The sequence below is a fragment of the Paramormyrops kingsleyae genome, chromosome 5 (genome assembly GCF_048594095.1).
Source record: "Paramormyrops kingsleyae isolate MSU_618 chromosome 5, PKINGS_0.4, whole genome shotgun sequence".
Classification (NCBI taxonomy): Eukaryota; Metazoa; Chordata; class Actinopteri; order Osteoglossiformes; family Mormyridae; genus Paramormyrops; species Paramormyrops kingsleyae.
This window is the reverse complement of record NC_132801.1, coordinates 11,163,655-11,303,128: the sequence shown is the minus strand read 5'-3', so window position 1 is coordinate 11,303,128 and position 139,474 is coordinate 11,163,655. Positions and strand designations below refer to the sequence as shown.

General features: G+C 49.7%; 1 protein-coding gene and 1 non-coding gene across 8 annotated transcripts; one reads left to right on the top strand and one right to left on the bottom strand.

Annotated features, from left to right (window-relative positions):
• Nucleotides 1–12,620: 12,620 nt before the first annotated feature.
• trnar-ccg (transfer RNA arginine (anticodon CCG)) lies at nt 12,621–12,693 on the top strand. The gene has a single exon. It is a non-coding gene; the product is annotated as a tRNA-Arg (tRNA).
• A 49,227-nt stretch (nt 12,694–61,920) lies between these two features.
• Nucleotides 61,921–127,146, bottom strand: septin9b (septin 9b). 7 transcript variants are annotated; one of them, XM_023791861.2, is made up of 11 exons: nt 127,064–127,146; nt 94,857–95,528; nt 74,040–74,213; nt 70,575–70,703; nt 70,162–70,243; nt 69,935–70,072; nt 67,771–67,888; nt 66,788–66,883; nt 66,331–66,427; nt 64,262–64,313; nt 61,921–64,017 (listed from the first exon to the last, which is right to left on the bottom strand). In XM_023791861.2, the coding sequence occupies exons 1-11, from the start codon at nt 127,083–127,085 to the stop codon at nt 63,885–63,887; spliced, it is 1,713 nt and encodes a 570-aa protein (XP_023647629.2). In that variant the 5' UTR covers nt 127,086–127,146; the 3' UTR covers nt 61,921–63,884. The 7 variants fall into 7 exon arrangements, with proteins under 7 accessions (XP_023647629.2, XP_023647628.2, XP_023647627.2 ...); XM_023791860.2 differs by lacking the exon at nt 127,064–127,146 and adding an exon at nt 116,611–116,924; XM_023791859.2 differs by lacking the exon at nt 127,064–127,146 and adding an exon at nt 105,966–106,477.
• Nucleotides 127,147–139,474: the final 12,328 nt, after the last annotated feature.

The following is a 139,474-nucleotide window of genomic DNA, read 5'->3' as shown; positions in this document are numbered from 1 at the left end:
ACATCACAATCTGGAAGTGGCACCCCACACGCCGCGACCACACCCTTAGCAGGTTCCCAGACATAACCAGGCTAGCACTGTTTTTCTATGCAGATTTAAAATACAGCCTAAAACCTCAAGTATGGCTTGATTAATGACAGTCAAAAGTCATGTGTGCACATGTACTGTACAGTATTTCAAAGCACTATTAATCTGAACATTAAACTCACTGTAGGTCACTTAGAAAAAGACTCTTGTTATATCACTTTTGTCAAAAGCATACAGATGGCTTTTTTATATCTTTATCACTAAAAATAGCAGTTCTGAAACATTACCATGTCTTAAAAAATACAGGACTAAAAAGCTTGACTCATTAACTCAACAGATGTGATGGAATCTATTTGTAGCATTTTGTACTTTCAGCAGATTTCCAACAAGTTTGAAACCTGAGCTTTAATTACAAACAAATGTCAACAAAACGTGTAGTGGAACAAGTTGCTAAGTAAGCTCTGTGTATTCTTTAGGGTTGCTGTCCCCATGGAAGATTCTGGAAGTGAGATAATGGTCTAAACCATAAAAGATATTCAATGACCTTTGTAGAAAAAGTGGAGACAGACCCAGAAGCCCAAGATGTGATGAGTGAGTCACTGATTTAGGAATAAGCAACATAGCGGGAAATATATTAATAATTTGGGTTACTTGACAGTTTTTTTTTTTGTCCATAAAATGTTGGCCTGCAAATAAATAAATAAATAAATAAATACAGCAGTAATATTCTGCAGATTTTTTGCCTCCCTGCCCTGATGGATCGATGGACTTGTCCAAACCACACAATTCTGTCAAGCAATCTGTGCCAAGCCACAGTCATCTCTCACCTCTGCAACGGCGTCGCCCTCCTGGCTCAGCTCATACCACTAGGCCCTGTATCGTTTTTAGCTTTGAAACAAACTCCACTGCTGCTAGTCTATCTTCACTGCCTATCAGTTGGAGCAGACAATAAGTTCCAGACAGTGGTTCTGGCATAGAGCTCCCTGAAAGAACCATCATACTTCCATCATACTTCTCAGTCCCTGCACCCCATAAGGCCTCTGTGACCCTAATCTGTCCCAAAGGCTGCATCTCAGAGCAGGGTAACCATACGTCCGGGTTTCTCCGGACACGTCCTCTTATTGGGCCCCTGTCTGGGCGTCTGGACAGATTGTTGCAAGATACAGTGGAGTACCAAGTGAAGGAAAAGGCACCAATTTTCAATATATGGCAGCCACTCAGTATCATCACACAGCGTTTGCAAGGCTCATGCACACATTTACTTTAAAAATTAGACAATATTCCTACATGTCCCGCCGCTCACAAATGACGTCAACTTCTGCAAAGTTGCCGGAAGTTGATATCATTTAAACATTTTATATTTGTAACATTTTCAGAATGACGGAGCATCCTCTTTCTCCTTTCACCAAATATGGTAATCCTATCTCCGAATCTTGTCTGCCTTTGACCTTATCCCTTGTGTGAAAGGATACTCTTGCCTTCACTCCTAGAATTACAAAATCCCACTTGTTGTTCAAGGGATAACTTAGATCTTGTCATGTGAACTGCACTACACCGCATAAGTCCTGGGTGATTGCTAAGTGTGGGCTTTTATCACCTGCATCCTCGCAGTCCCTCTTGTACTTCATCCACATTTTTGTATGTTTGGAGGAGTTTTCAGTTTTTTGGATTATTTTGATCCTTGCTGAATCTTTGTTGCCTAAATCTGCCTTTTTCATGGAGATCAGTACTGGCTGTTCAGCATTATCATTCCTTAAATAGATTAACTTTATTGGCCATATTTTTACCGTGTTTAGAATTACACTGTAAATATCAGCAGTTTCCTATCTATCTATCTATCTATCTATCTATCTATCTATCTATCTATCTATCTATCTATCTATCTATCTATCTATCTATCTATCTCACAGTTGAGCCACACAGATGAGCCAGTGATAATACTGGTCAATACCTCGTGAGTGTCGGTGACCAGCCTACTGGGCGACAAACAAACCAACATCTGCGCCGAGTGGAGCCGTGGGTCTTGTGCTGCAATGCTGGAAGCGGTAGAGGCAGCGTGGAGGGGTTCCGACCTAAACTAGCATTGGGAGGATGCCACTGTATTTTATTTTTTTTAATATAAAAGTAGAACCAGGGAGGGTGGGTGAGGGAGAGCCCCTGCAGACAGCTGCACCGGAGGCCGACGGCGGCTCGCTGCGAGCGGCGGACCTGGGAGATGGAAGGACGGGAGGAGAGGCCACGCCGACGCCTCTCGCCGGGCACGGCCTTGGCCCCCTCGTTTCTCACATGCTGCTTTTTTAATGCACCGGTTCCCTTAATTGCTTTTTTGAGGTCAGCAGCGGTGGAGCAGAGACGTCGGGAAGCTGGGGCTGACATTCAGATAAGAGGAAACCCAGTCACTGGTACTGGCAGCCTCTCACTGGACCTGCCTGGATAGACTCAGCACTGGTCTGCCTCCTGTTTTACTTCCCATTTAATCACGCCTGCTTCCGCATATGCTTCTCATTTCAAGCCTCCCCTGGGATCTCGTGGGGAACGGTTCATGCGCTTGCTGGCTGCACTCGCTCTTTCTCTCTCTCTCACACACACACAGGTTTGTAATTATATCTTTGTGGGGACTCTCCATACATTTCTATGGGGAAAACTCTAATCCCAACATAATGACCTTAACCCCTACCCAGCCCTAACCTTTTTAGTTATTCGGTTGCTTTCACAGATCTTTGTGTGGACCTGAAAAATGGTCCCCACAACGTCAAAATAACAGGTTTTTCTCACACTGTGAGGGACATGTGGTCCCCATAATGTAATATAAACCTAATCCACACACACACACACACACACACAGGTGCAATACAGGGAGCGTAGTACGCTGTTTTGGAACATTCCAGAATGATGCTGTAAATTTTACCATCATGGAAACAGATGAAAAATATAATTCAAGAATACAAATACATGTCCGGAGTAACCATACACAAGGTAATCGTGTTTTGTTTGAGTCTCCACATGACACAGAAATTGAAACAGAGAATACATTATTTAATTGTGCTGGCCCAGGGTCCTAGTTGGAGGGGGTTTAGTCATAATTTACTCAAGAGTGAAAATGTACTCCTCTACATGCTGCAGAGTACAAAAACTTCTGGAATTACACAAGCCTGGTGATGGCCAGGAGCTGCGTCGATCGATTTAATGGAAGAAAGTGTGTGAAACAGGTTTTGCTTCAGTTGTGAATGAGCAACTATGTAGCCTGGGGGACGAGTACTTTGGAAGGCAAGCAAATAAGGCTTAGATGGGATTTAAGCTGTATTTCAGAAGACTTTACGTGGCATCTTCTCTGCTCTGTTGACATCATCAAATATCAACAAAATTTACCACACCACAAAAAGCATAGTTATGGGTGGATTATAAAGGGATCATTCTACTCTTAACCTTCCCCAGGCATTTCTCAGTGGAGAAGAAGATGAGGAGACTCACAGGTGCCCTACAAAAAACACTAATAGGAAGGTTGCTATAGGGTTAATTTCAGACATGCATATTCATCAAGGTCAGAATACGTTCCTTCACAAACTGGTTGAAATTCAGCAATTCTGAGCATCAGCAGAGTATGTGGAACTGGCCATAAAATGATGGGTCACGGGGTGAAACTGGACCCCGGTTTTAGGGAACAGCAGCCCAGCAGCAACCAGATGGAATATTCAACTGCCAGGTGTGAGACATGCCATCTTTTGTAGGGTTTGTAAATTAGCACAGTAAAGTGAGGGGTAGGTAGATGCTGCTGTGATCTAGGAAGAGTTAAAAATGGCTCAAAAGCTGCACTCATCTGGTCTGAAGAGACTACAGAAACCAGAGAGGCATTTCTTACATCCAAAACATGATGTGCAAATATATATTCCACCCTTTCCCTAAGGTGGCAATTAGACTTTCAGGGACGAGGAACTCAGCACCAGGGATGCTCTCACCAGTCCTTCTTCAGATGCGCAACAAGGAGGTCGTCATAGAAACAGTGTGAGTCGCCGACGACGCGTGTGACAAGGCAGCGCCGTCAGATTTACTCTCCAACTTCGCAAAGCTCTCCTTTTCATGCTGCAGGTTCGTTCATGCTGTTTGCTCCGGGCGTGATTCCGCAGAGAGCATTCCGGAACCTTACTCCCCAGCTCACGGCATTTTTAAGTGATACGAATGACTTAATCGGCTCTGAATTCCTATAACAGACTGTCCTCCTTTTATCCTCCACCCTTTGAGAATAATAGCATGATGCTTGCTTTAATATCTCATTGTCCTTGATGTCTGTTATTTAAACATTAAATAATTATAGAGCCACTATTTTAAATATGGGGCCACTAATTTGAACTGAACCGCATTTAAAACAATGTATCCCCCTTCACATTAACTTACACAATGAGCACAAGATTATAGTTGCCTGTATTTTTACGTGTGTTTTGGTAACTGACTAGTAAATGCCACTACTCACACACTCAGACTTAAACTGATCGCCGCCATAGCGGCGAATGAATACTTAATCGGGCCAAGTGTCATTCCAAGCCCGTCAGCCTCCGAGAACGACGGAGAACAAAGGAGACGCGGCCCAGAGGGGGGCAACCTGCAATGGCTGCCTGCCAAGGTAGGCGGACAGTTTTAACAAAACCTTAGCCTTGTACTCTTGTTCGAAGCAGATCTAGAAATAAGGCAAACGGGGGCTTTCCCAGGGAACAGGCAAATGAGCATCAAAGTGCCTTCACACCGCAAATGTCCACTGTCATTCGGAGACGTGGGGCTTCTATATTAATCTGGAAGCATTTCAGTCTTTGCATATCACTTAATTGTGATTTGGAATAAGCAGACTATCCGGATAAGTGGCCAATGGGCTGCCAGCGTGAGCAGTAAAAGCATATCTTGGCCTTGGGTTGATCCCCCAGCAATCGATACTCCCATCAGTGCCGTGCTGTTTCCACGGGTTAGCCCAGGCAGATCAGCCCCCCCGGCCCACCCAGTGGCGTCCCAGCAGGGCAGGATCAATGCGGCGATTTTGGAAGAGCCTGCGTCCGCATAGAACCGGGCCATGCAGATTTTCCCGGTGTTTAACCACACAGCAGATGCCAGAAGAGCCACGGAGAGCTCACAGCCATTTACGGAGATGGACGTGTTCGCGGCACAAAGTGCCACCCGAAGGAAACACCCAGAACCTATTAGGCCTTGGGGCTTGAGGTGGGGGTGCCGGTAGGGTTAGGGTTAGGGTTAGGTTTAGGGAAGCTGTGGGCTGCCCTAAGACCAGGCAGGCGGACCCTCCCATGCAGGGCGACGATTTTCAGAGTCTGCTGTGCTGCAAAAAGAGACAACAGCTTGGTATCTAGTGGACACAGATAATCAAAAGGAACAGTAACGCATTGAGACAATTTGTGGCCCCAGGGCCGCAGCGTGCTGGCAAACAACCGGGTGGGTGTAGACACACACACACACACACACACACGCGCGCGCTCCTGTAGAGGCTACAGGAGTGGAGAAAATCCCAGAGCCAGTGATTTTTTTTTTTTTTTTCCTTTCTCTCGCGATCCCAGTAAATGAAAGCTGCGTAGCCGGGGGCGACAAGTGATATTTTGGAGGATATTAGTCGGAGGCGGGTGCGAGTTAATTCAGTGGCGGTGCTGAGACCGGGGGAGAGGGGAGGACGGCAGCCCGTGGAGGATTGCCGTCCGGGCCAGGGCCGTGTTTAGGACCGCTACTCCTTCTCCACACGCCCCCACGACATGTTGATTAATGCAGCTTTCCCTATGTGACCCCCAAGGTCGCGCGAACAGTGGGAATGCAGCCTGCCCCCCTCCTGACGCTGGATGGGGGTACGAGGGGTGCATAATTCACTCCTGGAGATAGGCTCTCGGCCACTGTTTTAATCTGCAGTGTAATCAAACTGACTGTAATGTGTTTCAGGACCACAGGGAGAGGGGGTCTGGAATGGGGGCATGTCTCGCACGCATGCACACACGCAGCCACTCGCCACGCATTAAATGCACAGATGCTACCGCAGAGCTGTGGTATGTTCTGCGCGTCTGCCTCCCCTTAGCACTGATTCGCCTGCAGTATGCCAAGCAGAGACGCTAACTTCCGGAAAATTCTTCCCAGGGATGGGACTCCCAGATACTGACACCCTGGGCTACACAGAGAAACGAGGGGCCACGGCCCACTTCCGATCCCCCAAATATTCTGGTGCGGTGCCACCACCCCCCGCACCGAGTTCACTATTCCTCACCTTCCCCACCGACCCGGCATCGATCTTCCAGACACCCTCCCCCTTTACAATGTGCCGATGAGAGAGTCTGGCTGCCTCACTACAGCAGCTGTAAGCTAGGAGGGGTAGATGTGGAGGCAGCCAGGCTTGAAGAGGGGCTGTTAAAAAGAGCAGTGAGAGCCTTACAAGGAAGTGGTGTTACTGAGCTGCTGTCGAGCACCCCGGCGTGACATGGCAGGCGTTCACCCTACACGGGGGACGGGCACACTGCCGCCGCGGCCGAAGCCAGAGCTCTTAACGTCAGGAGGAGGAGCAGAATCCCTCACATTCGTGGGAATTTCATCATTCTTTAATTGGAACACGGAGAGTCCCCACTGTCATCTTCAGATGTTACACTGCTGGTCCAGGAGCTTCCATTCGGATCAGGGTGTAGAGTGTGACTTAGACCATACAGATGCTGTATGTATGTGGGGGAGAAACGGAATCACGTCAGGAGGGGGCCAGGGGAGGAGGTCCCCCCCCCCAGGTCATGACACAGGATGTCAGCCGAGGTCAGAGGGGACCTGCCTGAAATCCCGGTCCCGAAATCCGGCTTCGCCTTGGCCCCGCGGTTTGCTCCTCGTGTGTGCGTGCGCGTCTCTCTGCCTCCCTCTCTCTCCCTGACCCCCCTCCTCTCACGCTGTGCTCAGAAAGCGTAGACAGTCCTCCACCCCCACCCCCGCCTCCGCCCCTTCTTCCCAGCTCCCTTATTTCCCAGTCTGGGCACACATACTCGCCTGACCGTCATGAATCTTTCATGCTGGAACTCCATATAATCCCTGAGGCGTGCTCCCCTGGGACCAGTGCGGCTGCCTCCATCACCTTACGGGGGCTGGGTGGGTGGGGGAGAGAGTGGAGGGGGCGGTGGGGGGAGACTAGTGGGGGGAGAGGCAGGCCAGACTGTTCACCTTGTTTTCCCATAGCAAGCACTTTAGAGCAGAGTGTCGGTCACCGTGTAAACAGTAACCATGACGAGGAGCTCATTTCCTTATTGTAGCACTCGGACCCTCGAAGTGTCACATGACCCAGCTGCAGGTCTCCAGCTGCAGGTCTCCAGCTGCAGGTGTGTGGAGGTCAGTGATTCCAGGTGGACGTCTGATCGCCGACATGCCGGCTGAAAGTGGAGCGGGGAAGGGGGGAACCCTGCCCCCTCCCCGTAAAGCCCAAAGAATGGGGAACTTGCTAGGCTTTCTGCCACGTCCCTCCCCCACAGACGAGAGGAAGCCACAGCCTGGCTGGGGCCTGTCTCGGTGGGGCCAGAGGAGATGCGCTTTAATTAACGAGACGCACGCAGACGGGCCGGGAGCAAGTCAGCTTAAGGGGCGTCTGCCTCTGATTTACGGCAGCGGTGACGAGGGAAGGCATCCTGGGGGGGTGCAAATGGATGTCAGTGCCCAAACAGGGGTGTGAGGTTTACTGATTACTGACATCGCAGACAAGCTCACTCTGGAATCGCAGGCCTGGGGGGTGAATATCGATTCAATAATAATAACGATAACAATTACGATAACAATTACGATAATAATTACAATAAAAATTGTAAACATGGTGCCGCATGGGGCTGCACCGTACAGCTACAGGGTTGGGAGGGATGTGGAATCTCATCACTGCTCTGTGTGTGTGGTGCTCGCTTGGGTAACACTTTACTTCAGGGGCACACATCATGTAGTAGTGCAATAATTAACCAGAGTAACTAAGTGATACTTACGTACTGATCCCATGTTCATTCATTAATAATCAGTCATGGAGGTTCATGTATTTCATGCAGGAACTGTATTAGTGCATGATTTGTACTTGAGTAGTGACTAAGTATAGACGCTCTTCTACTTACGAACTTTCAACTTACGAACTTTCAGACATACGAACGAAATTAAGTCCAAATTGTGTTCCTTGGGCTCCCGTTTCCTGTCCGCAACATCATTTTTTTTTTCTGCGCGCTAAATCCGCCTGGCACGACTTCTGCCCCCTACTCCCGTCGCGCAGCAGCGTAGCGTGCCTACTCCCAGCGTCCTAGTTCTATGTACTTGCGTATACCCTTAAAATGATGCTGAATAACGACTTACGAACATTTTAAGTTACGAGCGGCTGTTCAGAACGTAACTCATTCATAAGTAGAGGATCATCTGTAATTAAGTTATTTGTGCCCCCTCAAGTGAAGTATTACTGCGTGCATGTTTACCCTGTGCTGCATGGGTTTAATCTGCAGTTTTCTCCCATGGGGTTGGCAAACTGGCATCTCTAAATTGCTCGTGTGTGTGGGTGTGTGCTCTGTGACGGACTGAAATCCTGTCTAGGGTATCCCCTAGTACTCTATGCTACCCTAGATTCCCCCCCCCCCTCTCATGACCCAGCACTGGATGAGTAGTTAGAATCTGGATATATGGATTGGATTAGTAATGGAAAACTGTTTGTTAGCCTGGATGACGACAGTGTTTTCAGTCCTGGGGAGGTGGAGGGAGGAACCACCATGGGGTGCTGCTCAGGTCCAATGGCGCCTGGCTCCGCTGAGAACACGATAAGGGCCTTGGAGGGAAGGGGGGGGGGGTCGCATGCATCTGTGCCACGAATGAGAAAGTGATGTCCAGGGGGGGCTGGCAACCAATTTCACGCCTCCGTTTCTGACTTTTCAAGCTACACCGGTCATCCACTACCCCCCTTTCTGTGCCAGACAGCATGCTGCCGTGAGGATCCATCCTGGAGATAACCCCACCCCCCCCATGCACACATAATCAGCGACCTCCTCCCGACGGACACGAGTGAAACGGCGCCATTTCCGCCCGCCGCTTCCTCCCGTGTGTCCAAACAAAAAACCCGAATGTTTATGCAGATGGAAAAGTTAAACGATGTTTATTTAATTTGAATGGCATTTCATTCTATAATTCAGTCCCAAAGATAACAACGGATTTGTTTCTGCGTGTGTCGATTTAATTAAATATTCAGTTTCATGATATCGGGAGTTATTAACCGATAAATCAAACACATTTTATTTTGTAGGCGCACTGTTTTACAAGCAATTTTATCAGATTTAGCGTGATTTACAGTAATTTGGTGCAATATTTCATCATTATTGTCAAAATAGAGATTGACCGTGCACCCACGGATATGCAGGTAGTTCATGTTGTAAGACAACAGTTAGGGTTAATTGATGACAGCTGTGTGGTTTGCAAAGGAAGTGGCAGGTAGCTTGTTCACATCAGTGCCAGTAAAAATGGGTGCTCAGCTTTCTCTGTCAGCTCAGATGTGGAGATGGCTCCCTCACAGCTGACCCCAGAAAAGGGTGTTTGGAGCAGTGAAGATGAGCATAGGGACACAGGGAGTTAGGATGGAGGAGATGCCTCTCACCGGCACTCTGGTGTGGAGACAGGTCTCGATAACGAGCCCTTGATGATGACCTCCTGCACTTTAACTCAGCGTCGCTGACTGAGAGAGAGAGTCTAACGTCATACACAAGCCGCCAGTGGGGGCTAGCTGTACCCCCAGGGGTCGTATGCTAGCCATATGCAAAGCTTACACCCCAGGGCTGAAATTCCTGTTGAGGACCACTATGTTTACCTCATGGTTAAGCTAATTGACTTCCCTTTCAAAAGATACCTTGCATAATTCTGGAAAATGTTAGCAAAGATTTAGCTCTTAGTGCCTGAAAGTGAGGGCAAGATTCACCAAAGGATTACATTTTTCGTAACATCAATAGCATCGGAAAGTGTACAAAACACTGAACGCCAGTGCTACCTAAAGTAGTCTAAAAACAGCTGTTTCAACGGCGTGAAAGGAGAGTAAATAATTATCAGTATTTTCATGCCGATTCCTGGTGCCTTTCTAAGTAGAGTCACTCATTCTGGAAGCGGCAAATCCCACAGTCCAGCCTAACCTGGCTGGTAATGAGCACTAACCACAACGGGAACCAAAACAACAACATCTTCATTTACCTCTGACCAGGGTGATGCTGAACCGAACTCGATGCTATTTAAGGAGCAGCTGGAGTCCCCCAAACCACTAAGGCCACTTCCTGTAAGCAGATGAGGCCCGAGTAACACCCTCCCCCCAGGAAGAAATCAGGGGAAAAGATGCAGTCCCATGGTCTACGGAGCAGCATTGGTTGTCTAGCAACAAGGTGACAAGGGAGGCGTGGGATAGAGGGGATGCTGGTTCGATGGAGAGATGGAAGGAGGTAAAGGGAAGAGGAGCCATAACAGATAATGAGATGACAATGCAATTTGTGCACTCCCAATAACCTGCATTGATATTTAATTGTTTGTGGACACAGCGATGTCTCCCTCCATCTTTCTTTCCCAGAGACTTTGCCAGGTGGGGCGGGGGTAGGGGGTTCAGGAGCCTGTCCTCGGCGTGGGGGACGCGACAATCCCTCAGGTGCGTGCTGTGCCAGCCGGATCAAGAGTACAATGGACAGCTCTTTGGGCTCGACCTCTGTGCTTGTGATCAGGAGGTTACTGGTTTGAGGCCCAGCCTTGGCAGAATTCTCACAGTGCTGTTGGGCACTTGAGCAAGACCCCTAACCTCACAAAAGCTTCGAGGGGCACTAGATAAACGGCCCGTCCTTTACAGCTTCACTTCCCACTGTGAATGAGTGTCTCAAAGAAGAGCAAGAGTGGGAAAGTGAAAAGCAGCATTCCAATGTCCTCATGCAAACAAAAAAAGAAGGACGTGATGTGTGTGCCTTTCAGACCAAGTGCCCAGTGATATAAGCTACTAAGCATGGTCTCATACATCAAACCACGAGCAGTTATACCTACTGATGCCTAGGTGAGTCCAGCTGGACAGATAAGCTTCTTAGAGTTTACATAAGTGGAGTAGGGTGAGGCGCCAGGGTCTGAGGCAAGCCCTCTGGGAGGACTTTGGTTACAGACCATAGTTTGTGTTTGCTTTAATGGGGATTTCATTTAGCTAGCATCTTCTGGCTCCTTTCTGCTGGACATTTATAGGAACCATTAGCTCATTTTATGTTTATCTAACTAATAAAATATCTGGCTGATGGTCAGAACCGCTGTCCCACATGCCGACTTCCCCCACCACTCTGCCCTCCCCTCCCCAGCTGACAGGTGCACTTTAGGGCAATAAAACACTATAATATAACAAGAAGCAGCCACCGAAAAAGGAACAATGAGGTAACAAATAATCACGGTGATTACAGCTTTAAATACGCTGCGCTCTCACCTGATTAAGCTTCATCTGCAACGCGTTTCATTTCTGGCACCCTTTAAGTGATAGTTTACCTGACAATCATCTGAAGCTCTTCACAACAAGCATGTATGTGTGTGTGTGTGTGTGTGTGTGTGTGGGGGGGGGGGTGACAGAACAGGGATCTCCCCCATTAAAATGCACTAATTAGATGCTTGCAATCCATAAATTAACGAACACATGGCCTTTAATGCAGTCTGTAACTAATTAGAATGTTAAGTGGTAGTGTAGGGGAGGGGCGCAGAAGTGGGGGGGGGGGCAGGTTTTCTGAATGGAGGTGAACTGGAAAGTAGAGGAGCAGGGAAAGTTAGTTGGAAGTCGCACCTCCGGGCTGGTGTTCTGTTCTGTTCTGAAACAGCCATGAGGTATCATTTTTAAAGCTTGTCAAGTTTAGATGGCACACCAAAAGGGCGAGCTACTAATGACAACGAACCCGTCTGCTTTTCACACCGCACCGGAGGAACCGCCTGGTGAGGAGGCAGCTCAGACGGCCCGTTTTGTTTCTCGATTGTCGGGAAGCGTCACATGGACCATGGGACAGACTCCGCGGCATTCGTAGGGTCCCCCCTCCCCCTGCCCGGCCTCCGTCTGCGGCCCTGGTACGGGCAAGCCGGCTCCTTCTCCGCAAAGCCGAAATATCCAGCTGCAGCTCTTCTCTTCTGGCAACTTCCCAAGATGGCCTGCACGAAATTGGGCCCCGTCTCACTGCGTGGGGGCCGGCACACCAGCCACACATCTCTGTTCCACTGCAAATACAACCCACCCCATTTGTGATGACGCGTCAGGAGCACCGAAAACTGGGGCCTTTTTGTTGAGAAGCAGGGTTTGTTCTTCAGGATCCCACTGCATGTTGGCTCAGTTAAGACGCAGGATTATACCGTTGCTGCAGGTGCCGAAACGCTGAATCCCAGCCCAGGAAGACCTTTATTCTAACTCCTCTAGCACAGTGTGATGCTATTCAGCCTCTGTCCAGCATTTAGACTGGATTAGATCCAACTTTATTGTCAATGCACAGAGTATAAATATTCAGACAAGAAGATGGAAGTTTGGCACCTAATCCAAGAGTGCAAAACAGTGCAAAAGTGCTAGAAACACTGGAACAATATATTGATATGTAATAAAGAACCATACATGTCATGACCCAGTGGCCTAATGGATAAGGCATCAGCCTCCGGAGCTGGGGATTGTGGGTTCGAGTCCCATCTGGGTCGATTGCTTTTCAAGAATTTCTCTCAGGGATCAATAGAGTTCATCTAAATAAATCAGTCATCATCAGAGGTCACTTGGGGTCAAGTATGACTGTCCTGCTACTGGTTGCTTGTGTGTCCTCAGGTGTGCATTGAATCCAATCCTGGTGGCAGTGGGGACACAGTACGTGATGTGTGGCTTGAGGAATGAGCCTCCTGAGCACTTGTAGCCCACCACACCTTATACATGACCTTGCTCCAGCTCTCTGCTCCCAGGTGTTAAGGTAAGTAGGTGGGTCTTGATTTTTGAACTCCCAGGACATGGCGTCCTGTCGAAGCTGGGACTACGGGACCTATTTTGGCAGGTGGAAGTCAGACTTTCGCAGACTGTGGCTAACCCTTCTGAACCGATGTTGTGCGACGGTGGTGTTGAAGGTAGACTGGTTCGCATCCTCAAGTACACTGGCGCTAATGCTCTTCTTCTTACCCGCTGATGTCCAGAATTCTCTTCAGGCACCTCTGCTGGCTAAACATACATACACATGGTGACCCAGGGGCCTAACAGATAAGGCATCAGCCTGTGGAGCCGTGGATTTGAGTCCCATCTGGGTCAGTTACTCTGGGATCAATAGAAAAAAATGTATATCTACGCAGCAGTACACATGTTGGTATCATAAATGGGAATATGGGGTTATAATAATATCCAGTTAAAGCAATGTGCTATCACTGAGCCACAATGTTCTGCATTTGAACATCCATACATTTTCTGAAAGCACTTGTCCTATTCAGAGCATATGGGGAGAAGGCAGGGAACAACCCAGGATGGGGTGCCAACCCATCACAGCTCACACTCACACACCATTCACACACCATTCACTCACACATGCACACCTAGAGGCAATTTGACAACTCCAATCAGCCTCAGCGTGTTTTTGGACTGTGGAGGGAAACCGGAGTACATGGAGGAAACCCCACGACGACACGGGGAGAACATGCAAACTCCACACACGTGGAACCTTAGTGGAGACTTGAACCACAAAGGCTTCCGCAGAGTGATCTTCTGCTCGATGGTTCCCTTGAGGACCTCGCTGACACATAGGGCCCTGAGTCCCAAAGCTGACAGCCAAACCGCCCTTAGTCACCCCCGAGCCGTACAGATGGGGGTGACACACGACGGGTGGCAGGTGTGTCCAGATGGCACCATCCAGCGTGGCACACTCTGAGCCAAGGAGGCCCAGCCCTCATCACCTACAACACGCAACGGGAGCCTTGGATCCAAGCCTGGAGTTTTCAGATCAGGATACATCATTCTTACACAAATTATAACACTCTCACAGAAGTACAAGGACACGGTTATAATTAGTCATGTGTCGATCTGGTGGAGAGGAATCCCTAAACAGGACAATAGCAAGCTCTGCCACACAAGTCAAGGCCCTGAACCGGTGACAAGAAGATTAAAATCCCGCATTGGAACTGGCACAATGACAAAGGACCTTCACTCTAAGGTCAGTATGTGGAGTGGAATGGCACCTGAGAAATAATGCTATAACAAGCCTGTCCCTAGTCAGGTCAGGCCAAGAGCCTTCAAAGCCAACTATCAGTCGTAATGTGTGTTTTGAACGGAAGTAGTGTAGTTAAATTCCCTGAAAACTCCACATAGAAAAAAAACACTAAAAGCATTCTGCATATGACTTTCTCTGTACCTTTCTGTGTCTATGAAGACAGTCAGCGTGTCATTAAAGTGGTTAGGAGACCCATTCCGGCCAAACCTAGTGATGGATTTATTTTTGCAGAACGCGGTGTGAGGTGAGGGATGAAGGAGAGAGAAAGAAGAGCAGACTTTCCGCGCTACCTGCGTCACGGTAGCGAGCGATGGCGGCTCTGTAACAGCTGTGCCGTATGCCAGCCATATGTGGCAGCATATTAATAAACGAGGGAAGGAAGGAGTCACTGGCTATCTCTCTGAGTCAGACTCCAATCTCATTTGCTTCTTTGTGGAAAAATGACATTCGAGTCGAGAGTTAATTCCGTGGTAATTGAGAAATTAGTTTGAAAACTACTTAGACGGCGTGAAACATGATGGATTCCACTGATTGGCCTCATTAACAGTATCTGCACGACTAAAGGGGAGGTGCTTCTAACTTGCAGTGACTAAAGGGGGACTATTCCCATTCTGTCTTTGGCTGAAGGCATTAATCATCATCAGTATCTACATTAAATATAGATTGGGGACCTGGCCCTGTTTGCTTAGGAAGCAGAGCTACTCCGCTGGATTTAATTGCTTTTTATTGGAATTAGTGGAATCAAACTGAGCTCAGAGATTTTTCCCAGAGAACAAAACGGAAGCAGTTTATAACCAAGTAGATGTAGAAACAGGTAGCTGTACATAGCCAGATAAACCAAAAAAGAAAAATATGGCACTTGAAGGTTTTTTTGTTCGTTTGAGGGTTATGACAACCCTAGTTGTTGATAACTTTACTTATTCAGTCATCTTTTAGTTAAACAGTTAACACATTACAATTACGCCTTAAATGAATCAATTAAAGAAAATTTACAACACAGCTATCCGCTTATCATCCGAGTCGTCTTTCCTCTGCGAGATTACCTCCCGGGGTCATAAATTCGTAATTAATGACTGAAATTGAATTTGTTGTTATTTAATATTGCTAATATTATGGTTAATGGTTTATTAAATGTTCTTCGGGAAGGCTGGCCACCCCATCCCCCGTCAGGTTTGGAGGGGGGCGCGAGCAGACAGGCAGCCCACGGGGCAGTGATGGCTCACCGGTGCGAGGCGGTCGTTTCCTAGGCGACAGCAGGCAAGAGATATAGAGCCTGCCAAATGGAAAATGTCAATTACAACAGATATGTAGATATAGTGCGGCACAGAGGGAGCGAGGCAGACAGGTTGGGGGGGGGGTTGGAGTGAGGGTGTGAGGGTGGGGGCTGGGGTGGTGTTAGCCTTCAGTCTACATTACTTACAGCAAACCTGCCATCTTTATAAAACTATTCCCTTTGAAGTGTGCTTATAAGGGCTCGCAGGTCCCTTCATCCCGGCTCATCCGTGAACCTCACACCTTCCCTCATCTCGAAATCTGATAGAGGCTGTAGGACATGGCTGGGAGATAAGGTTCGGCTAAAACTGGCGAGGGGGCAGAGGCAGCGAGAAAGAGAGATACTCTGTTTTATTCCAGATATTGATCCCCTTCTGTGTGCAGACCACCGATCAATGGAGACAATAAAAATAGTGCCTCCCCTCCTACTGTTTCGCTGGCCAGTTGGGGGGGGGAGGGTGGGTTAATGCTATTGCACTCAGGAGGATAGAGGGGAGAGGGCAGTAATGATACAAAACTAAACAGGCTTCATTTCACACTCCCCCAATCCCCCAAGCCCTTATGTCACTAAGGTGGTGAAAAACGTTTAGCTAAGGAGCTCAATCTCGGAGGAAACACTTGCAAACATACACAGACAGAGCAGCAAAAGCAAACAGCAGATGGGGAGAGAACCCGGCCCCTCAAGGACAGGCTAGCACACATCGCTGTCTCCCTAGGGCGCCTGCTATCCAAACACACATCGCTGTCTCCCTTGGGCGCCTGCTATCCAAACACACGTCGCTGTCTCCCTAGGGCGCCTGCTATCCAAACACACGTCGCTGTCTCCCTAGGGCGCCTGCTATCCAAACACACGTCGCTGTCTCCCTAGGGCGCCTGCTATCCAAACACACGTCGCTGTCTCCCTAGGGCGCCTGCTATCCAAACACACGTCGCTGTCTCCCTAGGGCGCCTGCTATCCAAACACACGTCACTGTCTCCCTAGGGCGCCTGCTATCCAAACACACGTCGCTGTCTCCCTAGGGCGCCTGCTATCCAAACACACGTCGCTGTCTCCCTAGGGCGCCTGCTATCCAAACACACGTCGCTGTCTCCCTAGGGCGCCTGCTATCCAAACACACGTCGCTGTCTCCCTAGGGCGCCTGCTATCCAAACACACGTCGCTGTCTCCCTAGGGCGCCTGCTATCCAAACACACGTCGCTGTCTCCCTAGGGCGCCTGCTATCCAAACACACGTCGCTGTCTCCCTAGGGCGCCTGCTATCCAAACACACGTCGCTGTCTCCCTAGGGCGCCTGCTATCCAAACACACATCGCTGTCTCCCTAGGGCGCCTGCTATCCAAACACACTTCTGCAACCTCTGCTTTCATGTCAGTAGTGGATGCCGACCAAGGCTCATTATGTATCTGTCTATGTAGACGATGTCCCTGGTCTGGAGGGGTTAGCCTCCTCAGTCATGGTCGCCAGTCTGCGTGACACTTCTTCCTGGGGCTACTGATTGGGTTAGAGGCTTGGATTTGTGTTCCTCCATCTGTTTATCTCTGCATGATGCGCAAAAGCATTTAATCCCCCACCGGGAAGAGCGCGCGCTCCAGACGGCTGTCTTCGGGCGGGTTCGACAGGCAGAGCGAGCTTCTGGGCACAACCACGCTTGAAGATGTTTTAAAGACCGAGAGCTCGTAAACGCCCCACAGATACACGTCTGCCATTGATCTCAAAGCCACAGAAAAAAAACACAAATGACTGCGTGTGATCCGGAGTGATAAAATGCAGACGAAACAAACAGAGTTTCTGGTTGTCAGGCATTTTGTGCGAATGCTTCCGTTTGGGGAGGTGGCCCAGTACTGGTGCACAGGCTTCTGGTTCTCCCATCAGGATACAGACTTCCAGATCCAGTACCACTGTTTCCATGAAGAACCTCACCGAATACAATAGGTTGTAGAGAAGCTCTGCATACAGCTGTGGAGTATACAGAGTAATAACTTTACTGGAACAAACAGGAATTCCACTACAGCGATACGAAAAATGTTGACCGAAAAATCTGCTCAAGCTAATGTAGCTGCGGAGCGTCGCTAATGTTCAAAGTTATATCTCCAGTTATATGTATTATGCATACAAGTAATTAGATTGTTATTGGGGAGAGTACAACAGCAGGTACCCTTCTTAAGGATACAACAGCAAACACCTTTAGCAATCATATATTTGTAGAATCTGGGCCTTTTTACCTTTTGTGTACGTCTCCATTACTGTTCCCACAAAATCGATACATTTAATTTTTTTAAATCATAATGACGGTAAATGCAAAAAAAAGCGTGATCAGCGCCGACAGTAACAGCACTGAAATGAGCATTTGGTCAAAACCGATTTCCAGGGGCTGCCATAGTAACGTCAGTCGAACATCAACATCGCATTGGGTCCCTCCGAAGAGGACCGGGCCACCCTGACATCTCACTCTTTCTCGGGCTTCCCGTCGGCTTTTATGATGCAAACGCGCTTTGAGCAGATGGCTGCTCCTTCAACAGCAGGTGAAGTTAAATGGGCGGGAATTAAAAGGGTGAGTCGTTTCATTTTGGAAGGGTGTGGGTTCGCAGGTTGTGTGGTGGTTGGGCTGGTACCTTTTCCTTTGGTGGGGGGGGGGGGGGGGTGTCAAGCCGCCACTGTTACCGGTGATATATAAATTCACCTGCCTCTGTCCTGATATATCTTATAAACTGCTATGATCTTTTATTCCTTCCTTGTGACTCCGGCTAGCCTACACACCTCACTAAGGTCACCAAGATCGCCATTTTAATTTCCTTTTTTCTCCTCTCTCGTTTTGCCAGATAGTGCCTTTGTGTGTCAGGCTTAATGGTTGTGTTGTGCCAGCCCTGCCCCTACCTGACCCCCATTCTCTATGAAAAATCCTCCATTGGCTGCCCAGTCCCCATGCTCTGCTCACTATCCCATCTCAATGGTGAAACTGGATCTTGATCATGCACTGCTTTTGAAAAAACAAAACATGTGGATGTGTTTCCAAGAGACTTCAAATGCTCCTTCTGTCCAAACACTGAGTCTTAAACAGGCTCCCCACAGCATTCTGGGAGTGGGGGGGTCGCAGCTCTTCATTAATCTCAGGAAATGGAAAATCCGAGGCAAACACAGCATCAGGGCATCCTGTGCTCCCTCGCCACGAGCCCCCCCAGGTCTTTCTGGGAACAGTGGTCATCTCCTAACAACGCCAGCCTCTGGTTCCTCCATGTAGGGCTGCATAACCAGGCCCAGTGATGCAACCACTGCTCTGGGGGGTCATTTAAAACCTCTGAGGAGACTAAGAGCAAGATACGGTGGTGGATCTTCTAAAATAATGGCACGCCACAAATGCAGGAAACATGTCAGCCGTAGCACTTAATATGGAGAATTTAATTTTCCCCCTGTCTATTTATCAGTATGTTTCCCCTTCGGAGGAAGAGCGGACAGACTCTGCCCATCTGACTGAGTATCTCAGCTTATTTATGTCACGCGCTAAATCCTGCGGCTAGCAGACAAACCATTTTTCGCGACGTAGTAAGAACAGTCACTTGTCACTGTAGGGCAGGCAAAGCACAAGGGAGGGGGGGTTAGGTGGTTCCGGCCCACCCACTCATCAGCATGGCCAGCAGTGGGAGGGGCGGGTCTTTGACTCTCGAAATTTCAGCAGATTTTCTGAGCTTTAACACCCCTTGGCCACTATTGTTAAATGGAGCCCAGCGCCGAAGCTCTTTGCGTGGACTGATCTTCCCATCTTTGAGGTGCTATAAAAAGCTCATATAAAGGCTGATTTCCACGGGATCTGAAAAGGAGAGCAGTGGCAACCACATTCCTTTGGAAACTGAAATGCGCCCCCCCCCCCTTTATATAATCCCATGACCCCCCCACCATTTCAAAGCAGGAACCGGGCCTGCTGTAGGGCACTAGCTTCACAATCCCTGCGGACACCGACAGTCACTGAGTATCAATGCATGAAATAGTGTTTCGGTGAAAGTGCGGATCAATGATCAACTCTTTCAAACAGCTTATTTGGCAAATGATATTACCAGCAAACCACTGCTGCTCACTTCAAACATCAGTCACATTGAATTCAGTGGAAATTACAATCAATATCGCACTGTTATTCGCAGTTATAGTAGTATATTTGCCTAGTATGGCTAGTATAAAACTCAACTAAACACATAGCTCAGAGAGTTCCTGACTTGAGAAAAGACCTCATTCATCCGTCTTTCTCTTGGTCCCACTACAAAAATAATGCAACATAGACTTGTGAAAAACGAACATTCAGTTAATGTGGAAATTAAATAGGCCTAATTAAAAATCTGTCATATTAGCTTGTCAATCAGTTGCTGTGTCACCTGCAAACATGAAGGGATCTAATGATGCATCTTCTGTACAAGAATATCATTGGAACACCAGACTGACTGGGGAGAACTGGTCCAGTCCCCACTACCTCAACACTCCAGTCACACTCTATAACCCCGCCCCCTCACAGGTCTACCCATGCCCCCATAACCCCGCCCCCTCACAGGTCTACCCATGCCCACATAACCCCGCCCCCTCACAGCCCTACCCACGTCCACATAACCCCGCCCCCTCACAGCTCTACCCACACCCACATAACCCCGCCCCCTCACAGCTCTACCCACGCCCACATAACCCCGCCCCCTTAACACTCCAGTCACACTCCATAACCTCGCCCCCTCACAGCTCTACCCACGCCCACATAACCCCGCCCCCTGAACACTCCAGTCACACTCCATAACCCCGCCCCCTCACAGCTCTACCCACGCCCACATAACCCCGCCCCCTGAACACTCCAGTCACACTCCATAACCCCGCCCCCTCACAGCTGTACCCACACCCACATAACCCCGCCCCCTCACAGCGCTACCCACACCCACATAACTCCGCCCCCTCACAACTCTACCCACGCCCACATAACCCCGCCCCCTCACAGCTCTACCCACGCCCACATAACCCCGCCCCCTCACAGCTCTACCCACGGCCACATAACCCCGCCCCCTCACAGATCTACCCACGCCCCATAACCCCGCCCCCTTAACACTCCAGTCACACTCCATAACCCTGCCCCTCACAGCTCTACCCACGCCCCCATAACCCCGCCCCCTGAACCCTCCAGTCACACTCCATAACCCCGCCCCCTCACAGCACTACCCACACCCACATAACCCCACCCCCTCACGGCTCTACCCACGCCCCCATAACCCCGCCCCCTTAACACTCCAGTCACACTCCATAACCCCGCCCCCTCACAGCTCTACCCACGCCCCCATAACCCCGCCCCCTTAACACTCCAGTCACACTCCATAACCCCGCCCCCTCACAGCTCCAATCACACCCACATAGCCCCGCCCCCTCATGGCTCCAATCACACCCACATAGCCCCGCCCCCTCATGGCTCCAATCACATCCCATGGTTCTGAACGACAGCCCTCTACCCACGCCCTCTGACAGCCCTCATTGTCCTCTGATTAATGGGGCGGGGGGCAAGGAGTCTGACCAGTGAAGAGCTTTTTGCAAATGTGGCAACCAGAAGAAAGACACAAGACTGTGTGGGCAAAGGGGGGGGGGGTCACAGTAAATAAATCACCTAGCCAGCACACTGGGACATTACCTCGGGGCTGAATGAAAGGACAAAGCGGCTAAAGGAACTGGAAAAGGTCAAGGAGAGCAGAGACGAAACATGCAGGAAAAGGTCAGCCACGGAGTGTAAAAAAAGGTTAGGGCTGAATGTAAAAAATGATATTATCGGGGGAGGGAGAGAGGAAGGGGGAGGAGCTAGGGTCCCATTCAGAGACCTCGTCAAATACCATGTAAACGCCTGGGGACGGTTGACTTCAGATCTCTTTTGAAGCAGAGGGCGATTATCTGTGGGGGTTCCTCAGACACACCCCATATGGTGCTGCAGGCTTGGGGGGGGGGGACCTTCACGGCTACTGACATGACCCCCCCTCCCAATGCCTACAAGAAAACAGCAGGCTTTCTGCAAGTTTGAAGTTGGTCTCCATGTCCACCACGCTGGTTTGCCAACTACTACTAAGAGGAGCTGGCATCTGAGAGAGCTTTTATAGGAGCTGGGGCCAAGGTCACAGTGCCAAAGCTCACCTGAGGGCCAAAGCAGATACAGCTCTGGAAAAAATCGAGACCACTCTATGAAATCCATCCTGGTTTAATCCTGGTTCTGCTGGCAGAAGCCTACACTGAACTGAACCTAACAGGCTGCTTCCAGGCTTGAAGACAGCAGCACACAAGGACAAAGTGAGGCAGGAGACACTGGCAATGACCAAAAACCAGCCAGGTAGAGGGCAGAAGCGACTTTCTAATGGCAAAGTTGACCGTCAACTTATCTGCAGTGTCTCATAAATTGGAGGATGACCACAGGTGACCTTCAAAAAGAATGGGAAACATTAAGTGGTGTGAAGTGCACTGCAAGGACAATTCATAACAGGCTCCTAGAAGCAGGACTGAAGACCCATAAAGCGAGGAAGAAGCCGTTCATCAGTGAGATGCAGGGAAGAGGCAGGCTGGAGTTTGTAAAACAACGTACATTTTACACAGTCACATACCCAAAAAATGAGAAATGGGTGAAACTGAAAATTTTGATGTGGTCTCTTAATTTTTTCCAGAGTTGCAGATGCAGGTCACCTGAGCTTTGGGGCCAGAGGTTGTTAGGCATCTTTTAACACAGTGCAGATGTAAGCGCCATTACATCGCAGAGGAAAAGAGATTGGCTAGGATCACTCCCTCAAACCACAAAATCAGTAACGTCTATCTGTCTTCTAACTGCTTTTCCAAATTTTGGAGAGGGGGTCAGACTGGAGCCTATCCCAGGCAACAGAGGGCACAAAGCTGGAATACAGCCTGAACAGAACACCAATCAATCACAAGCTTCACGCATAGACATAATCATACCCTATGGCAGGGGTGGGGAACCTGTTCCATGGAGGGTTTTTGTGATGACTTCTCAATCAGCTAATAATATAACAGGGTTTCTCAATTCTAATCCTAGGGACCCCTAGTTATTGGCTGATTAAGATCTCACCCCAAAAACCCGCACCGGCTCACCATGGAACAGGTTCCCCACCCCTGCACTAAGGGCAATTTCGGGATACCAGTTAGCATGGACCATAGAAGAAAAGGCACATGACAAACGGAGAACACGTGACCTCTATAGCCATAGAACAGATGTTGGATTTGAACCTCCAACGCTGCAGGGGAAGGGAACAGTGCTATGCAGTGAGCCAACATTCCCACAAGAAAAGAAAACATCTCACTTAATATGAGCTACTAAAATTACCCAGAATGCCGCTAGATACTCACTAAAACACGGCTCCAGTATGTGTTACTCATCCACTGCCACTGGACCTGGAAAACTCCCAGTCACAAATTCGGCTCCTTGCAGCTCCAGCTGGGCCTCGCAGCAGGTTTGTTTCTTAGGGATGAGAAGCTCTCACGCGCTTATTAGGCCGAGCCTTTGCACGCCGGCGGGGGTGACGGCAGATCCATTTCGGGCGGTACACACGGCGCAGGACGGGATCCGGCCCCACCCAAGCGAGGTGCGGGGCTCCGTGGGTGGCCACACCACCATCAGCGGTGCTCCAGATTTTCATCTAAAGCCAGAAAAGAGAGAGGTGAAAAAAAACCCAAAATAAATATATTTGACAAGTTAATGACCTCCAAGCCTGCAAGCAAGATAAGGTAAATAAACCTGAATAAATTGCCTAAAAATAACAAATAGCAAATAAACGATGTAATTATAATGCCAACTGTGAGCATAAATTTAGGTCACCGCGGTAATTATTGCCATCATCACAGGAAGCTTCATTGTCACAGTTGTTGTTTTTAATGGCAATCATTTCATTACCGCCCATGTTCCTAATTTCGCCTTATGATTCACTGTCCTGTACGGGTAAGCCATCATACTCCGAGGGGGTGTGTGCTACACGAGAGAATGAAAATGGAAGAAAAGAAAGGTGAGAACCCTTTATTAACATCAAGGGGGCTGAATTTACTTAATGCTAATATAATCTCTTTTAATCTCTACCCCCTCCCCCCCCCCCCAGCATTTGACATGCCTAATTCCTGCGCACAATTTATTAGTTAGTTTGTGCAAAGCCCAGCAGTGCATTACTGCCGGGCAAATCCAATTAGCAGGATGTATTGCAGCGCCTCCAGGAGAGCAAGGATAAACAGCGCGGGTGTGAAGCACCACGCCACACTCCCCGCTGAGCTTAAGGGTATTAGAGTGCTGTGTGTGCGCGAGCTCTGCGTCCGTGTGACCGCTCTTCAGCTCACGGCCTCGTGCACACGTGGGCGGGCTTTCATCGTGAGGGCCTCGCACGCCCTCAGTGCGGCTCGCCAGCCGTCCACGCTCTGGCCGGGATGCACCCACACACCACGTGCGAAAGGCTCAGTCCCTCCCCCTGCCCACTGCCACACAGGGTCCAGCCCTGGTTCTCTGGAGGAAGAGGCTCCACCCCGCACCATTCGTTCTGTCCACGGCCGTAACCTCCACCCAAAACCTAACTGTAAGCTACACCCCGCACCAAAGGGGAGAATATTATCATCCTTGCCTTTTTTAATGACCTTGTAAGAGTATGGGGGTAGTAAAGGGCCTTTGGGGGGGGGGGGGGGTGAAGGGTCTGGGGCTTCAGAAGGGAATTCCTGACACACTGGGGGTTTCATACAACACTGGCACCCCCACATCCTGTGGCCTCTTCTCCAATGGGGAGGGAGCGTCTACTGCTCATACTAAGCTCTACCTTTTACAATTCATTCATTTATCCCAAATAACTTACAATAGAATGGGTGCTACATGGGATTCGATCCCACAACCTTCCCACCTTTAGTGTAATGCTCTACTTCTTGGTAGGCCCTCCTAGCAAAACAATTGACGCTCATTTCACTTCCCCCCCAGCACAGGTAATGCAGGGGCCCGGGGCCACTGCCTGTCTCGCCTACAGCTTCGGCTGCTCATATTGCATGCGTGACATCGGCCCATCGCTGCCTGCGAATTAGATCAGCCGGAGACGGGGGAGTTGGAGGCGCTCTCATTGACAGGATGATGAATGGGGAGTCGAGGACACGGGCGGATGCCACATCCCGTACACGTATGGGTACCGCGGGCAGTGTCGCGTGCCTGAGAACGGCCCTCGGCCAATAGCAGCCGGAGAGGAGATGGGGGTTGGGTTTGATACCTGCCACAGAAGCTGCAAAATGGAGTCTAGTTGTTGGGGGGCATATTATAGGGAAACAAATCTAAAGGCCAGTAGGATGTTGGGTTACATCTCTAGGGGTGTGGAGTTTAAGTCAAGGGAGGTGATGCTACGATTATACAATTCCTTGGTAAGACCTCACCTAGAATATTGTGTGCAGGTTTGATCACCATACCTTAAGAAGGACATTGCTGCCTTGGAAAGGGTGTAATGTAGGGCTACAAGAATGATTCCTGGTCTTAGAGGAATGTCTTATGAGGAGAGGTTAGCTGAGCTGAATCTGTTTAGCCTCGAGCAAAGGAGACTAAGGGGGGACATGATCCAGGTATATAAGATTCTAACAGGTCTGGATGCAGTTCAACCAAATAGTAACTTAAATAATAGTTCAAATACAAGAACTCGTGGCCACAGTTAGAAATTAGCGGGAGAACATTTTAAACTGGATTTGAGAAAGCACTTCTTTACACAGCATGTAGTTAGAGTATGGAATAATCTTCCTGTCAGTGTATTGCAAGCTAAAACCTTAGGTTCCTTTAAATCAGAGCTAGATAATATTTCATTAGTTCTGAGCTATTAGTTGAGTTCTCCCCAAACGAGCTTGATGGGTCAAATGGCCAAAATTCCTTATATTCTTATGAGCTTGTGTTTGCGCCCTAATAGTTATTTGTGGTTCTAAAACGGTTCAAATGCTCAGCCAGGTAACGTACACTTACATTCACATAGGATGAAAATAGGCTCCCAAAATAGGCAGACAAAACAGGGACTGATCGATCCACTGGTGCAAAACTCTTCCCCCAGTCAGCAATTTTTACACACTGACTGTGGGAGTTCCACTATTCAGTAAAACATGCATGATGTTTCTGTTACCATCTCTCTCAATCTGACGCTGTGTATGGAGAGAGTGCAGAAATCTGTCTTGTAAATTCCAGGGGTTTCAGCTGAGCAAATCCCTGCTCCTATGCCTTCCCTCTGAGTTCTAATAGTGCAGCGGCCTGTCATATTCGGGGAAACTAGAGGCTGCTTCATACCCAAACGTTCTGTGAGAGAAACCTCCAGGCAGCAAGAACATCAACCGACACGCAGAAACGCGGAGCACGTCTAAGCAATGTCAGCAGTAGAGCTGCTGAATGCCCAGAGACTGGAGAGGAAGTCATGGAAGATGGATGGGAAAGAAAAAATCTGAAGAAAATGCATCGTAAACAGATTCTTGAATGGAATATCTGGAATACCGGAGCAAAATTCACACAGCTGGTATGACCTGCGGGACATCTCCACAGTACAGCCGAGTGCCACATAATCTGATCAAACCAAATCTTAATCCAACTGAATTTAGCCGCATGTCAGGCTAACAAGATCACCCAGCTTGGAGAAGCCAGTCTCTAGGGAAGAGGGGTTTCCTGGGTACGTAACCTGTGGACAGTGGGATCCTGGGGTACAGTGAGAGACAGAGAGAGAGAGAGAGAGAGAGCACAAAGCACAAAGTCACATGGGAAGGTAAGTGACAATCACACACAGTTCATATGTTCATATCATTGCGGGGACTCTCCATTCATTTCTATGGGCACAATCCTAATCCTAACTACGATAACCCTAACTCACACCCAGCCCTAACTTTAACCACAAGTAGCCAAACAAAGTATAAGACTGTTGGGATTTTTTAGTTTTTTGATCGCACTCACAGATTTTTATAATATTGTGGTTTATTATGGGTCACCTTATGGGGACCTGAAAAATGTCCCCACAAGGTTTTACCATATGTACCTCCCAGACACATACCTCCCACCACATCATACGGCTCACCCTCAGCCCTGGACACCAAATCAACACCCCCCCCACCCCAACATCTCCAGCAGTGGCTGAGGAGATCCACAAAGGAGTCAGATAATCAAAGATTTTGAACTGGATGTCAGCAGAGGCTTAAGTGTCTATTTATCACCTCTACAGGGGGTCTTTAAAGGGGCCAGACCCCTGCTCACTGCCCCCCCCCCCCTTCCCCCATGGTGCCCCTCCCTTACTCCCAGCCCCTTACTCCATACTGCCGCTCATTTGCTGTGGGTTTTATGTGAGAGTAAATCTTATCACTTGACAAGCAGATATAGAAAAAGGATGGATGGATTGATGTTGGCGCTCAGGGATAACGTTCTCTTTACCATTTTAATGCTCTAAGGCAGTGTTTCCCAATCCAGTCCTTGGGGACCTACAATCAGTCCACGTTTTTGCTCCCTCCCAACTAACCGGTGCTGCAAAAATGTGGACTGTCTGGCAGGGAGCTCAGATGGAGCGAAAACAAGGACTGACTGTGGGTCCAGATTGAGAAACACTGCTTTAAGCAAACGATGGAGCCAAACATCTGAACTGATGCCATTGTCTGGGGATTATAGAAGGTTGTCCACAGCCGAGGGCTGCAGTTTTGATTTTCAGAGCCTAGAATGTCTATGCAAAAACGCAAACGTGAATTTGCAACAACTCACATCCATACAGCAGGTCCGTTAATGATTAAGGAACCTACCTTAGTGCCAGATGGTCATAGGTTCAAACCCCATACAATTAATCATATCCTACTTCTAAGGAACAGGACTATATTGCATGAATCCATGATTATAAACAAATAAAAATGTAGTATTGTATGGGATGTGACTGTGCGCTTGAGACAGAATATGAAAATGTTTATGAAAATATGATTTTTGCAAAGATATGCAGAGGCAGCAAAGCTAATTGTGGTTCCGATAGACTGATGCCAATGCCTCCATGCTTCACTGCTACAGATAGTGGAAGCTCTTTGTGAGGCTCACCCTACGGGAAGCAGGTCTGTTCACACCTCACCTTTCAACTGAGTCAGTCGTTAGTATTAGCAAAGGCTGAGGGGGCTTCTACGGACTGAAATCCTGTCGACACAGAACGGCCAAGCGTGAGGCGGCCTCAGCAGAACCTGGATCGCCGGGAAGTCCCTCCGAATGCCCGGCCTTAAGGAGCCACACGTTAGCGACTGTGTGATAACGAGCCGCGCGGTAACGAGCCTCGATGATGCGTTAACGAGCCGCGCCAGCCGCCCCGCTGTTCTGAGACACGGCTCTCAGGGTAAATGTGGCCGAGGAGCGAGATGGTGCTGGAAAACAAACACGGCTCAAAGGAAACATGCTAATTATCCCAAGGACTCCCCAGTCCAGAGACGTGTGCCGCACCCTGCTGCTACCAGCCCGGAGAGGCTGCGGTTAATGACTCCTTTATATCATATCTCACTCAAAATAGATTTGGTTCTATTCCTTAACGCCCGGGATGGGGGCAGGTTTCATTTCAAAGAGGCCTTTGTGCTGCAAGAGAAAAAATGAAGAGACCACTGAGAGGATGCCACAGGAGGCCATGTTAGACAGAACGCCGCATCAGGCACAGAGCTCTGGGAAGGCAGGTCATGGCTTGGCTGTCTCCTTATTATTGCTGTCCTCTCACTATTACTGTCCCCTCACTACTGCTGTCCCCTCGCTGTTGCTGTCCCCTCACTATTGCTGTCCCCTCACTATTGCTGTCCCCTCGCTGTTGCTGTCCCCTCACTGTTGCTGTCCCCTCACTGTTGCTGTCCCCTCACTATTGCTGTCCCCTCACTGTTGCTGTCCCCTCACTATTGCTGTCCCCTCGCTGTTGCTGTCCCCTCGCTGTTGCTGTCCCCTCACTACTGCTGTCCCCTCACTATTGCTGTCCCCTCACTACTGCTGTCCCCTCACTATTGCTGTCCCCTCGCTGTTGCTGTCCCCTCGCTGTTGCTGTCCCCTTCACTATTGCTGTCCCCTCGCTGTTGCTGTCCCCTCGCTGTTGCTGTCCCCTCACTATTGCTGTCCCCTCACTACTGCTGTCCCCTCACTATTGCTGTCCCCTCGCTGTTGCTGTCCCCTCGCTGTTGCTGTCCCCTTCACTATTGCTGTCCCCTCGCTGTTGCTGTCCCCTCACTACTGCTGTCCCCTCGCTATTGCTGTCCCCTCGCTATTGCTGTCCCCTCACTACTGCTGTCCCCTCACTATTGCTGTCCCTTCGCTGTTGCTGTCCCCTCACTATTGCTGTCCCCTCACTATTGCTGTCCCCTCGCTGTTGCTGTCCCCTCACTATTGCTGTCCCCTCGCTGTTGCTGTCCCCTCACTATTGCTGTCCCCTCGCTGTTGCTGTCCCCTCGTTATGTTCTCCCTCTTGGTCCGGGGGCTAGGGGCTAACCCCCGTTAGCGGGGTCCTTGACCTCTAACTCCTGATCTACAGAGCTGCTTAGCAGCGCGACACCGGGTTGCTTTACATTACTGCACTGGGGTGATCCTCCCGACAGCAGGACCAGAGTGAGATGCAGGATTCATTAAGGTCATACTCAGTTCCCAGCAGATGCCCATATCTCTGATTTGCTCCAGAGAGATATTTTAGACCTGATCCACGGGGGGTGGGGGAATGACACCCTTTGCTTTTTTATTTGGACGTACCTGCCCCTCCATCCCAATGGTGTCTCTCTCCCGAGGCTTCCCATCTCCGACATGTGCCGATAGGGGCTGACCCCCCACGTGTGCCGATAGGGGCTGACCCCCCACGTGTGCCGATAGGGGCTGACCCCCCACGTGTGCCGATAGGGGCTGACCCCCCACGTGTGCGGAGTCCCCCAACCCCCTTCGAACAGCCCCGACACTGATTCATGTCTCACCTCGAGGCCAGACTCCCAGGAGACGTCAGGGTCGGAGGTCACGGGTCCGGGAGCAGGGCGCTTCTCGCTGACGCACCCAAAGACATGTTTTCTATGAACATGACCCCCCCTCGTCCCACACTGGAGATACAGCTCGCAGTTGTCCAATGAAAACTGCACATGTTCACTTTTTGACTTTTTTACTACAGATGGAATGTGCCCATTCTCCCCTGTCTACTGATATCGTTTGACAGAAACTGACCAATGAAAATATGTTTTAATCTATTTAACTAATATTTATGTTTGTATGGGTTAACATTTGTATTCATGATAGTTGTTTGTATGGATTACTTCATATCACTGATTTTAACAACATAATATTGATACCTAGATAACTAGCTAACTAACATTTTTAATTGTGAATATAAAGTGAGATTAGTCTGTATTTTGTCAGGGACAAATTTGCCTCCCTGACAACAACCCACGTAAGTCCATTTAAATCATTAAGCCGCTCGCTGATGGCTGTGTAAAGACAGGTTTCTGTTGGTGGTGCTAAGGGAGTCTCGTTGCGTTATTCGAGGTTTATTTCGCAAAGTCGTTTCTGAGAAAATGCAATAACGGATTTTGGAGATAAGTGTTTTTCTTAGGACCGTCACGATATATAAGGTTACTTTGCATAAAAACATCTTACTGGTTAAACATTTACAAGATATGAACATGTGAATACTTCCTTTTTATTCTGTACTAATATTTGCATTGCTTAAATTACGCTGAACATTTTACAAGGAGACTGGGATGGTTTGACGGTCATCATATGGCACTGGGTTATAATTGGAAAGACACAGCACCCCCGCCCCGCTGTCAGGGAACGCCCCATCCAGCACAAAGCACCTGACTGGACACCCCCCCCCCCCCCACCAGCCAGCCTGAAATCCTGGCCACTTCATGTTTCCAGACCTTGCTTTTCCTTCAGCTCCTCACCAGTAGACTCACTCCTGTTCAGCTGGTCTGACCTCATCTCACCCCCTGCTGTCCGGGGGTGATGGGCCAGGTGGAGCAGATATCCCAGGAAGACAGACAGGGCTGAGTCAGGCACTCCCTGGGGGGGGGGGGCGGCTGGCTTCAGTCCTAATTTTCTCTGAGAGCTACATCATCTGTGCTTTGGAAGACGTAAACGGCACGGGGCCCCTCCAGGCGAAAAGCCCCCAGAGCAGATGCTCAGGGCTGCGTGTAAACGGGGGCTCCACCCACACCCCCACCCCCACCAACCTCTGCTTTGGTGCAATTACTCCACCGCCATCAAGATGCTGTCCCACAGCGAGGCCCCCTCCCCCTCCCCCTCCCCCTCCCCCAGCACCGCTGCCCCATCCAGAGCTCACCAGCCATCCCTCACTCTGCTACTCTGCTAGCAGGGGGCAGCGACTGAGCTTGGGCAGGTATAGGGGTGGGGGTAGGGGGGTGAATGGGGACACCCAGAAGCTCATCTCAGTGACCTCACGGCGGGCCCTCGCACATTTCCTCTGGCCCCCGGGCCTGTATTTATTTTGATAAATTGATGGGGAGCCTTTTAATGAGTCAGCTCTGTGATGAATAAGGAGTTTAAATAGGATATTTAGATTTATATCAGCAGTCCGCAGCATGGCGACGATTATGCACTCGCTGCCCTCTCTGGATTGCCTGCCAGCACGGATGAGGTGCTCCCCTATCTACCCCCGCTGTGAGGGGAGCATGCGCCACTGCCTGTGCGTGATTGCCCCCCCCCCCCCCCCCCGACCCAAAGGAGGGGGCTGTTTCTGAGAGGGGTGTGAGCTGAAGCAAATGTGCCCTGACAGCGTGGCTGGTTTTGACTGGCAGCCTGACAGGAGCCGCCGTGCAGCGCGTCGCAGGAAATGCGTTCTTTAATCTTCTCGTTTAACCCGAACGGCGACGAGGTCCTTAAATGTAAACGCACTTCCTCTGATCTCCGCAATCTCAAGTGCATGATCGTCTGCTTGTGAAATTGGACGCTTGCACACCGACAGCCCGTCTACAAGGAATTGTGGGCGGGGCCCGGATCTGGTCTCTCTGGAGGCCCCAGCGCAGACACCCACCCCCCCTGGGCCCCGGCTGCCTGTGATCTGCTGCGATCTGTTCATCGAGGCTCTCGGCCTGCCAATCGCGGCAGGTGAAGACGGACACGGGCGCAGGCCCCTGTTTAAACACCCCCCGCACGCCCCCTTCACTAATTACCACCATCTCGGCCGGGTTTACATCTGGGCTGTGCTGCCTGGGCCATTTGTAACGGATTCTTCCAACTCGCATGTGTAATTAAGCCCTGTCTGCTATCAGAGGCAGAGAATCTGGGACTTAGCATGGGTAATAACATCAATTAAGGGTCAGGCAGAGAGATCTGGGGGTCGGCTTCGGAATTATACAGTCACATGACATCAATTAATTGAAAATGCAAATACAAACAGTGATGAATGGCTAAGTGCCCACACAGATCTTGGAACAAACACCGCAAGCTCTGCGCAAACACTGGCCCGTGCGCAAGCGCTGCGCAAACATCAGCCCGGGAATAGGATGTACATCGGGTATTCAGAATTCCCCGACGGCACCAAGCACTGAGGCTTTTTTTTCGAACGCTGCCCATACTGAGAGGAGGGCTCAGAACACCTTTGGCGGGGGGGCGCCTGGAGACCTGTTGTCTTGACAACAAAAGGAGAGGCTGCAGCAGAGCCCCGCAGAGACGTACGTGCGAGAGCGTTTACACGTGTTTCTATGGGCACACGTTAAATCCCCGGGTTTGTATGCAGACCTGCAGTCAGCCTCCAGATGCTCGCCAGCAATGCAGGTGGGTCCCCCGCCACGCTCTTTCAAACAGAACTGACCTGCGCTGCGGGGCCTCCTCCGCTCTGCCCCCCCCCCCTCCCCAGAGCCGGCAGGAAGGCCGACCGTGCTTTTGCAGCCATTTGAATGGAGGGCCACGGAGGCGAGGCTGACTCCCAGGCAGACCCCGCAAAGCCCCATTTTCTCATGCAAAGAGCTGAGCGCAGGCTGTGAGGGGATGAGGGGGGGGGGCGCACTTCAGGTTCATGCACGGGGTGGTAGTAGGACACTGAGAGTGCGACTGAATAATAGCACACAGCTTTTCATTTATTTCTCTTTAAATACTGTTTATATGGAGAAGAATTAGCAATAAGTGGTGCCATAAGATGGGGGGGGGGGGGGCATAGACATCCCAGGGCTGGGCTTTGCTTTAGTCTCTGCCTCTCTTCCCCTTTGCCGCAACAATTCCATGAAGACATTCTGGTAACCGATGGATACGGGGGCTAACATTAGCCTACAGCAGTGTTTCCTAACCCAGTCTTTGGCGACCCTTCCAAACAGTTCACATCTTTGCTCCATCCCAGCTCCTAGCCAATCAACAGCAGCGAATACCAGGTACAGGTGTGTTGGTTTGGGAGGAAGCAAAAATGTGGACTGCCTGGGCCTACATGTATATGATCACTATTGGCTCACACTGGGCCAAAGAGTGATATCGAGCAGACACACCAAACGATCGGGAGATGGAACAGGGGCACAGGATGGGCTGGGCCACATGCTCATGAGACCTACATCTGGCAGGTGGGGGGGGGGGCTGCTCACATGGAGAGGGTCCTCACGGGTGGCTGGGTAAGGGGACTGATTCCTGACTGGCCCCCGCAGGACAGTGCATCTGTGTTCTTGAGATCCCAAAACATCACTATCAGGCATGGGAGGTTTCGTGGCCTTCAGGGAGCGGACAATAAGGCACTGAACACCTCTCCTATAACCTCACTGAACACCTCTCCTATACCCTCACTGAACACCTCTCCTATACCCTCACTGAACACCTCTCCTATAACCTCACTGAACACCTCTCCTATAACCTCACTGAACACCTCTCCTATAGCCTCACTGAACACCTCTCCTAAAGCCTCACTGAACACCTCTCCTATAACCTCACTGAACACCTCTCCTATAACCTCACTGAACACCTCTCCTATAACCTTACTGAACACCTCTCCTATAACCTCACTGAACACCTCTCCTATAACCTCACTGAACACCTCTCCTATAGCCTCACTGAACACCTCTCCTATAGCCTCACTGAACACCTCTCCTATAACCTCACTGAACACCTCTCCTATAACCTCACTGAACACCTCTCCTATAGCCTCACTGAACACCTCTCCTATAACCTCACTGAACACCTCTCCTATAACCTCACTGAACACCTCTCCTATACCCTCACTGAACACCTCTCCTATAACCTCACTTAACACCTCTCCTATAGCCTCACTGAACACCTCTCCTATAACCTCACTGAACACCTCTCCTATACCCTCACTGAACACCTCTCCTATAACCTCACTGAACACCTCTCCCATACCCTCACTGAACACCTCTCCTATAACCTCACTGAACACCTCTCCTATAACCTCACTGAACACCTCTCCTATAACCTCACTGAACACCTCTCCTATAGCCTCACTGAACACCTCTCCTATAACCTCACTGAACACCTCTCCTATACCCTCACTGAACACCTCTCCTATAACCTCACTGAACACCTCTCCTATAGCCTCACTGAACACCTCTCCTATAGCCTCACTGAACACCTCTCCTATAGCCTCACTGAACACCTCTCCTATAACCTCACTGAACACCTCTCCTATAGCCTCACTGAACACCTCTCCTATAACCTCACTGAACACCTCTCCTATAGCCTCACTGAACACCTCTCCTATAACCTCACTGAACACCTCTCCTATAACCTCACTGAACACCTCTCCTATACCCTCACTGAACACCTCTCCTATAACCTCACTGAACACCTCTCCTATAACCTCACTGAACACCTCTCCTATAACCTCACTGAACACCTCTCCTATAGCCTCACTGAACACCTCTCCTATAACCTCACTGAACACCTCTCCTATAACCTCACTGAACACCTCTCCTATAACCTCACTGAACACCTCTCCTATACCCTCACTGAACACCTCTCCTATAACCTCCTCTCCTTACTTACCTCCCAGGTGGCTGTCTATCTCTTGTATAGGTGGGTTAACTTTCACTTGGCGCGGGCCAGCTCATTAGCGGCTGTGACCCCCCCCACTCCTACACCCAACCCCTCCCCTGTCCCTTCACACCCTCCTAGCATCTGTACTAGTTTCCCAAGACGTATTTCCCCAAGCGACTCAGATTTTAGCCCCCAGAGTAGTGAAACAGCCCCAGATAAACAAAGAACCCCGTCTGCTCATTTTACTCCATGTTGGTGAGGATAAAACACGGAACACGGCGCCACTGCAAGCCGTGTAAGAAGCACAAACATTATTAGCAGCCCGCTAATAAAACATCAGGCTAAGACAACGACTGGTGGTCCGTGACAGCAAGAACATCCATGTCAAGCAGACGGCCAGGCGGTGGCTCTGGGCTGGATTCGCAGGCAGGTGGCGCAGCTTCACGTTTGCCAAGACGCCCCCCACCCCCCCAAACCACCCCCCAGCCCCACCTCCCAGGGACGGTGGGTGGAGGAGGAGTCTCGGCACGCTCCGGCATCCTTTGGACAGTTTAACATGTTCATTAGGCAGCCTTTGCGGTAATTAAACCCAGCGCGGGCCTCCCGTCTCAGCTGGGGGGGGGGGGGGGGCTGACGGGGATGGCTGCCAGCATTGAGTGTGTGCTGGGGGGTGGGGGGGGGCGGGGTGTGGGCTCAGATTCAGAGGTGGCACTTGGGTGGAGGAGAGAGCTGCCAGGCCCCCCCCCCACAGCACACATCTCCCGTCCCGCGACTGACATGCTGTCAGGCTCCGCCTCCCTGTTACTGAGGGAGACTGAGACGCGGCCATCATAACCCCAGCAGAAAGCCGGAGAGAGGAAAACCAGGCGGATGTTTCCGGACCCTCCTTCCCCTCCCCCCATGTCTGCCAGCTTGTGTGACGTGTGAGATTGAGGGTGGTTTACTTTCTGGACGGCAGCTAATTGAGTTTGTTAGATCTCGGCCACTCTGCTCCCCCCCCGAACCAATCACACGCTCACCTTTCATATCAGATGGCTGCACCCGGGCAGCCCCATCTATCACCCCCCCCCCCCCGCCCCCTCCCCACCTCGGCACCACTCCCATCAATCTGATTAGCGGCCCCACCCACCCCGAACCACTTGCCGCGCCTCTCCCCGCCTGATCCTCGATGAGTTAATTAGCCGCATCGTTGGCATTCCCCTTGCCAAGCTCGTGCCCGGGGGGCAGAGCAGCGCTGCAATGATTGGGGGATATTTTTAGAACATCAAAAAAAAATAAATAAATGAGCGAGACGGAGAGACAAAGGACAGCGCTGAAGGTCACGCCCGTGGGCGCATGCATGAGGGCGCCGCCACCAGTCGTGTAGCGGGCACTCTGGAAGACCTCAGTGACAGCTCCGCTGCGACCTGCGCCCGCCTGCAAGTGGCGGGGGGGGGGGGGACCCATCCACCCTGGCCGCATTCTAGGGCTCTCCAGCTACGTTGGCCTTAGTTCCGCTCGTGCTCGTCAGACCTTAATTAAAAACCCAGAGTTTCATATTCATTGCTAATTAGACAGACGAGTACACGCATCAGGAGAAGCCGGGCGGTAATTAAAAACCCGCCAAAGGCCGCAAATCTCCGTGAAATGCAGCCGCCTGTGGCGCAGTGGGTGGAATGCAAACGCTGGACAATCAGCGATTCAGCGTCCAGCAGGAGGCGCTGTAGATAAATCCACATTATTTTTTTAATATTAGGTGCCATGCAGTTGGGATCAACTCCTGGCAACCATATAGAAGACATTTCTCCAGAATTTTCTATCATGTTTCTGGGTCTTCAGGTTTCCCGCTGCTGGTCGTTTCTTCCTCATTTGCCATGAACCTTTGCTGAGAATTAGTCATTTGTAACACTCTGGGTCGTCTCACAATGTCAGCAAAATAAGATTCAATCTGTTTGTGTTTCAAGTGTGAGCTCAGGCTTGATTTGATCAAGAATCCAGTGGTTTGTTTAAACCCACACAGAGAAAAATGCATTTTGTATACAAATGTGATATTACTGGTATCTATGGTTGTTTCCTGTTTTTCAAAACTTTTTTTGCCAAACAAATAGTGTCAGTTAAAGTTAAGGGCTATGCACTTTCTGACTGCTTACTCCCATCAGTCGATGCTCTACTGTGCTTTATGTCAGAATCTGTCCCCGCAAAGTGTGTAAAAGCACTCTCTGAAGTGCGCTTGCATGTCCCCCATTCCGAACCGCTCCCTGCACACTCCAATGGCACCCTTTAACCTCTGACCTACGACAAAACAATCACGGGCAGTGCTCATTTTTCAAGCCGACGGATACCACTATGTTCAGTGTGACAGGTTTCTGCTGAAAAAGTCCCCCATGGAGGGTTCGAGGGGCTGGCAGAGGGCAGTAACGGAGGTATATACTGTCCAGCTGAGACACACCATTGGCCATAAGTGGTAGGTAACCCGTGAGCTGCCCGGTTTCCAATTCTTACCATGATCAGCACAGTCAGCGGCACAATTATGCGGTAATTATGTAAAATAACAGCTTTATCAGACTGTCCGCACAAGTGTCGCACACACATCGCCGGAGCCCCCTCCCTTAATTAGGGCCCCCGCAGCTGCATGCAGCCAGTCACCTCACCCTTGCCGCTAGCATTTCCGCCCGCGTGTCGTTCTAATTAAGGGACGGGACTTAGACCAACACGTGCGATGAAAGGCTGCTGGAGCCCCGATTTCTCCTTGCCCCAAGTAATTACTGTACCTCCAAATCCACAGTCACTGCCAGTTGGCAGGACCTCCGCAAACTGACCCCCTCGGCAATGCCTGTTGTTTTGGCAACGCGCTAATGAAAGGACTCGTATTTCCTGTGCTTGTGTGGGGCACAGGAAGGGTAAAATGGTCAGGGCAGCAGGGCCACCTGCCAATGGTGGGGTATGATCCTGGCATTCAATGAATCCCAGTGTGCCAAGATATCTATGGTACGGAGACATCGATGGCACAATGATATCTATGGTAAAGAAATATCTATAGTATAGAGCTGTATAAAGTAATCCGACAAACTAACACAGCTTTCAATGAATGTGCGTCATGATACAAACAGAAATATATTGGGGGGGAGTAATGGTGACACTTACACACAGAACAAAATGAAGATACACTAACAGGCACAAAACGCTCAGACGAATAACGGGCAGAAAAATTACCGGGTGAAAAAGCTAAAATGTGCACAAACAGGCAGTGCAAGTCCAGTGTTATTACAGTTTTCAGTTTTTAGATTTAGTTTTTATTTTTATATTATTTTCAATTTTCATTTGAAATCCCATCTAGTTTTAATTAATTTTCCATGTGGTTTATTAATTTTTATTTTAAAGCTATGTGTCTATTTATTTATTATACGTTTTAGTTTCAGTCTAAGTTTAATCAGCTTTACTTCTAGGGATAGACTAAAAGTTGAGCTGTTTTATGTGCCTGATCTTCCGAGAATTCTACATGAATACACAGTGCAAATTATGTATTAATGTCCTTAAAATGGGCAAAACATGTTCCAGGTATTTTTCATGGGCATTAAACAAATCATTACTCTAGCTAAACATTATTGTAAAAACGTTAATGGAAGGTATTTGATGTTGGTTTTCATTTTATTTCAGTTTCTGAAGCAATATTTTTAAAAAAAAAAAAATTTATTTTCGTATCTAGATTTCAGTTCATGAAAAATGTTTTTTGTTGTTTGAGTTTAACTGTAATAACTCTCGTATAATCAAACGTTCACAGGCCAGAACCCAGCTTCGTGTCCACTGGAAAATAACACAGAAATATGCAGATACTTGGAGGTACGAAACACGCACAGAAACCCTCTTGTCTAACGTGTACCGGCGGGGAGGATTCAGCAGGAGGCTGCAGAGACGGAATCGTCCAGCGGGGTCGCCAGCGAGCAGCTGATCAGAAGCTCTAGTCTCGGTCGGCATTTAATCTGTGATCTTAACAAACACTGACGTGGTATCACACGTGTAACACGTCCCGCAGGCTGAACTGCAAACGGCCATTAAATATTCAGCAAAATATGCTAATGGTCAATTACTGGGGGGGGCTAAGCAGCCCACCCCTGTGACTTTGCCGGACTCCCCACAGCTTTGCATTGAGGTGAGCGAGATGTGGGGGGCCTGGCGTGTGTACCCACCGACACTGCTGGGTCACCGTGTCCGTAACGACATGAGCATGAGTGAGCTGAGCTCCCGGAGTCAGCAGAACACGGAGCCGGCGTGCGCCTCTCTGATTACGGTTTGCCAAAATGACTGACACGTACCGGGCAAGAATGGGAGCCGCCGCATATTCGCCATAATCATGGGAGCCACTGCTGCGAGGTGGGCGGGTGGCAGTGAGTCACATGTGCAAAAGCACCACCCGCCCCCCCTTCCCCCCAGTGGCCCACCTCCTGGGCTTTGAGAGTGGGTTACTGAGGTCTTTGAGGTCACATGATGCATGATGTTCAGTTAATCCTGCCCCTCCCTGCATATGGCTGATCCTACCCAGCAATGAACCACACAACCCCCCCATGAGTGTCCCCTGAGGCCATGGGTCCCATTCCTCACTGGTTACACTGCTTGATACAACAGACATAGTGGGTGTGCAGGGGGTGGCAACACTGTCAAACTACTTAATGACCACATATACACTGTAAACGCAATTCTAATTCTGCAAATACAATGTATCCATCTTCCATAACCTCTTATCCGCCAAATCTCATGGCAAGTCTGGAGGAGATCCCGGGAATCACAGGGATGTCTCACCCAGGACGAGACGCCAGTCCATCACAGAGCACACAATCACACACTATGAGCGATTCCGAGTTTTCCGATTCGCAACGAGTACTCAGGGGAGAACCACTCTGACGCAGGAAGCGCATTGCAGATCTACACCCGCAAAGCCAGGAACGGGGTCACAGTGTTGCTGCAGATGACGTTCCATCCATCTACAGATCCATCAAACACTTATGCGGGACAGGATCGCAGGCCAATTATTATTTATACGTGTTTATGTGTCATTATGTAACAGTTATTAGAGTGTCTTGGCTTAAGATGTTTTGCTTTCTTTCACAGTTTTGGAATAAAAGTCAAAATTAGCGACAGGCATTTCCAACTGTAATGAGGAAAGCTAACACTTCCCAAGGGGAGACGGAATATAGCGGGTCTTCCTGGCTTCCCCAAAGCCGCACCGAGGCATCAGAAAGAGCGGCGGCCCTCTGGGTAGGATTATTTTTAGCAGAAATTACTGCATTCCAGCCTAATGTCTCAAATGCTGTTTGTAATAATTAGCTGCCGGATTTTGAATGTATCCATTCTGGGGGTTTTTATTCTGGGTGTTGCAACAGCTGAGGAGACACAAAATGCCATTCTCGGCAAATTTAGTAAATAACAGTGTGGCAGATTGAGATGAGTGTTTATATTGTCAGGAAATTGTATCTTTGGGTAAAAGTCTCCGAAATTATTCTACAGATGAATTATACACTGGTGATATTCTGAATGCTGAACAGATGCCCTATTCAAGCCTGATTTTTTTTGCTAAAAAAAATTTCTGGATATTTCCTGAATTCTTTCCACACAGTTCTGGGTGATCTGAATAACCTACAAAACCCCAAACATTTATGAGCAGTTCTCCTGGCAACTTTGAATGTGTTAATATGATAACATAGTATAAATATTAATGAAAATAAATATGTGTGCAACACAACTGCTTCTAAGACTGCATATACAACAAAAACAAAATATTCTGGGATGTCTTCAGCACCTTGGCACCACAGAGAGGTATGAAGCTAGTGCAGAGTTGCTCTGCATGCTTCCCCTGCGCTTTCCATCCGTGTTCTGGGAATAAGGATATTTGTGTGGCTTTGGGACACTCCTGCCCTCCCAGATATCAGCCTCAGATTTATCAGTAATGGCAGGGGGCCCGCCGGGGTCCAGGGGCCCCCTCACTTCCCCCTCTGTGCCAGGGCTGACTTCCGCCTCGGGGATCATTTCATCCTGATGTTTGAAGAGCATCAAATGCTCACTTTCGGAATGAGGCTGGATTACAGTGAGGCTGGGGACGTGCGTATCGAGGCTTACTGGGGGGACTGGGGTATTAAGAATGATACCTAGGAAAGAATGGGACCATCATGCACCATTCGTCACTAATTTCACTGAGGAAGAGAAGGAGGAAGAGGAGGAGGGAGGCATCAGCCGGAGGCAGCCCCCCCTCCCCAGCCAGAGGCAGCTCCCCCCCCCAGGGGCCCTTCTACTCTGTTCTTCTTTAAGACCTGGGATGAAATGAAACCAAGCAGCAGCAGCAAATGAGTCTCTTTCAGCATCTGTGAAGGCCAAGCACCCCCCTCCCTCTAAGCTGTACTACCTGCTTTCTGGTACAATCCAATATTGGTGCAGTTCTGGGTAACACCGACCCCCCCCCCCCCCCCCCTTTACGCACACTCCATCATAGCCCCGAGTCCTGCTTTCATGACGGAGAAGTAATTCCAGCCTTATCCCAGTAATATTGCCTTATCGTCCTGGCACGCCGACACTGTACCGGAGGTGGCTGTCAGCTGGGGGGTGGGGGGGTGGGCACGTGGCCGGGGGAGTGGAGCTGGAAGCGTGGGGGGGGGGGGGGGTTACCACTCTCCTGGGTGTCACTCTCCTAAGCCACTCTCAGACCACAATATTGCCACTAAAATTACTGTGACGTTACATCACTCATCTTGCCCCTGTGTCTGCCCCCCCCCCCCCCCCCCAGGTCTTGATGCCAGACTAGTGGACCGAAGCTGGAGGGAAAAGCCATTTAAAATACACACTGCCCCCACACTGCCTGCCTTTCTTTACTCCCCCTCTCAATTACCGCTGGGTTGAGCAGCGCACGCTCTATACTCCACAGCCCGCCCCCATGCCCCGACAAACTGGATGCTTTATGGTGCACAGAGGACAGGCGCTGAGACACAGACAAGGAGGGGGGCGGCTATGGAGATACGGGGGAAGACAAACCAGCAAACTGCGGGACAGAACGGATTCACCAATTCCTAAAGATAGGATTCGCTCACTCAGATTTACGACGGGCGGGGGTGGAGGGAACAGGAACTGCACTCTGCGACCTGCTGGCTCTGTAACAGCGGGTCCAGACAGCCCCGCCACCCTGCCCCTCTGTATGTCATCGCAGACACAGGCACACACGCTCACACGCGCGCCCCCTCCCCCCTCCGCCGCTCCGACGGGCACAAACACCGCGGATGACTGATGTGGCAGGCAGCTTTGTTGCCATGGCGCCACGCTTTCTATGAGGGATGCTCTGTGGCGGAGGACCGCGTCCGCCGCGGTGCCGTGTGCCCGGGGACGGCTCCAGGAGGCTCCGCGTTTCATATCGCACGGCGTGCGCCGCGGCGCAGAATTAAATCAGCCGCTCCCGCAGACAGCCGCGTAAATTATTTATGGAATGCCGTGCCGAGCCGGGCCGTAATAAAGTTACAGTGGGCACTAATTTGCAGTTTGATGAGGTGGGCTTTTAGCCACGAATCCTTGGCCAACATTAAGTATATATTGTTTTTACAGATCCGATTACATTTTCATTGTTATTATTATTAATGCACTGGCTTTGTACAGTAACAGCATCTGCCCGGCCGAGTGCAGGAACGGAGGCTCCGCACGCAGGAACCGCACAGCCTGGGCACGGAGGTGCCACGTAGTTAAGAGTGTGCTGGGGAGGTGAACACCGCCGCGCGCCAGGCTGAGCAAGCCAGCCAAGGTACCTGAGAGGAGATTTACGAATTACAAAGTTGTGAAAGTCCTTCCCCGGCGATAGCCTGTCATTGTCACCATCATCATCACCATCGTGATCTTTTAATAATAAATAATAATAAAGTAAGTTCCATGGCATCATCTCCCAGAAACTTTCACATCTGTGTTGTATTGATACATTGGAGGGATACATTTCCATACCTTTCAGTTTGTGCTGAAAGATGATGGCGCTCTCAGGGTCTGGCAAATTGGTCATTCAGGTCCCTATGCACAGCCACAGAAGAAGGTGAAGGCTCTGGGGACAGGATGGACTGGCTTATAAGCATGATGTTACCAAACATAACATCAGAATAAGAGCAACCTGAGTCATAGAAACGCAAAACAAAGAAATTCACTGATAGAGCAGTTACTGCTTTTGATATTTTCATTTGTTCACTTGCCTCCTGTGGTTTAAAAACAAAAACACACAACACGATTTAAAACACTCAAAAAAGCGTGAGCACATGCATGACATAAAGAGGATTTCCTGTCTCTTCTCTGTAAAATAAATTTAGATTTTCTGATTAATATTGCTAATAGTGTTCTGGGAGATGAGTCAGTCATCCATGGGTATGCGTATGCTTACTGCATTCTCGCAATCTGTGGAAGATTCAGTAAAACAGCAACAACATAGCTGTAAAGGGTACGATAAAATGACACAAAATGGGCCGAACTGCAGCACAAAACCATTTTGCTGTCTGTTGTGCTGGATTGGGTGGGAGGTCTGTGTTTACCTTTCACATAGGCAGTAGGCTTGGAGACGATTTAAGTTGCTGTAAGAGGCCAACTCGAGAAGGCCTAAGGAGACCATCTTGTGTGATTACACATGATTATTGTAAGAGGGTCGTTCCTTTCAATGGGAGACTTGAGCATTGTTGCAGAAAAGCGACAGTGCAAATATAGATTTGCATTTTATGTAACATACTGCTCATTCTAATGAATCTGACAGCCCGGTGTTATGCGGGTAGCTGGCAGGAGCAGTATTAGTGTTAGTATTTAAACTAGCTCCCATTAATTAGGGGCCCTGCGCTCAAATCTACGGCGAGGCAGCGACCGTAGTCCGCGGGAGGGGAGGGGGGTCCAATTAATCAAGAACTGGATACTTAATAAGCGACCGTGCCCACAGAACGGGGGGCATCTCTACATTCGCCTGGCGGGACACCGCTCCGCTTTGAAGCACAGTGTCGTAATATGAGATCCGTGGCGCCGCCGGCAGCGAGCGACCGCCGCTACTATTCCCGTAGAGGGGCTGTCATCACCGAAAGCGAACCAAGCGCTCGCGCGGGTGCTCGCGCGGGCGCTCCCGGCGCATTCGTGCCGTCGCATGGAACGCGGCTAACTAAATATCGGGTTGCTCCGGCACGCAGCGGCGCTGAAGCCTGAGGAGTCACCGGTGGTGTGGTACACATCTCCATCATCCCATTTTTTGTGTCCTGGGGGGAGACGGTCTGGACAGGAATGGTACAATTCCATTAGGAGAAGAGGAAACTCTTATTACGGCAACCTCAAACACACTCCTCCCCGTACTGGCGGTCTCGGTGACAACCCCCGTCTATATTTTATTTCACTCCGCAATGAAAAATGCTTCCCAGCCACAATGACGGGTGTCATCCATCATGGGGTATTGCCTGTCCCTGATAAGTCCTAATCCACTTGTTTCTCCAGTATTACTGGCGATGTTATCCCGTCACTGTGACGAACGGACGCCGTACAGGAAATCTCAAGACCGCGCGGAGCACCTTGACGCAGGTCAGGGCGGGGGCGCGCTGCGCGTGTCCGCACCGTGTACAATGTCATGGGGTAATATATATATATATATATTTTTTAAAGTTCACTTACCAAATGTTAGGGAGAAGGACTTGAAAATATAACAATAATTACCCACAACTAAAAACAGCATCGGGGGACCTCCCTCTGTGCTCCCAAAAGCCCTGTGCCAGCCCCCACCCACCTGGGCGAGCTGAGCTTCATGGACTGAGTAACCTGCAAGACACAGGATTAATGAAAGCGAGCATGACCTATAATACAGCAGCGACGACCTATGAAAATTTATTTATTCTTTTATTGCTGTCATTAATCTCTCGACAGCACATGCTTTTCCTCCATGGACATGTGCTAAGTTTATGTTGTAATATTTTACCACATTATACAATAGACCCTTCAGTACAATGATTCTGATTAGACTGAATTGTATTAGTGTGTGATGTGATAGCAGAAGCATGTGTGTATATGTGAGTATGTGTTCTGCGACAGACTGGCATCCAGTGCAGGATGTCACCTGTCTGGTTCCTCCTAGGACTGACCAAGACCCTGCATTGGATAAGCAGTTATGGAAGAGGGATAGATGGACGATTCTGATTGAGTGACTCAAGGCTTTCATTGCTGATATCCAACCTAGTCTGGAGACAGACAGACTGCGGTACTCAAAACAGGCTGGGTGGGGTCCCAGTCAAACCATGCAGTTAAGGCATCTGGAAGATTCCACTCCAGTGGCATTATTTGCATGCAGCACAAATAAACAGGCGTGATGGTGCAGGATCACAAAGGCAGACAAGATGCGAGTTTAATCATTGACACTGACAGTAACGACAGCCTGATTCCGTGTTCCTGGTGCGGGTCCTGGTGCGGGTCGCTCAGGTGGAATTCTCAGTTCGCTAACATATCTTCTGATCTTTGTTCACGTTGCGCTTCTCTCCGCGACTCATTTGCGGGGTCATCGGAGCTACCAGCTCCTGTTTCTCTTGACTTTTTTGCCATTTCAGATATTCCTTTCATGGGTGACTTCACTGAGCTAACGATCTACATCTGCTAATTGGAATTGTAAAAAAAATAATAAAAAATCTTAGAATGTGAAGGTGTCCCAGGCAGGACAGAACTGCACCAAAGCTCTCCTGTCTCCCTCTAATAGGCCTGAGACAAGACTAGTGGTGATGTTTTTTTTATATATAATGGAGGTCCCATGTGTTCCTCTCTGCTGTAAGCCTGAGTGCATGGAAGCATCTTCACCACCAGAGGGCCAAAAGGTACTGTACATCACTGTGAAATAAACTAATTAATGCTTAAATTAGCAATTACCTTATTAATTCAGGCCGCCCTAGCCATCTGCATCTGAGCTGATTTTCTTTATAATTTAATGTGTTTCATTCTGACGTCTTTGTCGTACGTGTCCTCCTGTTTACCAGGCATGGCCGCCGTGATGAATACGTGCAAAGAGCTGTGGAGGGAGGCACCAGGAGCCTGGAGCAGCAGCTGATTCCGCACCGTGTTCTCCTCAGGGTTGGGAGCAGGTAGGATCGAAGGCGCTCCTGGGACAGGTGCAGGCTGAATGGTTTGAGGAGTGGCCTTATAAGATGGCCTGATTCCAAGACCCCATCTCCAAAGCCCCGTGTGATTTAGCATTGTGACCGGACATCCATCCCACACTGGAAGAACGTCACGCACACCCTGCCTTCACTCGCAGATGTGTGGTGGAGCCTCGTCCCGCTCCTTGCTAATTACAAAACATCAGCTGCCGTGCTCCTTTTTTATACGACATTAATTTTTATGTGCACGCTACAACAGGCAATTTGCAGCACGCGTAACAAATCTCCACAAAGAGGAACGTCTCACAGCATTGAGCGGTCAGCATCGATCAGCCCCGGCTGACTGGGAAGAAAGACTCGGCAAATGGACGTAGTTAGAGATCAGAAGAAGCGGATGCTTCTCCACAAAAGCGACTCGCGTTATGCGATAAGGCTGTTTAGGAGTGTGTAGCACCAGCGTGTGTGTTAGTTCAGTACCACGTGACAGGAGACTCAAAGGTGAGTGTGTGGGCCGCACACAGCCCCCGCAACACGGCATCCCAAAAGGATCCCACCAAACACCGGTGCATGGCTCCGCCCCACAGCCCACAGTCCTGAGAAACGGCTCTTAGGATGTCAACTGCGACAATGCCGTCGTTCCTCTTGGGGGAAGGGCACTGCAGCGCAGAGAGGTGGGGGCAAAATCACCTTGTGCAACACGCCGTATCATTTGCCTGGTTTATAATCTCCAAGGCTCCCATGCAAATGACTCTCAGAGCAGAAATAGAGCGACTTTGTAAGGGCTGTCAGGAGTGAATTTATATGTGATTGCCAGGCAACAGAGCGCTCTAAATCATTTCCAATTAGGTGACACTTTCAATATAGTGCTGGTGATTTAGGGATATTAAAACTTCTCCCCAACCGCAGCCGAGTTGAAGGCAAACAATTCCTGCAACACGGATCTCACAATCCCCACTCAATAATTTGCTTTTTTTCCCTGCACATCTCTTAAAGGCACAACTCCAGCTGTCTTTCTCCTTGGAATCCATCCATCCATCCATCCGTCCGTCCGTCCATCCACCCACCCATCCTTCCGTCCATTTTCTGAAACTCCTTGATCCGGGTTGTGGGGGTGCGGAGCCTATCCCGGAGGCTAAGGGCGCAAGGCAGGAAACAACCCAGGATGGGGTGCGAACCCATCACAGGCCTATATATGTGTGTGTGTATATCCCACCATCCATTTCCTGAAACCGCTTGTTCAGGGTCGTGGTGGGTCCGGAACCAATCCCGGAAGCTATGGGTGCAAGGCAGGGAGCAACCAAGGATGGGGCGCCACCCCATCGCAGGACACACTCACACACATGCACACCTACAGCCAATTTGGTCTCCTTGGAATCAGGATCTTATAAACTGCTTCTTACCATATGCGTGGTTCTCATGCCAAAACTAAAAGATAGGACATATTTGCCTTCCTGCTGTAAATGAAAAGAAAAAAAAAACTACAATATCATCTTAATCTTAGTCTCCAGGGCACTGTTATTTGGCTACGGCACAGGTATTCCGCGATTCTGGCGATCCCCCTTGATGAAAGACCTCGGAGATCCTGGTCTCATTCGTAGTGGTATGAGTGGCTCTTACCGTTTACGTAATGAGAAAGGCCTTGCTCATCCAGCCAGAAGACACTTCAGAAGAACACCTTTAATGACGTGTATTCTTTCACAGTCATTTAACAGGCCGTTTTACACATCTCAGATCGATAATTATGCATGATGCAGCGGAAAGGCTTGGAGGAACGACTACAGAAGCTACAGTTTTTGGTGCCCATGAGTCACAGGTCAGAGGTTTCTCCCAAGCGGCAGTAAGCACCTGTCAGGGTGTCTCGTTACAACCGGTCAATGATGAACACATCTGTGTTTTTATATTACTTCTCTATAAGAAGTCAGAAATTGCACAATTGGCCTTTCTTAAATAAATTAAGCACCAACCTGGAAAGTACCTTCCATCCATCACACATTTTCCGTAACTGCTTGCCCTGCTCGGAGTCATGGGGGGGTGTAGAGCCCATCCCGGAAACTACAGGCACAAGGCAGGGAGAAACTAGTTTAAGGTACACAAATACGGTGATCCCTCCCTCTATGCACATACAAATATAACCATCCACCCCTCTGAACAGGATTTTCCCAGCGTGCTTTTGCTAAGTAAATTGTGATGATTATTAAAGGCAATATTAAACACTCTCATATTTTAGGGAGTTAATTAACATTCTAAAGACTTACCTGCAGAAACAACTCACCCACACTGGTCTGATTATTGAACAGAAGTACATGTTTATTTCAAATGGTAATGATGTTGTAGTAAATAGACAGTGTGATTATTTAGCTGAGTGAATGTAAAACAACAGAACACACTCTGTTTTCCCACCTGACCTCTAAATCTTTCTGAGGGCTGTTTCCTGTAATGGGGAGAGACCCCCCCTCATTAGAATAACTAATTATGTCCATCTGTCTCTGCTTGTATACCAGATGCATTGTAAGGGTTTAGAGAAATTAGCACGAAAGGTTGGCGACCAGCGATCCAAGCAAGGCTTTCATCTGTCCTGGATTCTCGACTGTCCGCAATTACCAGTCATGTTGACACACACACAGAGTTTCTCAGTGCCAGCAACCGGAGCCACAACAATGCACCAATCAGCACACGGCTCTCCCGCCTCAGCAGGTGCTGAGAGAGAATGTGAATGGAAGGCGCCAGGCAGTCACTTGTGACCCGATTGGATGAGAAGCTGCAGCACCCAGCGGAGACACTCGATGAAGGTGATACTGGGGTAAATATCAGGAAAAAACAAACAGGAAGGACCAAGGGCGTAGATTTGGGTGTGGACGGCTGGGAGAAGTCCCTGCCAATGTGGAACTGTGGGTGTGTTTAGGGAGGAGGGCTTGAGGGTGATATAGTCCCTAGCAATGCTGACACCAGACCTATGCCCTTGGGAATGGCTGGAACAGTTAGGCAATGAGGTCCTACTGCAGCTTGAAGCTTCCCACAGATGGCTGAGTATTTTCAGGGATTTCCAAGTGAGATGTGAGCAGTCACACCCAGTAGTGCACACACACACACACACACACACACACACACACACACACACACACACACACACGTGTGCCCACCTGCAAAATCTGCCTGCAATCACACATTTTTGCTCCCCCTCTTGGAGGAAACACAGAAACTCACACACACAAGTTGGTCTTCGTCTTGGTGAAGCAGCGAGCTGCATAAGGAGCTGCCCAAAACAAGCCATTTAATTAATGCAACATTAACGAGGGTGGCTGCCCCGCATCTCGCCACATGCTTCATGCTTGCCTCTGTGGGGGGGGACCCGAGCTCCCCCCGCATATATGCTCCTTTGGGGGGGGGAGGTGGTGCCCTTCACAAGATGGACGCCCCCCCTTTGTTCCTTGCCTGACCTCCACCACTGTTCCCATCCTTCACTCTCCTGCATCGAGGGGCGGCCGCTCCTAGGCCAGCTGACCCCTACATATTAAATGGCACAGCAAACAGATGGCGGGACCATGTAGTTAAAAAGAAAATAGAATAGAGGTGGAGAAAAGGGAAGAAGCGAAGGGGAGGGAAAACAGGAGCTCAGCCATGTGTGAAAGACATAATTGAAAATGTCAAAGATGTAAGGAATGGCGGCGACGAACTAGCCGGGTACCCCAGCGCCCCCAGGGCCCCCAGGGCGTCCCTTCTTCGCTATCTCTCTCTCCCATGTTCCATCTATTCTCACTTTCATCTGCTTTCTAAGGTCACCCCGTTCCTACGTGTGCGTGTATGTGGCAGCGTGCAGAGCAGGCCTGCGTGACGATGGCCTCAGCATGTGTACGCACAGGCGAGGGGACGGCAGGCCGTTTGTGTCTCTGTGTGTGTGGGTCGGGTGTACAATACATTTTGGTCCCCACAATGTGATTAGAAACCTGTTATTTTGACGTTGTGGGGACCATTTATCCGGTCACTACAAGGGGAAATTCAATTTTATAAAACTCTGTGACTGCAATCAATGTTTGGTTACTTATGGTTATGGCTAGGGCTGGGTAGGGGTTAAGGATGTCATTCTTGGGATTAGGGTTATGATCATAGAAATTAAGGGAGAGTCCCCACAAAGATATGAGTACAGGTCTGTGCGTGTGTGTGTGCGTGCGTGCGTGTGTGGCTTTGCTCCCAACGCCTTTAGCCCCAATTGTTTGGTACAGAATGCAGAACGAGGTATCAAATCAGAACAGCCTGGGATTGGACACGATCAGTGACATTTAAACTGGTATTTTGTGTGCATGCGGTGGTGGGGAGGGACATTCAGACACGGAATCTGAGGGACGCAGTAATCAGGAATCCTTCCAGTGACAGAATGAAGAAAAATGCCTCTCTTTAGACAAGACAGTCTCATTACCGACAAGGCTTCTGCGTAAAACGACCTGGTCTGAATATCAGCCAGAGACAAGAAATAGAGGCACAGACCTGAGGCTACAATGAGGACAATGAGGCAGCGGAAGAAAAGGACTTACGGAGGCATGGAGAAAAGTTTACATCGATTTATCACACAGCTCAGGGAGAAAGAAAACAACAGCTGTTTGTATAACAAGATATGAGCACCATGTACGAGTCTCAGACACCCAGGATGAGCTTATATTTATAATATATTATATTGTCGCTATACAGCGAGGCTGAGCCATACGCTTACAGTTAGACATATATACGCGTACAATGTTTGCGTAAGGATTGTATGTTCATGCTATGGCACTTGGGCTTCTCGTTTCATTAGATTTACTGTTTTTCTGATTTCTAAAATACTGTCCAAGCAGGAAATTTGAATTTCAAATCGAATATAACCATTGTTTCATTCTTTAATAATAACAACACGACCGTAAACCTCTTTTCTAACCCAAACCCTGCATATTGTCTATATGTATTTAAATGACGGGTAAATACGGGTTCTCAGAAGCCTTTGGGGTTGGCCAGCTGGCGGGTATTATGCAGACTGATCTTCTGGCCTGGGTTCAGTCTCCGTTCCACCACCAGTGGGATATCTATAGTGACTGCTATCATTCTGACACGGGATGTTGCAGGTCAGCCAGGGCGACGACTTGAAAACTGTAGGTTGCCAGTTCAAGTCCCAGGACGGGCCCGACTGTATTACTTACCCTGACCGGTGCTAGTACAACGTGTAGCTGGATAAACAGCTGCGAACTGTCAGCTGCTTTAGATAAAACTGTATATTAAGATTAACTGTAAAAAAAACTGCAATAAGTTGACAGGGCGACGTCTCTCCAGTTGGAGTTTGGTAATAGATGTAATCATATTCTTTAGCAGATAGTATGTTGGAAGGAGGGGTGGTTGTTGTGATATAAATGTTTTTTCTTGACAGTCTCACCCACTTTTTCTGCTATTGCCTGTTTAGACCAGCGGTGGCCGATCTTATCCGCAATGGGCCGGTGTGAATGCGGGTTTTTGGGGTGACCTTTAGGTCAGCTGTTCAAACCCAGGTGTGAGGACTCTTCAGCCAATCAGTCCTCTAATTACTAATATAATTAGGGAGCTGCAGCGAAAGCCCGCATTCACACCCTGGTTTAGACCTTTGGCGCGGTGAACTCCTCATCCAATTACCTGTTGTTGCCACTAGAGGCAGGCTTGACAAAATTCCATATTCATGACCCCAGAGAAAAAAGGCTAACTAGATATACACGAACGATACACGTCTGCATGCATTCAATTAAAACCTCAACATACATCACGGCCACGGCCCATGCATATTAATCAAATCATTCCTTCATTAAAATTGCCAGGTAGCATGATATGTTTATCAATGACATTGCAGCCGCGCAGACAGGAAATCAGACTTCTTAGTGACAAATTAACTATTATTGTCAAACACTGCGGCAAAAGGACAAAAGATTATTTAATCTCTCAAAAAAATCAATTACTGCAAGCACTTTTCACCGTGAGCTATTACTTTTATTGGAAGCCTGACTTGCTCTGATGACAGGCAGATAAAGATGGCGGTGTGGGTTCATAGTGTGACAGAAGACCCACTTTCAGCAGAATCTAACTGGGAGTGTAAGAAAGGCACAGGAAAGCGATTCGCTTTACTTATGTGTTTTATCACCGCAGTATTTTCCATGATAATGTGGAAATGTCAAAATTCAAAGCAACCCTTGGAAACAGGAATATGAGTTTTTAATATGACTAAATGCATTGGATTCATTTTATAATTCACTACACTCACTTAAGAACAATGGGGGGATTTCTGGTCCGGTTCTTTGAGTCAGAAGTCATTTCCCAGATGGATATCAGTTTTTAGACAATGTGCCATTCAGATAAGCGCCACCTTTCCAGATGCCCCATTCTCCGGTTTGGAGCAGCCACCACCCAGGTCGCAGAAACGCTTCTGTCCTTCTCACATGTCCACGCACGCATAGGTAGCTAGTTGGAGTCCCATGTGGTTTGAAGATCACATCCCCTTAAAGGCTGGAAAGGGTTTACATGGTCACTCTGCTGTACCTCCCACTATATCCCAGTTCATACCTACTCACAAGCCCCTCCACCCCACCTCCCTGAAGTACACCTCACACAGCCCCCCGTCCTCTACTTGCTCTATACTGCCCCCAGAGGAACTAGAAATAACTGCTGATGGGTTCGGTAACAGCACCGAAATACTCCCATTTTGTGCACACCCATGTGTCTGGGCACTACTTAACGGTATCGCTCATGTGGGTGCCTTGGCGGTGACCTTCTTTACAATGAACCCCCCCAGTCACATGGTGCGGAGGTCTTTAAGCCCTCTGCCCCACCCAACCCCCTCTCAGGGACAACAACAAAAAAAAAAAATGACAGAAGGCTGCTTGCTTGACAGCTGCCGACTACCATGTGATTACCGGAGAGGTGGAGCCAAATGATGGAGCTCCTCAGCCATCAGTCACACTATGCTGCTCTTCTTCCCGGCGTTTGGTTATGCCTGCCCGCCTTGCCAAGCAGCACAGCGGCCTGGGGAGCACAGACCAGCCCCGACGCCAGGTATATTTCAGCAGAACTGGCCAGGGGACACACCTCTGCCATCCCCAAACAGACCACCTCCAACCAGAGATCGACGCCAGGCTTCCTGAGAACGACAGCGGGCAGCGGCTCAAAGGTGCATTGTGGGGTCCTGGGGCAGGTGAGCCTTTGTGCTCAGAGCTGCCCCCTTGCGCAACATCCCCGTTGTTGTGCCCATCCGTGCCAACTGCAGCAAAGCATGGGAAGCTGCCAGTGCCCCGAGGCCAGCCAGCATCCGGCGTTCACCGGGGGGCAGCACTGTGCCGTTACTCGGGGAAACTGCGTGTTTAGAAAACAAAAAACGCGGCTCTTTCCAAGCATCCTAATCCCTACGAGAGTACCTGCTGAGATAATCACCCGCTAAATCACTCGAATCTCTTTAAATTTTAATTGGACCATCATCACACAGCCCTGATGGTCCTCTTACGGAGTTACAGAAACCAAAAATGTGACTCGTGGCACCCGCTCCCAGCTGCCGGGCCGGCATGTGAGGCGGCCCCCACCATCCGGCAGCATGTTTCTGAAGGGCACGGGACCCCCTGACGGAATCCGGGAGTGGATTTCCTGCTGCTTGAAAGTGCAGAGTGCAAAACCTTCCAGGACAACTTCGTCCCTCTCTGCCTCTGAATAAGGCTGGGGCCTAAATGACAGCTGAAAGCGTCAACGAAGAGGTAAGTGTGTCGGTCAGGTTCGAAGGGGGTCACTGAGCCCCCAGGAGAGCTGCAGCCTGATTGAACTGCCTCAGCTGCATTCCTCTTTGTCCTTTTTTTCCCACCCCCACCCCCCCTTTCTAATTTTCCTGAGGACGGAGGAGTCGGCCGCGTGACATTGATTTCCATCAGAGCTCGGAAATCACCCTGCCGTTGCCAGGGCAACATGCATTTTTACCTTTTTGCATATTGCAGCGGGTTCCCATCAGCGGGACTTATAAACGGCCACGGCGGATAACGAATGCGAGCGACCGGCGCGGCGCGGAGACGGATGGGCTCGGAGGGTGGCGGCGGCCAGAGCGCCGCACAGGCATGTGCGGGGTGGTAATTGATTGCCCCTCTCTGCCAGACTGGGATGGACTCGGAGGGACGATAAATAAGAGAGGCAGTGATGGACTCCCGACCCCTAATTAATAGCGGTGATCCGGCTCAAGCGAGATTCAGCAAAATGAAATAGCAAATAAGCCTCGAAGCCGAAGTCCGTTTTCCGGGAGGCTTGATGCTGAACCACCGCGTGTCAGACGTCTCACCTGTTTATGAGCGACCTGATCTCTGTGACAGAGCTCAGTGACGGGAGCGCCCCCCCCCCCCCAGCTGCCGAAAACAAAGGCCCATTTTGGAGCACTGCTACCTTGATCTGCGGGTGCCACCACAAACTCGGGATATACAGGAAGCTGGCAGTGGGGGCGCGTGGAGCTATGGGGACAGGGGGACACCGGGGGGGGCAGGGGGAGCCGAAATCTCATGCCACAACTTCCCCCAGTATCAACGGCCCAGTCAAGGTGCAGCCGAGGGGAAAATTAATTTCTTATCACCTGATTATATTATTAGGCCTCGCTTGGAGTGTCACTTAAGTGCTGCACATCAGCGTTCTGTCTGACGGGGCCCCCGACGGAGCGGTAATGGCCTCAGTTGTCCCCTCCCCCCACCTGCACCCTTCCTGAGGAATAAAGACTGGCATTGGCAATATGCTGCCAGAAAGTAATTTTCCCTACTGCTATTTCCCTTCCCTTGGACCAGATGGCCTCCCCCCCCCCCCACCACCCCAATCGAAAATCCGATGCCCATTTACCATCGCCCTGAAGTCACGCTCCAGCGAAGCACAGTCAGCCAGCGGCTGTCAGGCCAAACGAGACCTGACGGAATTCATCAGACAGCCCTTAAATTCCCTTTCATTCCGGCTGACCGGCAAACAGCCCCTTCCGCTTTGAACTACAACGCCCGCCGGGACGCCGCAGAGCAGAAGCTCCTCCTAGAGACCGTCTTCTCGGCCAAGGGGGTGGCCTGTAGATACGCACGCGGTTGGGGGATCCAAGCGCCACAAATGGCTAAGCAAAAGTACTAAAATAGAATCAATTTGTCAAAAAGCAACTGGTGTTTTTGTTGTAAGCCTGGACAAGACATTGAAATAAAGACAAACCAACACAGACCATGCCACCTAAAGAGCTCAGTGTTCTGGGCAATGTTACCTGTGTCTATCAGACAGGGGATCGAATGGAACAGGTGAATGACTGGGGACTCTGCCTGGATGGAAGGTTCCGGTTAGAGATATGCAGAGAGGGGATTGGAGTGTGGATGGGGCGATGGAGCACAGGAAACCAGAGAACCCAGTACAAGAAGCCAAAGGCAAACCAAAATCTAAACCAAACAAAACCAAAACTACAAACGCTGGCATGAGACAAACCAGAGAGGAGGAACCAGACTGAGCCCCAAGAAAAGCAGGCTGTTTAGTTTTAAGCACATCCCTAGTGACCTGCCTGTAACACACTTCTGTTCTTCAGTATCATGATCATCCAGAGCACCATTAAAGTCTGTGAAAATATCAGAAACAGCTTCAGTAAGCAGGGTTTAAAAATTTGTTATTACCAAATTCATGAGGCCGAGATATCAGAACTTAGTCATTTTCTTCCTGGAGGCCAATTGTAGGTCTAGGCAAAGGGCAAATTTGCATAGAATCCATACGGGAGAAAATCTGATCATATAAATGTAAATAAGGTGAGCTTAACTTGTGATTTCCATTTTAAGAAACTAAACTGTCAACATGAGTGAAAAGCAAGCGAAGGTGTGCAACTGAGTAAGGGAGAGTGACTATCTGCGCTCAAGAGACCTGATAATTAACTGTCAGCTGGCAAACAAGAAGCAGCTGAAACAGAGGCATGTAGTTCTACGTGCTAACACAGGGGGGCAGCGGTGCTGAACTCGGGCAGGGTTTTTGCTGTCTGTAGAGCTCAAAATGTTTGTAATAATCACCATCTTTCACTTTAAGACTTCTTATTTTCAAAAGTAAAACTAATAAATAATGTGGACAGCATGACAAATAAATGCACACATTCCAGTCAGTTATAAACTGTCCTAATCATAATATATGGTGCATCATTAGATTAGATGTGATTTAGCTCAAAATTTGTCTTATAAGGCCAACACATATAGAGCTACATTAAAAACACTTGATTTTTTCTCGAAAAATCTATAGATCTCAAATAAAATAGCTACTATAGGAATCACTATAGAAATCTATAGATCTCAAATGAAGCACCTATTATAGGAATCACTATAGCAATCTATAGATCTCAAATGAAATACCTACAATAGGAATCACTATAGAAATCTATAGCTCTCAAATGAAGGACCTACTATAGGAATCACTATAGAAATCTATACTGTAGATCTCCTACTATAGGAATCACTTAATAGATACATCTGGTTCAACCAACACTTTTGTACGTATCACACAGAAACTCACACACTGATTCTCCTATTTCATACCTGTAAATACCCTGCCCCCCTCCCAGGACCCATTTATATACCCGTGGGTAATTTTACTGATTGATTTAGGTTTCACTCTCTTTTCACTGGGCATTACTGCCAGACCTGCTTCTTGGGGTCTTGGGATTTGATCCAACACTCATTCACGATTTTCCGCCTCTGCAGTTTGTGTGGACCTGTGTCGGAAAGGGTCTCCTATTCTTATTTTACACCCGTGAGGATGCAGAGGAAATGACACAATGAGAGACACCTCGGCAATTTTGCAAGCCAACATTTACTCATGAGTAATATTGTAATCAATGATGTTTTGCATAAATTTAATTTTCTCTAATAACAAAAGGGGTTGTGTTACAGAGACTGAGGTTATTAAGTGGGTTCCTTTGCATGCGGAAAAAATTGTGTTATTCAGCTATAAATCTCCATGCCTTTGACTGAATTTCTGTAAGCGCTTGCTTAATTAAACTAAAGGAGAAAGAACTAGTTAGTAAAAGAATGATACCATTTTCCCTATGCTCGTTAACCCACAGTTGATCACATCAGCTTCACTTGTCCAGTTTCAAATCCTGAAATTGGCCCCCTCACCTCGGTCTCTGTGGGGTCGTACCAGCTTGCCTCGGCAGCCCCCAGCCACGCCCACACCCCCCGCCCAGCCCCTCCTAATCAGTCTAGGTCTCACACCCATTTACTGTCTGGGATTAACATCCTCCTCCGCTGTGCGGTTAATTAAACGCATCCACCCTTTCCCCCCCACCTCCCGAGCCCTCAGCCCGCCCTGTCCCACCACAAACACATGTCACTGGGCTGGGCAGCATGCCAGCTTTTGCCAGTTCACACGCCTGCTCATATATCACACACGCCGCCTCAGAGGACCCAAGGTCTTTAACTGAACACAGGCCCCCCCAAACTCAAGCCTAAATTAAAGTGTGTTATAGCTGCACCGTTCTTGCTCTTATTTTTATTTAGTTTGACCCTAGACTCCAGAGCCCTACATCTAAAAAGATGCAAACATGTCGGTTCAGGAATGCCAAAGCCAGAAGTACCAGTTTGTGTTTGTTGGTGGACTTCCCACTGCATATTCCCACTGAAACATACTCCGTTAGCATGGTGCGTAGTGTGGTGTTAGCGTAGCATAGTCTTAGCGTAGTGCGGTGTTAGCGTAGCATGGTCTTAGCGTAGCGTGGTCTTAGCGTAGCATGGTCTTAGCGTAGCGTGGTCTTAGCAAGTGGCAGCTGCCAACTTATCACCTCACTGTCTCCAGAGAGACTCCCTGGGCTTGGTGGTGCTACATGGCTGTTAGCCACGGAGGAACTCCAGACGCGTGTGCCAGGGAGCAGCCCTCGTCTTCTGGCTGGCTGTCTGCCCTGTCTGTCTGGTTCAGGCCAGACGGGTGAACCTCTGTGTCTTGCCACAGACAGCTGCAGGTTTCTGTGCATAGGACCAGCCGTGCAGCTATCCCAGTGCCAGCCTGCGGACTGCCATTCCCCATCAAAGCAATTCCATCAGCCCTTTGTTTGCTCCATCAAAGCCCCCCATTCCAGGAAGGAAAATTAGTTTATAAACAAAACTGCACCCAGCCTGCCCCCTTTTTTATACCATCAAATGTAATTGAATTAGTAGCTAGCTTTTAATCAAAACAAGGATCATTTGCATATGGATGGCACCAGAGCTCCACCCTACCAGCCCCCCCCCCCCCCCCCCCAATGCTGTGCGCCTGGCACGCAGCCAGGAGGCAAGGGGCTCAGTGGGGGGAAGGGGAGAAACAGAGGAGACAAAAAGGAGAGCAACAAAGGCACGTACGCATGCACACAAGTGAGGAGCAGGCAGGGGACGGGGGCAAGGTGAGCACACACAGAGAATTCTGGGAGGGGGCAGCTCAGCGGCGACTCGAGACACAGGAATAAAACCAGGGGCCAGTGGTTCAAAACTCAGCGCAAGCCTTTTCCACGCAGCGCTGCTAATTACGCACAAATTACTGTAATGCAGATGAGCTGGGCGGGACTCGGTGCCTGAATCGCTCTGGCAGCGTTGGGGGAGGGGGACAGATAGCAGTGGATTTCTGGATGATTCCGCAGAGTTCCGCAGGGGAGGGTCAGAGTGACGGCATGCCGCCTGACTGACGGATGGAGTGATGCACGCCGATGCAGCCTGCTATGGCACGGTTATGTGACGCACACCCCCATGCAGAACCCGCGCTGCCCGCTGCGAAGCCTCCGGAGGCATCCAACAGATGAACAGTAGGTGGCGTAACGGTTAATGAAGCAGCTGGTTGGAGTAGAACTGATAACATGGAGACCCAAACGAAATATCAAGCTGTGCAAATATGCACAATCTATTTCTCATTGCATCATATTATATTAATCCTTCTGGACTTAATTCACCCCAAAATACCTCTATCTAGCCCTGCCTGTTGTTAATGAGCATGTGCTTCAGCCACTGAGTCAGCTAAGGGCTCGTGTCATGCCTTCACCGTCCTCTTCATCACTTAATCAGCATTAAATCGACGCTCCAGGCCCCCGGCACGACTCCCTCTCACGCTCTCGTTTAACCATGACGCCGCTCCATTGCTGGCACAGCAAGCACAGAACATGGAAACGCGAACAATCAGAGCTGCATTTCCTGGAAAAAGGGGAGCCTTCGCCCATCGCCTTGGGGGGAGGAGCCAGGGAACAGAGTCAGAATGCCGGCGCGTGGTGATTGGCCGCCTTACGCTGCCCCTTGTGGATGCCTTCGGAGACCTGAGGAGTCTGTCTAAAAGCAAATGCCACAGACAGACAAATTCACTTAATTATAACTGGATGCTAAAGCTGTGGCGATCGGGAATGGGGCGGAAGGTGTGCGGACGCAAAGTTGGCCACCCACAGATCGAAGCTTTGCCACACCACCCTACTCTGCCCCCCCCCCCATTTCACTCCGTCTCTAAGGGATACGGCACGAGGCTGCGGGCAGCAATGAGAGGAAGAACATCTCCCAGCCTGCAGGCTGCAGACAGAGTGTGTGAATTGGAGGGGAGGGGGGGGGGGGGGCAAACGCCTTCTGTCTGCCGTCGCAAAGGTGAGAGAGCGACGGGCGCCATCTTGGAAGTGAACCACCCTTTTCAAAATGGTGAGGAGGTGGGAAACAGGCAGATGCCCAGGGGGACCTGAGCAACAGTCCCGGTCAAAGTTAAACGGTGTCCAAGCCGGACGTTTCCCTGGTGATGCAGAAGGGGTATGGAGGGTGCGCACGCCGCTACTCCAACTCACTCTTAAAAACACTCTCAGGTTAGACTTCAGGCCCGTCGTGCAGAACTGCGAATCCAGAGGTGCTGGCCCAGGTGCCAGGGGGCGAAGCCATGCACTGATCGGCGGGCAGAGGGGCACGCTCAAGCGAAGCAGCAGGCACAGGGACTTCCGGAAGGTTCTTCGTTTATACGCCGACCGGCATGATGGCTTCGGCACAACAGCAACATCATCACTTTGCACTAATTCCTGGCTATAACGAGACACGTCTGTCAAAAAGTCATGGATACTGTAATGAAAAATCCATAAGAATGCACAAAATGTCCTATGTAAATATAAATATGAAAATCAGCTTAAAATTTCATTTGTAGTGACCTTGAAATGACCTTGAGCTTGAGACCCATAGTTGTGGTCTAACATGATCCTAATCCCCCCGTTAATGGGTCTTACTAATTCTGGAAGCTTGGTGTGTGTTGTGGGGGGTGGGGTGGGGTAAGAGTTCAGTATCATCTATTGAGAAAAAGTCAGAAACATGGGACACCAAAGAAATACAAGAAAATCCGCAAACTGGTGTGTGTCACGTGACGGCCGACAGCACCATGTGACGGCTGCTGTAGACCTGTCACCTTATTCCCAGATTAGGCCCGTAGTATCAGCCTGGCGCCTCCCCTCCACCAGGAGGTGTATTATGGAGCTGGAGTCTCTCCTGCAGTTTCCCAAGGGGGTCCTGACCTACATCCATTTAGAAACCATGCACCGACCACAGATCGTTATGTGGGAGACCACGCTGTCAGAGCGCTATCCTAACGGCAAGGCCTTGGCCAGCAAAGTGAACTAACACTTTTTACGGCTGGATTGATTAATCTGGATTGATTGGTTATGCCTGCTGAGACATTACCAAAGGATGACAGCTGCTGTGTCAGAAAGCCTTCAATTACAGGGATGCTTACCTTGTGTCCACTGAAATTCAGCTTTGTCAGTGAAATGTCGAAGCGTATTTGGGGCCCGCAGCAATTTTATCCAACACGTCACATCCATAAGCCATATATGTAATACAGATAATGAACTGCCATCTTAAACAATTAAACCTGTTGGAATAGCAGTCGGACCATACACAGTGGCCCAGGAAACAAATCCAATGCCATAGCACTGATACATGGTGGAAAATCCTCCTTATTTTATAAAAATAGTGACATGCTATTTGGATAGACATGTGACCCACTCGAATAAAAATTCATTCTAAAGAATGGGCCACCTTGCCTCCCTAAAGCTGAATGTGTGCATTACATTTGCATTATACGGTAGAGTAAAAATGTCTTCATTCATGCACAGGGGGAACTCAGACTTGCAAGGGAGTGCACACATTATTTATTCATATTCTCAGGAACAAAGCGCGAATGCAGCGTGCAGAAGGAGAAGCTGAGTGACAGTGGACAAAGCCTCAGAGGACGCTCCTCTCAGCATTCAGTTCAGCCACATTTTTTTGCAGTGCCGTTCCCAGAGAGGGTTCCCCCAAAACAAGACATCTGCACTCATGGGTACAACTGACGGAAGGAAATACGTCAGAGTGGACATGAATGAAGATACCGGCACGGGATCCCCTGTGATTCAATGTCACACTCAAGAGGTCTGCAATGACAGAACGCAGCAGCAGGTGGTGTAGTTGTTAAAACAGTGTTTACCTGATCATGTGGCTGTATCTCGTCATCACAGGGCACAAGGGGGCGCTCTCCAAACTCAGCGACGCATCACCACTGAAGACTTCGCAAGCTTCTCCAGCTGTGGACCAGACCAAACACTCTCGAAGGCAGACAGGCTCCTTGAGATACTGGGGAGACTGTTTTTCCCAGACATATCAGGCAACCTTGAGTGCCATGGGAAAGTGGGCTTACTTTTTCAGGAACCTTACCAAGCAAAACAAATCAGCCTGTTTGGGTTACTAGTACCAGTGCAGTTCAAGAAACCAGTCACCAAAATTTGCAGCAAGCTAGCTGGCTTCCAGTTACAGCAGGGTTCCCCGGTACCGGTTCTGGAGTGCCAGAATCCTAGTGTTTGCAGATTTCCCTGCTCAAACACATCTTAATCAGCTAATTGCTACATTTAGTAGGTGTGTTTGAGCAGGGAAATTTGCAAACTGTGGTGCAGGACTGGATTTGGGGCCCACTGGCTGAACACCACCCTCCGGATTCACATCACCCAGCCAAGAAGTTTGTGGATGTGGGCCGAATCACTCAGTATGGTCCATAAGCACCATTTAATAGTTTTCTGACACAATACTGTAGGTGTAAAACTATGACGTCTGTCAAAGTGTGTTAGTTTGGCCAGTAACACGCCGTTTGGATAACCAATACCACATTGAGTTATTTACATAATTATGCTAATTGGCTTAATTCAGTTGGTGGTAAAATTTAAAAAACATAGGGAATGGCTGGGGTTATGGTTTACTGCAGGTTAACTGTGCAAAGCTGAATCCTGAAACTCGTGGTTGGGGAATAACACATGCATGTTGTTTTTGTAGGGAATTGGGTTTACAGTTCCCACATGTCAGTGTTTTGAGAAGGTCCAAATGGACGTGACTAGGAAACCAAACAGAAATGAGCAATAAATTCATCAAACAGTGTGTGTGCATAACAAAGCCATTGATCTGGATACAAGGAACATGCAGCAAAATATGTGAATAAGTTTATTGCTTCTTTAATACATTTCAGTTTGCAGACACAAATGACATAAAACATTCCTTCTTAGGTCCTGCGTAGCATAAACAAAATCTTACTTTCATTAAGTTCAGCTGTCGATTATTAGGAGGAAGGACTTTACAATTAGATCATCAGTGGACAAAGCAGTGGGGGGGGGGGGGGGGAGAGATAAAATCCTCAAAGGAGTCGGGAGGCAGGAGAAAAGACTGATAATAAAACCACAGAGGTGTAAACAGCACAGAGCCCCGCCCTCTTTGTCCACGTACAGAGCATCACCCCAGCACTCCTGCTTTTAGCTGCTTCCCCTCTTTCTGTCAAAGGTCTCGGCAGCACAATTTTGGCAAAACCTAAATGCCCCCCCCCCCCCCATAAATGCCGAGCGGGGGTGGAGACGTGGGTAATATAAAAATGGGTGTTCAATCCAAATGAACACACGCTGAATGCTTGGGGAGCGAACAGCCGAGAAGGCATCCCCACTGGCATCTCCGGAGCAGGGGATTGTGGGAAACCCGCGTTGACGGTCCTGCCCAACGTCACCAGACACGGCCTGTCCCCCAACCCCAAACCCCGAAGCATTTTCGGGGGGGATAAGGGCCCACAGGAAAGCCTACAAGTCGGGGCCTGCGGAGAAACCGTCAGTGTGGGAGCACAGGCTGGGGAGGCCGACACGCCACAAGGCAGCCAATAGGCAGCCTCCAAAACGCAGACGGCTTTCATTGACTGGTGGCTGTCACTGACACGTCACTCTTCTCCAACCAATGACAAAGCTGCTGGCGCCTCTGAGAGCCAATAAATAAAGAGAATTAGACCGAAATACTGATACCACCCAGTTAAGGCTGTTCCTGCCAAGGAGGGGGGGAGGGGATGTCGGAATTAGGAGTACATACTTATCCTTTGATAAACATAAATATTTTATCCATATCAATCCCATATCTGCTGTCTTTAGAACAGGAAGACCACTAATTTGCTCTACATAAGGCACAGAAACCACAGGAATTGGACAAATCAGGATTCCATTCGAGCCCCTCCAAAAATAAACAATAAAAACGATGATAAATGTAACTGTAAGAAAGGTCAGGTTCAAAAGCAGCATACAAAACCATTTGGCATGAAGGGGGCAGGGTTTAATTAAAACAAGGAACCGCTAAGAGAGGAGTAGGTCGCTACACACTGCTGGTGCTGACTGGGATCGCGACCCATTCATCTTTCTACGTGCTGCCTGGGGTCCCGGTGGGTGATGTGCTCGTTAAACGGTAGCAAAAACAAAACAACAATAAGACCAGAAACAACAACATCTCTATACTGACACACCCATCTGCTAAAGAGCCCCTAAAGCCCCATCCCCAGGAGAATCCGCACGTCTCTGAAACTGCGTCACCCGCTTCCTGGGCGGCTTGTAAACGACAAGGTTTCCAGACTTATTGTTAGCCATATGATAGATGCCCCATTCCCAAAGGTTAATTGGCACCTACCAAATCGGGGGGGGGGGGGGGGGGTGTACTACAAGTACTGCACCCATCACTACAGGCTGCGTGAAAGCAGCGCACTGTCGTCGTCATCGGCAACACCCCTCTGGACCTACAGCTCCCGTGGTCTACCCTGCCCCCTGCTGGTAGGTTGTGGCAGCTCAGCCACAAGAACAGATTCGCAGCGGAACGGGATGCTGGGGGCAGTTAAACACAGGCTTAATGGCCCAATGGGGGTCCGAAGCGCGACGCCCTTTTAAGGAATAGCAGTGCAGAACCGTCAGGCCGCATGTCAAAAGAACGAATCAGAGATGTGCTGCACCCGGAAGGGGGGGGGGGTACAAATGAACTGGGCACTGATGTGATGGGCCAGCCAGTCAGGATAGAGTGAGGTGGGACTGGAGGGGAGTTGTGGGGTCACATGGGGCAAGTAACAGGGTGGTCAATGGGGGGGGGGGGGGGTGGCAGCCATCTAGATCTCACTGGCTGACACGTCGTGCTCAGCGATGCCGTTGCTCTGCGCGTTGCTCTCGTTGAGCCTGCGGACGCGGTACCCTTCGTAATGGATGCTGCTGGTGATGTCCTTGATGTTCTGCATGTGGGTCCTGCAGGAGGGGATGGAGATGAGGCCGGTAGACAGTGACTGAGGAACTCCGCGGCTGTCGGCTAGCAGGGTCCCTCAGTGAACCCTTGAGGTGACACACTGCAACCACTGACCACAGAGACCTGGACAGGCTCTGCTAGAAAGATCTGCAGGTGCTGTGCATCACGCACCTTTAAAACGTTTAATAACTGCACAGGAGATACCAGTGAAGCACTAGGTAATGGTGACCTAGAGAGAGATCTTACCTAATCAGCAGGTCGCGCAGAAACGCAAACTCGCAGTGTGCTGTGTTCTCAACTGCAGAGAGAGAGAGAGCGTGGGTGTGAAACGGCAGTGATGTGACACTCGTGTCACGTGGACACTGCTGGCAATGCGCATCACATACGTGACAACATAGCCTGCGTTTGATGATAAAAACCTTTTAACGTGCCGTTTTACAAAGTTAAGAACGTAATTACACATCATTACTTTACAATTACATTACTTCTGAGCTTCTTGCTTTGTTTGAAAGCTGTTGTGTAGCTCCTGCTTCAGTCCCACTTACACCAGCACCTGCGCGTTCACTGGAAGCTCAGCCAAGCTGCACTTACGCCTTGTCGTCTCCAAGACAGCCGAATAAACATTGATGCGCAAAGTTTCTGCTAAACACTATACATGTACTCTTGTGCAAGGTAATTTCCAAAATGATACGATTAGTTTTTTCTCAGGAATGAAAGGAGAGAACTGTAAAGTAAACGATTCAAAATGTCAGATCCAGGGCCTTGCGAATCCTGAACACTGAACAAAACCTTGACGATCCTTCGAGAATGAAAGGAATTTTCTTTGTCAGTAAAATGGCAAAGTTCTCACGTCTTGCCACCAGGTGGCAGTGCTGTCACAGCAGTCAGCAGCAGCCACACCCAGCATCAGCATCGTCATATGCTATCTCTCCTTGAGGTTAATGGTGGCGGTATGCAGAGCAGGTCAGGCCAGGAGTCTTGCAGCCACAGAATCTGGCTCATTCTGGGGGAAGCCCAGATGTTTCCCAAGCCGGCAGGGAGACATAATTTCTCCGGCCGACCCCCATACGGATCAGAGCTTACATCACCAGGCAGCCATTTCCAAACTGAAAGCGAGCTGTGATCCGGCACATAACATGAGAGAAACATGTCCACCAAGCAATGAAAACAGGAGGAGGCCTCTGCTTTCAGAGTGGGCAGTGTGTGAAATCCCAGCGAAGGTCCCCAGCGGGACCACAGCAGCCGTGGCATTTAACCAGGTTTCATGCCGGTTGCCAGGTGGAATGGCAAACCCGCATATCGGATCGAGATCTTCACACCTAGCGGCTCGCGTCCGGCTTCGGTGGGCTGAGGAGAAAAATCCCAGGCGCCCTCAAGTGCCCCCTCGAGACCTCGAGCCCCCCCAGCAGCCGCTAGCTGGAGCAGGAGAAGAGGAGGAGAGGCTTCTTGGGGATGGGGGGGGTGGACAGTGACTGAAAAGCCCTGACTGAGGAACCTCTGGCCTTTGTGTCCCACTCCCCGCCCCCCCACACCATCTCCCAGACCACAGGCACACTGAGCTCTTTGTGGCTCGGTGATTTATGGCAGACATGCAAACGTGTTCGGCAACATTGAGGGTAGAACGCCTGCCCCAGACAGAAAGGAGTCATTGTGCCGTTCTGAGGACCTGTGTGGGTGTCTGTGTGTGTGCATGTCTGTGCATTTATATGTCTGTGTCTGCATGTGTATATGTCTGTGTGTGTGTGTGTGCGTGCGCATGCATGCGTGTGCGTCTGTGTGTGCGCACATGCGTGCATATGTGTGTATGTGTGTGCATGTCTGTGTGCGCGCGCATGCCCTCTCTTTGCAGCACGTTCTCTCTCTCCAGGGTCTGACTGCACCGCTTGGCCAGTCACAACCCCGACATATGGTCACAACACGCTCGCTGGTGCTCCTTTTTGTTTCCAGAAAGCACACCCACGTATCGCCCTCGGGAGACAGTGTCAGCCGTTACCAAAAGCAGCACGGCACCATCTGAGCCCCGACCGGTATAAGCACGAGCGCAAACATGCCATTACGCCGCCTTTTGCTCCACTCCTTGACTAGATCGCAACTCAGATTCCAGGTTCCTGCTGCTGAAGTGTGACTGTTTGCAGATAATCTTACACTGAACTACCTTGATTCTGTAATAAAGGCTTTTAGAAAGCTAGTGAAACAGTTCAGACTATATCTGAGCTCCCAGATGCGCTGCAGAGACAAAGTGTATCGACGTTACATTTGCGCAGACTTTGCATTCTCATAGACGCTAGGGTGGGGGTGGGGGGGGGGGAGCTAACCTTCTATGGTGCCCCACTTCGTTTTCCTTCCCAGGAGCCTCCTCCCGTTGACCTGGTACTCCTGGTCGCTCCCCACCACCGCAAAGGGAATCATCTCCTGAGAGAGGAATGGAGAGACCACAGGGCTGACGGCCAGAACAGGAGGACAGGACATCCAGGCCCGGTCCCTACACACCAAAGCCTCCATTCCCCAAATAAACACTCCCCCAGAGCATAAAACGACTCATAGCTCATCTCCTAACGTGTCTTTAGTAGGTTTTACTTTTAACAAAAAAATAAATAAATAAAATCACACACTATTGCACAGGCACTAAAAGTACTATTTAAGAGTGTTATTACAAAAGTACCCAGGAGTAACGGGATCGTTAAATTCTTACATCAAGCCATCAAAATTAAAATAAGGGTTAGTGGTGGGTGGGCGACCCGCAGTCATGGCAACTGGCCCCCAAGCACTCACTCTGATCCTCTCGTTGGTCGCCCGGTCCTCCGCGTCCTCGTCAAACTCTTTCTGCGGGTACACGTCGATCCCGTGGGCTCGCAGGTCTTCCCGGATCTGGACGGGGACACAGAGTCATAAGCGGGACGCAGAGCGGCCATTTGCGTCGCCGGAACTCTTCGGATATACGGCGGGGACAGGAGGGGATAACGGCCTCACTGAACATCCAGGAAACCCGGACACACAGGTAACAGATACTTTGGAAGTTAGGGTATGACGACACCATAAACCGGTGTTAAGGCCAGAAGAGAGCCGAGCCGCCAGTAGGTTACAGGTTCTAGTGTTCCTAAAGCTCATCTGGGACGTGACACTGTGTGGGTCATGGTAAACCAAAATTACACTAAGCGGTCAGATGGAGAACAGAGCAGGAATGTAGCACCGCAGCCCCTGGGCCACACACAGCCCTGATAGCCAATAACAGCCATCGTTACAATCCCAAAGCTCCCATCTCATTAAGTCATTTATTGCTTCTCCCCATTGGTCAGTAACAGACGACATAGTAGCCAAGTGCCCCGCATGGTTCCAGTCTGAATACATAATATAACGATGCCACAAAGATGGATGCCAGGGTGGGAGGTAGGTGAGCTCTGCCTTCAGAGACCGGGCGACTCTCAAGCCAGAACAGGGGGAAAATGTTTAAAATACAGCCCAATTTCACTCTCTGCCCCAGAGTCCAGAAACAGGAAGTGCAGAACACGGCCAAGTGGCTGAAACTAGTAAACAGGAAGTGCGCAGCAGCCATTGCTTCCCTCCACACAGGCTACACACGTTGGCACCTTGGACACAGGCTCTGCAGCACCTTCTTGACAAATCAGTCCTTGATGTTAACAGAGCGCAGTGAGATCCGCCGGGCCGCGGAGACATGTCGTAGCCCGGCAGGATGGAGGGGGCCGGACTCCCGCTCGGACTGGCCAGAAGGAGCCCCGCAGACGAGCAGCGCTCACCTTCTGCTTGAAGAAGTCCCGTTCCTCAAGCGTCAGCGTGTCCGCTTTGGCAATGACGGGGACGATGTTCACCACCTTGCTGAGACGCTGCATGAACTCCACGTCCAGGGGCCTCAGGCTGCATGGGGGGGGGGGGGGGGGGGGGGGATAAACATGCGACGGCTGAATCTGCACCCCCATGCAATAGTGCTAATACTGAGGCCTACAGGCCACCCGTCGGACACAGCACAGGGTGAACGGACGCCGGCCACTTCATCTCAGAAAGCTGTCTGATCGCCCTGACGGTGTAAAGATAGACGTAAAAATGAAGGGGGGGGAGTAACATTTTGCAAGTGAGAAAGCAAACATGGGGTGGCATGTTCAGAACAGCAGGAAACAAATGTCAAGAAGCAATGTGGAGGAACCAGGTGCCCCACTACTGAAAAGGGTGGTGGTGGTGGTGGTGGGGGGGGGGGGGGTTCCTGTCCTTAAAGGGACAGGAACCCACAGCTTCCTGACTGACAGATCTTGATGTGTTTCAGTTCTGCAGCCTGCCACCGCAGCCTTTCTGGGCTTGGGAACAGGACCTGGGAAGCCCTAACCCCACTAAGCAGCGTCAGCACTAAGCAAACCACCGATCTACAGGCAACTGTGGCACAGAAGCTGCAAGCTGCTCCAGACAGGAAGTAAATAGTTAACTAACCAGCTAATTCATGCCAAAGGCATTATTATGCATCATGGCATCTGCACATGACAAATGAGCTCAATGTTATTGTTGGGTTGGGGGGGGGTCGTCATTTTTGCAATGTCAGGGTGAAGGAGGAGGCCGTTTGCACAGGTGCGCCCCCTGCAGCATCAGCCAAGCGCCGACTTGCCTGCTACGAGCTAGTTAACCAGCACCAACACAGCCTAAAGCCTTCTTCACAGCAGGTAACTGCTTTAACAGTCTCAGTTGGAGTAATTAGCCAAAAACAATGTGACCGGAAAGCAAAGACTAATCAAATCCAGACAGAACCAATGTAGCGCCATTGAGTCTCTGGAACTGCCGACCCCCCATAAGAGCAGGACCTCAGGTACGGATCCCAAGGTGGCAGCAAGAAGAACCAAGGAGCAGGGGTGTCACTCACAGGGAGCAGGGGTGTCACTCACAGGGAGCAGGGGTGTCACTCACAGGGAGCAGGGGTGTCACTCACAGGGAACAGGGGTGTCACTCACAGGGAGCTAAGAACAACGTAGGACTATTCTGCCGAGTAATACGACACTTAACATTTCTAGTTATTCTCATCTGCTAGCAAACTGAAGCTAAAGAAATGCATGTCTGTGATGTCCCTGTGGCAACACATACGCATAGAAAATGCGTCCGACCGTGTCGCTGAATTGAGAACGAGTGTCACAGTCTGGGAGACAGGACGGGGCCCCGCAGCCCTGCAGCCAGATACAAACACATGGGATGGGACCCCACAGCCTTAGATGAAGGGCCGGGGCCCCGCAGTCAGAGGCGAAGCATGAATCGTCCTTTCAGAGGGAGGGGTCTGAATGGTAGATCAAATCAGATCCAGACGACTGAGCTGCATGAGAAACAGGAACCTGGAGAAGGAGAACGCACCACACTCCCCGCCAGAGCCTGCTACGGGCCCCTGGAACGGCACGGAGCCAAAAAAGGTTGCTGTCTGTGTTCCTCTACATCCCCCGGGGGGGTGGCGTGGTGCATGTGTAAAGGGGCAGGAGGCCTCATAACACAGGTGTCAGTGCCGCAGCAGCCCCCCCCCCCCCAGAAAGAGCCTCCACTGCCAGTCCACAGCTACATCTGACCCACCTGTGACCCACTTCACAGCTACCAGATGGAGATGTGAAGCCAGCAGACCCACCCACAGACTCGCACATCCCTCCACACCACACAGTGAAGCCACTGTGGATGGGGAGTCGCCGCCTGAGGCGGCGGAGTAGCAGGCAGGTAATAAAGCAGGGATGTGGCCCACACTGCAAGACGCAGTGCCCTGTGTGTTCTGTATTATTACCTGCCCTCCCCTAGAGAAAACTGTAGTCAGCATACAGCAGGTTAGCTTCAAGCACACAGCGTCACCCCCTAGGGGAAGGGTGACCTCACGCCGACTGCAATGCCTAGCACTGCCTCTCAGTCAAGCCTGCTGCAGTGTGCATGCCAGTGCCCTCTGGTGGTCCGTACCAGTGACCCGTGGGAGGGATGAAGTAGACGCAGCAGTGCACACGCGAGTCCGGGATCCTCCTCTTCCTGTTGATGTTGATCTCCTCCTGCAGGTACAGCTCGTACTGGTCGTTGATGAACTTCATGATGGGCATCCAGCTGCGGAGCACAGGGAGGGACCAGAAGGAACGTCACGCACACGCACCCCCATGCACGCCAGCATGCACATCACCCCTCCCCCCGCTCACCAATTCTTGTTGTTGATCTGGTCCCCGAATCCCGGCGTGTCGATGACCGTCAGCTTCATCCTCACGCCCTTCTCTTCTATGTCTGCAGGAGGACAGAGACGCGGTCAGTAATCCGTCTGGCTGGGGGGGCACCCAGGCAACTGCCCGAGGATCACCCCCATTCTCTGCCTGGCAGACAACCGGAGACGAGCTAATCCTGTTATTTACAGGGAGAAAGCAGCGGGTGGGGAAGTTCTGGCAAAATGGTTCTAATCTGTCCTGTTATAGGAGAACATCTGTCAGAAGGAGCTGTTCAAGCAAGTCACATCAGGGCGGGGTGAACGAGCCTGTCACACGCGGGTGCCAGACGAAAGACCGGTGTTACACCCCTCGGTAGGTCTTCACATGGCCAAGCCCCCCTCCCCCAAACTCACCGTGACTGACAGACTTAATCTCGATGGTCTTGGGGATCCTCTCCTCTGGCGGTGCCTGCGTGGACCTGCGGCTCACCTTCGACTTGAAGAGGGTGTTCATCAGCGTCGACTTGCCAAGGCCACTCTGTCCTGAGCAGGAAGATGGAGGGGGTCACCAGGGGTCACCAGGCGTCAGCCACTCTCAAATCGGTGGGACGGCATCCATCATTACGCAAGAGACTCGTGTCTCATGTCTGCCAGCCAAAAGAGGCCGCCCTCTCTAAAGAACCCAGGGGAACCATCCCAACCAAAGGCTCAGGAAGGCGGGACCTTCACCTAACGGGTCCTGTGTGCCTCACCTGCTCCCCAACACCATGCAATATTAGCGGATGTCCTTTTCAAAACTATGGTGACCAAATAATCCATGTCAGAGGGGACACTTTGAGCCACTTCAGATTTTACCAACTACTTTAAAACCAAAAGGCTCCTGTACTAGTTCAGTTCTTCTTGTGCGTTGATTGGTTTATTTCCTTGATTGAAGGAAATAAACACATTAACATTAGTGACACATGCATGATTATAGGAGACTGACCAATCAGCACAAGGCAAGAATTTGATACTTAAGAGAATTCCAGGTCCTTTTAATTGGAATGGTAGTTTAAGAACCCTGTCCTAGTTCAAAGCACCCTCACTGACATGGATTATCTGGTCATTCTATTCAAAAGGGACACATGACATGTAACTCAAGCAGCCACAGGACAAATACTTCGTTAACCTGATGGAATTTCTCAGACACTGAGTTTTTTCCTCCCACGCGTGAGGTGAGAGACAGTTACAGGAACTCTCTAGTCTCTCTGCAACTTCCTCTCCCTCCTCCCATAAGAAGCCGCTTTCCTGGTACCATAGACAGCCAGCTTCTGGTTCAAAGTCCAGCCCGCCTCAGACGAGGGGCTCAGACAGCACCCAAGAAGGCTGAGCGAGACAAAGGCAAGTTCACGGTGGGAAAAGTGAAAGGAGCCGGGCTGGGGAGCTCCCAGAATGCTTTGCTCCTTTCCATCAGGCACCAAGCTGTCATTCACTTCTGCTCACGGATTACGATGAGTAAATGATTATGGGGCAGACACATTCAGACCTGCTGCAGAGAGATGTGGTTTGGGAAGGGGGGGGGGGGCGTTCTGTACCGGGGGCCTGAGGGCTGCAGGTTATGTAAACAAACCCCCAAAGGCTTCTGGGAGCTCCTGATGTCACCGAGGACTAGCGGGAGACTGCATTACTCATAACGAGACAGATCGCGAGTTCTCCGCTTCACTAAGCATGTAGACCTCGACACACCTCCCAAATCGGCCCCTGGGGACTGGAGGAAAAATACTCAAGGACGCCAAACGGCGATGGACTATAATTCGAGGAGCTTTTGGCCACAATTATTTGGTCTGGTGCGAAGTGAAAACCCTGACCTTGAAAGCGAATGCAGTTCAGGCCGATACGTCTCGATGGACTATTTTTACGGCTAACAGCAATAGCGAAGGTTGAAAACACATCATAACAGAACAGATACTGCTAAATACCGCGAACACCGCTGAAATGTCAGGCAATTCCTCACACCCAGAAATGTTCACAGTAGACACTTTTGCATACTGTAAAGGAAAGCCCCCCCCCCCCACACACAGAGAAATGGGGCTACACTTTGGGCATACGCGAAAAGCAGATAGATAAGGAGAAAAAAGTACATGACTGCAATGCTACCAATGGCATCCATCAGTTTCCAACAGCTTATCCTGGTCGGGTTTGCAGAGGGGCCTGGAGTCTTTATAGTATTATAGATCAGTTAACAACTAACTAACTAACCTTATATATCTGTTAATAGCTAGCAAACGTTTAAGACTGGTTAGCAGGTTATAAACATTTCCCTGTCAAAGCTCTCAAAACCAGCTGGCTGAAGTCTCCTCAATAATATAATCTGATAAAGATGGATGTCCTTTCAGATGCTCAACCTTTCTGAGAACTATGTGACCAGCTTTACGGTCATTCCCGTTCACCTGGCCGCAGACTCGGACTAACCTGGAAGCCTGCCTTCAGATCACCTCAAGATTATGTGCCACATGCATGACTGTAGTGGTGCCTCAGCAGTGAAATGAAATTGCCACTAATCCCATCTATGCAAAAAAAACAAGGTAGAAATATCATTTATGTAATTTAATTTAGTTTTTAAAAAAAGTATTAAAAATGAGAAACATATAAAATGTATATAAAAGTGAAAATAAAAAAGTGCAGGTTTCAGTCATAGGTTTCCCTAGGAAATCATTCCCCTCCAGACCCATTGCTGTTGCAGAACAGACCCCAGACACTGGTTAAGCACACAACTCACTGTCATGAATCTCAGCCAATCAGCCGTGCTCACGGAGATCAAGGCGTGTCCTGGTCAAACAGACCCACATGGGGGACACACAAGGGACACACCAGCATCCAGACCGTTACTGCAGCTTAATTACCAAATAAATCTCATTTTCGAGGGTCAGACATGCTAGAGATTCTGCACAATGTCTGCAAGTGGTTTAGCGAAAATATTCAGCGATTTCCTGCCATGGAAGATGCTGTGCGTCATGTGATCATAAAACAGAGCGACTGTGTTCTTGATTAAGCCAATGAAGGGTATGAGCCATCTGAAACAGACACAGCTGGCTAGGCAGACAGTCTCTCTCTAAACTGGTTATGTCCTGGGACTGGCTAGCTAAACACCCCACCGGGTTGCATGTGTGCGCACACGCCGTAACACGCATTCGCGGCCTGCATGCACGGCCTCTGGACTCCCTTGCTGTCATGACGCTCCGAAATGTTTCAGTCCAACAAACTCACCAGACTCGAACACAAACTATTTCCCCAGAAGCAAGCTAAACCTGCATTCCCGCCCCCCCCATTCTTGAACACCAAAATTCCCAGCAGAACTTAATTCACGCAAAAACCTGAATTCATTTTAAATTAAAAGCTTTGAGCAAACTGGCACTTTTAGTGGGTGCAGCACCTACTAATTTGCTTACCAGTTTGAGCACAATCTCATGGTTAAAAGCTTCAGAAGGAAAGTGCAGTAGGAGTAGTATATGCTCCGTGTAAGCACCGAGGATGGGGGCCTGACTGCGGGGGGGCGGACGCTGGGACGTGACACTCCAGGTGGACACCCAGGAGGGACAGACTCTCCGAGGGGGAGGGACAGATTTCCTGTGGTACAGACACTCAGTGGAGGGGAGTGGAAGGTGACTCTTGGGGTGGATGGACTGCAGGGGGAGGGGGCACTCAGGATGGACTGACTCTAGGGGACAGACTCATTTTACCTCTTATCACTGTATACCAGCAGCTGCATGCTGGTGCAAAACCACAATCACTTAAATCAAACATTATAATTTGTGCCAAAAGATTTGGAGGGAGAGATAAAGGTTTTTCAGAGCTTAACCCCAGCCCTCCCTGCCCAGCGACCCCCTCCCCAGGACTCACCCACTACCATGATGTTGAGCTCGAACCCCTTCTTCAAGGCTTTCCTCCTCATCTGCTCCAGAATGGCGTCGATGCCCACATAGCTGAAGTCGGCACCGGGCTTGTCCGCACGCACCGGTGGCAGGGATGGCTTGGCGGGATCCGACATGGCGCTGCTCAACGTGACCTCTGACCCTGTTGGCATGAAACACACGTGGTTTGGTGAGAGCTCCGAAGCACAGACCTCCCCTTGCACGTAAGGCTGGTGGGGATCAACCCGAGGGTCGTGCATTATTAGGGGGGGTCCGGTTTGGTTTAACTGTGACACAACGGAGCGAAAAGTGACTCTACTCTGTCACCCCGAACTCAAGACACACAGTGTCCTGTCATGCCTGTCTGTCAAGTCTGAAAGAGGAAGAGCAAACCTGGGTTTCATAGCCAAACCGGTTTAGAATCACCCAAGGGGTGGGTAGACGCAGAACCGTAAACCCCCAGAAAACTGCAGAGACACTGGCTGCGCGGAACCGGAGCGGGCCTAACACGAGGGACGAGCGAATGTCACATGATGGCGAAGAGCGGCACGCGGACAGGAAGGAAATGAGCTCGAGGTGTCACACGATACGCCCGGTCCTGCCACGGGGCAACGCAAGCCTGCAGAGCGGACTGCCAGGCTAGTGATTAACAGAGATGAAACGTAGTGTGAGCTCGCAGCAGCTAGTGGGGCACCGTCGCTGGAAGACGCGCGGGGGAGGGGTTGCCAAAGTGGGGGAGGAGGGGGAAACAGAAAAGCCTGCAAGAAGATGTCAACTGCCGATAGCCTGCTGAGAGCGGCTGCAGGTGCTGGACGCTGAGCTCGCGGCGGGGAGCCTGCCCTACCTGATCTGACGAGGTGCGGCTGTCCGTGCAATAGCGAGGGGGAGCCTCTGGGGGGAGCAGAGACGGCGCGAGAGGATCTCACCGTGCAGCCGCCGTTCACCACGCCACTGCTGCCAGGGTGCACACGCACAAGCAGTGGAGAGCCTCGCTGGGGGCGGAGCATCCATGTGCGCGTGTGTGTGCCGCTCGCACGCTCGCTCTCTCTGCCGTGTGCCGTCGTCTGTACAAAGACGCTCCACAGGCATGCAAACCGAAACGTGTCGTCTTGTGCCGTTTCGGTTTTTTTCTGGGGTTTTTCCTGCACGACGGGACCCAAACGCCGCCCGCAAGGAGAGCAGACACACTGCATATTATTTTACTGCCTAACCGAGATACCGGGCACCCACATCGGGATTCCCCCCCCCCCCCCACCCCCACCACCACCAAAGTCCTTGAAATTCGATTCTGATGGAATGTTCTAGAATGAGTCTGCACTCCGAATTTGTGCGCTCGGTCAATGTGGCCGCCTGCTTTCCGGCACGTTCTGATGGCGGAGGCTGTGACGTGTCTGGTCCCTCTGCGGCCACGCTGACGACGCCCTGGAGGTGCGCGTCCGCACACAGGCCATCGGCAGAGGGACCTGAACACACAGCGCCCCGTCGGGCCCAAGCGGAGAGCAGAGCTAATCCACACACTGCAGGTCACACAGCGACTTGCAGAGCCCTAGCTGGTCACATGATCTCAAACACGTAATGAGTCCTGCTTATATGGGATGTGGGCACTAAGACTTTACACCCCCCCGCTTAGCGTGCATATACAATCGGCTTCAAACCACCCCCTGCAATACATTTGTCATTTCTTTCCAGTAAAAGTTGCCCCCGCCCCCCCCAGCAGTGAAACGCCTGCTTGCTTTTACAGGCCTCCTCACAAGCCTGCAGTTCCCAAGAAAAAGGGGTTCCACCCCCTGCCCCCCCCCATGCTGTTGGGTCCTGGGAGACAAGGCTCTTAACACAAACCACACAGCTTCCCAAATGTCCGCCCCTCCCGCTAAAAACCACAACTGCCATTAACTCAGAGTCACGATTCTAGCAGGGGGGTTGCCACAGACAGGCACAGAAATGGTGCCTCTCCCCACATTTCATAGGGGGGTAATTCATGCTCCAACGTGCCCCCGTCAGGACAAGTCAATCAGCCCCATGCAGGATGCAGTGTGAGTTTTTGGATACGTCTTTTTCCCCAGATGGAAAAACCCACGCAGCTTATTAAACCCACAAGCGATATTACTGCTCTTTTCATCGTCACCCAAACGCACACGATTGCTCTGGCCCCATAGCTGAGAACAGACCCTCACAGATCTCACCCTGGTGAATCAGCATGCAGTCTGGCTGGACTCCATCACCTTCAGTCGCTTTCTCACACCGCTGCCTTCTGCAGTGGTACCACACGTCCCGAGGGAAAGGAACACAATACAGTCACGTCGAGCAGACAACATAACCCCCCCCCCCGACAGACACGCACAATCGGACAAGCTTCACACCCACTGACCTTTACAACCAAAGCTGATGCACAATTTTCACCAGCGGCAATCGCCAAGCACCCTGCTCACGCTGTCACTGGCCCCGATTCCCCAATGAACACCGAACCATTTTAAATTTCCCTGGAGCAATTGGGGGTTAAGGGTATTGCTCAAGGGCCCAACTCTGAAATCACTCCGGCGACCATGGGATCTGAACCGACGACCTTCCAATCACAGGCACAGTGTTGAAACCCGCTGAGCTGCATGTCACCCCTTCACACAAATACAAGACGACCCGTCCAGTTTGGCCGGATCTGCCCCCTCACTTACAGCGGGAAACAAACCCACCTCACGTGCTACACGAACATTAGTTTTTGACTAATTCCAGCCTTTTCAAACAGATGTCTGATTACAGGCATCCCACAGGCTCCGTAAATCACACAGTTCCAAAAGCAGAAGGTGCTACGTTGACCTGTGTAGCTGCTACGTTGACCTGTGACGCTGCAGACCCATCCAAACACACACGTGGTGTCTTTAAACCGGACCCACAGATGATGCTAACTCTGGGTGTTCAGATCGGAGGGTGGTTCGCTTTTTCATGAAGGACTACAAGGTTTGTAAAGCAGCACTGAAGAGCCATCTGCCAGCTGCAGGAACAGTGGGGAGATCTGCAGGTAAGCGTGGTCAGCTCTGGGGGGGGGTGTCACCGAGCGCTGAAGGGAAAGCAGGGAAGCCAAACGCGAGATGCCAGAACGTCCGCAAACCTCCGGCAAGCGTGAAATACCACCTGCACCCGTACTCTCAGGGGGGCGTGGTCAGACACCAGAAGGAAGGACAGCAAAAAAATACAGACCCACATTAGAATATTGTGAGGAGAATATCATACATCAGAGTATGTTAATCTGCTAAAAGACTACATTTCCCAGTGATCAAGGCCCAGACGGTGTCTCAGGATGACCAACCCGCCGTATCCGCGTGTGCCTGCAGACTAATGTCTAGCCTGGCAGCGAGGAGCCTCAGTGTGTGAACATGCCATCCACACGCTAGCCAATCACAGAATACACTCCCGAGAAGCCTCCACGCTCAAAGTCTCTTCTGGACAGTGAAGGGCTGTGACGGGAAATGCCACCGGAACCCATCTGTGAGGATGCTGAGGAGGTACCGGTGGGACAGGGAGGGCCGAGAGCTTCTAGAACAGTTTGGTTAAACAGAGGGCTTTCTGACTGGGCTCCTTCTGTTGGAGAAATACCCAAACATCACGCTCCCTCATCCCTTCAGTCTACCAAGTCACAGAGTCGGAGACACGGACCACCAGCTGAGATGGAGTCACACCGCAGTCTGTCAGGTTAGCAGAAGGTTCTTTGTTTATTTAGGTACTTACAGAACGTGGGTGTTTCTCCAAAAGAAATGTAGCTTTGTCACAACTGTTACATCTGCTGAAGCTCAGCTGAACCTGCTACCTCAGTGAAACGTTATAATGACCAAACCCCAGGACTGAGGCAAGTCGAGGTAGATAGTTGCCAGCAAATAGCTGGAATGCCATGTTGGTCCTCCCTTCCAGTATATTAAGGTGGTCATTTCCAGAGAAGCAAAATAATCCACGAACTTCAGGTTCCGAGTCAAATATCTGCTCAAGACACTGAAACAAGAGTCTCCCACTAATCGGAACCTTCCACAACGCCTGGGCCAGTATGAGAATCTCACGCTGCACCAGTGACGTCATAGCTATGAGAAACTGACACAGAGGTCATAAACCACTCCCCCCCCCCAAAGCAATGCACAAGGTCACCCCTCCCTCACCAAATCCCCTGTATTAGCAGACAGCACCAATGCACAGGAACATAAGCCAGATCCCCATGGCCCAAGGAGACGACCCGTCACCCAGAGCTTCTTTCTGACGAATATGTCCGCTGACTCGAGACAATGCAAAAAGCTGACTGTCAGTCCGGCTGCACGCGAAACTACCATAAAGACCTGCATTCCCCCCGAGCTACGAGTCTCATCAATCACGGTACTTTTCATGTTGCTATTTACTGGTTGTGCTGGTTTTCTCTGACCTCCATACATCCTCTCCCAGTTGGCGGACAGATAAGACTGGAAATTCAAAAGGTGTTATTATAAATCTCTCAGAAACATAAAAAGCCGGGACAGCCCCAGTGTTCTCCGTCGGCTCTAAAAGCACGAAGTCAAACAGACGCACATTCCACAGAGCTACGTTGCCTCGGAGGATGAAGGGAGACGGGGCATCAGGACCGGCGGCTGCCATTCATCCCCCGAGCGGCACGTGATTTCGCCCACTTGCGTCACAGATCCACGCGGCCCTGAGATCTCCCTTCCTCCTGCAGTCTGGGCGCCTCACTCTCGGCCTCGAGCTGTGTGCCTTCTCGTGAAGGCAGGCTGGGTCTAGGTCGACTCCCAGAGCAATTTTCGACGAGGAGAAGGCTGATATCCTGCAGACCGCTGGAGGTGGCTGGGGTTCACCTACGTGACCGGGTCAGCTGGGAGAAGCCCCGCCCCTTGGCGTTGTCAACGGTAACGTGACTCCAGGGTGTGTAGGGGCCCCTCTACTGACAGAAGGGACTCTAATGAACCGTCATTTTTAAAAATGTAGACGGTCTGTCTCCCGCCAACTAGTTCTCACTTAACTGCAGATGAAACGATGGAGCTCCAGAACATCTGTTTTTTAAATTCATATTACCCATCTGCCAGTCGACATGGGGAGAGGGGTGTGACTGAAGAAACCCCCCCAACTCCGTGACTGAAAGTGGATGACGGATGAATGGAAGTTGTTAAATTTTACACATAAATGACAACACGCTACGTGCTATATTGGGACGGGATCGGCGCAGGTCAGGCGGGACGGTCACAGACGCGAACGTGCATGGACCGGGACCACGAACACAAACAGCACACACAGCAGGGAGAGCAAGCTGAAGCAGTCAGTGACCTGGGTGTCACTGGAAAGCAAAGCGTCCATCTACTCATGAGTAAATATTACCTCTCAAAACTCACAGAAACACAAAGACTGTGTTGGAACAGCATCAGCAGTATATCTCCCTCCCTCCCCTCCTGAGAGAGACAAAGAAAGCCCCTACTGCCCCCCCCCCTGACCCATCTGTTAGATGAACGCTGTTCAGACCCCTCTGCCTTTCAGAATGTGCCCCCTGACCTCTAGCAGCACAAAGCAGACCCTCTCTCCAGTCAGCTTTCTGTATACAGACCTCTGGAGTGAGAGATAATGACCCCCACCATGGGGACAGAGAGGGTGATGGAGCACGTGAAATGGGAGAAGGGAGAAAAGAGGATTGGGGGGGGGGGGGGGGTAGGGAGCTGAGAGGAATGACAGATGTTGGGGACGGTCCAGGGGAATAGAATTTGGAGAGGATCCTCACTGTACCTCAAAGATTCTAAAGTTCTTGGGGGAAGTGATAAGAGGAAATGTGGTGGGGGGGGGGGGGCAGCAAGGCCAGCGTGGGTAAAGCAGGGGTGGGCAGCACAGTGGCAAACTTTAACAAGCCTCTGCCTCACCATCAAACCTGCCTAATACAACACAAGCAGCCCGACAGCCATCGGCTCAGGAAATCAGCGGAAAACTGTGGTCATTTTTCCCCCCAGGCAAACCGTTAAAAAAATCAACTCAAAATAAACGTTTCCCCCGATTGACATCAGTCTGCTAGCCCATTAGTCTGCTAGCCCGCCCAGACACTTCACTGTAAGTGTGCAACGTCGTTTATTATTGAGCAATTTCAGCAGCGAGAGCCAAGTTTAGTACCCAAACCTGCGTGCACAAGCTCATAATGGCTTGGCTGCAAATCAGGAATTGTTTAAAAAAACGAAATATAGTAAATGTGTTTTACTAAGCGTGTTGGTGGTGGCCCTTTGCTGCTTGTGCAAATGAACTACTCCAGTCAAGCACCTTAGAAAACCTCAGTTGTGCCACTTCCTTGGAAACTGAAATCAAACCAACCATTGGGAGGAAGAGAGAGATGGGGTGGTGCCAAGGTACCGCGTTGAGGTTGGTTCTAGCCCCTGGCTGAGTCATCTTCCCTATGCTTTGACAGGAGAAAGAGGCCCAGCAGCAGGGGTGTAGAACTGGGTTGCAGCACACACATGACGATCATACACATGTGACCAAACAGCCACAACTCGAGGTAACGGCAGGCCTCCACCAGCAGGGCGGCAGCGACGCTTCTATGACACCAAATAAATCTGGCGGGTAATGCGCAGGCGTTACATGCAGTCGGGACAACAACAACCCTGGAACAGACACCTTAAAACCTCAAACGATAGAAATGGCATCGCCGCACTGACAGGATGTGCGGAGCAATATGACAGGAAGGGGGCACGCTGGTGACGAGGCGTGGGCCGGGGTGGGGGGTGTGGCCGGTTGCCTGTGGCGAGGGCACGGCTATTTGCACGTTTCAAACACGGAGCGTCTGCAGAGCAGACTCGACAGACAAGAGCCAACAGAAAGCATACCACACTTTTATAGTAATGTGAAGTATATTGCACTTTTTCTCTCCGCCCCTCAGTGACGAGGCCGGCCTGTTGCATGCAGAAGAAACGGAACAAACTGCATAGCAAACTGCTGGGTTGGTGCCGACCGCGATGCGCAAAGGGCCACCAGGCAAGGCAGACGGGAGAATGTGCCATAGCAGGGCAGCTCACGGGCCGACTGCGAAACATGGAAGTGCTGAGCTTTGGAATTTAATCCGACCTTCAGGTGGGGCTGACCTTCCCACTGAGCCCGTGTGAGACAGGACCCACGGCTCACTGCCCACTCTGTTTGCAGATGGATGGCAGCGCGGGTCCCCAGAGCGAGCGCGTGTGCGTGCCTGCCTGCCTGCCTGCCTGCGTGCCTGCCTGCCTGCCTGCGTGCCTGCCTGCCTGCCTGCCTGCCTGCCTGCCTGCCTGCGTGCGTGCCTGCGTGCGTGCCTGCCTGCCTGCGTGCCTGCCTGCGTGCCTGCCTGCGTGCCTGCCTGCCTGCCTGCCTGCCTGCCTGCCTGCGTGCCTGCCTGCGTGCCTGCCTGCGTGCCTGCCTGCGTGCCTGCCTGCGCGCTGCAGGGACACATGCATGCCAACATGCACAGCGAATGAGCAAACATCAGCAGCGTGCTCACCGGCTAGAGACTGAGACCCGACCCAGCCCAGCTCAGCCCGGAGAGGGGAAGAGAGGAGGCAACGGGAATGCAGAGGAATCAGGATGGCAGAGACCATCCTTTCACCCCCAGAAGGCTGAGAGGAGTGCAACAATCAACCCCCCCACCCACTCAGAACACGGCACCAAAGTGAGCAGTAGCAGGAAGCCTCCCACCTCCCCTGAGAAAGAGAAGACTGCGCCCTGCCAGAACACAAGATACCTGACAAACTTTTAACTATCTCAAGAGCAAAGCCCCCTCTCTCTCTCTCTCTCTCTCTCTCTCTCTCTCTCTCTCTCTCACCTCCTCTCTGGCTAGGTGCAAAGGTCTCACTGCAGCATTTATCTACAGGTAACCGCGAGGAGAATAACGACACGGACAGCCAAGTAAAAAGGGGAAGAAAAAAAAAACAGCAGCAATATGAAAGCAAAAAAGCTACAGAGTGTTCTCACTTACCCTCCCTCGCCCTGCTCGCTCGCAATCACCCTCTGTCTCGCTCCAGCTGGAAGCACAGGCACTTAGAAGCCCCGCCCACACACAGCAGTCACGTGACAGCCTGGCAGGCCACGCCCCTCATTCATTTGGGTGTCAATGGGGAGTATTGTGGATGGAGAGGGGACCATCTGCAGAGCAGGGAGCAGGCAGGCAGCCCGCACACGGCCAGCAGAAGAACCACGTCTCCGCGGCACTTGAAAGCCAAGGGTGTCTCTGTGTTTTAATCACTTCCCTGTGTAAACTCCTCTAAACACAAGCTAACAATCAGTTCTGATTTAGAAATGAGGATCTTACTCCAATTATGGAGTAAGGAATCATTCGGAACAAACTGTACAATATTTACATAACAAATTTAGAATATTAAAGAACGAAAGAACAATAAACGTGTCTAACATTGTTGCATCAGATCCCTCAGGCTGCAGGTTCAGATCAGTCCACAGCTGTGTGTTTGTGCCGAGTCTGCATGGGTTCCAGCCCCCACATAGCTTAGTACTCGCTGGGGGAGCCATTATAGGTGGACAGATTGTGTAGCAGCGAGTTAATGAATACAAACTCTTACAAATTTCTCCTACGAACCCGTGATCACGAAAAACATATCGCTTCATTTAACAAACTTTCTTTCGCTCGCTGAAATTTGAAACTCCACCGGCTAACAAATCGCATGTGGTCTCAAAGTACCTTTGACACCCCTCAGAAAGAATATTTTTGTGAGCACACCTGACACCTGAGTACCAATTGTGCACATGTACATCCTGCATTGGCACCCGTGTCCGCAAGATCCTGGGCCTGATTACACAGACAAGAAGTTTGTGAAATAACCCTGACAGGCCGGTCGCACAATAGTACCCACACAGCAGTGTGTGGCTTTGCAGCTTAAGGCTCCATGATAGTGTCTAGGAGGTTCGCTGGTTGAAATCCCATGGCAAGGAAAGTTGTTAGATCATATTACTGGGCAAGGGCCTTAACCCCAAAAACTGCTACAGTGGTGCTGGAAACATGGCTGTACAACCACTGTGATCTCAAGCTCTGCCCTCTTATCTGTCTGTGCGTGTGTGTGTGTGTGTGTGTGTGTGTGTGTGTGTGTGTGTGTGTGTCTCTCTCTCTCTCTCTCTCTGTCGCAAAATAGAATCTTGGAAGATTGAGTTTCCTCGAACTTGATCCCCTGCACCATGACTTTCTGTTTTATAAATCATAAACATTAAATGGGGATCCCCAAAGTCTCAGCCGTGTCCCAGGTTCACATTTAAAGCTGCAGACCTTAGAAAGCGACTTGATTGGCTCACTGCCCTGCAGTGTCGCAGTGCTGGAATCACAGTTTGCAGAGTCACATCCTCAGAATAGCTGCACTGGCGAAGGATGCTGACCTGACCTGCTCTGGATGATGGTATATGGAGAGTCAAGGGTCCCAGCACTCATGGTCCAACAGAAGTAATTTGTCAGGGACTCTAATCTGTGACATTTACTGTTCCACTGTGTAAACTGTGGGTGGCAAACCTGATCCATGGAGCGCCGCAGCGGGGGCGGGTTTTTGGGATGACCTCTCAATCAGCCAATAACAGTGGGTCCCCAGGACTAGAGTTGAGAATCACTGTTTTGTTATTGGTTGTTTGAGAGGTCATCCCAAAAACCCGCACCCACACCGGCCCTCCATGGATCAGGTTGCCTGCTTTCCTTAGGAAAACCAACTGTACCAAACATGTTTGCAAGTCATAGTTTCACACATTTAATTAGTACTAAGATCTGGCCTCATGTCCTGGGAGGTCCCCTGTGTCCCTGTCTTTCCTGGGACAAGCATGTCAAGACAGACGAATGGATGAGCTGATAAAGCTTCGAGCTGACCGGCATCTCCTGCCCCTCCCCAGAGATCTGAGGGGGGGCACGATGTACACTGAGCAGATGGTAGAGATTACGCAGGCAGCTCACAGATCTGCCGTCTGCTAACGGATGTGCTATCGGCTAATTTCATACAGATAAGAGCAGACGCGGATAAGGGAGCAGAATAGCGCAGTCTAACAGGACAAGATAAGTTTCATTCATCTAAAAAATGACTGGAACCAGATGAGTTTTGACTGTTTAACATGAAGAACATGCCAGTCTGAAGGACACACTCTGAAAAGGGCTCTTTTAATTAAAGGTCTTTTAATGACAGCCTGTTTTTCTCACTCAATGGATTTTTAAAACCTGTGTGTGTCTCTATGAACCGCATCAGCCCATGCCTTTGCCGGCTTCCTTTCCCCCCGCCTTCCTGTAAGGGCTCCACTGCGCTGTCAGAAGACCGGGCCTGACGACCGCACTCCTTTGTTTGGCTCCGGGTGGCGCTTCCTTCCTCGTGCCTCCGTCATAACCACCGACTCCCGTCAGAGGCGGCTCAGGCTGGCCCCCGCTGCATAGGTCAGCGCTGGCCAGCTCCCCGGATGCGGCGAGGCGGCACGCGGACTTCCGCAGGAAGGATGCGGGAGCTGCAGACATGCTCATGCACGGCATGCACGACGCACACGGCACGCTGCGGCTGCCCTCTCTCCCGTCACTCACTCCCGAAGTCAGGAGGCAGAGCCCATCTTTGCAGAGAGTCAGGGTCAAAACATGGAAAAGAGGCAGGCATTTTCAGCCCTGGAAAAAAAGGCCTTCCGTGACAAAATGGCATAACGAGGAGGAGGAGGAGGAGGAGGAGAGCAGGAAAGCGTTACCTCTTCATCATCCTCCCCCTCTGGCCCTGAAGGAGACGAGATCCACGGCTTGTTTGTCCTTGACTCTAATGCAAACCATGCGTAGCCTAGAATCTAATCAGATCCATCCGCAGCCGGTACGGATTTTCATGCGGCTCCGGAACTCCGGCGAGTCTCGCCGGGGGCGGCCACTCACACCGAGATCCCAGTGAGGATCGGGCGGCCGGACAGGGAGGGACACGTAGCTGCCCCTACACCCCAAATAGCAGACGTGGTTTTTGGAATTCTGGGAAATCCCTGCTCTTAGTTCACGATGGCAGGGGAAATCTCCGGTGAGCGGGACCGCTAAAAGGAATATTTCATTATATTTACGTATTTGTGGTCGCCCTCTGCCGGTTTTTCTGCTGTAATTTCCTTTTGTTTCGACGCCAGTGATGGATACCAATTACAGGCTGGGGGGGCGCCAGTGAGCTTGGATGCGAGTTGGGGTCGTGGAGGTTCCCCCCCCAGAGAAGGCAGCCAGGGTCACGACTTAAAACAGCCAGCACTTGAGGTAACATCTGGAAGGTATCAGCAAACATGGGAATCGGATCCTGGGAAAAAGGGTGATACATTATTATGGTCTGCTCTTGTTGTTTTATGGTAACAAGGACGGAGCGCTAGGCATCAAGGGCCCTGGCAAATCCCGAAGCAAACCGGTGTCCTGATGACTCCGGCCCACCGGAATCCCAGGAAAACTCGAGCTGCCAGTTTTGGCTTTAAAGACGAGTTTCCAGTGTTCTTCCTCTCTCCCAGCCCTTGCAGTGAATCAGAGCCGTGGTCTTTCTGCCAAATTAGCCCAGTTAAACCAGAGATGGCAGAGCTGCTGAGTGATGGATTGACACGGCGAGTTTAAGATGTCTGATGGACATTCATTCTTAGGAGTCTGGGGAACATCATGCGACCTAAAGATACAGTACCATTTTTTTTTTTACGGTTTTGGTTGTGAGCAAATAGCACCCCCTACTGAAACACATACGTCTCTTCGGGCAGCATGCTGCATATCCCCGGTCGTCTGTCAGACACTGCCAACAGGGATCCAGGAAATGTGTAATTTGCACGCCACTACACTAGTCCTTGCAGAGTAATAATAAAAAAAAAAAAAAAAGTAATTCTGAAAGTAATCTGGCCCCGGGTTCCCTTAAATATGTCTGATGGACTCGCCTGGAAACGCAGACGGCCGGCTGGGTCTGAGTCAAGTCATCAGCCGACTGCGACCCCTAGAACCTGAGGCCTTCCCGGGGGAGGGGGGGTGCAGCGCAGTATGAGCCGCAAACTGTGGCTCTGTGGGCGTCAGCATCCTTCAGGGGGCAGAGCCTCATGCTGGGGAAGCAGGAGACAAACACACTCATGTGCGTACGCACACACACACACACAGACAAACACACACACACACACACACACACACAGACAAACACACACACACACCCGCATATTTTTATAAATGTACGATCTCCACAGGGACAATGAAAACCACAATGTGTGTGACCAGCGTTTGCAGCCCAGTCTTTGGGAAACATGGCTCTCCTAAACCGCGGTTCGGAGGAACTGATATTTCTGTGGGGGGGGAGTGTCTGGGGGCACGCTTTAGGACACGCAAGTCCCCCCCCCCAGATCGCTGGCACTGGCGATACTGCAGAATGGCCACACTGAGGTGCTGTCCTGTCCCGCACGCTTTCAGTCAGCTGAAAGGAATGCTGGGAAGGCAGCCAGGGGCAAACAGATGGCGCTGGGCGGCTGACAGCCAGGGGAGGAGCTACATCCCAAATGGTCCAATCAGAGTCCGTCCTGCAGATCAGGGGACCTGCCGTAAGGAGAGAGGGGCTGTATTTTAATGGCCGAGGGAGACGGCACCGGGGCACTTGGGAGTGGGGGGGCTGTAAGGTCAGGATCCCTCCACAGGCCCCCTCTTTGGTAAGAATCTTCCCCTGATCCAAGCCCCCACCAGCAGTTAAACGGACATCCGCAGCCTCCTTGTCAGGAGTAGACAGGGCGATTCCGTAGGGACCACAGTCACAGTCACAGGCCCATTCTGGAAGCTTCCAGCCCAAACCAGGGTTCAAGGGTCAAAAAAGGATAGAGTGGCTGTCAATCCATACCAGACTACACTGTGTGTGTGTGGTCTGCATGTTCCCTGCCCCGAGTGTGTGGGGTCTGCATGTTCCCTGTCCATTGTGTGTGTGGTCTGCATGTTCCTTGCCCCATGTGTGGGGTCTGCATGTTCCCTGTCCATTGTGTGTGTGGTCTGCATGTTCCTTGCCCCATGTGTGGGGTCTGCAAGTTCCCTGCCCTGTGTGTGGGGTCTGCATGTTCCCTGCCCCGTGTGTGTGGGGTCTGCATGTTCCCTGCCCCGTGCGTGTGGGGTCTGCATGTTCCATGCCCTGTGTGTGTGTGTGTGTGTGTGTGTGTGGTCTGCATGTCCAAAGACAGTGCAGGTAGATGAACCGGTGTCTAATGTGAATATGGGTGTCTGTGCCCGGTGTCTCATGTGAATATGGGTGTCTGTGCCCGGTGTCTCATGTGAATATGGGTGTCTGTGCCCGGTGTCTCATGTGAATATGGGTGTCTGTGCCCGGTGTCTCATGTGAATATGGGTGTCTGTGCCCGGTGTCTCATGTGAATATGGGTGTCTGTGCCCGGTGTCTCATGTGAATATGGGTGTCTGTGCCCGGTGTCTCATGTGAATATGGGTGTCTGTGCCCGGTGTCTCATGTGAATATGGGTGTCTGTGCCCGGTGTCCTGTCCTGAATAGGCCAGGAGGACAGATTCTCTCATTTAATGTGAAACGGGAAAACAGTCACTAAAGACAAGATCCGTGCTCCGCGATACAGGGTAGCCTCATGTTTAAAGGTTTTTTAAATGATCCCAAAAATGTGATTACAGACTTACTGCCATAGTCCTCCACTTGACTGTAAACGTGACCAACATGCCGTGGTAATTGTGAGTTCGTTTTCCATGGGGCAATAAAACACGCACAGTAACCCTGATGCATTAATGCTCTCAAATCACTCATAAGTGCCACATAAAATATTTTTTATGACTTCTCAAACTGAGAAGCTGAGTCCATCCCGGTTTTTATATGACATGCGAGGAAGGCGTGCATTAAAAAAACGTGGTTTATCTTGGAAGAAATGGATGGAGTAAAACTTCAGGTTTTGTGCCCTGCAGTAAAAAGCAGTGATATGCGGTCATACAGCAACCTGGCCAGACGGGGCTGGCAGCCTGTCCATCAAACGGGGACTAGGGGGCGTCACACGTCAGCCTGTTCTAACAGACTTTATCTCACATTTAATCTCGTGTTTGCAGCTGGTCATGCAGCCATCATATGCATATCTACAGTAGGGTCACTTCCTGTTATTTTTTGTGTTATTCTGTTGCTATTTTGCTGGCCACTGAAGTTATTTAGCACTGTGGTCTGCAGAAAGCATACAACCCTATAAACATATGCCGCATTCACACTCGCGCTCTCACACAAGCCGCGACGGCACTTTCACACCGGTGAAACTCCACGTTTGCCCTTCTTTCTGCTCTGTCTGCTATTTCCACCTAGTCAGTGCCCCCCTCCCCCCACGGTGGTGCTGAGTAGCTGTCCATGTCCATGATTAATGTACAAAGAACCTGACCTGGGACACGCCTTTCCAGAACCTGGAAGTCGTCCCCCACCCCCCCCATGGTCAGGGACAGGGTGCAGGGGTCCCATCGCTGCAGAGGCATCTTTCATTTTAATTAGGAACGGCCCTCCAGGCAGTTCGGCACGTTTCCACGACTCCTCCCCCCGTGTTGCTCATTCGCAGCAGGAAATGACAAATCAAAAGGGTGAACGGCTATTTACTGTGACCGGTCACACAAATGAGACGCATCACTTCCTGTTTACAGACTAAGCCAAGTTAGTGGGACTGTGAGAACGAGCATCGAATCCCTAATGTCAGCGACTCCTACGCGTCCTGACGGCGTTTATCAGGCCTCAGAAATGGACGCCGCCACGGGTCAGACAGGGCGTAAGAGTGGCACTCAAAAGCACTTAATAACGGAGCCGGAGATGGGGGTCGGCAACCTGGGAACGGAGGGGTGGCTCAGCCAATGGCACGAAGGGAAGGGGGGGCTGCGGGATGGACTTCGACCTGAGGAAGCATCACCGATGTTTTTACATTGAGAGCTTGCCATGTGATCATCAGTGTTACCGTCAAAGGCTACATGGGAAAAATGTGTTACTTAGCAGATATGTTTTTCTAAAGTGATACACATTTGAGAAAGCAGCGTCTCACAGTCTGCCTGGCAGTTAGGGCCTTGCTCAGGGGCCCAATGGCAAAACCACCCTGCCGACCGCGGGATTTGAACCGGCAACCGTCTGATCCTGGGCCCAGCACCTTAATGCACTGAGCCACACACAAAGCTTAAAGCCACGTGCTTAAATGCAGAGGGCTGCCCACGGACAGAACACCAACAGCCATTTTGCTACGACAAACCAACAGCTTGAAGTTTCCCAGCAGCAACAGCCTCTGCCTAACATCTAAAACAGTGATTCCCAATCCGCTCCTCATTTTACTCCCTCTGAGGTCCCGGTAGGGGCAAAAACATGGACTGTCTGTGGGTCCTCGAGGACCGGATTAGGAGACACTGGCCTACAACATTAAGTGTGATGGTTGGTGGTTAGTGGACAGGATGCAACTTCAAAGCAACCTCTCAGGCCCCACCATAACCATCTTAGTGACTGACGTCATCCGGTGGTAGAAGGGTGACGTCATGCGCTTCCAGAAGCCCAGCTGTGTGCTTTCTGTGCCACTATTCGGGAGGTCAAAGAATCCGCAAGCTGGCCCATGAGAGGAGCCATCCCAGAAGGCCGCTCAGAAATCCGGAGGACTTTTCGGGGCTGCTTGATCTGCTGCCACCTCCAGGCGGGCAGAGACATGCCCCCCCCAAGCGAGTGTGAACCAGCCAAGCACACCCCCACCCCCCAAATCCTCCCATGAAGCAGCATATCTGCTTCCCTATTAACAGCCTATAATCTGACTCCAGAGCAGAAATCCCCGCTGGAGGGTTAGGGTGGGGGGGTGGGGGTACGTTACTGTTGCCGAGCAACAGTTGTAGGGTATCCACGGGACTTCCCTTCCAGCTCATGTGGCATCCCAGAAAACCAGTTAAAACCCAGAAAAACGGGTCTTATCAGTCCAAAGATCTGTGACCAAACCGCACGCGCAGGTGTCTGGCAGCTATAACACATTTTAATAAACCGAAACTTGGTGAAGAAAATAAGACAAGCAGCTCAGTCCAGCAGGGGGCAGCGTGGGACACACCATGCTCCAGAGAGATGGTCCAGCTCCTGCAGCTCAGCGTGTCCCGTGCTGCCCCCCCCGCTGGTCTCTGCTAGTTTTGGTTTGTACAGGTTCAAGGACCAGCTGATATACTGCCTGTCTGAAGCCCTTAGCGTGAAAGACTCCAGGTAAACCACATTAGCTGTGAATGGGACCGGAACCAGCTTGTCCTACAGTCAGACCTTCAAAAATCATGCTATTCAGTGACCTGTAAGACGCTTAAAACAATCTGGGAGAGGGTAAGCTGCAGCCCTGTTATGTTAACCGACACAACTCATCCCTGGGTCATATCCAAGCAAATATCATGCACAAACACATTTATATGTTAACCCCTTCAGACCCAGTGTCCATTAGAATGGACATGACCTGTTTTTTTTCTGCAATCCAATAAAAATGCGTGCTTTCACAATTTGAACAATGCCAGAGGCACCGATTGGTCCCTGAGCAACCAATCACCCCTAACAATCTGAGAGCGCTTCAGGAATCACACTACACATTTAGCCCTTTTGTACATTGGGCTAAATAGCTTACCAACAGCCATCTTGCAGTTAGTTCCTTAACTGCCATTTAGTGGTAATAATGGTTACTGTGATATAACAGGCTAATTAAATATGCTCTCATATGTGTGTCCTTATCAGAGGTGAGGGAAAAATGGAAGTGCTGTGAAATGGAATTATTTTACAGCATCCCTGTTCATGTGATCCGTTTGGCACAGGAAATCCATAGTATTTAGTCATTATCGGTACTGCCTGCTCATAACAGGTCCCCCTCCCCCCTCCCCCCTTTCAGGAAAATGTCTCTCGGGACTGTGGCTGGGGACACAATGGGGAGGCAGTGACTATGACGTCAGGCACTAGGAAAGAAGGGATTTAAGCGCAAGTGTGCCTCTGTATACATATGCATCAAGTCATTTCCTGGTAAGACAAAAAAAAAAACTGCCCCACTGGGGAAAAAAAGGTTGTCAAACACATCCACAGAAGACAGATAAGAGGTGAACAGTGGAAAAGGGAAAAAAAATCTATGTGCAAATTCTCCAGCTGAAGTAAGACTTTTGGCCAGGAAAAAGAATGTAAACAGTGGAACACCGGGCACTCAGACGTATTCCAAAAAAAGCTTTTCCGAAGGGTATTCCAAAGAGGATCCTGAAGGGTATTCCGGAGGAGGTATTCCAAAAGGTATTCCAAGCTAGCAGGCTGATGTCATGTTTGCATTTTGGTCTCATGCGCAGGTGGAGCGCCGCACTGGGACAGACACTGCAGCTGACACTGCGCAGGACAGCCGTAGGACGGCCCAACCCTGCGGGCGAGGGGCTCACTCAGACCTCCATGACTGCGGGGGCAGCGGAGAACGAGCTGCGGAAACAAACCGGCCCTCTGTTCCACTGCTTGGACGCAACAAGAACCAAAATTCCGCAGGAAAAAAGGTGCAGTGCGACAGGTGTGTTATGCCACATGGAGACAGCAGAGGGCAGTATGCTGATTACACAGACCACGCCTGGCAAGGTAGCAGGTTTTAGGAAAGACCGTCTTGTGACACCCTTGAGAAAGCGCGTTTTTCTGGCAGAATGTCCAGAATTGGGAAACGTATAAATCACTTTGGATAAAATAATCAGTTAATCTGTGAAATCATAACAACAACACTGGGAGTACGATCCAGAGCTGACGTCCCGGGAGAGGGATTCGGATTTTATCGGTCACGTCTTCCCCCTCCCTCACAGAGCCAACGCTGCGCCGTAACGCCTGCGGCTCCAGGTTTCCACAGCAGCCGTGCAGAGCCAGCCTCTCTCTCCCAACTCCAGTCTCTGCCTTTGCCTGATGAGGACACTGTATCTGGGAAAAGAAATCCCCTCCCCCCCCCCCGGGCCGCCCCTTCACATTAAGGTGAGGTGCAACCCTCAGAAGACCCCAGACTGTGGACACTTTGTCTAAAAGCGGACATATTAGCTCATTCTTGGCCTTCCATTCTGCAACCCCCCCCCCAAGTTTACAGGAATGATCTGGCCCACGTCTTCATCCCTCTCTCCCTCTCTCTCTCACTCGCCCGCTGGCTCAGAACCATTCGATCTGCGTGGCGGGTTACAGAGCCACGCTAATCGAACCCAAATGCGTCAGGCGCTGCCTCTCAAACATCTTGAAAATGCCTCCCACAGGATCGGATTCCTCCCCTCTCCCTCACGCTCACGGAGAGAGCAGGACACGAGCGCAGGAATCGCAGCACCGCGACCCGAGCTCCCTTAGTCCAACCAGCTCCCATATTTACAGTATCATATTTTCTGAGCTCAGCAATTTAGCTATCAGATGCAGAAGTCCATCTGGCTATATACTGAAATGTAAGGGGGCTTTTTGGGAGGGTGGTCGTATACCCCTGCATCACCTGAACTGCCAGAGGCATTCTGGGAAAAGTGACACATTGGGTTCTTGGGTTCTAACCTGGTGACAGGACCTAAGCTGGGCACACTGTAGTGACCAGAAGCCGCGCTGCATTTCCACAGGAAGCCCCCCATCGGGGGGCCACGCCCCTCTATCTTTGTTTACCCAGCTGTGGCTGCTGACCTGTCCTCCTCCGTAGCAGTGACACGCCATACATTCTCCCAGCACCTCCCCCCACTCTGTGTCATGGATCCCGCTTGGAGGTGGGCGAAGTAAATCAGCTGTGTGGGGTCCGGCTGGGACGGGTCACCAACCTGCCGTCCTGGTGAGTCTTGGGGCACCGAACCCACACCATGCTGGGCCTTACCCTTCTGGGGCAGATCGGCACGGCTGACTCTCCCGGCTACATTTCCACCACATGAAAATGATTGATCGGCCACATGTTTTTAAATCATCTGATATCACGGAGGTCAGAGTCTGTACCAGGCGGCACACACTCTCACACACTCAGTCACGCACTCGTCACTGCACCTAACTGCATGTTTATGGACTTTGGGGTGGGAGACCAGAGCACCCAGAAGAAACCAAAACCCAAACCTAAACACAGAGAACATGCAAAGTCCACACACACAGAACCAAGAGGTGTGAAGAATGTGATGCAGTAAGACAGCACACTGCTGAACCAGACCCTAACTCCTGAAGTAGGAGACCCAGTCCAAGAGATACATCACTGTCTCCACTGCACCTTTATTTGGCCTATATTGTAACCAAAACAAAGTGTGTACTAGTCCAGTGCAACATGTGCCATCAGACAGCCCAATGCAGTGAGTGTTGTCAGACGGCCCAGTGTAGTACAGTATGTGCAGTCAAATGGCCCAGTGCAGTGCGTACTGGGTCAGTGGCAGTACGTCTAGTCAAACGACCCACTGCAGTATATGTCAGACAGCCCAGTGCAGAGCGTACTGACCCAGTTAAGTAAAGCTGTCAAATGGCCCAGTGCCATGCGTGCCCTCAGAAGGCCCAGTGCAGTGTATGTAGGACCTGTAAGAACTGCCTCTGATTAGAAGTCTCCCCTTGGTTTGCTGGCTCTACTGCACATACAGAGGTCTGGAGCTCAGATCATAACTCCCGCCCCCCCCACTCAATGAACCAGATGCCAAGTCCACTCCACCCCCCCCCCCTCCCCACCCCCAGACTGAAAGCTGAAAAAGTGAAGCGAGGAGACTGCAAGATTTGCCGATAGCTGGCGGCTGTGAGCGTCTGGAGCATCACGGCGCCGCCCCGGTAATGCAGAACGCGTAAACTCACATCGTGGCCAGAGCGACTGCGCTCGCAATATCTGCACGGCCCGCAGGATCTCCGGGGCTCTGCGAGCGAGCATCGTCAGACCCCGTGTGTGGAACACATTCTTTCCGATGGGGGAGTCGCTGTTATTCTCATCACTCTGAGGAGTATCGTGGGTGGGGGGAGGCGGGCACAGGTCACCATAGCAACCCCGCCTTGTTTATCAGGCAAGGTGACCTGCTCACTGTCATCACACACACAATCCTCACACAGCCCTTGCAGGACTTCCACAGGTGACACTGAGGCTGATGGGCTGCTGTTGTCCCAAACACGTGGCACCCTGCTGTACACCCCAGCCCCAAACTCAGAGGCACGGTGGGACACTGTGCTCCATCTTGCTCATTTCGACTAGATGCATCAATAACCACTATTTATAAGCATTGAAAGCAATATAATGACTGGATCGTAATGTATATATTATGGACAATTAGTGCTTATTCAAATGCGCAGAATGAGCATCTTAAAAGCACAACACAGGCTGAATCAGTGGGTAGGCCTCACACCGTGTAGCGTGGTGTTTACACGTTCACAGGGTAAGAGGTTATGGGATTTGGATCGACACACTGGCTTTCGTCTTTCTGCGAGAGGTCTCCAGCGCCGCTCCAGTAGGGCTGCTGGACAGAGTGGTCTTTGTCTAAAAGCTGTGCTGAGCCCACGGTTCGAAAGCATCTCAGTTTTCTGGCGGGAGTTCTAGCTCGTCTTGAAGCCTCTGCAGGATCACGCCTCGCTGTTTTGATAATACTTTGTGATAATTCTGCTAATATTCTGGAAACATACACCTCTGTATAACAAAAAGTTACCTGCAGCTACGGGAAAAAAAACTACAGATATAAATAGTCGTAATTCATAATGAGCAAGAAAACTCATAGCTGCACATATAAATAACGATCATTTTCCATTTGCTAGACCCTGGACTGTTTTATCACTATATATATTGATATATATCTGTAATATTCTCAGTATTATAACTGTTAACTGTTAAGCTCACAGATGCCCTCTGGGTATTGACTTCCTATTAAAACTGGTCTAGAGCCATTTCCTTCCCAGGATTTGTCCTATTTAAATAGCTGGACACCAGCTGATGCAAGGGTCACATGACTTACTGTCAGGGCCCCCGATGTAGACCTCAGGTGCAGAGGGCGGAGCCTTGATCTCTGTGTAGCTGGGTGGGACGCTGGGGGTCACGTGTACATTGTTTTCAGCCACCTTGTTCAGAGCCGAAACCTCTGGAGTTTTGGTGATGTGGATTTCGGACCTCCGGGTCAGCGGTTCCAGGGGACCTGGTGCCTCAGGTTTCCTGTGGACCAGCTCGGGGATCCTGGCAGCTGAAGGGGGCGGATCGGCTCTCCTGGGAGGCGGGGCCTCCTGAGGCCTGCTGAAGATAAGCTCCGCCCTTCTCTGTGCTAGCTCGGGGGCCTTGCCCAGGGTGGGGGCCTCCGGCCTCTTCAGGCCGAAGCGGGAGATGCCGGGGCTGGGGGAGCTGTCCACCTGTTTGGAGGATATGTCGATGGAGATCTCTGTGCGCCGGGGGACGGGCTCGGGGGCACGGCCCCCTGTCAGCTCCATGCGGCGCAGGCTGATCTTGGGGGAACGCTGGTTGGGCACCTCCGAGGGCACCTTCTGGCTGAAATCGGAATTGCGGCTTCCCAGTTCGAGGAAGCGGGGGCCGGAGGGGGTGCCGGCCGTCCGCAGGTGCGTGTTCACCGTTCTGCGGGCGAGGGGAGAGGAATGTGCCGACTGGTCCACCTCTTCCACCTCAAAAGACCTCTTCAGAGCTGCAGGACAGAGCAGTAGTTAGAGCCAAAATTTATCAGGCATTTAAAAATAAAATTAAATTCAATAGAAACAAAGGAATGAGATAATGGACCATGTGGGGTGTCGTATCTTTCATAATGAAATGAGCATTCTTATTTTAAGGTTCTAAAAAAAAATGTACATTTAGAACATCATTCAGGGTCTCTGACACTGAAATACAAATTATATCAAAAAAAACTTAAGAAGCAAATATCCAGAACAGGATAAGAATAAATGAGAAAAAGCTTTCGATTGATACCAGATGCTACCACAGCTTGACATTAATTGACCCTGCATCTTCACGTTAAGAAGCATAATGTCAGTTCCTCTATCAGGCTTGAACCAGCAACCTTCCAGTCTGTTCTGGTCTCCCAGTCGCTGTAACTCCCCTCTGTCAGCCTTTATGGGGGCCCGTCTCTCTTCTCTTTTTCCACACCGGCTGCCAAATGTTAAAATCAAGCCACGATCCGCATCCATGAGGATGAACGTAAACTCCGCTTTACGAACTCGGCATTCACCCGCGTCCCGCTGGGCGTCCGTGCCAGAGAGGCCATTTTACGCCCCGTGCTGTGAGCGAGAGACACGCATTTCCCCAACTCTGCTGGGACGATCCCATTAATAATGGCACAGCTGCCTCCGCAGTCGCCCACAGAGCCCAACGAGCTGCTCCGGCGACAGAGGAAAGGAAACAAAGTGAGCGGGCGGCAGGAAGACTTGCCTGTCATCAGCGTTTACGGATAACCCTTCCCGAGGAAGGAACTATCCAAAACTGCCAGCAAAAGCCACAAATCAGTTTGTTTTTTTGTTTTTTTTTTGGGGGGGAGGGGGCAATTTACATCGTGTTCACGGGACTCTGAGGATCAGGACAGGCATATATGACTGGAAACCATGTGGCATTCCGTAGCAGCCCAGGATGCCAGGTTCAAGTTTGTAAATCTGATTCAGAATCAGATCACCGGGAAATCATCCCGACGCATCCAAATGACCCTGCCGTAAAATCAATCAGGGTCTGTATAACCACCCCCCTCCACATGAAACCTTAAATCAGATTAATCAAAACTACTCATCAGCCTCTCAAATGGCACCAGGAAAAGCCCCGAGCTTGGTGTGAAATTCATGTATTCCGGGGGGGATGCAAATAGGCTGGGGGATCCATCTCAGCTGAGCTCACCACTGCTGTGACTCATCTGCGAGTCACAGGTGAGCAGATGAGGCCTTTTCCTGTGCTCCCCAAAGGCACTTTTAGAGGAAACATGCCTCGCTGTGATTCGCAGGAGAGTCAGAGCGGCGCCTGCAATTTCTGATGGCAAATGGAGATGTCGCAGGCGACACAATTTAATACAGAATCCAAATTCTGTTTTTCAAAGAAAAGCAAAGAAATAAAACATCTGACCTTAACATCATAAAGACATTTGAAGTTATATTACACTCTGTTTCTTTAATTACTGAACATTTTACCCCATGCGAAAAAGAATCAGCAAGTCTGCGGGTGACGATAAACAGCCCCCACAAAAGTGTTACTAAAGCCATGTGTGTGGGGGCACCCTGCCCCCCCCCCCCCAAACATCTTCTAAACTCATTTCAGTTAAAGTCCATCCAGGGCTGAATGCACTGGCCAAAATGCCACGAGACAGCTTCTGCTTCCGCTGGCACGGCACTGTGAGGGAATCGTACTAAAATGGCACTAACGTTATAATCAGAACCGTTCCAGGCAGGATCCACAGGGGATTTTGCATGTTTCTCATCGCGACGTTCCCTGTCAGACCTCTCCTAACAAAAATGGCACCAACTCATACAAAACATCTAACATACTGACCTCCCAAGATTTCAGGCTGCTGGGGTGGAGCTTGGTTAGGCTCCGTTTTGGAGCCCCCATGACAGTCCCCGGTCACGACCCATCAGCAAGAGAGACGGATAGCGGGGGACTCGTTACTGGCGGTAAGCGATCGCTCCAGCCCACATAGGTCACACAGAGAACCCACATCTGGCGGTGACTCTGCGGCTCTGACTCGCACACTCTGTGCTTTTTAAAAGGACTTCCTGGCCCGAGACAGCAGTGTGATCCAATGCCATTCCGGTGCTCCAGCTAGGTACCCACATGTCCATTCAGAATGTTCGGCTTTCGGGGTCATCGCAAACCCAGCGTCGTCTTTAAGGTGGAGAGGATGCCGACCCACACAGAACAGCCCCTCCTCCGCCTGTGTCCCTGGAGCAGTCAGCATAAGCCGCCCCATTTGTCTTCTAGCGAAGCGCTGACGCGCCAGTTTTCCTCAAGCGAAATGCTTACTGATTTGTTTTTCAGATGGCCAATTTGTTCCCAGCTTAAATTTTAACTAGTTAAACATCTAAATGACAATACCATGGTGGAAAATCTGTGACTATTCTGCCCAGATCAATGTAGGGTCAGTGTGTGGCTCAGTTAGGCGGCTGTGCCTGTGATCGGAAGGATGTCGGTTCAAATCCCGGGGGCCGGCGGACTGATGCCACTGATAAGCCCTTAACTTCAATTGAAAAACAAAGCTCACTCGGTCCATGGGATATGTTTGTGAGAATTTGTCCACTTAGTGAGTTTTGGAAATTTAATGCAAGTTCTTCATTGGATTAAATGAGGACTGAGTGAGTCAGTGAAGCCTGACCTTAGGTCACTGACGGTCTCAAATCAAAAACAGCAAATAATGGATAATTTTAGAAATTTGTTCTTCAATCACTGCAGGGGCACCAGGCACTGAAGACAATTTCCCCTTAAACTATCTGTGATCTTTTCTGTCCTCATGTTTTAGAGTCCAGACCAGTTCAGTATCTGATGTATGACCTGGGGAATTCAGGCACCACATTAACCTGCTTTCCGACATTAGTAATCTAAAAAATGTTGATACAAGAGCTTCTGTAAATGGTTTCACTTTAAAGAGCTTTAAAGAGCTGGGCTCCCTGAAGCTTGATATCAAATGCTGAGAAAATGACTTTCAAGTGCCGGTGATTTTATCAGATTCATCCCAGACTGTGAAAGTGGTTCCCGTTTGTCATTGACTGTTCAAATCCTCTTTTTCCTCATTTTTGGTTTATTTTACCTGGCAAAACAGCAGACTGTTTTAAGACTCATTACCATAAATAAATGAGCAAACTTGTCCTTAGCAAATTACGTCACAAAAATCCATATTATTAGCCTGCAATACGGACTATTAACATAATTTCATGATATCCCCCCCCCCCTGTATTGCACTTATGACCCCTTTTTGCATCACGGTCCCACCGTTCTGGAACCATGGTTGTACGTGGTAATGTCCTGCTGTCGAAATGTCCCATTGGTCCATGATTTATCTCAGAAGGAAGGGCTTAATGATCCTGCGTGAGCCGGCAGGATTTGCGAACACGCTTAGCGCCCAGCTGCTGCAAGATCAATGCACCACTGTATTACATGGCAAGCAGGGAGGGAGCGTGCTCGAGGCGGCGCCATACCACTGCATGCCTCGCATTCTTGGCCGGAAGCACGTCTCTCTGCTCACTGTTAAACCCCCCCCCCCCCTCCTCAACTGCCATCCACCAACGCAGCAGGACAAAGCGATCTGCAGCAGACATTCTGGAACTTTCTAGATGAACGGTCGGGATTTAAACCTCCACATGCTTCTCTGAGGTCGATCAGGCAGCTGAGGCAGATCATGCAACAGCAAGTGTGGGTGGCAACTAAGGACACCTCCACTCCAGTGATCATAAAAGCCCCTTTCAGATATTGTCTTCAGACCCCCCCCCCCATGCCTCCCAATATCAGCCTATCAACATCCAGCTACAAGAGGGGACAGGGTGAGGTTCACTCTCGGAGCCCCTAGGCACAGCTGTAATGAAATTACTATCAGCGGAGCAACGCATTTACAAATTCCAAGCAGACCTAACTGAACTCTCCATATCACCAAGTCTTAGACCATCAAAAAAAAGTCTGAAGAGATGCCAGTGGTTTATTCACAGAACACACACCTATGGATATGACTGTCTATGACATCATAATCACACCATTGTCACATTCCATGAAGCGCATTAAATGCATCCCTCCACACGCCGCTACCTCCTCGCCGGCATCAGATGCCCCCGTGCATCAGTGCCTGGCAGCTCCCCCGCAGACCTTCTGGGGGCCGCGGTGTCACATCCCCAGAGCGGGGCCCGGACGTGGGGCGGCAGGGGGCGGCGGAAGCGAGGCTCTCTCAGGCTCCTGTGCTTGAAGCCCAAACACCTAAGACTTCTTATACTCTGGGTTTGCATGTGTGGAGGCAGGCTGCTCATTTTATTATTAGAATCATATTCTCAGAACAGCTGAGGGAAAGCGCACAAAACAAGTATCAAAAATCCCCTAGTTCTTCAAAGCCGTATCACTGAAGCTAACGTGCTAATATGTACGTATCTGCAACCAAGCTGCTCTTCATTGATTCACTTAATGATCAGCCTTTAACTGTCTATTCATTCAGTATTATCTGGGTAGTGAATTCATGACAAATGCCAGGAAAAACGTCTCATTACAGGGGAAGCAACTAATCCGACTGGTTCCTTCCTCCCATGACTTACCCTCACTATACCATCAACTGTTTGTTCATCAGATTACATCATTAACATTCTCCTAGCTAACTGGACGATGGGCATCACATGACAACTACTCATAAGTCGCATCACACAAAAGTATTCTGTTCATTTAATGCTAACAGTGTTTATTATGAAGGTTCTTAGTTTGGAAATGCTTCCATTCAAACTAATACCATTAACTATACTGTGAAAAGATAAGCCTGTCGGACACGTTTTCCTGGAATTCTGTTATTCAAAACAACAAGCCATCCATTTTCCATAACTGATTATTCAATCAGGACAGGACCAATGCCTACCTCAGCATACCCCGAATACGATACATTGAATACTCCACTATAATTAGTTTCTACTACGAACCATACAGCATCTAGATTCCACAAACTGCATGCATTTGGACAGCGGGGGACACATGAATGATATGTACAATCCAAACACACATATTCAAACGTTAGAGGAGACAGCGCTTCCCAAGAGTCAGCATACATTCAGCATTGGAACCATAAGCTGTGATAAACACGTCAGAGGAATGTCAGTGCAGTGCCAGAGCCTTCTCATTTAACACACACAATATGTTTTTAGTTCAGTTAGATTGCTTTGTACACAACACACTTTCTAACCTGAACACAAAGCACTTAACTCCTAAATCAATGTGTGAGTATGATTCTAACAGTGAGGCTCTTCATTTCAGGATCTTGTTCATAGGGCCACAAGAATGATTCCTGGTCTTAGAGGAATGTCATACGAGGAAAGGTTAGTTGAGCTAAATCTGTTCAGCCTCAAGCAAAGGAGACTGAGGGGGGACATGATCCAGGTCTATAAGATTCTAACAGGTTTGGATGCTGTTCAACCGAATAGTTACTTCAGCATTAGTTCAAATACAAGAACTCGTGGCCATAGGTGGAAATTAGCGGGAGAACATTTCAAACTGGATTTAAGGAAGCACTTCTTTACACAGCGTGTAGTCAGAGTATGGAATAGTCTTCCTGATAACGTAGTGCAAGCTGAATCCTTGGGTTCCTTTAAATCAGAGCTAGATAAGATTTTAACAACTCTGAGCTATTAGTTAAGTTCTCCCAAAGCGAGCTCGATGGGCCGAATGGCCTCCTCTCGTTTGTATAGTTCTTATGTTCTTATATTAAGAAAAAGTGTTTTATTACTATAAGCCAGCAGCACACATGCTCTGCTACAAAGCTGACATTGTCCTGCTGTATCCCTCCATCCAACACAACCAAACCTGCAGGGGAAAATACGGAAGCCAAGTGCAGCTGCTACCAATGTGTGCAATGCCTTCATGTGTGTGAACACCATCCTGCCTCTACCTTCAGCGTGATATCTGTGTATGTACACCACCCTGCCTTTACCCTCAGCATGATATGCATGTGTGTACACCATCCTGCCTCTACCCTCATCTACCCTCAGGGTGGTATGCATGTGTGTATACCATGCTGCCTCTACCCTCAGCATGCTGTACGTCTGTGTACACCATGCTGCCTCTACCCTCAGCATGCTGTATGTGTGTGTACACCATGCTGCCTCTACCCTCTGGATGCTATACGTGTGTGTACACCATTCTGCCTCTATCCTCAGTGTGCTATATCTGTGTGTACACCATTCTGCCTCTATCCTCAGTGTGCTATATCTGTGTGTGTACACCATCCTGCCTCTACCCTCTGCATGCTATACGTGTGTGTGTACACCATCCTGCCTCTACCCCCCATGTGCTATACATGTGTGTACACCATCCTGACTCTACCCTCAGCATGCTATACGTGTGTGTGTACACCATCCTGCCTCTACCCCCCATGTGCTATATCTGTGTGTACACCATCCTGCCTCTACCCTCTGCATGCTATACGTGTGTGTGTACACCATCCTGCCTCTACTCCCCATGTGCTATACATGTGTGTACACCATCCTGACTCTACCCTCAGCATGCTATACGTGTGTGTGTGTACACCATCCTGCCTCTACTCCCCATGTGCTATACATGTGTGTACACCATCCTGCCTCTACCCTCTGCATGCTATACGTGTGTGTGTACACCATCCTGCCTCTACTCCCCATGTGCTATACATGTGTGTACACCATCCTGACTCAGCATGCTATACGTGTGTGTGTACACCATCCTGCCTCTACTCCCCATGTGCTATACATGTGTGTACACCATCCTGACTCTACCCTCAGCATGCTATACGTGTGTATAAACCATTCTCTCTTAACATTATATACCAGACTGAGGGTTATCTCCTTCTCTAAACCCTGACACCAGCATTTCCCACAACCTCTAATCAAGTACCAAACCCCAGTGAGCATGGAGTCTACCCCAGATAGCACAGGACATGGAGCAGTGAACACCCCAGGATGGCATGCAGATTTGTACCTCCAGTTCAGGAAGTGTGATGCTCCAGTGCTACCCACTGAGCCAAGATGCCACAATATTTTATCCAGTTTGGTTTTTATTTGGTTAGTTATTTTTCCCAATCATTTTATTTACTGAAACACATATCACTGCATAGAAAATGGCTGCTTGGAAAACAGAAAAGCACACGGGCACTATATAAACAGCAAATAATAGCATTTTAACTTCTATACAGACAAGACTTCACATTTACCTTCAGAAAGGCAAGTAGAACAAGTATCACAGCTTACGGCAAACTCATTTAGTCATGAAGCGCTACAAGTTTCTATACGTTTACTTCACTTTCGTGACCGTTGATAGATTTACACAACAACAAGCAAGCAAGCCGACAAATGAATGGACTGATGTGAAATATATAGATACTTTATTAATCCATAAGGAAAAATGCATGTTTGCATTAGCACAACACACATACACTTAGACAGGGAAAAAGACATTTAGACATAAATAAGCAATAATGAATTAATGAGAAACGGTAACAGTAACAATACAAAGAATGTCAGAGAAAGTATTGCAAGGAATTTGAAAGTAGATAAATAGAAATAAATAGTATCGCACAGCGGGTCATACAGGGAATGAATGTTCTGTCAATGTACCTAAGCGGTTCTGGTCCACTGGGACAGTTAAACACCCCGCCCTCCATAGAGCGACTCACTGTATAGTCCAGTGACCAAAAGTAGGCGTGACCTTATACAGCGCTTCTCAGAGCAGTGCAACTATCTCAGCGTGCTGCTGACAGTACCCGTCTGTGTAGCCATGAGGTGCGAACACAGCGAGAGCCGTCACCATCAAACTGAGACGGCTGAAGTCAGAGAGATCTTCTCGCGGCTCGATGTGCCGAGTGCAGACTCCCTAAGTCTTCTCCCGGTTTCACCCAGTCATCAGACTCTGCTGCTCGAAGGCCTGGGTATGAACGTCAGGAACAAACGGGGACACACAGCACAACGGCCAGCCGAGCTCTCACGGAACAGGCCGGACACTGCAGCCAGTCTGCACTGCTTGACCCAGTGTGAACCTTCTCTTCTTGGTGTGTCTCTGTGCAAGTGCAGTGAGGCCGCACAGTGCGACCGACAGTGAGGCCGCACAGTGCGACCGACAGTGAGGCCGCACAGTGCGACCGACAGTGACGCAAGTTCATACAGACTCATGCTGGTTGATAGCAGCACTGATAGGTGACATATTCACTGTTAAACTGATTAAACTGATCTTTGCCGTTACCACACCTTAACGAGGACCATGAATGCAGTTGCTGGGCTTCCAAGCAGGCCCTGACACACTACCTCCTAAACTACAATCATGAGAGCTCAGGAACTGTGAAGCAGCACTGTTAACACCTAACCCTTTATAACTCAGGGTCACGTTATATTACAATATTTACGGTACTCTACATTCCTATACACTAGATTCTACCACACTGTGCAGAGAGAGCTTTGCTACTGCAGGGATTAACGTCTGCAGTTTGAATTATCTAGGTTCTATTTAAGCATTCAGGTTCTGGGTTTTATTGGTTACTGCCTTCTTTAAGGAGTGGAAAGCTACTGCACACGCACACACATCAAGGCGCACCTACCCCACACGACATACTCTGTGAGGGGCAGCATATTTGAGACCGGAAGTGACATGAATGGCCCGTTTATTAATTACTGGCGGGCTAGTGGTGCCAGTGTCATGGGGGGGGCCCGAAGGCGCACATCGCTGAGATGAGCCCTCTGTCTGCCCGCTGCTGGCATGGCCGAATTTGCACCCTCCGTGGAATTTTCTCTTGCGATGCCCCGATGCCCTCGTCTCCCTCAGCACCAATAGGGGGCAGCGCAGCCTACAGACGCCTTCATATGAGAAATGCAGCGGGGTTTTCCACGGGGCCGCCTGCCGACACAACCTGGAGGGAAGCTGGGCCCAGGCCACGCCCACTGCCAGCTCATTGTCCAATCAGGCTTTGGCTACACATTCTAAGAATTCCACTCAAACAAGAATAAAACGAAACCTGCACTCCGTGTAACCAACGGGATGCTTAATTGCATTTGATAAAACAAGTTTCATTCAGGAGCATAAACACTAGACAAAACTTTTGGATTTTTGATATGAAAACTTAAGAAAAGCACAGAAAAGAAAATAACTGGCCTGAATAACTGAAATAAATTACACGTGAACAGACAAAAGGCTACTCGTGCTTTTTCATCCTCTAAAGATCATTGACATTTTAACCAGTAATGAAGAGAGCAGACCACATATTCACTTCTGGTGGGATCACTGGAAACTCTGCGTAAGCTTGCTACGAGTAAATTTCAAAGTTTCAAAAGCCAGTGGAAATATTTGGCTAGACTTAAAAAGCAGGCACTGTGATGTCATAAGCCATACAGTGGCAGACACAAGCAAGACAGATGTAAGGGATGAGCCAAACTGAACCGGACGGTCTAGTGGGACTGTCGCACGTCTTAAAAGAGCTCTCAGAATAACAGCAATTGAGACCCTCACATGGTAAAGGAGTAGTGAGAACTGGAGTGATTGTGATTATCACACAAACACAACAAAAGACCAGTGAGCTCAGTGACCAAATGGGATCATCACACAGACAAAGAATGTATCAAAAATGACCAAATGGGATCATCCTGTGTTAAAAAGAGCAGTGAAAATAGGAGCTAATGGGATCATCAAAATGTCAAGAGAGCAGGGAAAGTATGAGCTAATAACAGAGCAGAAAGGAGAGGTATGTAGCAGGAGAGGTAAGAGGAGATGTATTTCCAGATGAGCACTGCCCTCTGGAGTCGCCACCCCCCCCCCAACCCCCACCCCCCGGCTGCTGACGCTTTCTCCTGGGACGTCTGGAACACACCCGAGCTCCACAAGGCCGGCGGGCCAGAGAGGGACCCTGTTGTCCCACACCGTGGGGGCATGGTGACTCTCAGGCCCACACAGCTGGACAGGGAGAACCGGATGGGGGGGGAGGGGGTGGGGGCGGAGGAAAGCAACGGAGATGAAAGCAGAAGGGGCGCGCGGCAGTGAGGAAGCGCACAGGCAACAGATGTTCCCCCCCCCTCCGCTAAACGGGCCCCTCTGCGTGTTTGTTTGTGCCAGGAGGCTTTCCTGCCCCACGCCACTATCGGTACAGCCGGCCCGCCCTGGACGGGGGCAGGCAACAGCAGACCACGCCGTCCGCTGCCCTGAACGAGCCCATGCAGCCGTGACAAAGAAAAGCAAGGAGAGAAAAGGAGGGAGAGAAGGAGAGAGAGAATTTATTCTTAAAATTCAGGTTCGATATTTCTGAAGCAGAAAGCACACTCTTCACGAAGATCCACTGCAGCCCATCTTAAGTAACACCCTTGCTGTCGTGCTTCTACAGTAGATAAAAGTTTGTTTTGCGAGGGTTAGGAGAGCAAAACACAGAGAAAAGCAAAAAAATATATATTTTAAAGTACAACGTAAAAAGACTGACCTTCAAAATCTGATATTATTCCCTCCAAGTGAGCATTAACCGTGGAATCAGACATCTTTTGTCTTAATATCACAGTGAGGAGATCCCTTTCCAATCAAGGTAACGTTTCAGAGGCGTTCTCTGTGTCTCGAACAAATCCCAAATTAGGAGTCAAGACAAAAAAAAAAAAGACCTTGTGCCTCAAAGATCCAGGCCCACTGCTTTCTTAAAGGACCAAAATCTCCAGCTCGCGCCACTCCTGCTTTCCTCGCCGCCGAGCTCCGGGGGGAAGGCGAACAGCACCCCCCTCCTTCTCTCTGGCTTCTCTCGCTCCCTCCCTCTCTCCCCTCCGCTCATCCAGCAGCTCAGCTCGCTACGTTAGCCGCAGCACTGTGAGAGTCACCATCACGCCCACACATGTCCGCACGCGCGCGCACACACACACAGACACACTCACACACAGACACACACAACCATCGTCCTCTCACAGAGATAAACCGAACACAGCTTGCTCTGTTGCACTCTCCCAGCTTAAGGTTCAAGCCAATGAGACACTCTGACTACTTAAGCTGTTTTATTTTTTTTTAACTTGACTCTTTAAATTTGACCGCAAAGCAGCTGACGCTGGCAGAGCCGTTTATGGTAGTGCCTGCAGGACCCCTTCGGTCCGAAGTCATTTCCCTCCGTAGTCACGCTGTTTCTTTCCAAGCAAGTAAACGGTGTATGAGCGCTACACTTGTTAAACAGCGACAGGAGCTGTCAGAGAAACAGCATTTCTAATTTTACACTTCATATTTTATCTGAGTCTGAGCTAAAAGTGTCCCTAAGAGAATTCAGTCACATACTGCATTGAAAAAGAAGCGCAGTTACAGATTCCCTGTAAATTTTGGCCCGGTGTTTACAAAAGACAAATTGCACAGATCAGCATCGAGAAATACATGCAAAAAGGACAACATTTTCCCAGCTTTACTCTTCATACTTATACGGACCCCTGCTTCAGTCCTAATTAGGCGATGAACACAATTGTTTACTATACTTAGAAAGAGTTCACAATAAAAGCACCTTCTGTGAAAGCGCTGGGCCTCGGGGCCCGAAAGCAAACAAACATCTCCAGATCTGGCGAATTACATGCAGAAGTGGGGGTTTGGTGAGCCTCAGGGGCCCCTACCACACCCAGCACACTCGGGGCAGGGGGTGCGGGGAGGAGGAGGAAAAGCCATACCAGCGGATCTGGTAAGAACTTCAGGCGATTTGTCACTGAAAGCAACGCCCCCCTCCCCCACCCCCCTGGCACAGTGTGCTGAGAGCTGCTTTCCTGAACACACTGTTTTTATTGCATGTTCCCTTTTCCTCCATCCGCAGAGTCAGAGGCGGGGGGGGGGGGGGGGGGGGGTTGAGAGTCCCGCGCCACGCCACCCCTCCCACCCTCCTGGCTAGCGCTGCCGCTGACCTTTGTGGGGGTGGATAGAGGCTGGGGGGAGCTGTGGGGGGTCAGGAGGCTCTGAGAGTGCGGCCACCCGGCTCGGGACAGTAACGGGTACGATTCAGCTGCAGGACCCGCAGAGAACAAAGCGCAGAGCAGGACTGAATGGGAATCCCACACACTGCCCGGCCTGTAGCATGTCCCCAGTCACAGCGCTCTGGCTGCCATTTTTATTATCACTGTTCATCATCAATAAAGACAAATGGTGAGAAGCAGCGGGATTGAAATGGACACACTGCAGCCACCAGGGGGCTACGAGGCGAAACAAGGCCATTTTCACTGCACATTCACGGGTATTTTTTTCATTCCAGCAAACACTCTGCGAGAGATATTTTGGTTTGTGGATAAAGTATAGATGTTCAGGAAGATGTGTCTCACAGATGTGCAGGATTCTGCATCTCACAGATGTGCAGGATTCTGCATCTCATGAATGTGCAAAAAATCTGCATCTCACAAACATGCAAAAAATCTGAATCTCACAAGCGTGCAAAAAATCTGCATCTCACGAGCGTGCAAAAAATCTGCATCTCACAAACGTGCAAAAAATCTGCATCTCACAAACGTGCAAAAAATCTGAATCTCACAAGCGTGCAAAAAATCAGCATCTCACAAACATGCAAAAAAATCTGCATCTCACACATGTGCAGGATGCTGCATCTCACAGACATGTAGGAAATTGCATCTTACGGACATGCGGAAAGTTGCACCTCACAGACATGCAGGAAGCTGCATCTCAGCGATGTCCAAAAAGTTACACCTCAGAGATGTGCAAAAAGACGCACCTCACAGACATGCAAAAAGCTGAACCTCACAGACACGCATGAAGCTGCATCTTGTAGATGTGCAAAAAACTGCATCTCATAGATGTGCAGGGAGCTACATCTCACCGATGTGAAAAAAGCTGCAGAGGGTGGTGTGCTCCTCTTACACATGTAAACATTCAACCACCTGAATCCCAGAGAACATCCAAACACGGCAGGTCACGGCACGAGGCTAAAGCTCCATCCCAGCCTTCCTCCTAGTTGCGCTGTGATTAGCTGCTATCAGAAACGTGTGTGGGGGGGGGAGCTAAAGGCCACAACTTCTGGGTTTAATGCTCTCCATCCAAACACGAGAGCTTCCACATACAATGAGTAACTTGTGTGTGTGTGCTTTCAGCTACATAAACTACAGAGCTGCTGACAGATACACAGCTAGTTTCCAACAACAAAAAATACAAAATGTAACTACAGTAGCCAGAGCGTTTAAACAACACATTACCAAACATTTGAAACACATCATACGGAAGTCACTGGACCAACGCCCTTGATTAACATAAATTTACATAAAATCAGATCAGATGCTTAGCATTGGCATTAATTAAGGGACAGCAAAGAAGCAGATGACAGCAGCTCAGTCACAGTGGGCTGAAGAATTGTCAAGGGGAGATTAGCGTGCCCGCACACTAGGGGGCAGTGGTGAGTCAGAGCACAGGCCCACAGGAGTGCTCACTTTTGTCACTTATACACTGTGACCTGTTGCGTCCCATGAGAGTAGCATCCCCAACCAACGCAGCCCTGAAACGGGCATGTAATTCATACGCATAGTTACTTTTTCCCACGCTTCGTTACACCTCTGTGGGTTGGGGGGGGGGGGGGTGCTGATCTGCTGTGTATCGGCTGTAAAACGGCAGGGCTATGCACTGCGTCAGCCTGGAGCTGAGCCGCGATTTACTGCACACTCACCACCAACCCCCCCCCCCCCAACACCCCACCTCCCCCCGCAGAGTCACACTAACTGAGCTTAACATCTAGCCCATAACAGCCAATCAGACCCTGCAGACCGCAAACATGCAGAGTTGAGCGACAAGCTGTCCGCTTACAGGACCACAACGATGGCGCACCTTCAGAAGACATGGTGAGAGACGTCAGCCACCCTAAACCATACCGGGTATGATCTCACACAGAAGAGCTTGTCTAAAATAACATGCACACGTCGAAAAAGGTGCTTATTTTCTTCATGCTGATTATTTGCTAAGGCACATTAGACTATAAGGTACAACAGCAGATCCCCTCGTCAGCTGTGACCCTACAACCTTCAGCTTCTCCTGCGCCACTATGGATCTGATTAGCCCATGTAACACCCTCCAGTGGCATCAATGCACATTTAGGTAGGTGGGATTATTTGTCATTTCAGCCATATGTACACAGTATACAGTGCAACAAAACATTGTTCTTTCAGGGCCAAGCAGAAACAGAAGGACAGAAACAACAAAGGACAACACAAGCGTAATATACAGGACAAGATAACATACAGTGCATACGGCAGTAACCGTGCTGGTCTGAAATGGATATTTAAATAAAGAGTGTTATTGCAGATACAGTACTCATGGCTTATACTGTATTTTAGCAGTAAGATGGCAATAATTAGGAAATAAAAGTGCAAACAGTAGCAGTAGAACATAGAGTGTGCAGTATATAATAAATTAAATTGTATATGAAATAGTTGGTAATTCAGTTTTCATTCAAGAGTCTGACAGCTGGAGGGAAGAAACTGCATCCCATCCTGCCAGAGAAGACCCGTATGCTACGGAACCTTTAGCCAGACGGACGGGGGGAGAAGAGGGTGTTGGAGGGGTGTGTGGGGTCTTTCGCAATGCTGGCGGCTTTGCAGATGCAGCGTGACGTGTTAATGGGGAGAGATGCCCCCAGTGATCTTTACCACTCTCCTTACTATCCTCTGTAGGGTCTTGCAACTCCCATACTAAGCTGTGATGGAGCTACACAGGTTACTCTCTATAGAGTGAGGATGGGGGGGGGGGGGGGTTCACTCTGCTCAGTCTCTGCAGTAAATAGAGATACTGCTGGGCTTTCTTGGCGATGGAGCTGGTGTTGAGGGTCCATGTGAGGTTCTCCGTGATGTGAACACCAAGGAACTTAGTGCTCTGGACGATCTCCACTGCGGGTCCGCTGATGTTCAGCGGAGAGTGTTCAGGGCGAGCCCTCCTGAAGTCAACAACCATCTCCTTCGTCTTGTTCACATTCAGAGACTGGTTGGTTCCACACCCATCTGTTAGCGGTTGCACCTCCTCCCTGTACGCCGCCTCGTCGTTCCCACTGATCAGACCCACCACGGTTGTGTAATCAGCGGACTTGACGATGTGGTCTGAGCTGTGCATTGCTGTACAGTAATGGGTCATCAGCGTGAACTGCAGAGGGCTGAGTGCACAGCCCTGGGGGGCCCCTGTGCTCAGCCCTGGGGGGGGCCCTGTGCTCAGCCCTGGGGGGGGCCCTGTCCTCATCCCTGGGGGGGGCCCTGTCAGGAAGTCCAGGATCCACCTGCAGAGGGAGCTGTTCAGGCCCAGTAGTCTCAGCTTTCCTATCAGATGCTGAGGGACGACTGTGTTGAATGCTGACCTGAAATCTATGAACAGCATTCTTACCTAAGTGTCTTTTTTCTCCAGGTGGGTGAGGTGGTGGTGATGTCACCATTTTATTTATCCCACTAACAAACACTTTTTTTTTTTTTTAATCCACCCCCCCAGGCACAGGTACCTTTTGCACACCTCAGAGCAATGGAAGATCCACCACAGAGGCCAGAATGGCACACATCAGCTCAAAACAGCAGGCGAGCGGAGGGTGTAGTTATCTGTCCCAACAGGTGAGGGCGCACTTCTCACAACCACGCAGTAACCGGATCAGCTCGCCACAATACTTTTGTGCAGCCATCACTCAATGAAGCCAGAGAGGATGGCTCCGTAAGCAGGACGGGCGTGTTATTAAGTGTATTAAATGTGCACTACAGGCGTGCACCGCAGACGAATGTCAGGGCCACGCAAATGACGTGCAGCGGCCACGCAACGGCCAATACGCATTCGGCGCTGAATTACTGGCGTCAATTTCCCAGCCACCGGTGACAGGGCAGTAAATCGCGGAGGGGGAAAACGAGGTCCTGCAGCTTCCCACAAACTTCAACCCCGGCCATCAAGCCACGCACATATTTCACAGACCAGCACAAACGATCCGTTTTGCTGATGAAACAATGTCCTTGCCTGCGAATCCAGGGCTCAGATAAAGACTCAAATGGTCGGAAGGCTTCTGCTGCAGAAGGAATCCTGGGAGATCGCCGTCTCCATGAATCCCATGAATCTCCACGGTGGTTTTCGTCTTGGAGCTTGTTTCTGGTACGAGGAGGGGTAGATTATAACCCCAGTTCAGCAACAGGGAGTGTCTGGTTATTAGCGTTTGCTAATAGTGCTGATTGCAGATTGCAGGCTAAAGTTAGCAGGTAACGCTAATGTCAGATAAGTGACTATTCTGATACCAGGCATGAGCAATCATCATTTCCCATTTTTAAGAAGCATTTTCTAGCAGTAAAAATGCCCCTCGGGGAACAAGCCTAGTAAGAGAAGCACGTCAGCATAAAGCTGGGGCCAGCCCCCTCCCCCAGGACCCCCCTGATACAAGAGCCAAGATACATACAGATACATACCCACCTGGGGAACGACAGGTCACGATCAAGGCCCGAGATGTTACTAAGAAATCAAGGGGTCGCGTTTCATAACCATCCGTGTGCAGGCAGGCAGGATCTGCAAGAACACTGGGAGGAACCGTGGTTCTCAGACCCGCTAATCCGGTCAGAGGCCCAGTACCAGAGAGGCGCTGACAGATACTCACAGCCAGGACTACACTGAGGGGAAAGCAACAGGGCACACCCCCATCCTAAGGGGGGGGGGGCAGGCAACACGTGGGGATCAAATGGGCAGTAACGTTATTTCACTTTAAACCGAAAAAACAAAAATCAGGCCTAACTTCAAAACAGGTTTCACGTTTTTGTTCTCTCAGGATCTGACCCAGAGTGTGACTATTAAAATGGAAGGTGTCTGACCTGCAGACCTTCACATAATTATAGGGTAGATACACCCACACGTATCTATAAATACATATAAAACAGCAGGCTGCAGCCCTGATATTTATATGTATAGTGTGTGTGTGTGTGTGTGTGTGTGTGTGTGTGTATGTATATATACTGCAAGCTTCTGCTGCTATGCCGCTCGCTGGAGCTCTGTGGCCTGAGCGGCTGCATTTAAGTCACCATCTTTTCATTTCTAAGTTGCCCAAGCAAACGACGGGTATAGAAATCCACATTCCCACTCGCGGGACAGCTGGGCCGCCTCATTCCAGTACAGAGGGACCCCCTGAGGGCTCTTCTGGGGGCTGCGGCAGGGATCTGGGCCCCGGCCACGGCTCTGTGAGGCGACACTGGGGGCCTCTTAGGGAAACTTTGCCAAGGCAGCCAAACTGAAATCCTCGATTTGTCAGAGTCCTCCTAAATACAAGTCTCGAGTGCTTCCAGCGGCTGGCACGGACGTGCCCCTGTGGTGGGGTGCAGACCCCACCACACGGTCCCGTTTCGTATCCACAGAGCTACAGAGGGCGCCCCCTAGAGTAGGCAGCTGTGTACTTTTCATTTCAGCCCCCATGGCCCCCGTGGACGGTGGACAGAGAGGGCCACCCAGGCCAGACGGGTCCCGCGGGCGGAAGAGAGAGACACACGGCCAGTGCTGCTCTTCCCTTTACTGTTAAATGACCCTGTAATTATCCCCCCGCCGCCCCAGTGGGGCCCCCGCCCGCTGGCCAGATGCTGCCCCCAGCTCAACCTTCCTGCGTGTCTTAAGGAAATGGCCTGCTCTCCACGGCCGAGTGACTGGTTACGCATCCTTCAGCCCCACCACAATGTCTCTGATGTCAGGGACACGGCCTCCCATGCTGCCGCTTAAGCACACAATGGCTGACCTCATAAATCAGCCGCACCGGCAGGGGTGGGCTGGGTCAGACCCCGCTCCGCTCTCTCCTGCCCAGCCGGTACTTTACACTGGGTTTGGTGGAAACATTCAGAACCCACTCACGGTCGAACTGCAGTTCATTTAACACCAGAACACCCATAAATTTCTATAGCCGGTGGTTTTCCACAAGCTTTGCATACTAGCCGTTCATTCTTCAGATGTTCTGAAGCCCAGCATTCTTCAAAGAGCTTCTGAAGCCCCCTGAAATGGGCTGGTTTGAGTAGAGACTGCTGGAGAAAAAGTCATCGGCGTTCTTGTTCTTAGCGAGGCTCTGGCATTCGGCCGTGCGTCACTGAAAACTGTAGTCGGTCCTATTTTGAGCCCGTCTCCCGCACACCTACAGTCTACCGGTCACCAGGGCGGGGGGGGGGGGGGGGGGGGGGGGGGGGTTTGAGGCCCGCTATTGGCACTGCGTCTGTGCTGCATAAGGGACACTAAGGGCATGCCATGGGGTGGTTGGGGGGGGGGGGGGGGTTGCTTTTACGGCGTGGAAGTGAAAATAAACAAACAAACAAACCAGCAAATAAATAGACATCAGGGGGAGAAAAAGTGCAAGGATGTGATTCACGGAGGAAATATCGAAACGGTTCTGTGGAAAAAAGATGACAGGTCAGGATCATCCAAGCTTATTGGCCGGAGACGGGCTGCTCAGGTCCAGATAGTATCTGCAGGCTCACCCAACTGGAAAAGCCACTAAGCAAATCAAAACTGGTCTTTCAATAATTATCCCTGTTATCGCTGTTATGGATTTACTAGCTGCTGCTATCCGGTGGGACGTGGCAAAGCCTGGCAGCCCCCCCTCCCCTCCTCCATACCTCTGTAACAGTGTTGGGGGGGCGGGGGGGGGTTACATCTGGCTATTCAAATAGTACTCCCAAAAAGTTGATGCAGACACAATGCAAAAGCAGAAAAATCATTTTCCATTCAGCACCCCAAAGTCCTACTAATGAGGACAACAGCTGTCAGAGACCCAGCTCTGCCCAGCCATAGAGATGGTGCTTTCAGATAAACAGCAAGTTGCTTCTTCAACCCGTGACATCACTTCCTGCTGTCTGGTGTCGATGCCACCTGCTGTCGTCCTCCTAAGGTCTCTTTGTTGAGAGCAAGCCTTCAACAACACTGTGATTAAAAACTACAGAGGGACCATAGTGCCCTATGATAACGGCATTAGTTTAAGCCACAAGCAGGTGAGCATGACATCAACTACAGTCACCACCATCATGGGTTCAAATCCCAAGGCTGGCAGAGTCACCATATCACTGTTGGGTCCTTGAGCAAGGTCCTTAACCCCAACTGCTCCAGGGACACTGGCTGACCAGGCTGTCTCGTATGTCACTTTGGACAGAAGCGTTTGATGAATAGTAACTGGATTTTTTAGAAAAGAACAAAAAATAGCATGCTCAGATTCACGATGGAAACAATTTGTGTAAAAGCTTTTCTGTTGTCAGTTTCTCAAGAAAAAAGTTTCATAGTTCATCATTCTGAAATAAGTGCATCGAGATTACAAAACACTTTGGCAGCAACAGGTATGGGCATATAGGCGACACAATAGCCGGAAAGAGTCAGGATTTAATCGTCACATCAGATTCAGAGTAGCAGGAACGTGTCACCATGGGAACCAGTCCAAAACAAGAAGTGAGCAGGACTAGGAAGTTACACTGCGTACAATTTCCCCTATAAACCCGAACTGCAGGTCTGCAGAGAAGCGGAGGCTCTTCACCCAAAAGCAGCAAAAGTCCATCTGAAACTGCAGCTCTTCACTGCTTCCATGCTCTTAAATCATCAAAAGGAAAAAAAAATCACAAAAATATCAGAGTAAGGGACATTTATGTTAATTGCTACTGGAAGAATCTGCAGCACTCGACAAATCTGACAAAGCAGCAGCACCACTGTGTGGACATCTGTGAAACTGCAAGATTAGGTACTTCTAGTTCTAAACAGCCCAAAGGATCTCGCTATTTTCGGTTTTAAATCACAATTCACGTGACCATCAAAAATTACGCTTAGCTGAATTTGCAGAGTTACGGTCGCGTGAGCTGAAGTCACTCCAGGTCCCATCAGCCCCTGCAGAGGCCCCCCCCAGTCGAGAACCCAGCAGATGGTAATTTAAGCTACAGGTCAGTGGTTGTGGTTTGAGTGATGGTGAGAAGTTTCAGTCACGCTATAGGATGGGAGGGGGGGGACGTCGCAAGCCAGCCAGCTGTGCCAGCTGACAACCAGAGGGGTCCTTCGCACGGCATCTACAGGTCACCAGCATTCCCAGCCAACATCAGCAGGCATCTGACTAGACGGCCCAAAGCGAGCAGATGGCACGGCGCAACACCTTCACATCGGAGCGCTCCGGCGTGGCATCAGCGGCATGAGGACCCCTCAGACGGGGCGGGGCTCAGTTACAGAGCACAGCTGGGAATTCCCTACAGTCACACATGGATCCTAGTTTTCTACAGGGACATTTTTATAATTCCCACGACAACACCGACCCCCCCCCCCCCAGCACCCCCCACCAGCTCCAGCCTCACTCTCTTTTCCCTGCTCCCAGTCAGAGTTTAATCTGTGCCTGTAAAACACATCAGAGTTTCCGGCTAGATGCAGCGTGGACCGGGACCCGCAGGGGGACAGTGTTGGGGGGGGGGTCGGTCTCATCTGTGAAGGGTGGGCGCCCCGACCGGACTTAATAATTATGTGTAGAAGTGGAGTACAGCACCAGCAGCTTCCCCACATTTGGGCACCAACCAGCTGGGCATTCCTGACCTAAAGGAGTTGATGGTGCTGTTAACCCACCGGGAGACTACAGTACCACCATTAAAAACCACCCCAGGACATGAACTGCCACTCTAACACCCGCAGACGCCAGGGATGTGGACGAACGACCATAATGCTGACAGCGCTCAACAAAGGGCCGGAGCATTGACAAGATAACCCCCCTCCCCTACCCAGCCGGTGGGGGTCAGGTGAGCACAGCCACATGGGAGTTAGGGACACAGACAGATCAGCTCACTTCCTGACACTTTTAGATCCCTCATTAACGACACTGCAGAAGGTTTACCAAAAAGCCCCCCTCCAGCCCCACTGACCAGCATGTCCCAAGCCCCTGCTGTCCCCCCTTCTCCAAACGACGGACCAGTGCCCCCCCTTCCCACAGCTCCCGCCGACGGTATTCCGGCATCTGGTTGCTGACCGTGGCCAAACTAAACCCAGACGGACCGGCGGCTACAGACGAGAGAGCAGAGGCTCGGTCAGTTAGTAATGAAAAAGCAAGGAGAGAAAAGAAACAGCCTCAACTGTGCTAAAGTCCCCCCCCCCCCCCCCCCCCCGAAAGTGGACTTTAGCCGTCCCGAGTGAGAAGCCCTGCAGCTTACCTGCGATTTTGTCTCCCTCCATAACTGGATCACACCCTCCAACAGCCACATGTAACGTCTGATTTTTTTTTTCTTTTTCCTCTCCTTTTTTTGGAGACTTCCCCTTTCACTCACTCGCTCTCTCTCTCTCTCTCTCTCTCTGTCTCTCTCCCCCTCTCTCTCTTACTCCCCACTCCCTGCTCACTTTAATTTTTTCAATCTGTTATGATAATGAATGCATCCAGAATGACAGCATTGCCATGTGCTGCTCATATGGACTTTCTGCTCCGCCCCACCCCCCCTCTTTTTTTTCGCCTTGACACTAAAGCTGCATTGTGTCTTTGAAATGAAAACCCCGGGGGCCATGTGACCTGAACTCCCCAGCCCAAAAATAACTAGCCAAGCCCTCTTCAAGAAGGCTGAGAGGATTGCGCCCCTGCTGGGGCGTTCTGTCCGCCTTCACCGCCCCCTTTGGGCCGCGCCGCTGTTCACGAGGAGGAAACGCGGACGGAGAGGCCCTGTGGACCTTCCAGTGGCCGTGGGGGACCGACAACCGCAGTGTTCATTTTGACAGCAAATTTTAATTTAGGTTCAGTCATAAATTATTTTAGTTTTAGTCTAGTTTTAGTTGACTAAATATCATAAGATTACAATCGACTAAAACTACAGTTAAATAAACATAAGTTTGTGTTTCAAATAAGAGTGAAATCTGTGTCTTTGTGTACTGCACAGTCAGACCTTTATACCACCCCTTAATATTGGTTTCATTTCATCTTGGTGAACATAATGACTTTCAGAAATCGAAGGACTGTAAAATCACTAAATCATTTTTATTTAGTTATCGTCTCGTTTTAGTCTGAAAATGAAGGTCGTTGACGATAACTATGACGAAAATTTTTCTTCAACAAAATTAGCACTGGACAACCGGAGACAAGCCTCAGGAACCGGTCTGGGTGTCCAGTGTTCCACAGGAGTCTCAGGTTCCATACGTCACACGTGAAGACTAACAGAGGAGCCAGTGTAGCTGCCTGTAAGCCCCCCCCCCCCCCCCCCGAGAGAGAGTGGGGAGAGAGAGAGAGAGAGAGAGAGAGAGAGAGGGTGCACTCTGACCTGCAGGCCCTTGGTTACACTCGGCTAAGGTTAAGGTTTACGCCCCAGGCCCGGGCTAAGCAATATCTGGTTACGGCATTCTTGCCAGGCTGCCTTTACTGCGACCCACAACCAGCGGCACTCGGGGATGGAAATAATGACAGGAGGCGCTGTGAGTCATCCTGACCGGCTTCCGTCACTGCCGCCAGCCTTACCGTTTCTGTCAGGACAAGCAAACGGGGCCTTTTTCAGCGCCCTCTGCCGTTAAGTCGCCCTGTTACCGAAGGCCTTTAACGGAGAAGCAGAGGGCTGGGTTTAACAGCTCGAGGCGGCCGCTTTCAGTACATCTCTAAGCTTCGGCGTGAACTTTGATTCCCAGACGCCACTGCGATCAGCTGACCAAGCCCAGCAGGCTACGGGGCAAGGGTGTCATATAACAGCGCGGGGGGTGATGATAATGATTTTTTATTTGCCATTTGCACAAGCCTCACAGCCATTTATGCAGCACCCCGAAGTAGGGTTAAGAGCCCTGGCTCAAGGGCCTAACAGTGATATGATTACTCTGCCGGCCGCGGGATTCGAACCGACAACCTTCCGGAGACGTGCCCAAGCCCCCAAAACTGAAGTCAAATCCCAGCCGTGTGCATCCGCTCCGTTTTCCAGGAGAAGTCGTTATGCGTGTGGCGGGAACAGGCCGGGCGGGGAAGGAAGATGTGCTGAAGGAGGACATCAGGTAAACAGTTTATCTTACAACAGGCCTGCTGCTGGAACAGGAGCCAGCCAGCATGGGAGGAACCAGGACATGTGTGACGTGTGTCTGCGTGTGTGTGCACATGGGAGAAAGAGAGAGAGAGCGAGAGAGAGAGTGAGAGAGAGAGAGAGCAAGAGGGAGGGAGTTACGGGCTTCTCGCTGCGACACAGGCCAAGGCCAAATATATCTGCTGGTCCACATCTGACACAGCGGTTCCCGCTGAGACGGGTGGATGCAGGCCAGCACCATGAACCCCGTGAGGATTTGCAGACGCCGCAGTTCTGCCGCCTGCCTTCACCACCCCCCGGCGCTGCCAGATGATGTCACTGCGCTTCTAAATGCGAACTGCCTTTACTGCCCCAAACCCGACCCAAACGCATGAATGGGAGCACAATCCTGCTACACACACGCAGATACACACCGGGGAGTGATGCATCACCCTGCGAGCCCTACGCCACAAAACAAAACTGCAGATCAGCGATTCCAGTTAGCGAACCTGGAGAGGTCGGGACCGGTGCACCAGAAAGGGCTCGGGGTGCAGCCAGAACAGTGCTGGGACTGCGCATTAAAACGGGACACTCCAGAACTGGCCTTTGAAATGGGACACTCCAGAACTGGCCTTTGAAATGGGACACATCACTTTCACTCAGGGCCCCTCTGAGTTGGGCTCTGATCACACCGACCAACCGAGCTACAGCGAGATGACGCCGGAATAGAGCATCGCGTTGGCAGCGGTGCTGGATACGCGGTGCGGAACCAGCATGGGCAGCTACTCAAGACTCAGGGACAAGTCCCAGGAGGAGGGTGAAGTGTGACTGACGGCCGGAGCAGGACCGGAATCAAGCACTAGGCCGCTACGATAACATTCTGCACTAACACTGGGCACATTGATAATATTACCATGATGATATGACTTGCGATAAACAAATATTGAAGTCTGCATATTAGTTATACAGTATTTCTGCTTTACACTGTTACACCGAGCTGCATATACATTAATAATCCAATAAAACATGCCAGTTATATTATTAAAGTAAATGTAAACGATTTTTTTTTATAATAAAAAGCAATCTTGTCTTAAAACAATTTTGAACATTTTATGTACAGTAATAATCAATAAAACATGTCGATTAATAATTAATAATGTTGGTTATACATGAAGCTAAATGAAAAAGATTTTTATGATAATTAAAAAGTACTTTTTTAAACATTCGTAAATGTGTTTTATTAATGTAAACGCTTGCTGACACGGTAAGGGTGAGCTTGACACTTACGAGGTAACTTGAAACTTGCTATTACATCATTACGCGTCATTACGTCATTGCGTCATTACGATTGCGTCATTGGCCAAACAGCTGATCGACACGTCCAAGGGCGTAACTTTGGCTGGAACATTGGGGGGGTCGAGGTCTCCACCCATTACAGGGGAAACATGATTATTGGGGGGGGGTATGATTATTGCGGGGGTCATGACCCCCCTAACCCCAATGGAAATTACGCCCATGGACACGTCACAGGAGGAAGGAATGTGTAAAGCAGAAGACACTGGCAATGTTTGCATGCTGACTGTGAATGTATGGTGCGTGTACATGAAATGATTTTTTATTCATTACGTTTCAGTCTTATGTGATGTGTTCATAGTACGATGAGGATAAAATAGGATTCAGCACTGAGAACAACTAAGCACACACGCTAATTCCAACTAATCTCAACAAACTCACCAACAAAGCTGGCTCAGTTCTAGGAGCTAATATGGACTCACTGGAGGCGCCAGTGATCCTGAGGACACTCAAAACTGCTGGCTGTAGTGGACAGTGACAGCTGCTCTGATCCTACATAAGGTTGCTCCTACCATTGGCCATTACACTCTACAGCGGGTCACCCTATATAGACTACAGCTCAGCATTCAACACCATAGTCCCCCTCAAACTGTTCACCAAGCTGAGGTATTTGGGACGGAGTGACCAGCTGAACAGGTGGATTCTGGATTTCCATACAGGAAGACCCCGGGTGGTGAGAGTAGGCAACTGTGTATCCAGCGCAATCACCCTCAACACGGCAGCTCCGCAAGGCTGCGTCTCGAGCCCACTGCTGTACACCCTCTACACCTACCACTGTGTAGCCACACTCAGCTCAAATCCCTATGTGAAATTTGCTGACGACACAGTAATGCTCGGCCTCATCTCCAACGATGATGAGACGGCCTACTTGAAGGAAGTGGAGAACCTGGAAAGGTGCTGCCAACATAACAGTCTCCAGCTGAACGTCAGCAAAACAAAGGAGCTGATTGTGGACTACAGGAGGCAGCGGGGCTCTTACACAATTGTGCACATCAATGGTGCTACAGTGGAGAGGGTGAGCACCTTCAGATACCTCCTACACCTACAGGAGGACCTCACCTGGTCCACACACACATGTGCTCTGGTCGGCAAGGCGAGGCAGAGGCTCTACCATCTGAGGCTGAGGTTTAAGGTCTCTTCTGCTGTCCTAAAGACCTTCTACTCAGCTGCCATCCTGACCATGAGCATCACATTGTGGTTCTGGAACCGCTCTGTCCAGGACTGGAAAGCCCTGCAGAGGGTGGTTAGAGCAGCTGAGCGCTGCACCAGATCTGCCTTGCCCTCCCTACAGGACATCTACAACAGCCGCTGCAGGACCTGAGCAATAAAAATCTTCAAGGATCCATCCCACCCCAATAACTCTCTGTTCTGCCTGCTGAATTCAGGCAAACGCTTCCGCAGCCTTATGACCAGAACGGAAAGGTTAAGGAGGAGCTTTTTCCCCAGGTCATAAGGCTCCTAAACCAGGACAATACTCAATACCTCTAGGTACTGCTTCATACTGTCCAAATCGTTGGCACATACCTCAGGCCTCTTGCACATTGCACTTAAATTGCACAGCAAAATACCTCTTACCTATCATATATGTATAGATTATGTACAGCTGAACATTTCATATATATTTTATCTTATTATTTTTCTTATTTTTTTCTATATTCTGTTACTTCTCTTATCATGCACAGCTGCTCGGAGTGACCAGGGTCACATTCCACTACATGTTGTATGTGTACAACTGTGTACGTGACGAATAAACCTCTTGAATCTTGAAGCCCACATGGAGCGGGCAGACAAACACTGGGGGGGCATGTGTACAAATGAGGCCCACATCACAGCCACCTGGTGGTGTCACAAAGGGGGGGGGGGGCTGCGGTAGAATAAAAATGAACCAGGCGCTAATCGACGGCGGAGCTTCAGTGTGGCTGAAACTGCGTAAAAGCCGACAGAAATGGGAAGCAGAGGCAGATGAGAGCAAACGTACATAGGCAAACGCAGACAGGCCTGACCGAGGCCCCCCCCCCCGTGATGAGACAGCGGCGTGGACAGGTGGGGGCTCTGGAGCAGTGCGACTTCCTGAATTGGAGGGGGGCTCCCCTTTTTTCGGCCTCCCGTCCGCTTTCATGGGGACTCCTGCCACTTGGGGGGGGGGGGGGAGACAAACAGAGAGCCGTGAGGCCGACACTGAGGTCACATGAGTATCACACCCCATTCCCTGTACAACTCTCTACATCACCGGGCAAAACCAGGCCTTCGGTTTCTCCAATAATGCGACTGGCACATGAATCCTCCTCCCGTACTTGGAGGATTTAATCAATAAGCCTGTTTGTCAAAGAGATACAAGAGCAGAGCAGGAGAGAGAATTAAACTGGAACATTCAGGCCGGTTCAAATTTGGGCTGGCAGAATGACACTAGCTGAGCAAGAAATTTGCAAAGGTGGATATCTTGCACCCCCCCCCCCTCCACTACACGGGCTGGGTGAGGGGTGTCAGCTGGCCAAGCTGTGACTGAGACGTGCAGCGGACTCCGGGATCCACATTCCTCACACATGTGTGTCATGACGGCCCGACCGCGGGGAAGGCAAGAGCGCAGGCAGCGAAACATGCTCCACGTGGCAGACTCCCCCCGGTTACGTAACCGCTATTCCAGCCCACCACACGCCGCCCTTTCTGGCTCCTACTCCTGTTCTATTTTTCCATGGTTTTCCAAAAAAGAAAAAAAGAAAAACGGTACCATGGTTCAAAAAACAACAACGAAACCTTCTCCTGTCCTAAGCCACAGCAGACCCTTCAAAACTCAACCACAAGTCTTCTCGCTAGATAGCACTCTGCGGTAGGGGGGTGGGGGGGCATCCTTTGCAGATGATGTCATAGAGAACGGTACTGGAGCAAAGTGCTGGGGAGAGCAGAGCACAGGCTGGAGAGATGTGGCCTATCCTGCTTCCTCATGGGGGATGTGGGTGTGGGAAGAGCGATGACTCGGATGCCCCACTGAAGACTTCCTGAGACTGTTCTGAAATATTCAGAGAAGCTCATTCAGGGTTTGGGAGGGATCATAGCTCAAAACTGACTCTACAGACACAAAAGGTCTGGGTCCCGGTAACAGACCCAAACAGCACTACAGACTTTTAATGCTGACTTGCTTTCTTAACAATTTCCTTTCTCTCCTGTGACAGATCATTCTGTCGGAGTTACATGCTCGAAAGCTACTGCGCTGTTTACTTTCAGTTCATTCAGGCGAGAATCTATCCTCTTCTTAACTGCTTGGGGATAGGAAATAGTAAGTATTTTGGTTTCCAAAATATGCTTTACTTATGGAGGAAGTTTTTTTTTTCCAAAGGAAAACACACAATATTTATTGCGGCGCAGAAGCTCAGTGCAGAAACCGAAAGACCCTCAGGGTCTCAGCTCCTCTACTGACTACTGTTGTTTTCTCTCTAAATAAGACAACACTGGGGTGTGTGGGGGGGGGATTCATGTGCTCTGAGGATGATCAGCCATGAAAAAATCCAGACGGGGCTGCGGACTTATGAATCACGCGCTTAGAACTTTGTTTAAATGGCATCATTGTGGGCAAGGAGGGGTAAGGAGCAGAAAACGCTACATGTGATTGTTGTGGATGGGATGGAAAGGGGGTAAAAAGGAGGTAAATACAGTGTTATGACTCCCCGAAAAACAAGTTACTGTGGAATGGGTCAAGGGCACCAGATCTGAAGTCTTGGAGACAACATATTTAAGAAAACTCTTTCCTCCTTCCCAGGATGCCAAGGTATCAGAGCCAATGAGCTTCCTCGCCATGTGTGATCACCCATACTCCCCTTTTCCATGGCTGCTTACCATGCACACGTTCATGGAATCCCAGGAAGCACAGGGAACGAGGCAGGGGACAACCAGGATGGGATGCCAGTCCCCAGTTTGGCTTATACTCAACCACTATAGGAAATACAAAGATGTCACCCACCTCTGGACTGCAGGGGGAGCCAGAGCTCTGGTAGAAAAGTGTGACCTCCAGCAAACCCAGGAAGTTCCAAGTCACAGTGCTACCCGCTAAGTTGTTGTTGACACCCCCCTTGCACAGGATAACAAAGTCTGAGCAGTGCTGAGCCTGAGCCGCCCTCCCCACCGAGGGAGCGACCCCCCCAGGCACGGCCATATAGGAGCGCCCCCCCCCCAGGCACGGCCATATAGGAGCGACCCCCCCAGGCACGGCCATATAGGAGCGCCCCCCCCCAGGCACGGCCATATAGGAGCGCCCCCCCCCCAGGCACGGCCATATAGGAGCGCCCCCCCCAGGCATGGCCATATAGGAGCGCCCCCCCCCCAGGCACGGCCATATAGGAGCGACCCCCCCAGGCACGGCCATATAGGAGCACCCCCCCACCCCCCAGGCACGGCCGTATAGGAGCGACCCCAACCCCAGGCACGGCCGCATAGGAGCGACGCCCCCCCCAGGCGCGGCCGTACAGGAGCGCCCCCTTTAGGCACACCCGTATAACAGCGCCCCCTCTAGGCACGCCCGTATAACAGCGCCCCCTCTAGGCACACCCGTATATGAGCACCCCCTCTGGGCACAGCCATATAGGAGTGTCCCCCCCAAAGTGGGGGTCATGAGATGATTTACAAAATGTATTCATAAAGCTGAAAAATGTGAAAAATATATTTCAATCAAACTGGTCAATTGTGATAAATCTAGCGAGGGAGACCCCCCCCCCGGCCTGCAAATCTACTGAGGGGAGCCCCCCCCCACTCCAAGTCAGCAAAATGAAGGTCGTAAGTCTCTGACACTGTTATTTTAGGGTCGCGGGCTAAAAGGTTTGGGAATACATTCATAGTGCACTAAGGCATGGAAGACTCACCAGTGACGGCTTTATACTGCATTATTCTTCAGGATTAAACCATCCGGAGCCAGAACTACAAAAGTTCCTGGCCAAGATGGCCCAGGAACTCAGAACTCTGAACCACCTGAATTTCGGTGGGAAAGCACCAATGCTGTACCAACGCGGCAGAACTGGTGTTTCATTACCAGCTTAGATAAGAGCGCCTCCACCTGGCCCACAGATGCCACTTCAACATTCAGAAAATACAACAAAAAAAATGCTACAATTATAGGAGGCAAAATTCTTGTATTGTTTTGCCACAAAAATGTCAGCCGTCAGTTGTAATTATTTTAACATTAAGCAAGAATGTCAATTCAGCTGGAGAGGGAAAAAGGGAAAGTGTGCTGTAACAAACCACATCAAAAAACATTTGCATAAGCTGGCAGAATGTGAGCACAAACATCTGCTAGGCGGGAGAATGTGTAACAATGTGCACTTACCATACTGATCAGGCTTAAAATAAGCAATGAATTACTGTCACGGGGTGTTACAAAACGGGCATATGACCAAGACAAGTTCAAAGCCATCTATTTCAGCAACAAATGCATTTCAGGTTCCACAAATGGCAAAAAGTGAGGGTCACATGACCTTAAATGGGTCCTTGGATAATAAGAGGTGTTTGGTTTAAGATGCTTTTGTTCAGGACTGACTGAAATAATTAGTTACAACAAAAGGGAGAAATTATTTCAGCATTTTTTTTCTGAAACACAGGGCTCGCGATACAAAGGAACAAAAAATAAAAAAGACATAAAAATAAACCTCACAAAGAGAGCCAAGCAGTATGTAATGTGTGACGTATGTCAGGTAACATATTGGCCCGAGGCCTGGCTATTCATTAACAGGCGTGCTCACGAAGGCACTGGGCTATACCCTCTCAGAATGGGTATTATCAGCGCATTCCACACCCTGCTGATGATAAACATGCATGGGAGTCCAGACTAAGCCCAGCATGTGGAATGTGGACCTGGACTGGCTCAGTCTCAGTCGGCTTCCCCACCAGACACCTGGGTAACCCGACCTGGTTTGGCAGGGTGGGGTTCTGTTTTTTTCTTGGCGTTTCGGAATAGATTTTAGGGGCATGGGGGATAATAACCTCCCTGATCACACCTCCCTGTGAGTGCAGGTGCTTTTAGTACCAATGTTTGGCTGATGGGTTACTGATTGACCAGTGGAGAGGGGAGCCACTAGGGGGCACCATGCTAGGCAGAGAGCGAAGTCACTTGACATGACAGGACTGGACGGTGGGAGAAAACATTCATCACAACCGGGGGAGGATTCTACGTGGATCTGACAGAACCAACCATGGTTCCATGTCACCAGGACAACAAAGACGAAGATAAACCCGGAGGTATAAGCCAGCCCCCCCAAAGGCAGCATAGCTTGGCAACACATGCCCAAATTCAGGGTGCTTAACCCTGACGCATGCTCGCAGCTGTCAGGAAAACGACCCTCCAGACAAGCCTTTAGGGCAACAGCTGGGGCAACATCCATAGATCAGGCAACCACTAGGCATTTTGGGCTGTGGTTCGCTGAGATAGGGTGGGGTTTGCAGCTGCCGCGGATGCCCTCCATGCCAGGAAGCTGCTGGGTCCTGCTGGCCTTCTCTTGTGCTGCCCTGGTTTGGATCTCATGCCCACTCGTGCTCGATAGTGTCACTAACAAACAATAGCTAAACAATAGCACCCAGCCAAAAAAGCGGTAGCAATAACCTGGTTTAAAAAGGTTGCAATAACAATATCCTGTCACATGGCGGCGCAGCACTGCCTCCTATTTAAATGGGAGTTTATAGAATATTATGAATTTTCATACTGTGCGAGCTTCACGATTATCACCACTTTAAGGGCAATGCGATAATATACGGAGTGAAAACAGTACATCCAGGGAGGTCAACCATAAGTTAAATGACCCAGAACAAAACTGCACTTTGAAAGCGTAGCCTTTTGGTAAAATCGGCTGATCCACTGGACTTTCTGATGCCATACTAAATTACTATATTAAGATATTACAAAAGTGTAATAGGCTACATATAGGCCTACACGCATTCAGCTGTACCTATATTTCTGAAAAACACGTTTAGAGAAGAGTTCTGTCCGATACGCACAAACCGATCTGTTCGCATTTACATTAGACATTCAATTTAAATAACTTACAGTGTACAATGTTAAGAGCATTTAATAGGCAATAGTACTACATAGGCCACTTAACACCCAATACGGCACTAATTAGCATTCATAATGTAAAACGTGTTTGTGTGTATTTTGGGATGCCCACGGCGTACAAAGGGAAGTCAAAACTATACTTGCGAACTGCGGTTTGATCCGCCTGGTACTTAAAACAAGCAGATATAAATGAAACATTAGTTATTTTAACAACTGATTGAAAATAGCCCCCCCCCCCGCGTACGCTGTGAAATGTTTACCTACCTGACTGAGCTGATTTTTTCATTTCCTATACACGGACAAAGAAGCCGGAATGGCGATTCCGGATTATCCTCCGGGATTTGGGCTGTGATCAATGTCTGTACTTTCGGTGCTATTTTACTTGCTGGTACACCTGCCCTGTAAAGTTCCGCCACTCGCCGGCTTGAGTAGACGGGGTATGGGACGCCTATGGGCGATCACTGCGTTCTCCAAGGTTAGCTAACCCTGTGGGTGAGCACGTCCAGGATGTGCATATACATCTGGATTAGGTCAGGGAGAAACATTTTCTTCTTAAACGCTCTCATACAATTGTTTTAAGGGGGAAGTAAAATATAAGATGTTTACAGCCCAAGTTACTTGCTATTTAAATGACTCTTGTATGTAGTACGGATATTTCTAGCGTTTTTACTTAGAAAAATCATATGTCACTTGTGCATTCTGTTTTTAATTGTATTTAACTCGTCTTAGCTCTTTTCTTTTACTTTAGCCATGTTTAGTTGACTCTAGATAAGCGAGTGTGGGTAATACTATAGGCGACACATGCGATCGCCTAGGGCGCCATTTGATTAGGGCGCGCAAAAGAGCGAGTGGAAAAGGGGGCGCTCAGCAGAATCTCGCCTAGGGCGCCAGAATTTGCAGGGCTGGTCTGTTGCTTTTAACGCAACCTTTATTAGTGTGCTTCACACGTTTTACATTAACATGCGTCTATCCAGAAAACACTAAAGAAACACTAAAAGAAACACTAAAGAAATTGTAAGGGGGGTACTAGCATGCCATTCGTGTTTGTAGGGTTAGCAGGCCCGTCTGGGGCAGTGTTTGTAGAGCTGGGAGCTAAACTTACGTCTGGGGAGCGGTGCACAGGGGATAAAACGCGGCCTAAAATGTGTAACTTGTAAATACAGTCTTATTGGGACCATCTGTTTATACGGCAAATGTGCGTGCGCAAATAGACAGGGTATGCATGCCCCCACGGCACGCGACAGGGAAATGCGGATGGCGCGGTGCACGAGACGTCACAGAGTCGGCTCTGCGCTGGAGCGGCGTCGGGCTCCATCTTCTGGCGACGCGCTGCATTTGAGGGCGACGACACGGGAGAATGAGCGGGGCCCATTATGGTAGTCCTATGCCACAGTATAAGGCACACTTTGAAAAATATATTTGTGATATAAAATCTAATAACACGAAATATTAAAGCTATTTAAATTCTTTATGATCAATTATTATCATTAATAATAATTAATAACAAAGTCAATATAACTAAGACAGTGAGTAGCTGAGGATGCCGTGGAATAAAAGGAATATCTTAATGGTTCATATTTAACCAACTGGCGGTCTGCTGAGCAAAAGCGTTTCCGTTGGCTTCCCCGTAGTGCTCCGCTTGTCAGCATCCGTGTCCGGCTGCTCTGTTCCAGTTCGGCCAGCAGAGGTCAAAAGGGACCGGGTTTACTGGGTTTATCTGCGAAATAATCACTAGGCTAATGATACGCCGAATTTCCATCCATCCATCCATTTTCCAACCCACTTTATTCTATTGGGTCACGGGGGTCCGGAGCCTATCCCGGATGCAACGGGCACGAGGCAGGGAACAACCCTGGACGGGGGGCCAGCCTATCGCAGGGCACACTCACACATGCACACCTATGGGCAAGTTAGTAACTCCAATTAGCCTCAGCATGTCTTTGGACTGTGGGGGGAAACCGGAGTACCCGAAGGAAACCCCACGACACATGCAAACTCCACACACATGTATCCCAGGCAGAGACTCGAACCCGGGTCCCAGAGGTGTGAGGCAACAGTGCTAACCACTGCACCACCATTACGCCGAATTTATACAGATTAATTAATGAGCGTCACGATATGCATCTCATTAATATTTTAGGCATAGGCCTACTGCTAATCTGTTTAACAAACTGAGGGTGTTCAGATAAATGTTTACTCCCATCGTATAAAGCCATGGTGATTATTGCACACGCGCCATATGATCGCGACAGCCTTACCTGTGATTTACCTGTGATGAGGTGCATTTGAATTAGGATTCATGAGCAAGTACTTTGCATGTTAGTGTTTTCTATAGAGGAAGGTAAAACAGTGTTTCCCCAAATTAAAACATTACAATCCTACACACTGTTGCAAGACACCACGTAGCTCTTGTGAGATATTTACATAATGAATTGCACGCTACTTTGTATATCTTTGTATATCTGTATATAACTCTTTTTATTACCTGTGTCTTGTCTTGTCACTGTCTTTCTGTTGCACTGTAGAGTTCTGTCACTACAACAAATTCCTCGTATGTGTTAACATACCTGGCAATAAAGCTTATTCGGATTCTGATTCTGATTCTGATTCTGAAAAGCCTCCACGCTTTCCCAGTTACACCGCTGAAAATATCCGAATAATGAATCGCGTTGCGGTGATAACGTGACCCTTTGGAAGCGTAATGCAATCACTATAAAAAACAACAAAAAAAGAAACAGCCAAGCGAATTTTTAATGAATAGTGTATCTCGTTAATTCAGGAAAACAGTGATTTTTTTTCCTTTAGTTAATGCAATACTCTTCCATAGAAGCCAGCAATGTTACCTATAATGACAAAGTGTTAATAGATTTATTTAGCAGCGACAGCTAATGTTGCAAGGGGAACTTAGTTGAGCGTCCACGCAGCTTATCTTACACTGCATTACGGTATTTAAATTACATAAGAGGTGGTGTTCTCACATGTTATGTATGACGTTAGCTGATAACAACGTGAAGTCTCTTACTGTTAATTTAAATGCGTTACCAAACTCTAATATGTAATTTAGCAAAAGGTGTTAATGGTGTATTAAAGCATCTATTAATTTAATTCATCTAGCTCAGATATATAATTTTTATTATAGATGCTTTATTTTTAATGTCTTATTCTTGCCACAATTGTGTTATGAATACTTAAGAACCCTAAGACATTTATACATGTTATTTGTTTTATATATGGTACTGTATAATGAATCATTTACCATTAAAGAGTAACATTCATTTACAATAGAGCAGCCTTACTCTAATTGTTGACTTTCTGTCTCCAAATTCTCATTGCAGATGGATGCGAAGAAAGCACATAAAAGCAGTGCTTGAAAGTATTGTACTCATTCAACACCAGAGAAGTCAGTCTCTAGCACATGCAGCACAACTGTAAGCCTGGGAGGACACAATGCGATGCATCGTCAGACGCCTCCAATTCACTGGCTTACTGGCTTGGTTTACTTTCCCATAGCAGATAGAGAAAATCACTAAACAAATTACTTTTCATCAAAGTCTTTTAAATGAAACAAATAAACTTTCACTTGGTTCATAACCAAACAGGCTTCAACATTTAAACAAATGGATGACTCAGTTTTATTCCCCTAAAAGCCAAATGAGCCAGGAGCCATATTTTAGCTTCTCAAACACAGACACAAAAGAGAGCTTGTTTTTGCATGCAACAGCAGGGGCATGATAAAGGACACCTTCCTGTGGTCTGGAAGTGTCATGACCTGCTCGTACGATCCTCGTGTGTGCCACGCCCCCTCATTACCTATGCGTGTTACCCCGATTGTGATCACCTGTTACCTGTTATTTTCTGCTTGTCTTTTGTATTTAGTCCGTGTTCAAATCTGTTTCCCCAGGTCTGTCATTGACGTTGTTCTTTGTGAGCTCCCCTGTCTGCCTTGTTACCCAGAATAAATCCTGTTCACTCGTATTCACGGCTCTATTGCCTAATTGCCGGATCGCCCGGACTCACGATATAACAGGAAGCATACTGACCCCCCAAAACATTAATAATGCCACTAGTTGCTCCCTAAATAAATAATACAAAATAAATAAAACAAAATGATCCTCTATTCCACATTAATCAATCAGACTTTACCAATGCAAAAACGTTATGGTGATTTTTTGTTGACATTCAGGAACCAAGATATACCCGACCCATACCACAAAGAGAGTCTGGTTTCAGCACAGTTTCAGGTTGGCTCGGTACAGACCTTGCTGGGTTTGGAGAGCGACAGTGACACCCAGGATGGGCTGCAAGTTCTTCATGTGGCAAACCTTCACATGCATAATGAGCAATTTGAAGCCACCAATGCAACTAATTTTTGAACCACAAGAGGAAACCTGTGCAGATACAGGGAGAAGATGCAAAATTCTCAGAGGTAGGAACCAAACCCACAACCCTCAAAGTCTAAGATGATATTTATACAGTAGGCCCAGTATATACTGCGTGGAATGCTTTATACAGTATTTTCCAAAGCAGTACTATTCTGGTATCCTGTGGGAATGGGGAAGGATCCCATGATTAGATATGCTGACCAAGGCTAGGGGGTGGAGGTTAAATTTGCTGACAGGGTGGGGTGGTATTGTAAATTGTTAATGGCCTGAGTGACAAGACTAATTTCCCCCTTGATCATTGTTGTATGGGTGGTTCCCCACAATCAGCTTCACAGCGGCTCAGGAATTCAGTTGCTACCAATAAAATTGCACTGAGCAAAGGCTAGGGGGGTCTCCATTTTGCCATAGTCCCCATGATAAATTGTGAAAGGAAAAAAAAAAACCTTTATTTTACAATATTCAGAAAATCATCTCGCGCCCCAGACTTGCCTATTCCTGGAACGTCCATTGATTTCTTTCAGATTTATTGTGTTCACAGGGCAAACTGGCGTAGAAGCTGTATGGATGCTGCTACCTACTGCTTCTGCTTCAGTTTTGGGGTGATTTGTCTCATCATGACATCAAGTGTAGGTTTTCATTCATGTAACGTTTTCATGAAATGATAATAATATCCATTAAAGATCAAAAAGGTCAAGGGTCTCCTGCAGTCACCCTCCCCATTGCTGCCACTGAATAGTATTGCTTTCGTTTTGGCGCGACCTCTCCTAATTCGATCAGTTCCAGATATTCAAACATACAATGTGCCAGTAAAGTTTGAAAAAGATATGTCAAATACTTTTAGGCTTTGTTCTATTCAGCACACTTAAGGGCAAGCACGCTGAGATTCTACACACTGTGGTGACATATTTTGATGTACGACGCAGCGTACAAGTGTATGTAAAGAGCCCAAGTGCACAGGGATCTCTTGAAAACAATGGGACATGCTTGATATCTGAAGAGGTGAACAAGAGATACACTACAACCATGTTGTAATTTGTGTTAGTCTTGTTTTGGGGTTGTCCTGCATTGTAGCCGAGGCTATGCAAACATTTGTTATACAACTTTGAGTACTTAAATTGAAGCTTCTTTGGAGAAATGTTGGACTCTGATTAGCCGACAGACTTCCTTGAGTTCAGTGCCAACGTTAATCGTCATTGATGCAGTGCATTGTAGTCTATGTACTTAGCCAAAGACTACTTCCTTGTGGTATTTGCCAAAGTGTTGATAAAATGCATGTCAAGCACATTGCACTCATTTGAGGTACAGGATACCTTGAATACTTGCACTAAGTGCAGGAGCATGCATGACAAGTGTGGTTGTGTGTAAGCGTGGACTAATTGGGGTAAAGGGAACAAAGCTTTAGAGAGTTATTGTGTTCACAAGACCAAGTCACTTTGACGGATGCCCTTTCCCTCCTTTGTAGCCACTTAGCCCAGTTCCGTTTTGGGGTAATTTGTGTCAAAATGAAGTCAAGTGTAAATCTTGAGCTATATTATATACAGTAAACACTAGCCACAGACAAAAGATGGGTATATGGGGTTAGAATGTCAGGGTGGAGGACAATCAGGAGAATATCAATTGGATACAACTGGGGAGAACTAAGGGTTCAGGAGGTCCAGCAGTGACCTCTGGTGGCCATCCTGGAAATAGATGGGGCAGATCATGACAGTTCCCCAAGGCACGCACTCTGGGCATGGGGGTGGTACTTCCATGAATGGGACTAGACACCTGAGACCGGGGAACAGGGAAACCAGATACGGAACACAGGACACTGCACACCAGTGGCACAGCCTCTCCTGGGCTGAGCATAGGTGGCACAACCTCCCTGGGTTCAGACACCAGGCCAGACAAGATGCAAGGACCACATGGAACCTGAGGGAGAGGACACCAGAAATCAATGGAAAACGTAGACAAGATTAGGACAACTAAGGACAGGAAGGGGAGAATAGGGCCAGATGACACAGACAAGGAACAGGACAAGAGACACAGGACACAAGCAAAGCGGCATCTACTCCCACACCTTATCATTCTATTTCAAATCCGTAGCTGCCCACGTCTGAACACGGATGCTCACCTACAAAGCTAAAAATAGACCAGCACCCTCCTACCTAAAATACCTTATGAAACCTCGCACTGCGCCATGCTCTCTCTGATCCTTCAGCACTGCTTGACTGGTCCCACCATCTCTCAAGGCACAGTGACAACGTGCACCTAGACTATTCTCAGACTTAGCACCTATGTGATGGAATGATGTCCGAACAGTTGAGTCATTGGGTGCCTTCAAATGATGACTAAAAAGCTACCTCTTTAGAAAGTACTTAGATTAGCACTTCTAGAATTATACTCTTATTATTTAAAAAATGGATTACTTGCAGAGTTTTTTAGAGTGATGTGTGATGGTATCCTTAGCTAGGTTCTATTGAACAAGTATAAGAATTAGACCTCTAAGCACTTATGTAAGTTGCTCTGGCTAAGGGCATCTGCCAAATGCCGTAAATGTAGAAAACGTGGAGAGACAAACAGGGTCGACCATGACCCATGGAGCATGTGAGGAGACAGCAACCTGTGATGCCACAGCCAGGAGTTCAGGCACCTGAAGAGGGGAGAGGAGGTGCTGACAAGACCGGAAGGGCCAATGGGAAAGTGAGGGGCATTGAAGTGACATCAGGCAAGATTGCAGATGGCACCAATGAGATCTGAAGGTGAGGAGGGTGCCCAAAAGACAGCAGAGGCGGCAGCAGAAGGTGCCGAGAAGATAGCAAGGAGTGCTGACATAACTGCAAGTGGAGAGGAAGCTGGCAGGACAGTGGGTGATATGAAGCTTCCTGAGCAGGTACAGGTAATTCATTGGCTGGAGCTGGAGTGGGCAATGCAAGCTCTCTAGGGCTGGGCACAAACTGCAGGACTGCTGCGAGCTGAGCAGCGACTTCTCACTGCTGGAAAGAGGCGAGTAGGGCAGCATCTCACTGCCAGAAAGTGGCAGACCCTGGCTGCGAACTGCGGCAGATGGGTCAGAAGCTACCTGGGGAGCAGTGGCGGATGGATTGGTTGCTGGAGCTTCTACCTCTGCTTTATCTGGCATTTACTCCTAATCCCATTAGAGCTGTTCCCTGGAGGGGATGAAGACAAACACGTCAGGGTCCTCATCGTGACTGGCTCCTCGGCGTTAGACTCCAGGGGTAGAAATCCGGGCATGAGGTCCCCTAGGTCTTCCAACTCCACAATCCAACCACCTTACCACTACACCACGGAACTGGTCTAGATGCTTGCCAGGTAAGAGTCCCAGATACCATTGGAATCGCCGAGGTCACTGTTGCTTGATGAATCGAGAATCGTAGGTTACTTGCTGAGGAGTCGAACGAGCGAACGAGCGGGTGGGCAATCTGGGTGCAGAAACACAAGCGGAGCCCAGGATTCTATGGGGAAGTTACTCGGATGCTTGTGGAGAGCTATCATTCTGTCACATCTGAGAGAGCAGGAAGGTAGAAAGGAATCTCTAAGGCAGCCTTTTTAATGAGGTAAACCCTGAAGGGGATTTTATTAAAGGAACATACCTATTACAAAGGTCTGAATTCGGACCAAAGGGGAGTTCAGATGCCATAGGTAACAAAGACAGAACTGGGGAGCATACAGGTATACAGGTGAAGCACATGCATGCACTAAACACTAATCACCAACGAGAGACAGGTGTACGGGGTTAGCGTGTCAAGGCAGAGAACAATCAGGAGAACATCGACAAATGATACAACTAGGGAGAATTAGGAGGATTAAGGAGGGTTAGCAACAATCTCTGCTGGCCATACCGTGGAACAGACAGGACATCGTGACACATATACATTTAGTAAACTGTAATGAGTAACTATTGCTTGAAGTCACATAGTTTGGAGCCCCCAGAGCCCTGAAAAATTATTATTATTATTTTTTAATTGAGTACACAATATATTATCGAGGACACACAAGAAATTAGAAAAGGCAGTGGTCACCAACTCTGCTCCTGAAGATCTACCTTTATTATTTCCTTTGTGCAATACATGACCCCTTAATATTGTTCCCTGTCGCATAATGAACTGCATAAAGCACAATATACTGTACTTGATGTGGGTGTTTTAGAGTTATTAGAACAGTTATTACACCATTTGTGGTATGAATGGACACTCAGGGCATCTGACTGTAAGTGAATGCAAAGTGCACATGCGAACATTAAAAAAATTAATTCACCTGTAAAGAAATCTGGAATTGTATCGGGCGTGCAAAAATCATGACCCGCTTATTGAAGATAGTTCACAGACTTTGTAGTGCGCAGTTTAATGTGGAAACTGTTTTCTTCAACCGAACTCCACACACCAATCGTATCACTGCACATAAGATATTCCTGGGGTGCTAGTGCTGTCTTCTGTGCAGTGATACAATTTATGCATAGAGTTCAGTAGAAGGAAAAACACTCAGTGCCAAAAGAAGCACCCAGAAGTAATGGTCCGATTTGGATGTGATTTGGTACACATGCATACCAGAGATAGGTATGTAAATAATTTGATTTGCATGGAGCCGGTGTCACACATAGGGGGCGGGGCCGAGCAGGTGCAACGCCTCAGCCAAGGATTAGGTCTTCCTTAAAAGAGGAGCGCAGCCACCTTCCAATCGCGAAGTATTGAGCCGATGCAAAGAAGCCATACCGAGCGTTTTTCTGTCTTCCGCCCCCCTGCTCTCCCGTACCTTACCAGTTTGCCTTTCGTAGAAACCTTACCTTTTGTGCCTTCCCTCCTCAGTCCAGCTCCCGATCCTGGATCTCCTGCCCTGCTGAGCCCGGCACCCTCTGTCCTCCTCCCCTCGTGTGCTCCTGTCCCGTGTTTCTCCGTCGGACGGACCTTCTGGCTAACGACCCACGCATCCGCACCACGACCACGATCACCGCCTGCCGATTCCAAACCTGTCTGCCCAGTTGCCATCTCTCGAGAAGCTGACTTACCTCGCACAGCCGTTCCAGTCCCCCGGACGGCTGCGCTCTCCCTCCAGTGCTCTGTTCTTTGCTGCTTACCCTTGCTTACCTGTTGTCAGCTTCATTAAAGCACGGCTTGTCCTGCAGTACTGGATCCGTGTCTCTTTTGCCAGCTCGGTGTGACAGCTGGCACATATAGTCACCAGACACAGAGGATGCCTCGTAGATGCATTAGAGAGCATTACCAGCAGTTAACAGAGTTTGATAGGGGTGGCATTGTTGGTTTGCATGAGGCCGGGTGGTCGTATCGTGCAATTGCCTGGCATGTGGGGCATGAAGATGTCACAGTTGCTCAATATTAGAACCAATGGGCACGTGAGGACACCCACACACATCATGAAGGTTCTGGTTGGCCAAGATAGACCACACCAAGGGAGGATCATCGTATTGTGCGTCAAGCATTACAGAACCCCATGACATCTGTGCCTGCCATCTGGACAAAGGTTTTGGATTCTCTACAAAACCCTGTGTCATCCTGCACTGTCTTGAAGACTGGCATCAGCCGGACTACAGGTTCACCGTCCCATGCGTAGGCTGCTGTTAACACCAGCGCAGAGACGGCTGGTTTGGAGTGGGGCTGTAACTGGGAGGCATGGACTGATGAGTGGCATCGTACCATGTTCAGCGATGAATCTCTGTTCTACATTACCACAAATGACCATCATGTACGCGTATGCCAGTGCCAAGGAGAGAGGACCAAATCTACCAATGTTGTGGAGAGACACCGGCATTATTCCTAGCACCATGGTGTGAGGAGCAATAGAGTATGACTTCAGATCATCTCCGGTAGTTATTTGGAGGACCGTGACAGCATAGCGGTAGGTCAATGACATCCTGAGTCCACATGTCTTACTCTTCCTGAGACAGCACTCTGGTACAGTCTTTCAACAAGACAACTCCCCCTTCCACACATGACACGTGTGTCTATGGACTGCCTGTGTCGTGTTGAGGTCTTCCCGTGGCCAGCCAGGTCCCCCGATCTTTCCCCAATCGAACATGTGTGGGATCAACTCGGACTTTACTCAGACCCAGTGCCAATCTGTACTAATCTCGAGGGCCAGTTACAACAGCTGTGGGCCGACTTGCCACAGGAGAGGATACAACGGCTGTACGACTCCCTTCCGCACCAAATCATTGCATGTATCCAGGCCCGGGGGGGTGCCACACCCTACTGACATGGGACCAGCAGTGTGCCCATACTGCCAACATTGTTGTCCATTTGATCTGATATTATAGTCATTGCTGTGCCCTGCGGTGTGTTGGCGTCTGTCCAGGGTTGGTTCCTGCCTGCGACCAGGGTTGGTTCCTGCCTGCGACCAGGGTTGGTTCCTGCCTGTGACCAGGGTTGGTTCCTGCCTGCAACCATTGTTCCTGGGATAGGCTCCGGTCCCCCCTGCAACCCCAGTTGGGATTAAGCGGTCATGGTGATTGATGGATTATAATCATTGCGATAGTCACATGACCTTTCACCATGTGCAGATTCATTTAATTTCCATGACTCCGTTTGGGTGCTTACCTGTTCTTGTCCCTGTTTGTACATTAAACTACTCACTATAAAGTCTGAGGATTATCTTGAGTAACCAGATCATGATTTCTGATGAAATGCTGCTGTTGAATTTTTCAAATGCATTTTTCTGGCGCTTTAATCAGCACAGAAAGAATGTCACTCGCTCCCATTATATATAAAAGAAGCCAGGCATTTCTACAGCTAATATCTCCAAAACTACGCATGTCAGGGTCAGCCCCTGCTGTGGTCCTTCCGTGTCCCTTCCCTGTTTGACCAGCAGGTGTTGCTGGTCATCCCGTTCTTTGTGTTAGTCTTTGTTATCCCCTGTTACCTGTCTAGCCACATGGCTCAATGTGTTGAGCATGTGGTTGTCTGAGTACCCTTCTGTCCTGTGTTGGAATCCTGCCTCCTCTGTTTTTGTATTTTGCTCCCCAGTGTTTCTTTGTATAAGTTTTTCTGGTTTCTGTGATTTGTATTTGGTTCAATTCTATGTGCCCCTGCTTGTGTTTCTACGTGTCTGTTATTCCCCTAGTGTAGATGCTGTGTCCTTCTTTGTCAGTCTTAGTTTTCCCGTCCCAGTTCCCTGAGTTAATTAGTTCCACCTGTTTCCTGTTCTTGTGCCTGCCCTTGTGTGTTTTCCTTATTGCTCGTTGTCCTGCACCTTCCCCAATTGGTTAATTGCTTGTCTCACTCCTGCTGCCTCGTTACTCTGTTCAGTTTTCCTATTTAAGTTCCTGCCTGAGTTTAGTTCACTAGTGGTTCATTGTTGATTGATTGTGTGTTCTGTTGTTCTTTGATGGTTCCGCTATTTTCAGTGTTTTGATGTGTATTTGGTTTTGTGTTTTAGTCTAAGTTTATTCCCTTTAGAGTTTGACCCCCCGTGGTCCTTTTGGTTTTGTAGTGTCTTCTGTTTTAGGTAATAAACCCCTTCTGTCTCTGAGCCGCAAGTGGGTCGTCCGCCATCCTTTCCGTGCCTGCACCATGCCGCGCTCCCGTGCCCGAGCCGCCTGCATTCATGACAATGCAACTCCCAGGAGAACAACCTAGATGGATAGATAGCATGAAAGCAAAATATTTTTTCAGTTTTGGGGTGAACTGTCCATTTAAGTGCTCACTAGGGGGGTTTTTTTCCACACTTTAACCACTTCCTGTATACATCCTTTTATGTTTTGTATTGTTTGTTACATGCCACGAAACATATATGGGTGAAATAATAAAGGTGCTATCACTTTCAGTAGGAGATTTAAGTTTGATTTGAAATAATTCACTGTCTCAAAAGTATAGAGACAATGCCGCATGTTTCTGAAAACTGTGTATAACCAATATTATTTTAACAGTCATGGGACACGAGAACATGTTGAATTACCCCAAAAATGAAATGAATAGCAATTGCATTTCAAAAACACAAACTTCAAAATTAAAAAGCTGTAAGAACCAATGAACAAGCTTTCCAGTTTGTTGTCTAGCCTTTATTGTAAATATGGAACAATATGCAAAATCACAGGTCTAACCACAGCGGATGATGCTCATTTCCTCTGAACCGAAGCTGTCATGCTTCCTGTCTACATATGTACAGAAAAACATGTAGGCCTAATTAAAATGTAGCTCTGCTCTATTTAATTAGTAAAATATCTGAAATAACCATGAAATAAGAAGACAGTTGGCAAATGAAATTCATCATGGGCAGATTTAAAACAATTCATTTAAGATATGTCGCACAGATGAGTAGAGATGTTTGAGAAAGATAGACT

Bases quoted from the DNA above. Each gene is read 5' to 3' on its own strand.
- septin9b (XM_023791859.2), bottom strand. From the start codon at position 106,020: ATGTCTGATTCCACGGTTAATGCTCACTTGGAGGGAATAATATCAGAT. The intron at 95,529-105,965 runs GTCAGTCTTTTT...TCTGTCCTGCAG, and splicing joins AATAATATCAGATTTTGAAG to CTCTGAAGAGGTCTTTTGAG. The intron at 70,704-74,039 runs GTGAGTCCTGGG...CTTCCTGCTCAG, and splicing joins GCTCAACATCATGGTAGTGG to GACAGAGTGGCCTTGGCAAG.